This window comes from Cygnus atratus, chromosome 1, assembly GCF_013377495.2.
Source record: "Cygnus atratus isolate AKBS03 ecotype Queensland, Australia chromosome 1, CAtr_DNAZoo_HiC_assembly, whole genome shotgun sequence".
Taxonomy (NCBI): domain Eukaryota; kingdom Metazoa; phylum Chordata; class Aves; order Anseriformes; family Anatidae; genus Cygnus; species Cygnus atratus.
This window is the reverse complement of record NC_066362.1, coordinates 85,950,482-86,078,015: the sequence shown is the minus strand read 5'-3', so window position 1 is coordinate 86,078,015 and position 127,534 is coordinate 85,950,482. Positions and strand designations below refer to the sequence as shown.

General features: G+C 47.0%; 2 protein-coding genes across 2 annotated transcripts; both read left to right on the top strand.

Annotated features, from left to right (window-relative positions):
* The first annotated feature begins 28,819 nt into the window (after positions 1-28,819).
* Positions 28,820-92,748, top strand: LOC118245049 (prostaglandin F2 receptor negative regulator). Its single transcript, XM_035540598.2, is given in 11 exon segments — positions 28,820-28,835; positions 29,042-29,100; positions 29,102-29,285; positions 57,389-57,754; positions 58,560-58,979; positions 61,558-61,941; positions 66,320-66,745; positions 73,388-73,807; positions 83,922-84,029; positions 90,733-91,038; positions 92,280-92,748. Coding segments are annotated over 11 exon segments (2,856 nt in total). The 3' UTR covers positions 92,447-92,748.
* Positions 92,749-103,415: 10,667 nt separating this feature from the next.
* Positions 103,416-113,976, top strand: CD101 (CD101 molecule). The gene is made up of 8 exons (XM_050708282.1): positions 103,416-103,473; positions 104,245-104,622; positions 105,113-105,529; positions 106,414-106,797; positions 107,628-108,026; positions 109,984-110,391; positions 111,110-111,502; positions 113,774-113,976. The coding sequence occupies exons 1-8, from the start codon at positions 103,416-103,418 to the stop codon at positions 113,974-113,976; spliced, it is 2,640 nt and encodes an 879-aa protein (XP_050564239.1).
* Positions 113,977-127,534: the final 13,558 nt, after the last annotated feature.

Genomic DNA, 127,534 nt, shown 5'->3' with positions numbered 1-127,534 from the left:
AAACTGGAGAATCACCTAATTTAGGTGGGAAGGGACCCCTTGGAGGCCACCAAGTCCAAGCCCGGGGAGCCCCCAGATGAAGAAGGAAGATTGCAAGGCATCATTGTGTTGCTGAGGAGACAAAGTCTAGAAATAACTCTTGACCCACAGGGACTCAGTGGGACTTTTGTGGTAATGTGAGGGGGGTCAGAGTTTCAGCCCAGCTGTGGATCCCTTCCACGCTGTCCTTCAGAGGGGTGGTGGTGCTGGTTGGAGCATGACCCCTCGCTTCACCATGGATAATTCTGCTGCCTTCCTTGCTCCCTGCTGCTTCTGGCTGGGGTAACCCCTGCTGTACCCCTGGCAGGAGGCATATCTCACCATGCATAAGGCCAATGTGTTTGGTCTTCCTGCTCTGGGTCTCTGAGTATGTGCTTCCAGGGGCCTAAACGCTCCCCAGACCTCCCAGGTTTGCATGAGTTTGCAACTGTGCTTCCTGCTACTGGTTGGTCTGGGCGCACGAGGAGAACAAATGTTGGACGCTGTTTCGCACTTCGGTCAGGTCGTGCTGCAGCCAGGAGGAGCGATGGTCCGTAATGGAGAACATATGGGCTCGCACAAAAACACCCTCGCTTCCCTGCCTGTAAGATGGAAATAATAACTCGGTGCCTTAACGAAGACTTGCAGGGCTTGCTTAAATAATTAAGACCTCATCTGGAGGAGATGGCAGGAGGGCGTTGTGATTTTTGATGGCAGGAGCATGGCCGGTATGCCTCCTGCCCTCACACCCCATGGGAAGGCGATGCTGCCTTGCCGTGGGGACATGATGGCCATCCCACAGCCCTTGTGGTGGCTGTACCTGGTGTGAGATCAGCCCCATGTGGGGTGTTGGGTGGTTTCACTGGCCCCGTGGCCCTTGTAGCTGTAGGGTCCGTTCCTTGCTGTTGCTGTCCCGTGTGGCTGTCCTTGCACACATGTGCTCTACATCAAATATTGGCTGACTCAGAGCAAGACAGCAACATCAGGGGACTATTTATTTTTTTCCTCCTCCATTTTTTTTTTTTTTTTTAGCTTTTTAAACCGAGATTTTTTTTCTGCCTTCAGGGAAGGCATTACTTATCTTTATCTTAGAGCTGTGTTTAAAAAAAAAAAAAAAATCATTTTCCCTTTCCATGCTGATGTTTCTGGGGCAGAGGAAAAGAACAGCCTTTAGCAAAGAGAGTTGGGTAAGGCTCCCAACTCCTCCTCTCTGTCCTCCTTCTCCAGGGCACCTCGTCCTCGTTTATCCATCCCTCGCTCTTGGCTTTGGTTCCTGGAGGAAGGGAGGCCAGCTCTGCTCTGTCTCCTGATTGATGGCTCTGCTCCTCCCCACATTGTTTCATATTTTCTTGGCCTCTCCTCCTGCTGAGCCTGACACAGCGATGAGATGAGGTCAATGCTCAAGATGTTTCAAGAGCCAAAGCCTGGGCTCTGTAACACGTGAGGTCCTCTCTGGTCCCCTGGGGTTGTGTGGGGTCCTTTTGGTGCCCAAAGCTGCCTGAGAAGCCAGGTGGCTGGGCTGCACAAACTTGTGGTGTTTGTTTGGTCAGGGTGAGACTGTCTCCCAGCATTTTGGCATGTCCTGAAAGCCTGTAAGAGTGAGCTGCTTCTGGAAGCACCAAACAAAGTGTTTATGAGAAGAAATTGCCCCTGAAACCCTGGCTGCCACCATATGGGCAGGGAAACCAAATGGCTGGGAGACCTCATGGGACCACAGTGCCAAAAAGGGTCCCTTGCAGCCCTCCCTGGTGCTGGGACCATGCTGGCACCTCTGCCAGGCCAGGGCCTCATCCTGGCAACCCTGTGCAATAACTGGTTGAAGTCCGTCAAAGCTGAGAGGCACTGAGCAAAGCAACTCGCCAGTAAATGAAGTGGCTTTTTTCCAGGGAAATTTTTGCTCAGCAGAAACTATGTGGTTGCATCTGATATGGAGTCTGTAAGTGGCCATTAGCTTGTTGTGGATGAGAACAACATAATTGAATTTAAGGGAAAGGTTTAAGAGGAAATAAACTTTTCCTTTTGCATAGAGTTTCCTGCACCACCACCACCCCATCTCTTTTATTTTTTTTCCTCCAGCTGATAGCTGCAAATGTCAATAGGTTGCAGTTAATACGCAGAGACAAAAATAAAAACAAAGGGAGGAGAAATGAAGAGGAAAACTAGGGATGTCCATCTTCACTAGAGCTGGGCGTATGTAGCAATAAATGTTCACAAAATGTGCTTCTGAATAAAACATGCAGACTGTCTTCCTTAGCGATTGTGACCCATCTCATTCCCAAACACTGTTGAAAAAAAATTTTCTGCCTACAAAGATGTTCACGAAAGCAAGCCATCTTTTAGGGTAATGTGAATAAACGTAATTGAGCGCCCGCACTGGCGTTATTCTCAAAGCCATTTTGAAGAGCTCTATTGGTTGCGTGATAGGCTCGTGGAACAATTCGGCATGATTGCAAATAACTTGCAGCTAGAAGAGGATGTGTCTTCTGCGTGTGAAGCATGGCCTCTGGCTGGAAGCAGTGCAGTATGACTTACATGACCAGTGTCATAAAGAAAAGGGGGGGCTGAGGGGTGGGATGTTTTCTGCGATGGGGTCCCAATGAAGCCGCATGTTAAAATGCCTTCTTGCAAGGTACTTGTCAGACTCACCTGGGAGGCAGCCCTGTTTGCAAGGAGACAAGCTGCTCGCTGATAATTCAGGGCTGGATAATGGGGCTGCGTCTGTCCGAGGATTTATCTGCAGCGAGCAATTTGATCAGCTTTAATCATATGTGACAGCAATGCGAAGTGCAAAGATTTGGTCAATCGGTTTGAATTAATCCCCCCTGTGCCTCCATCAGTGTCACCGAACCAGGGATCAGGGCATGCCCGTGTTGCTTCCTCGCTCAGCCCATGGCCGTGGGACATCAATCCCCAGCTCCCGCGCATCCCCGCGCTCCTCTTCCTCAGCCCTCCTGGCCTGGGCTCTCTGGGGCGGGGATGGAAATGAGCTGTCACTTCGCACAGCGTCCATTCACCTCTGGCTGTTGCAAAGTCCTCTCCAGTGGGTTTTTCACTTCTTTTTTTTTTTTTTTTTCCTGGTGTAGCAGCGAGTTGCATTTCATGCGCCCCGAACGCCGGGGCTTTCCCGGCGTCTCCCAGATGGCTATTGCACATTAAGCTGTAATTGCACCGTCAGGGAGTTTTCCTTTCTGATGCTCTGCCAAAATGTTCCCTTTGAAAAAAAAATTATATCTATAGAGGTTAGCTTGGGCAGGAAATAATCCAGACAAATGCATGCTACCCGATCTTCAGGCCAATTAATCTGAAACAGATACTCGGGGAGGGGGTGATAGAGGAAATGCTGAATGGGGTCTGCGGGGAGCGGGCGGCAATTTGGACGCACTGTAAGCTTGCAGTGCAGATCCTGGCAGTGGTGCTTGGTGCTTGTGGGCTGTGGGGAGGGCAGGAGAGGGCTCTGCTTGCTCTGGAAGAGGGAGGTGACGTCTGTGTGCAGCACAAGGGGCGCAGCACCACCACTGCTCTGTGCTCCTCGGGCATCCCCGGCTGGCTGTGGGTTGTGCCTGGAGGCAGTGGCTCACAAAGCTGCTGGACTGGGGTAATGTTCTGGTGGAAATAACCCATGGGTGACGTGCAGGAGAGCTGTCCCTGTTGCTTGGCTTCCCCCGGCCAGGAAAGAGTTTTCCGTGCAGTTCAGGATGTGCCAAAGGGCGACCCTGTGCAGAGGCCAGGTCTTGGTAAACGCAGAGAGCATCCATGGAAAATTAAGAACAAATGGCAAAACAAAGAGGGGAAAAATGCCTTATTTCACTTTCTTGATTCCATTTGTGAGGATTTGAGATTTTGGCTTGGAGAGGAATGAAAAATTGTTCCGAATGCTTCATTTTGAAAATGCTGAAGTGAAGCCTGTTGGCTGCCTGAAGTCACTCATTGCATTTTTGTTTATTTATTTTTTTCACATGAAGAGTTGTGCAGGCTGCGCCATTCCCCTGAAGGCTTTGGTGCCATCAGATCTGGATCGATGATGGGAAAGGCGCTACCAGTCACGGCATCAGGCAGTCCCCAGTAGGAATAGGGGGGACGTTGTGGAGGCATGGCTTGCTGCAAGCAGCACAATGAAATCTCTGATAAGATTAGTAGTAATCTGATGAACGTTAACCAAGGGAGTGGAGGGGGATGGGATGCAACTAGGAAAAGTTTGATAGAGAGGTCTAATAGCAGGAAGAAGATTTACTGTGAAATAATGAATGCTTTTGCACTACAAATTGATTTGGAAGAAAGAAAGAAAAGGAGTCAATCATTCTCTCAGGCATTCCCTCTCATTGCTGTTTAATTTGTAGTTGTAATGGAAATAATATCTATAAACTCTCACTCAGGAGCTCTTCTTCCCTTCCTGACCCTACCCAGGAAAAAAAAAAAAAACACAAAACAAAATGTCAAAGCAGCAGAAAACCTTGAACAAAATCCTTAAGCAAAAGTTACCTTCAGGAAGGGGTAGCATGAAATATATTTTATATAGATTTTAGTCCTGTTAGCTGTGCTATTTAAAAATGAATTGGATGCAGCAGGGAGATCAGCAAGAGCTGTTGTTAATAGCCTCTCTCTTTTCAAGATACATCTTAAAAAAACCCAAGCACACTCCCTTTGTGGGATGTACAGCTGGAGTGATAGGAGCTGCTATCCAAATCTGAGCGGTGCAAAAGGTGGGTCGGGTGTCTGAGCTGCGGGAGGGGAGCTGTCAGCAGAGCTGGCAGTAGCTGAGCTCTAGAGGAGAAAGAAGCCTGAAACAGCATGGGGGAAATCTGCCCTTTGCATCCCTCCTGCCTTTAGGGGAGCAGGCCTTGCCTCCACCTGCACCCCTGAGCCTTTGTGCTGTGCCCTCCAGCCCGCTCTGAGTCTTCCTCCTTCAGGCTGTGCTCACTCTCCCAGTCCGGGTCTCTGCAAAAAGGAGGCTCCTCCTGGAAAATGAGAAGATATGAGGTCTGGTCAGTGATCGTGAGGAAAGCAGGGACATTCTTAGCAGGCTTTTGGTCAAAAGCTGAGAGAATGAAAGGTGGAAATTAGGTGGGGAAGTAACTTCTAGCAACGCTGGCTTTCTTTTGACGGCATTTTGATTGCTTTAAAGTCACGTACTGTGCGTGCTGGGTACTTTTTTCCATGGCTAAGCTTGCAATGTGAGCAGCTGAGCAAGGCTTCGCAGCCTGCATGAGCAGCTGATCTCCCAACACGGCACCAGGTCCCATTAGGTGGACCGTGGGCCGTGCAAGACACATGGCCTGACCCTGCACGGCTTGGAGAGTGGCAGGAGACCCGGCACTGCAGCTCCTTGGTGCCTGTTAGAGGTGCAGAGCCTGGTGCTGGAGCATCCGGCAGGCCAGGGGGACAGTGTCCTCCCCTAGGGCTTTAGGAGCCCTGCAGCTGGTGGTGGGGCTGGGGAACAGGGCCCTTTCCTGGACCTTTCAGGGAGAATGAGGTGAGCCAAAAAGCTGGGAGCACGTGGGGTATTCTGCTCTCCAGGCAAGCAGATGTGATGTCCTCAGCAGCTTCTGGCTGGCAGCAGCGCTTCAAAGGCCTGCAGAACAAAGCTCCCGTTTTCCTTCTGTTTCACCTTAAAGGCAAGAATAAAGCAGGTCTTCCCCACAGACTAGAGAAAACCGTAGGAAAGCGTGCCAAGAGGAACAGCTGCCTCCTCTGGGACATGAGGCAGGATTTCCGCTGACACCAGTCATGGCACACTGCACCCAGCAAAGCAGTGGTGCGTGGGCTGGGGACCCCCGGTGAGGCAGGGATTTGGGGGCTGCCAGGGGGTGATGCCAGTGTCTCACCAGGTGAGGTGGGAACATACTCTCCCTGCAGGGAGTGGGCTGGGCAGTGAGCTGTGTGCTTGTTGCTGGTGCTTAGTATTTATTAATGGCTCAGAAAAGTGGGGGAAGCAGCGAAGCAGCAAGGTTTGCAGATGGCATGAAATTATTTAGGTGAGAGAAGGTGCCCGGCGGGACTTACCCGCGGCAGGTGAGTGGGCAGGCGAAGCTCGCTGTTGACAAACACAGTGCAGAAGGATGCCTCTGTGCCTCGCCAGCCTCTCGATTTACCACGGCTAGCCGGGTGATGGCAGGGGGAGGCTGGGTGTCACTGCACACAGCTCAGTGGAAACATCTGCTCAGTCTGGAGCAGCCGTCTCAAGAGGGAATAGAATGGCTGGCTGCATAAAGAGAGGGATTGAAAAAAAAAAAAAAGCCAAAAATGCCACCTCTCTGCTGTCTGAGCAAAGTGGGTGATTTATGGACTGGGGCAATCTTCTATTGCACAAGTAATGCAGGTGAAAAATGGGAGCCAAAAATGGGCGAAGAAAATGACGGATGCAGAGAGATGGAAAATAGTGACTGTCTTGCTCCCACTTGTATAAGGAGGGTCGTGGTGAGGTGTCTAAAAAATAAAGACAAATCAATTTCTAGAATCATAGAATGTCTCAGGTTGGAAGGGACCTTATAACCCACCCAGTTCCAGCCCCCTGCCATGGGCAGGGACACCTCCCACCAGACCAGGCTGCCCAAAGCCCCATCCAGCCTGGCCTTGAGCACCTGCAGGGATGGGGCATCCACAGCTTCTCTGGGCAGCCTGTGCTAGGGCCTCACTGCCCTCACAGTAAAGAATTTCTTCCAAAAATCTAATCTAAGTCTAAATCTCTGCTCTTTTAGTTTAAAGGCATTGCTCCTTGTCCTCTCCTGCAGCAGGGGTGCTGGCACCTCTGCCTTGTGCAAAGGCTGGGTTTTGCTTAAATTGCTCAAGCAAGACAAGCCTGTGCCTCTGATACGGTGAGGAAATGTGACCTAGTTAAGCACAGCCAGTTTTGACTGTGATGAAATGGAAGCGACTTGTGTGTTGCTGAAATCTGCCACCAGAAGCAGGGCATTATCTGTGCTGCCTGCCCAGCAGCCACCCAGCAAGGTGTCCGTAGGCGTCCCACCCCTCCTCATCCTCATCCCCAGTGCTGCTGCCCCCGGATGGGCAGTGGGTACCCCTCTCCGGAGGAGTCCTGGCCATCCCGTGCTGTGCATTGCACCGCTGCGTGAAATCCAATTAAAGGGCGAAATGAATTTCGGAGTCGCTGCGAGGGGACGGGAAATGCCCATGCACAGAGGAGCAGCAAGGAGACAGCTCTGGCCTCGTTTTTAAGCCCAGCCCGACTGAAAAGCTGCTGCCGTGGCTGCAAGGGAACTATAAACGTACCATGCAATAACGTTACTGCTTTGATGGATGCTGTAAAGGCTCTGTATGCTTTTCTTTCTCTCTCTCTCTTTCTCTTTTTTTTTTTTTTTTTTGTTATACTATGGCCTTGTACTTTGCAGCCTCCCTCACTGTAAGACGCCAGCTTCATTTGTAACTCAAATCCTGCCCTCTCCTCTCTCCCTATCTTTTTTAATGGTCACGAAACCATTATTTGCCACCCCTTTCCTTGAGGAAAAATACAAATGCTCTAGTATTTCAGGAAACAAAGCATTTCTTCTCTCCTCTTGCTGCTCCCAGGGCAGGTTTATGCCTCTCTGAAGCAGAGGTGACTATCAAGGAGCTCCAGCATGGGCTGCAAAGCGTGTGGAGCATTTCCCTTGGAGAGGGACTGCCCTTGAGGGACTCTGTGGGCCTGCGGAGGAGAGCCTCTACTTGGGCCTGTGGAAGAGAAACTTCTTGGTGCTGAAAGTTGTCAGTTCTGTCATTTTCCCCCTTAGAAAGTCCCCCTTCCTTGCCCCCCTTGCCGGTGCGCGCTCAGGCTGCGGGGCCAGGTGGGATGGGGACCAGCAGCGTGTGGGGGCCGGGCAGCCATTAGGTTCAGGGGAGAAGAGGTCCCTGAGGGCCAGGAAAGCTGCAGGCGCAGCCCCTGGCTGCAGGAGTTCCTGTGCTGTGGGCTGCCAGGAGCTGGGAGGGTCCTCAGGGGAGTCACACAACACTTCTCCTGGCTTTTCTGTGCTTTTGTCCTAAATGTCTGTTCCAGGCCACTGCTAACAGCAGCGTACCAAGCTGGATGCCCACTGGACTGGTGAAGGGCAGTCGTTCTTACGTCCTGCTCTGTCGGTTTTTGGATTTCATTCACCCTCCTCCTTCTGCATCTCTGGTTGTTTCCCTGCAAGGATGGCTTCTCCTCTCTCCCGCTCTGCTCTGGCCTGCTCGTGCCTTATAGGATTTGTTGCAGCGTTCAGCCCTGGCTTGGCTCCGGCTGCGGGTGACTCATTGTCTGTGCCTTGCCTCAGTCCCACCTCCCGGCTCTCTCTTGGACATCTGCTCTGTGCTGCCTAACTCTAACGTAGCCTGCCCAAAAATGAAGCCCTGCTCTGTCTCCCTTTACAGCAAAAACCTGCCTTCCCTGGAGGGCTGGGGCCTCTCCAAGGGCACTGCAGGCTCCCCAGTGGTGAGGGCCAACAACGAGGCTTTGGGATGGTCCCCTCCACCTCCTTCCTCCTCCTGTCCCCAGCCTAAGATGTAGCTGGTCAGCGAGGGCGTGCAGTCTAACAGAAGTGAAAGGTTGAATTTCTGGCCAGTATCATCTGACCAGACAAAAACTTGATGAATGTGTTTTCTTTTTCCCCTCCTCTACTTAAACGAATTCAGGCGAGACCAGTGTTTCCTTCTTGATGAGGGATTTCTGAGGTTCTGACTCCATGGAAAGTTTGACGGGCTTGGGTGAGCGGCCAATTTTTGAAGACAGCATTTGTTGAGGGTTTGCTCAGTGCCTGGAATATAAAACCGAAATAAACATATACATTCAGTAGCTGTGCTTAGAGTAAGGGCTTGGTGTGTGTACTGTCCAAACACGCAGGAAGGATTCTGCTGCTGCAAACCCAAGCAAACCGGTCAAATTAAACACAAAGGTTTGCACTTAAGAAACACCCCTGCAGATCTGCAGTTGAATAACATCCGTGCTGTGAAGGGAAAAATCCCAGGCACGTTTCTGAGTGAAGATTTCCACAGCTTCTCAATCTTAGTAATAGTAAGTCTTTCTATAGGTGCTTCTCACCTTGAAGTGTCTCCAAGTGCTTTGTGCATGTGAATATGAAGGTGGTGGTGGGCTCTGGGGTGGGATGTAACATCCATTCTGCATGACCTACAGTGTCCTTGGGCTCATTCTCCCCCTTCCAAAGCCCCCCAGTACACACGCAGTGCTGTTAGCTCCCTCTGAATTCCTCCTCCCCCTCCATTTCTCTGGACTTTCTCCACATCCCTCCTTGCATCCCTTGCTCCCACACTTGCCCTCATGCCTGGAGCGCCCTCCCTGGTACTGCTGCACTTCTTCCTCGTGCAGCACTGCTCCTCTTCCTCGGCAGCCCTCTGCAAAGCCTTCCTCCTGGAGAACTCCCTCTTCCTCCGTCTCCTCCAGGATCCTCTGTGCTTGAGCTCGTACCTTCCAGTGGAATTTGCATGCCATGCCTGTTTCAGCTTGTAAGCCACCTGGGACAGCAAAGATGTTTTATCTGCAGTGACAAATTGTTGTGTGAAGTTACACTGCTACTTGAAAAGAACAACCTCCCTAACAACATTGCAGCCTGATGGCCATGGGAGACCTGGGAGAAGGTTAAAGAAAACAAAGGTGAGTGCTGATATATTGAGGGCTGAAACCAAAGAAACATACTTAAAGTTTTCCTTATCTTGCGCTTTGCATTTAGCCCTTCTAAGATCATCTGTCAATTCCCAGCGTCCCGTTTTAGGCAGAGGAAGAACAAACTTCTCTGCGCCTTAGGGGTGGCCAGGCCATACCAATTTTAAAAGCCACCCAGCAAACCACCACAGGGCTGAGATTCCTAGCTTCAGATTATACCGATTGTATGGTTTAAATCATCTCAAACCAGGACTCTAATGCCGTGTGCCTAACGTCACTCATCAGGCCATACCAGCTGAACCTCTGCCATACCCTTTCACCTTATTTTTTTTGTTTCTGGACTGGGCTTCTTTGGGATTTCAACTGTCTTTACAACTGCATGGAGTGCCAGGCAGTTGGCAAGCAAGCTGCCTTGAGCTTCTGTTCGTCTTCTTAGCGGCTTGCAGTTCACAGATTTCCACCCTTCTCCATGCCTTTGTCCCAAGCTCCATCTCTAGCTAGGTGGTTTCTCAACATGCAGAGCTTGGTATGCTCATGTAGCAGGGAGTGATCTCCCTCCGCCCCGAGCAGGAGGAGAGCTGGTCACAGTGCAGCGGGAGACTCAGAGCCTTTGGCCCATTCCCCACGGACAGGGTGGATAGCGTGAGTCACGTGGCACCTGTCTGATAGAAACGGGCGTGGGGCTGGGCTCACCGATTTCTGCAATGAAACAGGCCAGAAAGCAGCCAGGAGACAGTACCAGGCCTTCGCCATTCTTTCTGTGGTCAGCAATACAAGGCAAACCTGGCAGCTCTAGCAGCTAAAAGGCAGTGTAACAGCATCTGTATGAAACCTTAGGTTGTTGAACGAGATAAGCACCTCTTATGAGGATGATGAAAGTAGGATGGAAAGCACCTTCTGTGTCATATTGCCCAGTCCCCTGCTGTTTGAGGTGTAGGGGTGGTATCGGTAGGGAACTGCCCTAGCTCTGCATTAAGACAAGCTGGGATTTTTGTCCTGATAAAACCTCCTGGAAGGCAATCCCAGAAAAGCACTTCTTGGAGAGCCAGGACCTTCTTCTCAGTTCTAGCTGAAATGTTTTCCTGGCAAATTTATACTCGCTTCTGCCAGCACTGCCCTTTCACTCAAACAGCTCTTCTCTCTTCCTGGTGCTTCCCTCCAGGGTATTTATAAGCAACAAATATATCTCAGCCTGCATTTTACTAGACTCAAGAAACCAAGCTCATTTATTCTCTTCTTGTAGGAGAAAGCTCTCTCCTCCTCTGGTCATCCTAAGAGAGAGAGGCTGAAAAAAGGCAATTTTAAATTAATTCATCTTTTAAATGGATGTACAGTATTCTGTACTTCTTTGATGGCATTAAAATCTTCCTAGTTCTATTAGAAATCCCTCATCTGATGTGTCTTAGGTTCACATTTGTCTTTCTCACATCTGCATGATATTGCCAGCTTGCAGTCATTTGATCGGCTAGTGCACTCAGGTCTTTCTCCTCCTCTGTCACTTCCAACTGATGAGCTCCCAGCTGGTAGCAGAAATTCTCGTTATTACTCCCTCAGGGCACGACCTCGCATTTTGTACTATTAAATTTGATTCCATCTCTATTGCTTCTGTCCCTTTTTCGTAAGAAAACTGCTCTGATTAGTCACCGAATAATGCCTTAGAGACCTAAAGACATACTCACTATATTTTTATTTTTAGAAACCGTTTGCTGTTTCAGTATTTTCATTCAGTGAATGATGCTGATGTCTCTCTGTATTACCACATCTTTCTAACAGGAACTCCAGACTGATGTGGAGAAGGGCAGGGGAATATTGCCTTGCGGATGAAATATACGGCAAGAACAGGTATAGTTCCAAATTGTTTCAAGGAAATAATTCTTTAAGTTGGTTGTCATTCTGTTGCATAAAATGATCAGACATGGTGTCCAATCAGCTGAAAAGTGCAGGTGTGGAAATGTTCTGTTTTACCTAACTATTTTTTCCAAAGCAATCCACCCTTGCTGTGTCTGAATTTACGGCATCTCGCTGCCAGAGCACATATCTCGTCTTCAGCACTGTCACAGTGCTGGCTTCCAGCACTTTTGGTTTTTAACCATCAAAACTATTTTTATGATGTTCAAAGTACTTCAGAAACAACTGTCTTTATTGCTTAATTATTATGCTCAATTACCGCGGCAGTGGGCAGCCTATGAAGATCTGCGATGGTGATGAGAATTCATTTATTCTGACCTCCAACTCTCAGCTACAAATAATTGCTTTACCCAGAGAAGGCCCGATGCAATGCAAAACAGCCCCCCTGCCCCTAGGATGCCGCAGCAGCCCTGAAGAGCCTCTGAGGCTGCGCGTTGCCCACTGGAGAGAGCCCCGGACTGACAGTCCTGGGGTGCTCTGGCTGCACTGTGTGCTGCAGGCAGGCTTTGTGTGGCCACAGAGAGACAGAGAGCTTGGTTTTGAGAGTGTGCTTTGGAAAGAGACATCTTTGGAGAACCGTGCTGAAGGAAATTGCCACTGCGAGAGCTGTTTTACGGACAAATGTATTGCAGGAAACAGATGGGGGGATGTACACAACAGTACTGCAGAATTTTATTTCCCATGTCTGGATTGCTAGGTGTTTCACAGGGCCGTGAGCTCTTCACTGGACTACTCCTTTGTAGCTGTCTGAGCAGCATCCAAAAGCAATGGGCCTTCCCTCCCAGAGGGATGTCTGCAAATCCATCTCTGCAAATGAGCATTGAGGTTACTTGGGCTGCTCGTGAACCAGACAAGGCCAGTGTGTGTAGGCAGCCACAATGGTGCCTTGGTATTAAAATCAAAGGCAGCTTCCACTTGTTCTCACTCATGCAAATGGGGCACATCCCAGAGGCACAGGACAACGTGCTATGATGGTCTTCAGAGGGGTGAAACTTGGTGTCCAGGAAAGAAGTTTCCACACTGCCTCCTGCGTGTGCACTGAGGGTGCCCTCTGTGTTGGGGTGCAGTGGGGTGCCTGTGGGGAGATGCACCTCTGCGTCCTGCTGCCCTTAGTCAAAGTGGCAGAAGGACAGGATCTCTGTGCACCCTTTCAAGACGTAAGTACCTTTTTTTTTAATTTTATTTTTTTGGCAAAGACTGTTTCCTGCCTTGTCCAAGCCCGTTAACGAGGTGCCTGTGACACCTGACAGGGCCTGCCTATGGAGGCGTGGAAGAAAACAGCAGAGGGAGGGGGAAGGCAAAACATTGTTTTGGAAGCACAAGAACTTCTGAAACATTAATCTGGTGGATAACTCCCTGCCAGCTGAATTTCACTAAACCACTGATCTGAATCATGTCACAGATGGTATCGTCTTCCAAAGTGTTAGCAAAACACAGGGCTCAACCTTCAGTGGCCGTGCATCGCTATTTCTGATCCAGCACAACAACATGCCTGTAAAAGACAGAGCTTGTAATAACTGCAGCTCAGGAAAAAAAAAAAAAGAAAATAATAACAGTTTGAGATCTGAATAGCTGGCTTGCAGAAGGAGAATTGCCTATTTTGCTCAGTGCAGCAGTGAAGATGGGCTCATAGGAAAAAGAGCAGCACAAGCTCTGCTAGACTGTGAGATCCGCTTTGATGCCCTTTAATAAGTGTAAAATCCCAACTGGCATTTCTAAGTGGAAGGCAAAGGTGTTAGGCTTGGTAAAGTAGGACCAGTCATGACACAGGCAGAAAGAGGAGGAAGAGATTGCCTGTCAGCTGGGAGCCTCCGTTCCTGTTATTTCATGATTGCAGGAAGAATTTAGGTTTGAAATGTTGTTTTAAATATCAAAACCCGTGCTACCTGCAGCAGAGATGGATAAATGGTTGTTCTCCTGAGCATGTGATCTCTGATAACAGAAGCTACACCTGTGTTATCACAACCTAAGGTTTCTTTGGCACCTGAATTTCGGTGCACGTCCTGGCCACATCCCACCTTCACAGTAAGAAGCGACCAGTGCTCCCCACCAGCCTACTCCTGCTTTCCACACAGGAGGGTAGCACCCAGGTGCTACGCTGATGTCCCTGGGCAGGCAGCCCCTCCGTGGCTCAAGGAGGGTATCCGAAGGGGCTGCCTCTTCCCACCGGGCATTGAGCTGCTGGGAGAAATGCAGGAGCTGTCCTGAGCACTCCGGCATTATAATGGTGCTACAGAAGGACCTAAGAGGAAATTAATAGGGCCAGAGTAACCGGATTTGAATAGCATGTAGTACAAAAGGCTGAGGAATCCGTCAGCCCGAGGCAAGATCTCTCACAGAAGATGTCAGCCCAGCCAGTTAAAGTCAGGCAGCCTCAGAAGAAACTGAGTATAATGGCAACCTGCATAATAGGCGCTGCTACCACCTATCACAGTAATGAGATTTCATAAAGAAAAGCCCATCTCAGTGGCTTCCAGGAGGATTTACTGCAGCAGACAGCTGGGCACATGGGCTGATTAAACACAGATGCAATTTTGAACAACTGCAACAGCCTATCACGTTTTACAGTACCCAGACAGTTCTAGCTAAAAGAGATGCAGCAGACACATTCAATCCTTTTTTAGCTCGTCTGAACGTATACACACTGTGAGAAAACTAACCACCAATTCCCTGCGAGGAGGATGGTACAGCGCAGGACCCATTAGCAGGATGGTGGCACGTCCTCTTGTTTAAGAGGTGGGAGTTGCCGTGGTACCTTCTCCACCCTGGAGGAGGACCTGGAAGCAGGACTTGGTTGTGAGTCTGTCCACGCTTGACTCGGCTGTGATGCTTCATGGCCAGCCAGGACCGCAGGCACAGCCCCATCCATCGCTCCCAGCAATAAATCGGTGAGGCTGTTACACCTTTTCTCCTGCCTCAAAGTGAGCTGTTGCCTGTCTCGGTTAAGGCACTGCCAGCAGGAGCCGTGACTATCTGCACTTGTGATTTTGATCTGCGATTGCCTGGTGACTTGTCCAAAGCAGTAAGAGCTATCAGGGAAAGAGATGGAGTGAAATGTTACTGGTACTGATCTTGTAGACGGGATGTTACTCAGGCCTCGTTTTCCCCCAAGGAAAGGTTTTGTTTGACCTCAAGGTGGGCTGGATCCCACTCCCCTTCCTCAAGGCCACACTGCAGCAAAGCAGTGGCTTCTAGCACCAAGCTTTGAAATGCTAAGTGAGCTCAAAGGATCTAAGGACACACTTCACAGACAGGGCTCATTCAGTGGTGAGATAATCTCGTGAAAGAAGGGGACAGTGCAATTAAGTGAAGGGATGCCGAAGGCAGGGAAGATTTGGGCTTCTTCCCTTATGAGTCTTTGTAATACTGGGGCTGAAGCAAAGTCACGATTCCGTAAATCACCTAACACCTGGAGGCCACTGGCAGGCTCACAGCACAAAGTGGATGCTTCTGTTACTGATGTTATTATCATCATCAGTCTTGCTAACCAAGCAATGATATAAAAACTCATTGTCCGAGGAATTGTGTCCACCCTCACTTTCTACGCGATATGGCTTTAATTATACTCAAAGGATCTAATGACAACTTAGGGACTAGTCAGTGCCTTTTGAAGTCAACAAAAAGATTCCCGTTGACTAGAGTTGGCATTGGCTGAGGACCATAAACTGCAGGAGGATGTTTGGATCGCTGTGAACCCGCACCGGACTCTGTTGAGGGGTGGCTTTGCACCCTGGGAAGCCGCTGGTGTCAGAGCCAGCAGAACTGAGCACCCATGGCTGCCAAAATCAGGAGCACAGATTTATCAAACCATCCCCTGATGTGGTGTTCATGTTCACTCCTGAGATGTAGAGGCGTTGTGTGCTGGTCTGTAGCAATCACCACTTACCCACACACCATCCCATTGCATCCCTGGACTGCTATTTTCCTAGCTGTAAGGTGGGACCAGATCATCAACTTATCACCAGCTAAGAATCTGACCTCTTTTATTTTTTTCCCTCTTGTTCTAGGAAAAAATGGCAGTCCACGCTAATTTTAAAACTGACGAAGCTATCAAATTAGATTCAATTAGGCTCTTTCCACCCCTTGCACATGCCTGAAAAAAAAAAGCTTCAGTTATTGGAGTTTAGCTGACGATGCTTTTGTGCAAGAAAGGAAAGGCTCCAGCAAGTTTCTCTGTAACTGAAGCCATATGGGATCGAGACTTGTTGGACCAATACTGAAACGTGTCTGTGTCACAGAGCAGTTTTGATTCCAAGACATACAATGGACTGTTTGCAAAGTCACGTTGCTGGTTAAAACTACATTTTTTAAAATCGACAAATAATTTAGGGACTCAGCTGCTTAGGAGGATATGGTCTAGCTGATTGCTTGGGAAAGTTTTAAAAAAAACCAAGCCAGCCTGAGGTTCTCTGTTGACTTGTTTTCATATTACATCTAACAACCACACTGTGGTAAATGTTTGCCAGCCTTTTAGGCAAGTTGCTTAAGGCATGTCAAGAGATAAGGAGAGTTAAAAATGATTTTAACCTCCTAATTTCCCATCCACCCTCCCCAACACATGCATGATTGCTGCACCGAGAAGCAGGTGAGTTGCTAATGCAGATTAAGTTGTCCTTCGAGGAGCTACTGCAATTAATCACCCAGTAACTCCCAAACAAAGAAGTATTGTCGTGACACATCAGTGTTTCCAGATTTGGAAAGGACTTGATAAATGCTTAACTGAACTCACACAGCAAGCGAGCTGTGGCAGAGAGAGAAGCATGCCTCCTCCAGAGGAGGGCATGGATTCAAGGGGAACATAAATTCCCTGTACTGTCTGCTTGGTCAGTAACCTGCATGGTCAATAATAGCTTTTATTTTATGTTATTTTGGTTTGGCTTATTTTATTTATTTTTTTATTTTACTGTATTTTATTTTATATAGGTGTTTGGCAGAAAAGAAGCAGGTTGGAGGAAGTCAGAGGTGTTTCATCCTCTCAAAGCTTGCTGGTGACTGGAGGATTCTTCACTTCCATGTATCATCTTCCACTGCTGCCCATGACCACTTGAAGTCTCTCTCTATTACAATATGAGGTACTCCCCTTTTTTTTTTGGTTCTTGGTCTCCGTGTCACATGGCTTTGTAATGCGAATGGAAGGTAGCATTTTGTGGTCCTCAAAGAGCTTTGGTAATTCTGGATTAAGTGCAGCCTGGGGAACTGCATTTTACCACCGACAGCGTTCATGTTATCAGTTATTGTACTACAAAAAGGCCTAAAAATCTCATTATGATCCCCTCTCCAAAGGGTGTAGTATCAAAACGCTTTAACGAGGCAGGTAAGAGGTTACCTGTGGTTATGGTGCCACGTGGCACTGTAAATTGAGGTAACCTGAGCCAGCGTGCACTGGAGAGAGGCAGGCACCGGTGGCAAATCGCTCAGATCACAGCTCAGTGCCTCCAGCGCAAAATCTGAGCCGTGTAGAAAGGGAGTGGAAACACCACGAGTGACAAAAACAGGAATGACCTTGTAGAATTTGTTGCTAACCAAAGCAGGTGAAGTCATTTGCAGTTGTGTGGGAACCTGCCTGCTATGGGGCTGGGTATCGGCTTCCTGGTATGCATTTTCCAACGTAATTTACCGCTCAGGCAAAAAAAAAAAAGCAAACAAACAAAAAAAACCCACCACACAACACAAAACCAAAACAGAAAAAATGAAGTGAAAAAAACAAATGTTTTTTTGTGCAATGCCTCATAATAAGCTCTCTCTGTTGCGGCAGCAGCTGCAGTTTCTCCTCTCAGATTTCTCTTCTGTTATTACTGAGAAAGAATCAGCAGCTGCTTAGGAAGTAATCCAGAAAGATTCATTGAGAGGCTCCTGGTGGTTTTTCAGATACTGGTCGGACAGAAGTAACATCTTTGAGGAAGGGACGGGGTCTCCTGTGTTTCACCTGCTCCTCATAAATTAGTGGCTTGTGATAAGATGTTTATCTACAAGGAAACAACAGGAGGAAGAATCGAGAAATAACAGGCCCAGGTGATGGGAGACAAGTGCATTTTTAATGTCACAGAGGTGGTGTGGGAATTGCTTAGGTTTCTTTAATGATCATTTTTGCAGCTCTTTAAAAGCTTGTGCTCAACCACGCTGCTTTCCAGCTGGCTGTATCTGGAGGGATCACCCAGGAGAGACAGGACATGGGCTCCTCAAGTAGTGTACCTTCAGGACACAACCACGGTGGGGTTGACTTGGTGCTGTCGTCAAGCCCTGTGTTTCACAGCTGGGTTGTCATCAGGACAGACGTGTCCACCCATGGCTGGAGGCCAAGGCCTGCCGGCTCTCCTCCTGCCTCGCTTCACAGCAGCCCTGCCTCTGAACTCCCCCCGACAACATCCCAAGCCCAGCTGGCTCCAGGAGTGGAGACACAGGAAGCTCCAGAAGTGGAGACGCGGGGGCAAGGTGGAGCCTCCAAAGGTCTCAAGGCCGTGAATCTCACTTTACGAAGAATGAAATGCAAAAGTTTCCTTCTCCTTGGTCACTAGGAGGTAGGGGAAGAAAACAATTAACCCAAGCTAAAAGCAGTTGGGCCCGTGACGTCCAGTGCTCCCAAATGCTGTCCACTGAAGTACGCGAGCTCTCAGGAATGTGGAAGAGAGAACTGGAGGCTAATAGAGCCAATTATTTTTATGGAAAAATCCCAGCTCTTTCTCTTTATTGGAGTAGGTTCACGATCATCTATATAAAAGAAAGCTGTGTTCTGAGGACACATGCATTTGCATACGGATGGTGTTCTCTTGCAAATTATTTGAATAAAAATAAAAGAAAAATGAAAACAGGAGTTTTCACTCAAGGGAAAAGTTAATGAACTCACTTCTCTTTCTTTCACTCCCTGATTAAATATTATGTTACCATTTTATCTTTGTGCATGAAGAGTAAAGCCCTATTCTGTATTTTGCCAGCTTCATTCATGAAGCTTTGTATTATTTTTACTGTGCTAGAAAATTAAAAATGACTCCCTCCACATGAGAAGCAGAATGAAGAAGAGAAGAGCAGTAATTCCCAGCAGTGTGGAGGAAGGAGAAAGTGAAAGATGAGACATCTTCTTTTGTTTGTTCGAATAGGCATGAGATGTGCTCCAGCATGTGCTGATGGGAGTATTTCAAGAAGACCAGCTACAGAAGCTCAGCGAGAAATACAAAAAGCATTACCTGCTATGTAAGATACGTATGACTTTCCTTTCTGAAGAGTGTTTTTTTTTTTTTTTAAACACTCATTGTTTCTGAGAGCCCATGGGCTCAGCAGCAAATTGCAGTGATGTTTTAGGGTTGACTGCTTGCTCGTTCTGATTCAGACCCTGTGGATTTTCAGTTTTAGTAGCTGGAGTGGATTTCAGCAGATTTTCAGCTAGACGAGCTGAGCATCACTGGACTTGCCTTTCTGCGGCGGGCAGGCAGCTCAGCTGAGCCGGAGTTGCTCACGTGGTGCACCACATTCTTTTAGGTGGCAGGCTCTTTTTTAGCATTGGCAACACTTAGAGAAAGAAGTCCAGACTTGTATGCTGGAGGATGGCTCCAGAATTGGCTTGGTATTTTATTAACACATCAGAAGGCTATAGCCATGGATTCGTCGACCGCTGGACATAGGAAATTTGGAAGGAATGCCTTCTGAGGCGGCACCAGAAAACTAGCTCTGTATGAAAGAAACTTTATGGGGAAAACCTGTTACCTGCTCCATATGGCTGTTTTTCAAATATTTTTGAGAATGAGCATTGTTGCTTGCAATCTACGAGGGGGTGCAGGGTTTTATAGAGGCTTGATGCCTGAATAGCTTGCAGTCATGTACAGTCATGCAGCTGTTGAGATGTAAGAAGGGGTAACAGGGGATCACAGAAGAGATGTCCACATGCAAACCTTGTAAAACACTTTCCTGGGGGAAAAATGTAAATTCTTAGTAAGGGTGAATGAAAAGCAAGTAAGCAAACATGCAAATGAGAGTGGGAAAATGAGTTTTACTATTTGGAAGTGAACTCCTCCATCCAGGGATTTCATTTGTGCTACTCCTACTGGCCCATTTCAGTAGGAGCAAGTCTTCTAGCTGCCAATCAACCATTTTCTTTTTGATAATTATTCATATTGCTGTAGAAACGGAAATTATCTCTATTTTCTCACTTCCCAGTTGAAAACTGTAATTGCAGCTGCTCCCTCCCCCTTGTTTGGAAGTTTTACATGCAGAGAGTCATCAGCCAGGCTTGCCTTAAATCAAATCTTCCCATGCAGCCTGGATGCTAATCTAGCAAGCACAACAGCTGCCTATTCTCAGCAAGGAGAAAAGCAACACATTTCTTCAGCCACTGGCTAGGGAATTCCTGCTCAAAGAAGAGGGCTACGCCTTGTCTGGAGCCTTTATAAAGTTATACGAGGCAGTTTCCTGCGGGCTTTCACAGTTACTGCTAATCATCTTAAACTGAAATAGGGCTTCCAAAAACAGCATGTAAATCCCCGTAACACACCTTCAGTTTCTGTCTCCACGGCTACCCAGCTGCCCTGATCCTCTGTGACAGGCTCTGGAAACGCTGTGATGCTTCCTTTCACACTACTTTTCAAGCCCCTTCTACCCCCAACCTCTCCACAGGCAGACGTCCTCCTAGCTCTTAGCTAGCATCACTCTCAGAAGACATCATCTCTGCCACATGGTGGGTGATGAGCTGATGGGGAAGCCTGTGGGATGTGTGAGTGGCAGGGGACACAGGGATCTCTGCCTTCCCACCAGCAGAGGGGTGATGATTTCCATGGGTGTACAAGAGAAGAGCCGGAGCCCCCTGCGCAGGCCTGCCCTGCCTGGCTGTGCTCACTCATCTGCCCAAAGGCTGGGTCTGAAGGTCTCTTCAAAACTGTGTTAATAGTATTTATTCATGCTGCTTTTACTGAACCTTCTCATTCTGCTCTAAGACATGCAGCTTGTGAATAGCAGCTACTTCCCAGCCAGGGAAGCGGATTTTGGGGGACACGGTATATGCAGCCTTATTGAACATTTTCCAGTGACTTTATATGCAGACACTGCCTTCTCGCTGAGAGCCAAATTCTGCCCTCTTCTGAAGTCTCTTGGGTCTAAATTATTGAGATTTTTATATATTGCAATTTGAATCTCAATGTGTTTCCTTGCTTGCCATCCCTGCGGTCACAGGGTAGGCAAGGAGACTTTGTGCTGCAGTTTACCTTGCGATAAGTGAGCTTTTTTGGTTGTCCTGGTGAACCATATGTTCCCTGTGTTGCCAAAGCAGGAACACTTTCTGCAAGGGAGCATCCTCAAGGATGCAGGATTTGCAGAGGCACGGATGTATGGAGCAGCGTTCCAGCGGCATGCAGAATCCCCCAGCTGATGCTCATCTGAACATCTGCAGTGAGATGCATCTTCTCGGGGTAGCTGGCACCTGAGGTTCCTCCCCGAATATTACCCAAAACTCACAGAAGGAGTGCTGGATGAGCTAATGAACCTTTTGTGCTTGCAGATGCCCCCAAAGCGCTGCAGGGTCAAGAGCATGAAGCCACACTAGAATCAACGAGGCCTTATGCAGACACTCAAGAATAACAAGCCAGCCAGTGGATTTGCAGATGGACTATAACAGCTTGTTATCTGATGTCTCCTGGGCTCAAACACTGAGACATCTGCAGTTCTTGACCTGTTTTTTCCCACTGCTGGCTCAATACCTAGTTAGCTGGTCATCCAACGTGGAACCAAAACAGAGGGACAAGACAGCAAATTGTAGTAAGCAGGAGATGCTGGAATATTAAGATGCCAAAAGGACTGGAAATAAAATAAGAACACAGGTTGCTTTGCTCTCCTGCATCATTTGTGCATAAAGCTTTCAGAGTTGTTTTCTGGAATTCTGTTGAAAGCGGAAGTTTCAGATGCCAGTTGTCACTGAACTTTTATGTTGGTTTTATTCCGCATGTATTTTGCATCTCTAATCTCTTCACTTGGCACTGAGTTAAAAATGAACCTGGAAAACACACATTAGGACCAGCTTTCCCCGTTTTTTTGTCTGAGAACACGAAGCTCTCTTCATATCATCTCCTCCCGTCCCACCAGAGGGTGGGAAGAGCCCCCAGAGCAGGCTGCTTGGTCATCCTGTGGGCCGTCTTCTGCTCCTTGGGGCACAGCAACCGTGCCAGCTAATAGCATGCCTCCTCCCTGCTTCCAGGCTCTCATTGCTACAGAGTGCGCCCAGATTGTCAGAAGGGGTCATGATCATCAGCCCCAGCCTAATCTCCTAATTAACTCCCGCTAATGTAAGTGTACTCGAGAAGATTCCTTTAGCCACTCTGCTCAAGAAATTAGAAGTCCTCTCTTGACGAGATAGCGCTTCTTCTTTCGTGGTTCGGTGTAGTGACAACGCTGTCTTGCTGCATGAGAAGGATTTGCCTCATCCTGTGGTGTTCATTTCTCATCCCTGGATTATAGATTATTTTAAATCAACTCAGGATAATAGGTGACAGCTCAGTGTATGTTATCTGCAGCATTTCAGCCTTGCATAGGCGGAGGCCTCCTGGCTTCTTGCTTCTGTAATTTCTGTGCCTCAGAAAAGTAAAGAAGTAAAGACTGGGGTATGCGCCTTGCAACGATATGCGAGGCTCTGTAACCTCCCTGAGAAACGTGCTTTCACTGCTTCTGATTTAACTCGACACAGCTTCATTGCATGGATGTCCTGCTCGTTGCAGTCAAGGTTAGAAAAGGATTTAAGCCTGTTTCTGATGTGGAAAGAGAGCAGTCCCGCAGGTAGTAACACAAAGAAGAGCTAAGCTCAGACTGACCCCAGGAAAAAAACAAAGCAAGCTCCCAAAATGGAGCATAACTGGACTGCATCGAGAGAGTGAATCTGGAGCAGGATGAGAATTGTACCTGCTTGCCTTACAAGCAGAGACTCTCCCCGCCTTCCCAACTTCAATTTTGCCTCGGAGGATCCATATAAAAACAAACAAATGCCAACAGAAATGCTTCTATTGTTTTCTTTCTCTGTTTGTAATGAAAGCTGTTCCTTTAAAACAGAGCAATATCCTCCCCTATGATTTTTGCAGTCACAACACAGAAATGGAGAAAACCTGAAAGCACAATTGACTCCTTTTGATTTTTCCTAGACATGCCAGTGGGAAAGAGAACAAAAATCACGCCGAGTAAATCTGGATTTTAAACTGCCACCAATGATCAACAGAAAACAAGCAAATGTTTATTCTGGGTTTATAGTTTGTGTTTAAGCTGATCAGCAGATCTTCAATTTGATGTTCAGTCATCATTACATAAAAATATGTATCTTTTAGATCATTTCTTTATTAATTAATCACTTCTGCAGAGTTTAGACAGCAAGTTTTTGGGTGATAATCTAGTCACATACTGCCTTAGCATGCAGATTCTGTTCACAAATTCTTTGGTCGGTGATGCTTGGTTTGGTACTAGAGATCAAATCCCCTTTGTACTGAACTTGACAAGAAAATGTCCAACAGTATGAGCAGGGTGTTGATTTTTTCTCTACTGTATGTGCCATGGCAGGAGCTGCCATAACATCTAATGCCAAATCTTTAACACCCATATACTGCTCTGAAAGTACAACTCCTCATATTGGGTACCGAGCAGTCACAATTCTGAGCAAAAAGCAAGGGAGGGACTGCAGCCCTGCTGCTGGAGATGTAAAAGAGAGGCATGAAGGAGGAAGATGTCTCACTTACTGCCTAGCAGGTTGGATTACTCTTCTGTGTGTGGTTTGCTCATGTGGCACCAGTGACATGGATGTGCAAGCTGCAGCCGCTCATAGGTCTCTGCAACCTGCCTGCTTCCTAGTTATTATCTTCCTCCTAGACCATCGTAAACATTTCTGCAGGCAAGCATCTAAGGTCATGCTGCTAAATCTGTATGCATGCACCGAAATATCATGATACATGGTTTTCTCCTCATGTGTTTAGTGCTGAAAAATTCCATCAAATTCAACAAGAGCTCAGCATGTAATATAAAGCAGCTGTTTATGAGTGCTCAAGTACAGAATTAAGAACCAAACGTCAGGCAGCCAGATTTGAAAAATGTAGTCAGTCTGTAACTGATGTGCTCTGCTGAAAGGAGTCTAGTCTAAAAATGCTCATGAAGTGTGATAGTTTATGATGTAAAGGAACCTGTAGCTAGCAGTGTGTGCTTCCTACTTTTTCTGGGTTTCATTATGTCTTCCTGCCTCACAGAACAGCTGTAACATTAAGCCCATTGAAATTTGTAAAGTGCTTAGAGATCCGCTGAAGGAAGGCAGGAGGGAAGTAAAAGGTACTCAATTTTCATTGCTATTTTATCAGGCAAGATAGTTTCCAGAATGTCTTCATAATAAATAAGAATAAATAGCTGCAAATGTAGAATCTACCCTGTGCTCACTAATAGGTGAATAAGGAGAATGCGAGTGCAGATTTGAAGATTTGAATTCGTATTTCAATACCTTTCTTGGGACCATGGCTTGAAGCACCGTGGTGCACTTCACTAGTGCATGAATGCTATCCAGGTCTGCTAGCATTTGAATAACAGTGGCAAACAGTTTGTTTGACCATTTTCTCCTGTCAAGTTTCAACTAGGTTTTCAAATAAATCATTCACCAATATTTTTTCCTCATGACTTGGTTACCTCAATAGCCAGCTGAACAATATTCATCAAATAAATTACCCACTTTTTTTTCCGTCAATCTGCAAATAATTTATTCACAAATACTTTTTACAGAAGGCAGCCAGCTCTAGCCAGGACAAATCAAGGTAATTTCTTGCCCTTTTGATCAAATGCCAGTAGGACTTTATCTTGGACAGCTCAATAGAGACAGGTTGTAATGCATAATACATAATGGGTAAGCTGAGTTTTTCAAAGTTCTTTGTGAGCTCTCTGCTGTTGCCCATATTTCTGTTCAGCTACCGAGAGAGGAATGACAGGGGGCATGTATTTTATATCCAGGTACGTTTGGAAGCATTTCACCAAATTGACTGTACATCTTAGAGGCCGTCGGGCTCACACCAGCTACAGCTGCGCTGGGGCAGCCCCTTGGCTGGAACACGCCGACTGGTTAGTAGGGCAAGGTGAGATTTAACAGGAGCTGAGGATGAGTATTGTGCCCGCTCCAAAATCCAAAGCGAACCTCAAAGCAGGAGGAAATCGAGAGTTGTGGAGTTTGGCCAGCACACTGGGATAATGTCCCTAGCTCTTGAGAAAAGGATCTTTAACGAGTACCCATGGCACTAGACAGCACATCTAGGTGTAGGTGTCTGCAGGACAGCTTTGTGCTGTGGTTCCCTTTGCCCAGGGCAGTTTGGAAGCTGCTGACGGTCTCCTTCCTGCACTTAGTGCCTGCCCTGTTGCTGACGGAGCAGTTGAGCATGGCCTGCCTGGCTAGCCCTCTCTTTGTTGTGGAGAGCTTATGGCTGCCACACACCAGCAGCAAGGGCCCTCATTTACAGCAGGCAGCGGCACCAGATTTCTCCACTGCTTAGGGTTTGCAGCCAGTGATCTGCGCTGCATGGGAGCTGTGCTTCTGCAGCCCCTGCCCCTGAACTGGGTGCTGGGTCCTCTCCCGGCTGTGTCCTTCTGCTGTCGAAGATGCATGGGACTTCTGAATGCTGCACCCCATGTTCCCAGTGGGCACCCATCTCACCTTTGTCCTCTGCTGCTCAGGCAATAAGGTGGGGAGTGCAGCAGCTTGTTTGTCAAGAGGGAAACTGCAAAGCCTGGCAAGGATGCATTGGAGGAGTGGTGCAAGTAGGGAGGGTTTGCACGTGGCTTTCTTGAGGATCAGCGTGTGTTCACATTTATGCATGTGTGTGTGCATATTGTTGAATATAACCCTTCAATGGCAATCCTTCTCTGAGAGACTGCTGGCTAATCTAGTTACCCCAAAATGAGAGATGCCTTCAGCCAATGCATTATGCAGCAATCTAGGTATGAAGAAATGTAGGCAAACATTTCTGCAGTGTCATCAATAAATGAAATAGATGTGGTATCTACGCAACAACAACAATGCTAAATGCTGAAAGTCAAACTGGATGCCTTCCTGAGAAACAAACAACTGACCACATATTTACCCTGCATGTCATAAATAAACATGGAGAAAGCACAAAAACAGAGGAAGATATTTGTCTCGACTTTATACTCAGAGAAAGCTTTTGACTTGGTCTGGCTCCTGTAGCTGAACTATACGAAATGGAATTGGCAAGGGGAAAAAATGACATAATCACATACATGTAACAATCCATTGAAAGTAGGACACGCAACAAAAAAAGGCTTTGAAGGAGAAGGTAGACTTACTCAGCGGTCAGCTTCAGCCCTGTTCTTTTTGACATCTACGCTGGTGACTTATCAGCCTCAGAGAAATGGTTCTCAAATCGAATGAGGGATCTCAAACATCTGCTTAAATTGTCACAACATTTCAAAACATTGTTTAACACAGCCTGCTGCAAGGCCACGGAGTGAGAAAGGAAGAACATCGGTAATGAATGGCTGTCTTGGAAAACAGAGATGCAGAAAGACTTGAGGATTCAGCATGGATGATGGACTCCACAAGCTTTTTGTGTAGGGTAGGCAGTTAATGGTCTAATTCTATTTTCATATATGTGGGAAGGGGAAAAATCAAATAATGATAAAGAAATGGTTTTTCCTCTGTGTGCAGCATGTGTACAGACCACAATGATATTGTATCCAGGGTGGGTGCCTGCATGTCAGCAAGAACGTAGAAATGTGGGAGAATCCGAAAGATGCTGCAGGGGCTGGAAAGTGAATCCTATAATGCGAGGCGTCGGAGAAAACAATCCATTCTGTTTAGCAGAGAGCAGTGATAGGAGCACTGTGTATAGTTACTTATCCATGAAAATGGGCTGTGAGTGCAGGTTTGTAGACAAAAGCATAACAAGTTCTGATATTTCGAAGGCGAAGTCGGACAAATTCAACCTTGAAAGAAGCAATTTTCTAGCAGCAAGAGTAATGAGACATTGGAGTAAACTAGCGGATGGAACAAGGCACTCGCCATTCCTTGGAGCCTTTAAGACAAGATGTGTTTTCTTTCAAACAAAGCTGCCTTGATCCAGCTGCTGGGAAAAATTTCATGGCTTGTGTATACAGGTCAGATTAAGGGGTTACTGTGGCCCCTCCTATCTGGAAGTCTGACTGTGTATATGGGAAGGAAATTGGTTCCTACTAAATGTGAAGTAAGAGGGCGAGGTGCCACTTGTTGAGAATACCACACGCCACAACTCTAGGATCATAGGTGTTTATGTTTTCTTTTCACCAGTACAATTCCAGTGCCAAGCCATAGTGAAGTAGACACCTGCACCTGGCAGCTACAGTAAATGCAATAGGGCCTTCCAAATTGGACAGTCAGAAGGCAAAGCTTTCCAATGACACACAGAAAATCCTCAACACCACCTCTTGGAGAAAGCTACTGCTGCAACCACTCAGTAATTCAGGTCCTAGATTGCTGATCCTAACCCAGCAGCAGAACACAGGAAACATGAAGCACAGAGCAAACAGAGCGGGGCTCCTGCAGAGCCAGTGGATTGTCTACGCAGTGAACTTTGCATCCGTGACTACATCCATATGTACCTGTTAGGATTGCTGCTGCGAGGCTTAAGGGGCACAAGGGGACATGTTTCCAGGACTAGAGTTTGATGAAGGATCAGTAGTTTAACCAGCACGGCAGAAGTAGACTGGTAAGGGGGAGAGAGCTAATCAGTTTTCTGAATTTGACATTAAGAAATGTGTTTTGGTTTACAGAAGAGATGCTTTTCAGTGAAGGAAAAGAATTTCAGAAAAAAATGTATTTGAATGCTGGCCAGAGGAGGAGGTAGAGCAGAATGATCACAAACAGGTGGCAAGAACAAACGGGCATAGGGGGTATTGTAAACCCAAAAAAGTCCTGTTTTGTTTGGGCAGCCCCTGCTCAGTTGTGTTTGTGGCTGCAGCCTCATTTGCAATTTGGAAGCCAGGATAACTTCAGCGTGGCTGGGACCAAGTGTCCCTCAGGCACCTCGCGGCTGCAGCTCTGCACAGGTACCTCACGTGTACCAGAGCTCAGGTAATTGCTGTTGGAACATAAAAGTTCTCACCAATTTTAGGAGGCTCCTGTCTCATTCCTATCAGGTAACACCCTGCCTCCTGTGAAGCATTACAGAATTAATGGCAAAGTCCAACCCCAAATCCCATCTGGTAATCATTCCCAGGCGCGAACACAGTGCGCACTTCCTGCTGGTGGGAGCAAACAACCTCACCCAACCCAAGGCGTGCGGCAGACCGAGGTGTGCTGGGGACACCGAAATTAAGCCTACGCTGGCCATTTGCTGCCGGAGGAGCTGCTCAAAATCGTGCATGGGCTCTGGAGGCTCCCTGCTCAGCAAGCGTAACACGGGCCTGGCTGTGCTGAGGCACAGCAAACCGGGTGGCCTAAAGGGAGCCTGGGAAGCCAACAGCAGGACACACACAAGGAGGGCAACGATTTTGCAGCTAATAACCATCCTGGCTTGTTTCAGGAACAGTGTAACCAACAAGACCAGAGAGGTGATTGTCCCCCTGTATTCATCTCTGGTGAAGCCGCACCTCAAGTACTGTGCTCAGCTTTGGGCCCCTCACTACAAGAAGGACATCGAGGCCATTGAGCGTATCCAGAGAAGGGCTACGAAGCTGGTGAAGGGTCTGAAACACAAGTCCTGTGAGGAGCGGCTGAGGGCACTGGGGTTGTTTGGTCTGGGGAAGAGGAGGCTCAGGGGAGACATTGTTGCTCTTAGCAAATACCTTCTTGCAGATAACTAGTGATAGGACTAGAGGGAGTGGCCTCAAGTTGCACCAGGGGAGGTTCAGGTTGGAAGTTAGGAGACATTTCTTCTCAGGAAGAGCAGTCAGGCACTGGAACAGGTTGCCCAAGGAGGTGGTGGCATCACCATCCCTGGGGGTGTTCAAGGGAAGGTTGGACGTGGTGCTTAAGGACGTGGTTTAGTGGGTGATGTTGGTGGTCAGGGGATGGTTGGACCAGGTGACCTTGGAGGTCTTTCCAACCTTAACGATCCTATGATTCTATAATATAGCAAGAAGATTGAAACTGCCCAAGTTTCTCAAGCAACCTCCTTTTGCTTTCACGGGCGAACAGGAAATCAAACTCCCCCCGACACACCAGCACAGGAAGGCAGGGGGGCTGCGGTGCTGTGGCACGGGCACCCCGGGGTGCCCACGGGCGGGCAGGGGGTGCGTCCCCTGCCAAAAACTCGCGTGGTGCAAGCAGCGGGCACGGCTGGAGGCCGCGCCCGGGCACTGCCTGCGGGGGACGGGGCGGGCGGGCTCGGCGCCATGTCGGCCCGGCAAGGCCCAGCGGCCGCCCCCCCCCCTACCCCGGGGGCAGGGGGGCTCGGCGGCGGCTTTGCCGGGCCCCGCGTGCTCGGAGGCCGGGCGCCGTCGGTCGCGCCGGGCCGGGCCGGGCCGGGCCGGGCCGGGCGGGAGGCTCCGGCTCCGCCCCGCTCGGGGCTCCGGGGGCCGGCCCCGCTCCGCCGCCCCCCCGCTACCTGCGGGCAGGGGCGGGCGCTGGGGAAAGTTTGTCTCCGTGGTTGGCTGCGCGGCGCGGCGCGGCCGGTTCGGGGCGGGCGGGAGGCTCCGTGCGCTCGGCAGGGCAGCGGGCGGCGAGCCGGGCGGCGGGGAGCGCGCTGCCGCCGGTCCCCGGGCCAGGGAGGCGAGCAGGACGCGTGCGGCATGGGGCAGCGCGGGGACAGGGCGCCCTGCCTCCCCCTCCTCCTCTTCCTCCTGCTGCTGCTGCTGCTCGGTGAGCGCGGGGGTGCGCGGCCGCAGGTAGCGGGGGAGGGCAGGGCCCGCGGACCCCCTGCGCCGGGTTTGTGCCCCAAACTTTGGGGCGGGGGCTCCCCGGGGACCCCCCGGGGCAGGGGGGCCGGGACCCGCTGGCACAGGTGCTGGGCGCTGGCTCCTTCCCGCGGGGGCCCTGCACCGAGGGGTGGGCGATGGCTGGCTGGTCGGTATTATTATTATTTTTTAATCGTCGTTTTAACGTTTTGGGGTCCCAGCGGCGTTGCTGAAGCAGCGGCGAGTTGAGCCCGGGCACGGTCAGGGCGGGCAGGTGAGGTGGGAGCCAGCCTCCCCAGTTCTGGGGGCAAGGAGCGAGCCACTGAGCGGAGTGCCCCCAGCCCCGCCCGGCACCGCCTGCCTTCAAACAAAACGCTGTTTGCCGACTTGGTCTGTGCTTGTACTTTTGACATGGCAATGACTAATTCCTTGTTTGAACTCTGCCAGGGCGCCTTCCTCACGGCTTGGCTCTCCGGTCGTTCCTAGCCAGGTCTGCAGAGCGGGCAGCCACTGCTGGGAATTGGGCCTCCCAAAGCTGGGCTCGCACCCATCTCGGTCCTGAGGCAGTCAGGCTGGGCGATGCCTATGTAGAAGTCAAGAGATGCCCACTCTGCTTTCCCTGACTTGCAGCCGAGGCTGGCTGCCTCGTTTCTCTTGGAGCGTAGGCACTGTGCCAGCTGGGGAAACAGCGGAGAACCGGCGAGGACACCTTTAGCCTTTTTGGTTAGGAAATGGAGAGGGAATAGAATTTTTCAAGAGAGTGGTTTAGTAGGACAAGCAGAAAATCAGGAGTCTCAGATGAAGTGCTCAGGATCACGCAGCAAAAAGTGAAAATTATTAAGGATGGTGTGCAACAGGGAAGTTTTTCTTTGTTTGTCCTCCTTAATTCCAGACAAAATAGTTGCAATAACTTAAAACGTGCATGCACAGATATTGGGACACCATTTGCGACATGGTTTGTCTGTATGTTCTCTTTTTTTTAATTACAGTCGTGCTGTTAAAATTGAAAGTGTTTTTGTGTGCAGGAAAAAAAACACCCTGAACTTTTCAGAATTACTTGTCTTGTGTGTTGTGGTGTGGCTATCTCCTGATACAATTTGTAGCTTCTCTGAGCTATTCCAAATGTTGCGAGAAAGCTGTGTGAGAGGTTGGGGAGGTGCTGCTCCTCTCACTCTGGATGAGAAAAGTGTGCTTCTGTGAATGTGTGTTTTCCAGGAGCTCCTTAGTAAAGGAGACGGGTCGTTGTTTCTTTCTTTTAACTAACGTGCTGCAAGTGTTGATGAATCTCCGTATAACCAAGGTGGAGGGAAGGAGTTGAAGCATAGAAAAGTTCATCCCTTACGTGTACCTAGGCTTGATTGTTTTGTTCAGATCTTTACGGAATAACCCAGCAAATGGCTGAAGTATCTGGCCGTGACAAAAAGGAATGTTTTCTCATCCTTTCTCCTGGATCCAGTACCGTTGTTGTTATCTGTTAGTGCCAGTGTTGGTAAGGAGATGGTGGATCCTGAATTAAAGGCTTGATCTAGTCTGTCTGCTTTCCTCTGGTGTGGTTAGATCACGAGGGAGTTCTGCGCTGCCATTGCCTCTTTTATGTGTGATTTCATTCTGCAGTCAGCCTGCCTAATCAACCTGTGAAATGCTCTGGAAACCAAAACATCCTTCCTAGGACAAGACTTAAAAAAACCCCAAACCCACAGGTATCTAGTGGTTACTAGGCCTCAGACTGTAGCATCTGAGAGTAAGCCTCGCAGCCTTTGGATTTTTTTTTTCCTGTTGTTGTTTGAGATTTAAGGTAAGGATTTCAATGTAACTGATCAAAAGCGCATTTTTGTGTAAGTGCTGTGGGACTGGAGGAGAGCAGGTACTCGCTAGATCCCGAGGGAACACCGCTAATGATGGGTTTCCCAAGGGTGACCTTCTTCTTACTGTCACTTAGACCTGGGTGACACGCGCTGCCCACTGTGATAGCAGCCAGTGCCAGCGTGCCAGATCCCCAGAAGCCTTGTGTGCACATAAATATGTTATTTCCTACAACTTGCATCTGAAATTCTTTAGTGTTTGTTTTTCTTTTCCTCAGGAGCTACAACAGCAAGTCATTTGAATCAAGCTTTAGCTCAAGCTCTGTGTTAGAAAGCTTTTGGCAATTAGTATAAGTTATTGCGATCATGAACTTAAAGGAAAAGCATGCTTTAATCTTTTCCTGGGTTTGCCCCTAAAGCGAAAGCATGAGAAAATGGGCGAGCCATAAGGTTTAGGGCGGGGAAGTGGTGCATGGACGAGCGCCCACGCACCTTTCAAGGTGTGTTGCAGGGAATTTGCTTCCTTTCCCCTGCTGGTGTCTGCTTGCCTGCTGGTGAGCTCAGCGCTGGTGGCCTTTGCTCTCCTTCTGCTGGAAGAAGGTGGACCTGTGCCCTCGCTGCTACTCGGAGGAGGAGCAGGCGGCGAGGCCTGCATATCTCTGCTGTAGCTTTAGAGGTGGTTAAAAAGGCTCCCAAAGGGGAACTACCAGCGAGCCCATCCTGATCTTAGCGCACTCTGAACGTTGGAGCTGGGTTGGTAGGGCACCGGAAGGCAGGTGTTGTTTCTGAGGAGGAAGCATTTCCCATGTGGTTTTGCCATGCTGATGTATTTTCTTAGAGTGTAGGCTGTGGGAGTACGTGGAAATCAGAGGAAAAGCAGTACAGCAAGTGTTTTTACCCTTGCACCCTGTGCTTTTTCAGGTTAGCAAATGATAGCTTAGTCACCTGTTTCTGGCTCTCATGCATCTTTCGAGGTCCAGAACTACTTTTCAGTAGCACAGGTGCTTTTTCTGAATTTTCTTCATCCCTGTTTTCCAGATTTCTTGATTGCTACGTTTCAACACTGCAACAGCTTGCGCTCTTTAGGTAGCCTCTGTTGTATTTGGCTCTAATCCCTGAATCGAGGTGTGAGCCTGCCTGAACAAGATTTGAACTAAGCAGTAGGGGTCGTTTAAAAATGCAGCCACATGCTTGATTAGAGGGGATTGTAGGTTTAAAAAATATATATATATATATAAATAAATATATATATATATATATATACACATACAAACAAACATTTGGGGACATCTGAGATTTCAGCTTTCATGTCTGATACACTGTTGGGTTTTGTGTGGTTTTGTGCAGTGGTGGTGTGTTGTTTTTTTTCCTAGTTGCCATAATCCTTTTCAAACACCTGCGAAACAGATCTGTGTGTCTTCTTAATGGAGAAATAGTTTCATATCTCAGTAAGATACTTCTAGAAAGTGAATGTTACAGTTGTCTGTTTTTTGATGCCTTTCGCTGATATATTTTTTGTGAAGTCCTGTGTGTTAGGAGGAAGACTAACAGACACGTTATCTGAAGGTGTGAAGTCTTCCTGATATGTATAGAAATCAATCACTGGAAAGTTAAATTTCAAAGTACTTGGGGAAAACATTACTAATATGATTTGGGTCAAACTAAGGGTTATGTCGGCGTCTGTCAAGGTCTCTGAGTTTTGAAGGAAGGATATTAGATGAAGTATGAAGTGAAGGTATCTGTTATAACATGAAAAAGGCATTTTTCTTTGCATTTTGCTTTTGACTTTTCCTGGAGATGTTACCTACAAGGCCTAGTGGTCCTGCTTTTTTAGAAGATCTGCAGTAGTGAATGATAAAGCCTGATGTGTAGACACCTATAAAGTAATGTTTGTTATGGATACGGATGTTTCACTCTCTGCCCGAGAATAATAACTCTGGCTGAGGGAGTTGGGGTTGGTCAGCCTGGAGAAGAGAAGGCTCTGGGGATACCTTACAGCGGCCTTCCAGTACCTAAAGGGGGTCTACAGGAAAGCTGGGGAGGGACTCCTCGTCAGGGAGTGTAGTGATAGGACGAGGGGGAATGGCTTTAATAAAAAAGAGTAGATTTAGATTAGATATTAGGAAGAAATTCTTCACTCAGAGGGTGGTGATGCACTGGCACAGGCTGCCCAGAGAAGCTGTGGATGCCCCATCCCTGGAGGTGCTCAAGGCCAGGCTGGATGGGGCCTTGGGCAGCCTGGTCTGGTGGGAGGTGTCCCTGCCCATGGCGGGGGGGGTGGAATTAGATGGTCCTTAAGGTCCCTTCCAACCCAAACCATTCTGTGATTCTATGAGTAAGCCATTTCCTGCACGATGCTAGTTCCTAACCCGAAGAAGGTACCCCAAAACTGAATTAAAGAGGAAAGGGAGAGACTGTCACATAAGCAGGCTTGTCTGGATGTTGATATTTCTTGCCTTAAAGAAGGAATGAGCTTGTTTCAAGATACTGAGCTCTCCAGTTGTCCATTTTTTTGTAAGTTGATTGTTAAGAAAATCTCAAAGTGTAGCTTTCTTCCAAAGCTTGAATACCTGCTGAGAAGTGCTCTAAAATAATGAGATGAATGTTTAAAACATCTGATGCATTAGGTTTTATAGAGGGCAAAGGTACAAAAATAGATAATCAGTTTCAGACAAAATTGTGTTTGAGATAGGATGATCTGAAAAATAGCTTTTCAGATGCCAAAAGCCTTGAATCTTATCTTTCTAGATCATCAGCATATCTAAAATAAGATTCAAGAACTTAACCTGAACTTACAGAACTTAACTGGAAATACTGAGATACTTCTTTTTGTATCAGAAACTGGCTTATTCATAGACATGAGAGCTTTCATATTTGAAAAACAGATGATTTCATCTAACTGAAGTCTGAGACAGAAAAAAAGGGTGGTCTTTTTTTTTTCCTCTGTAGTTGGAAGAGGTTTCAGAACCGGGTTACCACTGGAAACAGTTACAAACTTTAGCTACGGCGTTGTGGCTAGGCTTAAAGTGAGCTTAGAAGGTAGGACCAGTGTTGCTAAATAACTTGACTGAGTCTTCTAATGTTTAAAAGCTGTGTGGGAGTGCTAGTAAATGTGAATTGATGTAATTGTCCTGGGGGACTGCTTGAAACTTGTGGAAGTGTTGCAGTAGGTGCTTTTCATTACGCTATTAGGTGAGGCACATTGGAGGAAAAGCCTTATGTGACTGGGTCTGAAGTAGCAGCCCAGAGAACAATTTTTTTTTTTTTTTTGTATGCAGCGATGGCAAAATTGTGCTGCAGAAATATGAAGAAGAGCTGAAGCAAGCTGAAATAGCGAACTGGTGATAATCTCTACGGCCAGATGGCATTTGCATGGATGCTGTAAAGGAACTGAACTGTTAGCTGAGCTATGGGAAGAATAAGTCAGTAAATAAGAGACCAAGTCGTGAGCAGTGTTTTACTCCTTTAAAAAAGGATTTGACGGTGGTTTTTGGAATTAATTGACTTGTGAACTTCAGGAATGAGAACTAATTAAAGACTGGAGCTCACAGGCAAGCTGTCACAGCTGCTGATAGGCAGGGCTGCCAGCAATGCCTGTAGTACGTCTGCTTGCTACTTTTTGTTATGAGGGCCATCTCTTAAATTATTACTCTGCAAGACTTCAGGCATTCAAGCTGAAATTTTCAGGGTTGGGTGTATACCCCACGTTGACTCCCCCCCCCCCCCCCCCCCCCCCCAAAAAAACAAACAAACAAACAAACAAACAAACATAAAGCTCAAATATTTCCAAGCATTACGCTTCGGGAGTGGGGAAGGCAGGAAGAAGCAGCTTTGTTATTATTATTTTTTCCCACATGTTCTGGCCAATTCCCCCTCCTCAGTCTCGAACAAATAATAATATTGCAGCTGCTAAGCTGAGAACTTCTAGCACCTCAGTGCTTTAGAGCAAGGGCTGGAAATTTGGCTGGAGTTAACTTTGCATCAAGAATGTGGCTTTTGCTGTTCTTATGAAAAATGTCCAAATTTGGCCACATTATAAGACTTAGAAAAGTATCTGTTTCTAAAGGCTCGTTAGGGAATTAGTCTCAGGTCCCTCGAGGAAGCACTCTGTCATTTTTTTTTTTGAGGTGTCAGAGGATTACAGCTGGAATTGGGGGCGGGGAAGTGGAAGCTGTCTTTTTATTTGGTTTCAGAATTCTGTAAATGTGTTGTGAAGGTTTTTTTTTTCTTTTTTTTTTTTTTTTTCCTCCCCCTTCTGCCAAGTTGGCCAGTATTGGAACAATGTGCTGCTGGTCTGTGTGGATCACTGATCATATCTGCTCGTGAGAGCCTGCCGCTTACGGCAGACAAAGTATATATCATCTTTCTCATATGTGGCTTTAAAAAAAAAATCAATGTAAACTTTATGTGTGGTTTTCAACTTCTGTTCTCTGGCTTCAGTTCTTCTCTCAGGCTTTTTCCCAGGTGTCCCCCTTTGTCCTTTACTTCATGCTGGCTGTAAACCAGTTCCTGCTGCTGCTGCTATAGTTTCTCTCGAAAAAAAGTAAAGAACTTATGCTACTCTTTCTGTTTAATAGGCTTGATCAGTCTGGGCTTGCCTCTCTGCCAACTTTCCTAAAGATGTGGTTCAGCTATGCTGCTTAATGCTTGCTTCATGATTGTGATTTGCATGCTTTCATGCTTTTGGAGTCACTCTTTTCTTGCCATATCAGTAGCCATTAAAAAGAGGTTGGTGGAACCATTGCTGGGGTCGGGATGGTTAGCAAGAGTCTGCTTCTGACAAAAGCTAGCTCTGCTTAGGTTTGTCAGCCCTAAGCAGAATAATTGCCAATGTAAAGGACTTTGTTTCTGTGCGTGTTCCGCTGTTAGCTCCAACTGCAGAGATTTAGCGTCATGTTTCAGTCTTTGATGCAATGTGGCTGTGGGGAATCTTTGAGCAGGCTGTAACAGCATTGTTCTCCTACACGCATTAAAATGATTGTTGCAAGAGAGGCATCCACAGGGACCTCTGCCAGCTTCTTATTGATGTGTTCGGTTTCATCTATTGACACACTACCCTTCATTATTACGCAGTGAATCCTGTGGCAGTGGAATTTGCTATTAAATCTGCCCTGCAAAAGAGAATTGGCAGTAGCTGCTTTAAAAGCAGTGTGACCCCTCTGTTTGCAAAGAATAGCTTCTAAATATGAAACAGATGCTGAACTCACACAGGATGCTTCCTAAATTTTCAGGGTACCAAGCATAATCGTTTAGAGAAAAATTCAGAATTCACACAATGGGTGAATAATCATTAGGTTCCAGTACTTTTTTTTTTTCCACAGTAATATATGTTTAATCAGTACATGCACTTTTTTTCACTCGAACATCGTGAGTAATACTGGGGTAGAAAACAGGCAATTACTTTTTAGTGGAAACTGTTGGAATACATGGTGGGGTGTTGGTCTTCTGTGCTAGATGGTGGGAATGATGGTGGCATCTTCCCTTGTCTTTTACCATAGCCACAACCTGTTTTCTGTACTCAGAGCACCATCCGTAATGTGCACCCAGATGTTGCAGCCTCCACCTTTTCCCAAAAGAAGTGGCATGTTCTTCAGAAGCCCGGTGGCATCCTGTGTTTTGGGAGGTGTTGTCAATGGATGAAGTTTGTGTCTACGTAAAGATCCTGTGTGTTGTACGTAGAGCGTGCTTGTTTATATTCAGTTGATATGGAGATCTAAATGAATGCAGAGTAATAAGCCTCTTGCATCAACCTCGTTTCCCTTTGATCTCACAGTTGGGTTCTAGGCAAGGCCTGCTGTACCTTTTGGCTTAGAGAGCTTGAGTGCCTGGAGCAGGCTTCATCAGTGAGAAAACAAAAAGCATGACAGCTTATCGCAGGCAAAATCACTCTGTGATCCTCTGGAGCGGGGAGGTAGCAAGGTAAGCCTGGGTCCTGCGTTTCTGTCACAAAGCAGGGTTGAATGGACATTAAAGCTATTGACTGAGCTCTGGATGCTGGCAACTGTATTGATAGGCACCTGTCAATAGCTGCCAAGCTGCTGACAGCCCTAGGTTTGTTAGGTTATTTATTTAAAAAAAAAAAAAAAAAAAAGGAAATAACAGCAGTGACTTGACACAGAACACAGAACTGTGTCTGTTGTTAGGAGTTGGAGTAAGGAAGGCTAGGAGAGAGTACTGGAGCAGGACATGCTCCGGAGAGAAAGGGCAGTGGGAGAATGGCTTGCTTAACATGGGAGAATGAGTTAAAGGTGTGTCTGCTGCCTGAGGTGGTGCTGTTGGGGCAGGTATCACCAGAAAACAGCCTTGGTAGCGGTCACGAATTTCGTAAAGCTCTGCAAATAAATCTTGAAATATCCTTGTTTTCTGAGCAAAGTTTTCTGCTGACCACTGGCAGGTAAATGGCATAGCTGATTTTCAGCTCCTGCAGTGTTTAAAACATGGTCTGAAGTGGGATGGGTGCAGCTGCAGGGTGTGTTGTGGTGTCTGGATTGATTTTGGTGTCCGCCTTCAGAGTCTGGAAGGGAGGCTTGGGTGGGAGGCTGTGGTACTGTGAGCAGAGTTACTGGGTGGGGGTGTCCTTCCAAAGCAGCAGGACAAAGGGGACTTTTGAGGGTGTCCTTGTTCCTGCTCATGGCCGGAGGGCACAGGGAATGTGCCTGTCACAGAATTTCTCTTCCTGGTAAAGTCATGAGGATCAAGTGAGATAAGCCAAAGCTACTTGGAAAGAAGCTGTTAAGGGTCATTTAAAAGATTTTTTGTGATCTTCTTGGTGTGAGCAGTCAGCTATTGGTTTGTATGCATTGTTCTCCCTGCCTGAAGCTGTAGAGAGAGACTTTACTCTTCATGCTAAGTCTGGTAACCTGCAGACGGATGCAGGGCACATTCCTGGACAAGGCATTTCCATACCCAGGCTTTGTAAGGTGGGTCCTTCCCTTGCATTAACGATTCCTATCTAGAACAAGAAAGCAGTCCCTGTACAGGGCTTTCCTGGAACAAGTATATGCCATCAGAGTAATTTGCTGGCTTCTTTCTTCTGTATTTTCTTCTTGCATCACACTTCTGGTATTGGTGCATCCGGGTGGGAACTCGCTTCGCATATGCGCGCTTGGCCAAAGTCCAGCGTGAGTACTGCTCTCACACGAGTGACAATTTGGGGTCAGAGTTGCCTTATTGCTGTAGGATCTCGCTTGCAGTCCGAAGTGGGACTTTGGTCAAGTGCCTGTCATAAGTAAACAGACAGTCCTTGGGATTAAAGCCCTGCGACTGAGGTTTCCTCCTCAGAGGGGGCTGCTCACGTGAGACCTTCAGTGCCTGGTGACTGGCCTGAAATGTGCTAAGAGAAGCAGTTTGTGAGGGAAATGATCAGTAATCGAGTCACAGGGTGTATGCTTTGAAGAAGAGCAGGTTGTGCAAGGGGGTGGGAACCTATCTGGAGGTTTTGGTAGGTGTAGGAGGCAGTGGCCCAAGCTGCAGGTTCTGTGAGTGGCATAGTGATGAAAAGCTTTGCTACCACTTCATGATTTTTTTATTTTATTTTATAATCTTGGTTTGATGGCATAAGGTCTTTTTTGAGCTTGGTTGCATGGGAGGGGAGGTAAAGGGAAAAACAGCAGCTGGGGTACCTGATTTTAAGAGGGGAACATGGGCTACTAGAAGATGTAGCAATGAAATATGCTGGACCTCCTTTGGACCTTCTCCTTAGGACCTGTGTGTGTTAAAAGCTGCTTGTAGGTTACTATTCTTTCTTCCTACCTCCTTACTCAAGTGTCAAACTCTCATGTTGACAGGGATAATGTGGTGGACAACTTTGGGCTTGAAGCCTCGTGCTGATTGTCAGAGGACAAAGAAAACTAATATAGTACTCTGTGCCATGAATTAATGGTGGGGGACAGCGAGTCTCGGGGAGTTTGGTAACGTGAGGACAGCTTTCTGCTTTCAAGTGTGTTGGTATGAACCTAGCCTGGTGGCTGCCCTGTGTTGGGCCTGTGTGAAACAAGGATCTGGGTGAATGCATGTCTGCTGCCCCGAGTGAAATGGTGGCAGGTCCTGCGTGACATGCTAGTCAGCAAGTTTGCTCCCTGACGAGCTCGGTACCCAGTTTCTGATGCAAAGCAGCCAGATGTGTTGGCTGACACTTGCACACGGAGGCTGCTGAGGGGACATTTGCCCTGCTCCTGCCTGTTTTGTCTGAGTGGGTAAGGGAAGACCTTTGGCCTTCAAAGTTATTGTGTGCTTCTCGTTGCTATTTAACATCACTGCTTCCCTCTGCACCTCTCCGTAAATGGTTGTTTTCATATGTGCTATAAATATGAAAGGCTCATAAATTGACAACTGTTTTGTTTACATATAGCCAAGGAGATTTTTTAACTCCTGGTAATTAATGCCCTACCTTTAAGACCTTCCTGGAGTCCTGGGTGCACGCCACCAGATTATGACAGAAAATGACCTGATGATTGTTCTGATCTGTTCAGCAAGACCCCGAAATCCCTCACAAGCTGTTTCATGTACCACCTCTGTAGTAATTTGATATAAAATTTGCTCCTGAGTGTTAAATTTACCCTTATACTGCTTAAAGCAGAGGTCTGCAGTACTTCTTGAGAGGCAGCAGTGTGTATGGATAAGTCTTGCTGAGCACAACCCAATTCCACTTTGTAACATATTCAGTTGATTTAAACTTGGTTGTTTTGGACGCTTTAAAGACGTACAAGATGGAGCACATCTGGCTACCTGTGCTTTTGTTCTGCATCCTTTGTTGCACCCTTTGGAGGTGCTGGTTCATACATTCGGTGTAGTTTGGACGGTTGGTGGGAGCTTGAAGCAGGAACCTGAGAGTGTCTCCTAGCTAGCATGTCTGTGCAGACGTTGTTCTCCTTTCTGTTGGAAAAGATGGCATGCCTGCTTTGTATCGGAATAGATAAAGGGCAGTGAATGCCCACTGAGAAACTCGAATAGAACTCGTTTACTGAGAGTTGTGCTTATCTGGCGATACGTACTGTTGGCGTTTTCAGGAGAATGGAATCTCTCCCTTGCCCTCTTCCAGAACATCTATTTCTGTGCATGAAGTCATCTTTTGCCTGCCTTTTCTTTCCTCCATTCAAATCTATTATTTCTGCCTCTTCTCAGCAGCATCAGAAGTATGAATGCCAGCAAGGATTTTGTCAGGTCATCTTGGGTACTTTGCTCTGCAGGAGGATCGCTATGGGTAGAAGCACTGGAGTGTATACTTGTGACAGGGACAGCCACAGGAGGCCGGGGGACTCTGCAGAGCCCGTTGATGGGGGATGACAGCAAATGTATAACTGTGTTTGTGAAATTGTATGGAAGGTCCTCACTGTGTCCGTATCGGAACGGGGACTGGTGTGCCATCCCTTCCAGCTCTATCAGCTGGCCTAATGAAGGGTTTCTAAAGAACATTGCCTTAGACTGCTGTAGTTACATAAATACTGCTACTAGATTATGCAGTTACTCTGTGACTCAAAGTTATAATTCTGATTATGATTTCTGCCACATGCATGCTGAATTATGCATTGCATGGAAGCTGTCCCAAGTTTCAAGTAATAATAAAACTGGAGTTTAAAACCAAGTAAGCTCTAAAAATGAAATAGCTGGCAGAATGCTCTTTGAATTTATGGTGATAGTCATTTAGAAGCTCTAGTGTCCATTTCTGGATTTTTTCCCCCATGCTTAGCATATTTTAATTCTCAGTTTGCTCAAGTTTTTAATTTTTTATGTTTAGTATGTTGAGATAGAAGCTAATTGGAATCAATTAGTGTTTTCTTTCCTCTGTCCTTTCAGATTTTTGGCATTTAAGGAGGAAATGGGGACAAATATTTAACTGAGTAACATCCAGCCTTAGCAGAAGCTTGTGAAGTTAGGCTAAGGAAGTCTGTACCGTGCTTCTCCCCCTTTACAGGCAGAAATTAAAGAGCATCAAGTTAAACTTTTCCTGCAGGAAGTTTCCCGTAAATACAGCCCTGACCCATGGTATTAGCCTGTCTTTGATATCTGCAATGCCTGCACTTCAACAATATTCAACAGTTGCATATTTCCACAAACATACGTAAATGATGAAACAGCCCGCAATAACGATGCTGTTTTTGTTACTAGCTTCCAGTATTGGTGTTCAGGGCTGGAGCTTTCACCTCTGCTATTGTTTCAGGCTCTCTGCAGATGACTTAGAGCCTTGGCTTACAATAGATCTGTTTTGGGTGGATTTCAGTCCCATGTTCAGGCTAAAACCTGTGTAAATGTGTCTTCCACATAGCAAATAGGGTTCTGATTATAATCTCAGTTGAGTTCTGCTTACAAGATAATTTTTTTCAGTGATAATCGGTTGCCTGCCCATGCCTGTGACTTTTTCCTAGCAGTCAACTATGTACAAACCCTTTCTTAAAGAGCTTATCAGCGAGGAATAAGAAGTGTTTTTGATGATTTACAGCACCATGCCCAAGAGCTTTCTTTTTTTCCAGAGATTTTGTAATGTGAATAATGTGATGTGAGTACAGCTTTATTAGAATTGTAAACTCCCATAATGATCAGAAGGGAAGAATACATCTGCCAGGCGGATTAATGAAGATGGTTCTTTTCATCAGTACGGAGATTTTTTTTTTCTCAATAGAATCTCAGAGAATTCTGGGAGATCTTAGTGATTGTGCTAAGCAGCTATAGGAATGGATAGGAAATGAATTTCCTGCATTGACCTGCTAAAAGATGAAAGTACAGTAGTGTGAACAGGGCAGGCAGAAAATATAAATACCTTAAAGCTACCCAGGGAACATAATTATGAAAGTGTTAAACTGATTTTTTTAAAACACCTATTCTCTTCGGCAACGTGGATCTCCTTTTATGATAAAAGCAGAGTGCTGCTTTTCAACCTAGGGATGAACTGGACGTCTGTTCTGTACTTTCTGTTAAGACTTTTTAGCTATCCCTTGCCCGAGGCTTGCTTATGCCTTGTGAAAGGGACAAAGATCTTGAAATGATCTGTGTTTTGTCTGAGGAAAGGCAGAAGCTGAACTAGTAGCGTGCTTTGTACCCCACATTTTGACTCTTGGTAGGGCTTAGGCTATAAAACTGCAAACAGTGGAAGCGTTTGTGGGCTGCTCTTGCATTGCATTATGGCCGGCACTCTTCTGCTTGGGTTCTCTGAAACATCTTAATTCGATGTTGTGTGTTTTAACTGGCTGAAGCTCCTGGGAAATGCTCTTCAGATCGTTAATCTCTAAAAACCTGTTCTTATTTCTGAAAAATTTAGTGGGGAGGCAGGGAGTGAGGTGAGGCGGAAGTCGCGCGGTTAACTGGAGCTCTGTAAGTGCTGCTGTGCAGCTCTCCACTAGCAGCAGGAGTGCCTGCTAGGAACTTTGCTGGTTTCCTACAACAGTAATAATTCTGGTTGCTGCCTAATAGCAAACAAAATTTGTTATAGGGTAGTGCTGTTAACATGATCTACGGCTGCCATGCCAGCGAGAAAGCTAAAAGCAGTTCATTTTGGGATGCTTTAAACTCAAGTGAGCAGGGTGCGGAAATAGTACTTTGACACTTTAAAGTACAAATTACTAACAGCGCAGAGATTAAAAGAGAAATACTTTTGTTGTATTTACATACATGCCAGTCTTTGTTATGGTCTTTTTAAATTGTTGTCTTGTTGACACTGGACCTGGCATAGCTGCAGAGCTGGGAGGAGGAGGATCCTTTGTTTCAAACCATACCTTGAGAAGTCTGGCTGCATTAACACTTGGAAAGAGACACAGGATGTGTGAAGGCGTAGCTCCTTTTCTTTTGCCCGCTGGGGCTTAGATGCAACGCTTTGACTTTCTCAAGTGATGCTATCCTTTTGAACGCTATCATGAGGTATGAGAGCAAGGGGAATTTCCTTATATTGCACAGCGTTCAAGTGCCTTTCTTGCTTATCCCCTTTTTGCTAATGTTTGTGAGAACAGGCAGATTGCTTGCAGCCTAAGTGACAAAAGAACACCTCTTGGGTATGGGTTGGTGTTGTACAGCTGCAGTTCACGTTTCTGTTTTTCTTCCTGTTTTCTTATGTATGGGTCAGTGTTCTGCGTTTGCATCCTGGAAGGTATGTCAGTTCGTATCGTCCTTGGTGCCAAGGCTGGGTGAGTAGTTTGCCTTGACCTCACATGGCTTCCAGGACGCGTTCTGAAAAAGGATCAGGACTTGCTCTGCCCATTGGACAGCGGTGTTTTATGATCCCACTTCCTGGGCTTAATCAAAGGTACTTCTGGGGAATGTTAGCCCTCCCTGTGTCTTGAGTACATCTCTGTTACCAGAGTGCCACTGGGGAGCCAGAGGGGCAGTTCAGAGAGATGAACGTTAGCTAAAATCTCAAAGATGCTTAAAAGATGCTACTGAGAATCTTTTCTCACTGTTTAAAAGTGTGGGCTGCTAATTCTAGTGTTTGTGGAGAAGTCTGCAGCTTTCCTGATGAATTTTAACACCCTTGAATTTCTAAATGGGTGTTGTACTTTCCATTTTCTGTTTGTATGGTGCTCTATATTGTGTGCTGTTAGACAGCTGCTGCGCTTGCACCAGACATCATTTCTTTTCAGTCAGTGTTAAAATTACTCCTTTGTGTTAATACAGTGGCTGGTGTAAGACTTCTGAGACTTAGACCTCACTGTGCTGCTGCTGATGCAATGGTTATTTGGAACTTGCAACGTTGTCTTTAGTTCTTATGCCCTATACATTCACTGGTTCAGGAGCCTGAAAATATCTGGCATGCTCTCTGTTGGGGTGAAGCATGGCTGCGGAGTCTTTTGTTGTGCTGTAAAAGGTACCCTGGGTCATACCTGTTCTTCCCAGTGCAGCAAATGTGAGGATGCCCAGGGTGAGTGCAATCTGCTGTCTGTTGCCGTGTAAGCTGATTATAAGTGTTAGTTACTGAATAATTTCAGGACATCCAAGTTTCACCCAAATATTAAGAGCTACTTAATTTGTATGTAGGTTGTCTTATTAAGTAGTGTAACCCTAGAACAGCTCTGCAAGGAGACTGGAGCAGAAAAGAAAGAAGCAGTTTCCCTCTGGGCTTCTCTCAAAAACTGTGTTTTCTTCCTCCTGCTGCTTTAACATTGTGCTGGTTCTCTGCCCTTTCTCTCCCGTGTCATGCCCCAAAGGGTTCCCTCGCTTTTCATTTTCAGACTTACTTGAAAATGCTGTGTTTGTTCTTTCTTTCTTTTTCTTGCCTTTCTTCTCACTCCTGGGCACAGCGGAACCACCAGCCTGGCTGCCACTGAGGAGCAAGCAGTGGAAAAAGGCACTTCCTCCAACCTCCAGAAGCTGGAGAGAGAGAAGGGTGACCAGAAATGTCCATTCAGCCTCGTATCTTGCCTCTGACAGCGGCCAAGACTGGATGTCTAGGGAAGAGTGAACACATCCTCCCCATTACCATCCTCTCGCGACTGTCTCTAGCTTGGAGACCTTCTAAGTTAGAGGTGGTATCCTCACGTTTAGCCTCGGATTTTTCCTCCAGAAGTCTGCTGACTCATGGGCATTGCATTTGACCTCTTGAAGTTTCATTTTCTGAAGTGTGCTGGGTGAGGGTATATATCAGCTGCTCTTTGTGTGTTAACTTTCCCCTTCTCTTTTTATCACTTGCGATGTTGACCTTTTCTGTACGCAGCATGGCAGTGACAGCAGCAAAGTAAATAGTTGTGAGATAAATTTCTTAAAAGTGGGAATAACAGGAAGCGTATTAAGATGTGTATTTAGGCATGCTTATCTGAAAATTAGTGGCTCATGGCTGAATGCCAACTGCTAAGACTTGAAGAAACAATACTTTGCGATGCAGTCTTTCATTATGTGGCTGCATGTGGATTTTCTCAAATGTCTAATGGTATAAAATTGTCCCTAAGCTTAAACGTGTGTGACATTCTGTAGTGGTATGTGCTACTGTGTATACAAGGGAGGCTATTCAGCATTGATTGCAGAGGAAAGAGTAGATACTATTGCAAATGCTGAAAGTCAGTCAAAAATAGCAGTGAAAACTTGCTGGTCTATAATCTAAAGCGAGAAAAGACTTTCAGTTTGTGATGGGGAACAGGGGACAACTGCTTGGTTTCTTCAGCCAGGTACTGAATTGACGAACCTTGCTCTTCTATTCCGCTCCTGGAGATAACAAAATACCTGTGCTGAATGCAGGGCAAGCTTTTCAGAGGTGAGAGGAGGTGGAGAGCTTGAGGCTGTGAGCTTGGAAATGTTATGAAGAGACCTGGAAGGTTAACATTAGGGTTAATATTCAGGGTTTTTTGAAAATTAAGCCTTTAGTTAAGCCTTTTGCTTTCTTGAACTAGCTAACTTTGGTCATCACAGTGGAGTGTTTTTTTTTCTTTTTCTTTTTTTTTTTTTTTTTTTTTTCTAGAAGGGGCAAATACAAAGAGGTTGCTTCTCTCCAGGACAGGGGTAAATGGGAGCAGAGTTGTACCAGGAGCGAGTCTTGCCCAGGGTTGTTCATTTCTCCGCAGGTTTCTGAATCCCTCACGTGCTGCCCGCGTGCCTGTACCTGCCCACCCATTCCAGCAAGTCTCCTCTCTTTGTCTGGCCTGGTTAGGATAAACAGCAGTCTCATACAATGTCATTTCCTTTCGTGTGAGAACAGCTTTCCAGAGGTAGAATTCAGACAAAAGACAGCTAATTACACAGCTAATTTGCCTTCAAGCTCTGGGAGACAGTGAATGCCAGCAAATTTTCAACTCTTGCACACTTTTTTGGAAACTTTGGCCTTGGAATTTGTCAAGCAGGGATAAGTAGCACTGCAGAGGGTGGGTGGATTACATATCCCAGACACGTGTTGATGGCTTAACTCACATTTGTGATTTTGGGAAGAGTTCCCATATCCACATTCAAGTTCTCAAAAGTGAAATGTGAACAGTACCCTTTAGAAGGAGCCCACAGGCTGCATCCTCGTTACCTTTTTACATGGGGTAAGGACTGAATGGCTGAGGTGAATCTCCTCACAGCACATCTGCTGTGCTTCAGTTGCCCTTTTGGCCTATGGCACCAAACCCAGAGTGGTGCAAACCCCCAGCAGATGTGTAGTGTGGTTCTTGGGGCCTCGGCACCAACCTTCTACAGCCTTTTCTCCTTTGGGACTGGCTGCTGAAGCAGACAGTTGTGCTAGTCTTGTGAGTTTATGAATGATGCAGTATAAGCTTTTTTTGCTTTTTAGATATCATTGAAGTAAATAGTATTGTGTGTTCCATCTACTGATTTAAATACCTTATTCTCAGTTCTCAGGAATCTTAATGCAAGCAACCTGATTGATTTGGATGTTGTTTGTGAAGGCTTTTCCCGTGTCTCTGGAAATGTATATGTTGGTATTTAAGAGTCTCTCTCAAATAATGAAGAGTGTTGTGGCGTGTCTCTTTTAAAGCCAGCTGTTCTGCAGACCCTTCTGGGAGTAATTTTATTTCATGTTCTGTGTGGGGTTACACATACCCTCTTAAAGACCTTGACCTGAATCCTTGTGTGTCTTCTAGGTGTTGTTTATGCCCCTGGCCTCTTGTAGTTTTCTGATCTAGACCCCTTCCTTTCTCTTGTCCCCTTCCAGACCCCTTGCAGTCTTCTACTTTGCAAGATGGAGGCAATACCTTAATGAAAACTGACCCTTTCTGAGGTGGGGTAACTTCATGTGTAATTTTTTTAATGCTGGAGACCAGACTAGCTGCCTTTTCTGGGGCAAGGGAGTATCTCATAGTCCCATAGCAAATAATAAAAGCTCAGCTGCAACAAGTACTGTAAATACCTTGCGCTCCTGTTCTCAGTTACAGAATTAGTTATGCAAATCTTATATTAAAGAAGGAAGAGCCCTGGTGTGTCTTAAATCATACTCCGGATGTGTACGCATGCGTACGATTCCCTCTTGTCTAGGAGGAAAATATCTGCTCCTAACATGCAGGCTCCATAGAGATTAGCATACTAAACAGTATTGCTCCACATGACCTGAAATTGGCTTTTGAGTGCTAATTGGATCTAGGAATTGAGAGGAGGGGTTGGAAAACATTGCCCTCTGTTTTTTCCAGGTTACAGGCAAGAGTACAGATGTGGTGGTGGTGCAGGTGACCGCGTGAAGGCCTCAGGGCCTCCCGAGCTATGGGGGCACCAAGAGTCAGAGCTGTCTTCTATGCATTTGCTCATGTCTTCTTTGCCTAGTTCAACAGATCTTCCTGTCATCATCTTTATGTGAAGTAACGGTGTGCTACGGCGAAATGGGCGCTGAGCTTGAAATGAGGAGTGCCTGATCTATTTCTAATGGCTCCTGTTCTACCACATGAGCGTGGTCTCGTTGGTTGGTCTGTCCAGGTGTATCTTCTGCAGCGAGACAGCTGGCCCATTCGGTGGGCATCTGCTGTTGGCATTTTTAATGTGGGCTCTTGCTTGTAGGTTATTTATGTTGAAGATGGACCGTTAGGTAATTAAATTACAGATAAAGAGGATTACTCAAACACTGTGATCCATCCCTCCACTGGCTCCTATGGCTGCAAATCAGCTGTCAAGCATGGAGCCAAGGCGGGCCAGTGCCATATGCCGCTGTGGCCAGCAGTTCCTGCAGGCCTGCTGCCCCATCACCTCCTTGAATCTCTCACCACAGCAGATGCAAAGAGAGTGAAGCTGCCCTTGGGGATCCCAAAGCAACCAGAGACTGCAGGAGCCTGACGTGGTGTTGGGATGTTCGTTGTTGTGGCTGCCGTCTCCTGTAGCCAGGCCTGGCTCTGGATTTCATAGAATCATAGAATATCCCGAGTTGGAAGGGACCAATAAGGGTCATCAAGTCCAACTCCTGGCACCGCACAGGTCTGCCCAAAGTTTAGACCATGTGACTAAGTGCACAGTCCAATCTCTTCTTAAATTCAGACAGGCTTGGTGCAGTGACTACTTCACTGGGGAGCCTGTTCCAGTGTGCGACCACCCTCTCGGTGAAGAACCTCTTCCTGATGTCCAGCCTAAACTTCCCCTGCCTCAGCTTCACACCATTCCCATGGGTCCTGTCACTGGTGATAACAGAGAATAGGTCACCTGCCTCTCCACTCCCTCTCGCGAGGAAGTTGTAGACTGCGATGAGGTCCCCCCTCAGCCTCCTCTTCTCCAGGCTGAACAGGCCCAGTGACCTCAGCCGCTCCTCATACGTCTTCTCCTCTAGGCCCTTCACCATCTTCGTTGCCCTCCTCTGGACACTCTCCAACAGTTTAATGTCCTTTTTGTACTGTGGTGCCCAGAACTGCACACAGTACTCGAGGTGAGGCCGCACCAGCGCAGAGTAGAGCGGGACAATCACTCCCCTAGACCGACTAGCAATGTCGTGCTCGATGCGTCCCAGGATGTGGTTGGCCCTCCTGGCTGCCAGGGCACACTGCTGGCTCATATTCAACTTGCTGTCAACCACAACCCCCAGATCCCTCTCCGCGGGGCTGCTCTCCAGCGTCTCGTCGCCCAGTCTGTACGTATAGCCAGGGTTGCCCTGTCCCAGGTGCAGGACCCGGCACTTGCTTTTGTTAAACTTCATGTGTTGGTGATCGCGCAGCTCTCCAATCTGTCCAGGTCTCTCTGCAAGGCCTTTCCACCCTTATCAGAGTCCACAACTCCTCCAAGTTTAGTGTTGTCGGCAAATTTGCTCAGAACGCCTTCTAGTCCTACATCCAAATCATTTATAAAAACATTGAAGAGGACTGGCCCTAAAATGGGGCTTTTGGGGGATTTGCTGAAGTCTGCGTGATGGCTTCTCTCATCCCGTGGAATGCTTGCTGGGAAATTAGCACTGTGTACTGAGATGTGAAATGATCCTCAGCAAGGAGTTTTGTGGAAATAGCGGGTAAGATTAGTGTCTGGATTATGAAAGTGTGTGTGTGGCTCCTTAATCTCCTCTGCCAATCCCCATCAGACTTCACTTGGCTTTAGGCAGGACTTTGGTATAGGTGAAGTGCAGGGTTAAATTGAAGTGGATGAGGAGCACCAAATTTGAGCAAGTACAAAAGACAAACAGCTATTCTGTGGTAGTTTTTTGTTTGCTCTGTTCTTAATAGAAGTGAAAGGTAAAAGGAGATTCATACTGGATTCAGCATTTCCTATATTTGAAAGCATTTTGAGTGCTTTTGTGTATTACCTAACATTAAAGATAACTTTGAAAACAAATGATCACTTTATGCCAATAAAAATCAATACCTGCTGCTCTGGGAAGATGGGAAGAAAAAGAGTGATAATTATGGAAATTATTTTGGGGAGAGAGGGAATGTGGGAATGTTCTACAGTCTCCTTTTTAAAATTAATATTTTGTGAAATTACAGATTTATGAAGCACGTGGATATTGCTGTATGTGCATCTCTTAAAAAGTCTTTTGACAAAAATACTTTTTCTTAGCTTTAAAGCTTTCCCATCACTGCTAGGTGCTATGTTCAGTTTAAAATCATGCTGCTTGAAAAATTTATTAGGTTCTACAGTTTAACACGATCTTGCCTTCGATTTGGATTTTTTTGTCTTGTTTTGGATTTTCACACTGTGATTTTACTTAATGCAGATTTAGGAATGATCTATTCTAGTCTAATTGTTTTCTCAAGTTAAATCCAAAGAAGGCTCAGTTCAATGCTAGAGGTGTGCTGCATTCCACACAGAGCAAAGAAAATGGCTGGTCTCTGCCCGGAGGAAATTACAGTGTAGAGCAAATGGATTTGGACTGCTCTGCTCAGTTCCAACTGCTTTGGGAAAGATCTGAGATAACAGATAAGTGCAAGTTAATGATGTTGCAGAACAGCACTGACTTTAATTCTTTATATTGCAGTTTGAGGACTTTTTAAATTCTGGTAAATATGTTTTCCTCTTGAGTTGGGATTAATATTACTTTTTTTTTCTTGTGACCTTCCTCCCCACACAAAAAAAAAGTGGAGATATTTTTAAAATGGCATTTCTGCAAATTGTTGCAGCCCTGCTTCCAACTGTGCCAACTCTTCAGCTTTGAGTCGTGGGCTTGACTGCTTTGTCAACTTTTTTTCGTAAAATGTGACATATTGAACCTCTCCTCTAGCAATACCAATTGCTTTTGAGGCAGAACAAAAGAAAATCACATGTCTGGTGAGACAGTCTAAATGCCAGTTTTAGAGTCCCTGGACTTTCTGGATTGGATGTCATCAGGTAACCTAAATGGGGTGCTCTGATATAGTAGGGTAAAAAAGAAGTTCTGGGAGAGTATTTGGAGGAAAGTAAATTAAGATCATTAACAGGGGCAGGTCTTTCAGGTAAGACCCAGGAAAAAGCAGCATGTTGACTCTTGCATTTCATTGCTTTTTTCTTTCCTTCCCACTTTGCTCCTAGCAGCATTTTGGAGACTTATCAGAAGTAGTTCTTTACATGCAGCCTTTTGTCTTCAACTGTCAGTCGGTGGTAGAGAAAGGAAATAGAGATCATATGTGGTAGTTGTTTGACATCCAGAGGAATCTAAAACACAATCTTCAGTATCATCTCTGCCTGTTAGACGTTTCTTCTGTTTGGACTGGAGGTGCTGCAGTTTTCTGCCCACCAAAGGGTACGCAGTTTGACAAGCTAGGCTTTTGTTCTGCATAGCTGGGAAAGGTTTATGTGGCTCCTTGTTTCCCCTTTTTGTGCTTACCCAAAGTAACATCATCACGTTGAGCAGAAGGGATCAGGCCTGATTCCTTGGATATTCATCTGGCCTACTGTGATGGTGTGTCTTGCATGTCTGGAGTGTATTTTAAAAAAGAAAAAGGGGGAAAAAATCTGTTTTTATTTTCTGCTGAGCTCAGGTGGTTGTCTCGCTAGGCTTGTCTGTAAGCGGCAATGAGAGAGGAATTTATTGGAGCGCTTTTCTCTACTGATGACAGATAGAGCCTAGATAGCTAGCTAACTAAGGTGTCAGGCATCTAACACAGCTGTGCAAAAGGACTCTTGGAAACTGGGGAGATGCACCATAGGATAACTGGGAACCGTGCCCTAGTGAAAGCCTTGTGATTCACTTAGGGGCATTTGAAATCCCTTTTCTTGGGGGAGATGTGTGTGGGATGAATAGAGGAGACAGCAGTTTGTTACTGTGCTGCAAGAGATGTTGTTTAATCCTTTCATGTGAATCCCAGTCCACGTGGTATAGATGGAGTCCAACTGTGAAGCTACTTGCTTTTTTACCCAGGGCTGGAGATGTGGCTTTTCGGAGACATCTCAGATGGCACAGAGATTAGAGCAATCCAGCAGCCTTGCAGTTTGATAGCGTTTCTGAGGCTTCACTTAAGATGCAGTATGCGTTTCTTCATCCTGATAGAGATAATGGGTTTTAAGCAATTACACCCAGGCTAATTCCTTTTGATAAGAGCTCTGCATTATCTAAAAAAAGAATCCCAGCCGCCTGGGAAAGAACAATGTAAATGTCTCTCTCATGGACTCTTTCATTCGCTCTTCTCTGATAACTTCAGATGATGCACTGCACATCTTTCAAGCCACAAAAACCTACCAGTCCTTTTTTAGGTAGAGTATAGCAGACAGGGAGGTAGAGCAGTACCGTTGCTGTGCAAGGGACAGAGCCCAGGCTGCTTCGAGTAATTCCAGGCTACTATGGTGATTACCCCTTAGATGTAAGGGATCAGCTTTGGTCTCTTTTAAAGGAGCCCCTTGTGATTCAGGCTGCCTGGTTGTAAGGGACAGGTTGCTTCTGCTGATTAGGATGATCTAAATTTTGTAATTTTGAAGGAGTAGCAAGAGAGCGAGAGTCTACCGCTTTGTCAAGGGTAGGTCCCAACCCCTGTGCGTCTCTGCACTGGAAAGAAGAGTATGCTTTTGGTGCACGTTATGCAGGGATGGTAAGAGATCTCACTTATTTATTTTTAAGACCAGTAAAGAAATTTCAATAATTAGCTGGATTTCTGGTACTATAAAAAATAAAAATCCTTTTATTCTTCTTAATCTCCTTCTGTCTTTTCCTTTTCTACATAGGCAACGTAGGATAGAAAATTGAATTGATCGCGTTTAAAAAGGGGCGTGGGGAAATTCCAAAGCAACGTGCTGTTTGTGTTAATGTGCAACTTCTAGGAAAACAGTGTTATATATTTAAAAAAAATAATATATGTATGTAAAAGCATTGAAAGGTTTTCAGACATTGTAGACATGCTTCTCTGTCCCTGATAGTCACATATGTCATTCTTGATGTGGAGAGCTGCTTCATAATTGAAGCTGGGAGGAGAGGCGGGGGGGAAGACTGGAGATAAGGATTGTAATCTCTCCTGCTGATATGCTTTGGTTCTCCTTCCCTAGAAAAGAGCCTGTGACTGTGTGGCATGCTGCCTGTCTCTTTACCTGTCTGCTGGCTAGGAAAAGTTGCTCAGTGCCTCCGGGCGGGGGCCTGAACAGCTCTTTTCAGAACAGAGGAAGAGGATTTGTGTGGACATGTCTCTGCGGCAGGAAAAAAAAATGATGCAAAAATCAAATCCCTTTTTTCTTCCATGTTGTAAAATGGCTTCATGCATCACAAACACTGTAGTTGAGCAGGGTGCTACAGAATTGGGAGATCAGGCGTTTTGCTCCAAATTGGAGGCAGAGAGCACAGCTTTTCGTGGTGAGGAATCCACTGTACGTCCTCTGGCATGGCACAGGAAGGGTTGTCCCTGCTCAACCCCCTCATTTGTACAGGGTTGCAGCAGAGTTGTGCCTGGATTGAAAATAAATGAAGGAGTTGAGAGAGGGAAAATCGTTACCACAGTTTGCAGAGTTGGGTGCTGTATGTTTTCCTGTCATACACCGTTGTGAATTTGAAAGGGCTGCCGTAGTTCCTTCCCAGGCACGCTAACGTTTAGTTGGCAAATGAAACAACCTTTTGTTTGGAAAGCTCTTCTGAGATGCTTTGGGGATGAAAGGCATCAGCGAAGTTGTCATTACATCTCCCAGGGCTGCCTTGGGTGAGGAGCTGGACTGCGTGTCCTTTCAGATGCAGAGTGCTCAGTCTGAGCCAATTTAGTGAGTCGTCAGCTCTCACTTTTTGGGCTTTAATTGACTTCCTACTGCATGTCACATTGCATTTTCCTTTGGAAGGCGGATGTAGAGAGTCGACCTCCTTCTCCGGGCTGCTAAGAGAACATGGTTTCATATTAGATGGAGCTGTCTCATGCGGGCTGGGGGAAGCACCTCGTGTAAGAGAGTGCTGAAGCAGAAGTGTGTCCTTTGCAATAACAATACCTTCTCAGCCTTGTGGGTGACTCGTCAGATTACTTCTCATCTTGTTCTTTCACAAATGATACGTAGATACACAACCTGTGTGAAGATGAAGCTCCCAGGAGGCTTTCCTTATCTATGGTAATGTCCTTAATGTAAGAGGAAATCCTCACCAGCTACTTTCTTGAGGAGTTGCTGCTGGTTAAGAGTTTAAACAGACCACTTGTTATCTAGGTCCTTCTTGATTTTGCTGCCTTATTTTCTTGGTTATCCTAAAAATGACAGGTTGCTATTTAATGTGCTTGGATTGACTTCACAACCTATCTACTCAGTCGTCTGCTTCCTGTGCGCTCTCCTTTGAAAATACATCATGTCATGACAGCGATGAGATGGCGCATCTAAGTGACGGGGCAAATTAAACTAAGTACTTCATGCAACATCAGTGGGGAACAAACACTAGCTCAAAACTAACTCGGCTGTGTCTGGGATATCTTGCCTCTATATTGTTGACATGGCAGTCCCCAGTTTATTATTCTACCTTAAGACATACTTTGCCTGTGTTTCTGGTGGAGTATTTTGTGCATTTCCGAGGGAGAATTCTCTAACCAAGCTCTTGACAAACAGCCATGAAAGCTCTGTGGTTGCCCTCCTACTTGGGTGTTTCTGGCCCAAAAGCACCAGTGTTGCCAGGTAGTCCTGTCAGCTGTCTAATGAGCCCAAGCAACGAGTCCCATGCTTTGTGTTTGTGTGCTGGCCTCCTTACAGCGACTCCATTACCTTTTGCTTTGAAAAGTAGTTCCTTGCAATTTCATCTAGTGCTTGGGGGCTCTATAAAAATAATTTTGCACGTAAGCAGTTCATCTTCTACTCCGATTTGATGTCCAGCATTGCAGTTTATGATACAGAGCCAATTACTGAGTCCATACCAAGTACCCATCATTTTTTTTCAGTATCATAGAGAGCACCATCATAAACTGCTTGTGTTCTGTTGAGTTTTGTCACTAGCATGTACACTGTTCTGTCCCGATCCATCTGTTTGTGCAGTTAAATAGTATTCAAGTGAATTCATTAAGAACATGTCACCTTATATTAACATTAAAATATATTAGGTGTCATGAAAAATAAATGTTCCCAATAAATTCACTGAGTGTGAAGCTCTTCTGGATTGTGAGAGTTGAACTTGGATTGCTCTGGGAAGATGGAGGGAGGCGTATGCGAGCCTAACACAGGGCATTGCAAGAACAAAATATTTGCAAAAGCTCCCGTTTGTCTGCCAGAGCAAAATGGATCTTGCTGTTGCCAAGATCGGTGTCTGTGGCTTGGTGCCTTCTGCTGCAGTTACATGAGACGTTAATCCCTAATGCACAGTGAAAAACACAACACCTTGTTGAGCAGCTGGGGATATCCTTGCTGCTGACTGCTACGGGACAAAAAGCAGAACCCTGAATTCACGGGTTGCTAGACAGTGAGCCTCCTGGGTCACCTAGAATAGCAACTCACCCTCGAGTATCAGCCCTGTGCGCTCTCTTCCCTACCTGTAGGCAGTTAGGGCACAGCAGATGCTCTGCAGTAAGTACACATCCTCTTACCTGGTGATGCTGTCTCTGTGCTCCTGCCTTGTGGGAACCCTCCTCTCTTTTAGCAGTAACAAATGTTCTTGTTTGCAAAGCAGGAAATCATAAGAAAATGTTACAGGGTGTCCCTTTTCTCTCCTGCAGCTGTTCCACTGCCTGCCTTCCACCTTTGTGTAAAACCGAAATTGTTGCATGCTTCTCGGACTGTTGTGAAGAGGGTATAGGCAGTGCTTTGCAGCAGCAGGGTACCGACTCTGAACAGATTCACGGAGGAATCCCTATTCCCCTATCTCTTTCCTTTTGTCTGCCTTCTCTTACAAAGATGCTAATCACCACTACCTTCATTAAATGTCAGAGGGTCTTTAGCAACCTCGGAAGGAAGAGAAACAGAGCTGTCAGTGCTAATCTCAAGCACAAATGTGTAGCCCTTGCCACATCAGTGTGCCTTTGTCACCTGTGGATTGGATTAGTGCAGTGCACGGTATGTGGGTCTACAGCTGAAGACACATGCAGAACAGTGTTGTCTGCTTGCTTTAGTGTCACGGGAGAGTGTTTTCTAGAGAGAAGACAGCGTTTAAAAGTAATGCCCTCAGTCAGGATCCTGAGCTGACTTCTCACACTGGTCTGTTCAAAGCTGTTGTGGAAGTCAGGCAGTGCTTTAAAGCTTACCTGCTGCCATTCCTGCTTTCTGTAAGAGGCTAAGTTGAAGGATTGAATGGGGCTGGAACTTAAGACCTGGTGAGAATATATTGGCTGGAGCCTCTCAGCTCTCTCTTCTTTTTGTTGTTGGTTATTTTTCCGTATTCTGGATTTTAATATATGGTGCTTCTGTTTAGAGAGATCCCCTTAAACAACGGGACAAGACATAGTTAGTCAAGGTTTTTCTCTCCTGCTCACAGGTGAAAGACGCAGAGAAGTTTGGCCTCCTTATTAGGACTAGTCAATCACTTGATCGGCTACATTACAACAGTCTTCTGGGAGAGGTGTAAGGGGGTAAGAGACTTATTTTGATTGCAGACTAAGGTTAGTGTAATAAAATACTAATGACGACAATAGAAAGTCATGGCAATCAGGAAACTGGGCTCTTAGGAATGAGGCCGTGCACATGAACAGCCTGCAAGGCAAAGAGCGTGCTGGGGACTACGTCTCCTTACCAGCTGCAGAGGTAAAGACAGTGTCAGTCCTTGGTTCAACTGGTGAATTAGAGCAGTTGTGAGTTATTGGGCTTCATGCATACGTGGGTTGTTTGTTTAAATTTGACATTGCCTGAGTGATATGTTCTAGATCAACCCTTCGGTCCAACTGCTCCTGCTATAGTTATCGTGGTCTACTTGTTTTTTTGCAATATCTGCCCTTTAGCATTTTGGCTTTTCTTGTTCTGCCATTCTCTTGCTCTGCCATTTTGCTGTGGATGTGGAGCTGTGGTATCCATGTCCACAGCAAAATACTGGTAAGCGTTCTGTTGTTCCTGTTTGGAGACTGAGCTTAGGCAGTACCTCTCTTTTGCTGAAAAAGTTTCTCTGGTTGGAACTATGAATCAAAGCAGTTTGCTCTTCTTGAAGTGAGAATCTGCCAAGATCCGTGTGCAGACGCTGGGGTTGTTCTTTGAGCTACAGAGCCAAATCAACCAGAAAAGTCGCTTTCCATGTCTGCCAGGTCCTCTGGCTAGTTTAAGTGGTTCGCGCTTTTGCCTGGAGTATAACACGTTGCTGTGCCAGCCTTCAGCAGAGAACTGCTGTTCCTGTTCTGTCCTTCGAGTTAGATGGTCCCAGAAAACAGTCTGAACACTGTTTTCCCATGCTCTGGAAGGAGCATGCTCTGCTCCTGCTCCCATGTTCTGGGATTTCCACTAAAGCTGAAGTGGGTGCTGGAAGCAGGTGTGGTTGCAGAAACCCATTCAAGCACTGTCTGTGGAAATCAGTAATTCCTTTAAAGCCATTTAGGAAGGCAGGGAAGCTCACCTACATTAGAGAAGCCAAGATCCTGCAGGGAAGAGGTGACTTCATTTCTGGAGAATGTCAACTTGCTATTCTTATGGCTGTCAAGCTGAAGGAGAGTTAGAATTTCCTTCTTTGAACCCTCTACTGATGTCAGCAGAAGACTTATAAAAATGCCTGATTAGATTATACCATCGCTGTAGTAATGAAAACCACTAATTAATGCTGTTTAATTGAGTCGCACTTAGCCTCTGGTGGAAACGTGGCACTTGGAGGCTTACCACTTTGCCTCTGGTGGAAACTGTTAACCACTGGACCTGTGGCTAAATAGTGTTCTCATTTTTTTTTCCTCTTTAAATCTTTCTCTCCTCATCTCCATGTTTCATTACCTAACACATTACTAAATAAGCAGTGAACCAAAGATTGCCCATGCTGTTCCAATGAGATTAAATGTTAATGGGAAAGATTGCTCTTACTAGTTCTAGCTTTCTGCAGGGTGGGTGCCCAACCTAACCATATTTCACGTTTTTTTTTTTGTCAAAGGCTGACTTGGTGATTCCTTTGTTAACTGTCTGCTTTCTTTCACCTTATTCCCCAACCTAGCTTTCTGCAGAGGACGCATTGTGAGGGTACCCAAAGGTCCTCTAATTCGAGTTGTGGGCACAGAGGTGGCGATCCCTTGCAGCGTTAGTGACTACGACGGACCCAGTGAGCAGAACTTTGACTGGGAGTTCGCCCGAGAGACTGACTTCGTGCGGATAGTGAGTACCTGGGATTCTACCTTCACCTCTGAGGAGTACCAAAAACGTGTGGGCCACGGGGATATCAAACTGAGACGGAGCAGCAACGATGCTGTGGAACTCGTGATTAAAAACATCCAGCCAACTGACCAAGGGAAATACAAATGCTCCACGCCCAGCACTGATGCCACCGTTCAGGGAAATTATGATGCTGAGGTCCAAGTGAAAGGTATTTCTGAAGAGTGAGGTGTGCTCTAAGTTTGTTTTTGATATTGATTATAGATGTACCCTTAATAACGATGAATTTCTGTCGCTTATGAGCATTGTGATTTTTTTTCCTGTTTGATTCTACTAAAGCCAAAATTGGGAGGCATGATAGGAGCAAGGGCAAGCGAGGTGAAGAAGCAAAGGGGAGCTGTTACTCTAAACACCACTTTTGCTTTTTCTATCTAGGAAATATGTAAATAAATATGGGAAAACTAACCAGTGTGTTTTCCTAAGATGTCTGCAAATGCTTAATGTCACTAAACCTCTGGGTAGAGGGGCTAAATTCAGGTAAAAACATACCTGTGTTCTCTCTTATTTAGACAGTGTCATTTAGAGATCTTTCTATGAAGGAAGTAGTCTTCCATTTCATCTTTAGCATGTTGTTCCTGCAGTTATGTCCTAGCCTTGCTCTCTCATTTAGGGTTCTTCAATAATGATCTGGGAGACTGTTTTTTCTCTTTGTTTTGTCTGTTTTTCTCATGAAAATCAAGATGGTTCTGGATGGGAATAGTCTGAATGATATTACTTGGATGAGAAATTGAAGTGGGGGAGGGTAAATGAAGTTGAGTGCTTGCCTTGGCTTGTTTGAAGCAGGTGACGAATGAATTTTCAGTCGAGTTTCCTTGTTTCTGGAATGTATTTGTGTGGAAGAAGGAACGATTGGAGAGGTGGTAGTTTTAGTGCTTCATATCCAAACAGGTCGTTGTGGGTGTTTTCTCCTTTCTTTGCTTTTATGATATTTGTGTATTTTGGTCTTTTTTTAATAGTGATTTCTGATGGCTTATTGGTGAGTGGTTCAAAAGCACGTTCTTCAACATCTCTGAAGCTCTCTGAGGGTGACTCCTTCAAGCTGCGCTGCTCGGCAATCACCACCTCGCCGGAGCACACTCACCTGCACGTGACTTGGCAGATCAAAAGTGGATTGTCTTGGCAGGACATCCTATCTTTGACTCACGAAGGCAAATTCCAGCCTGGCCCTGGCTATGAGGAGCGCTACCGTAATGGAGATATCCGCTTGGACACAGGAGTGAATGACACGTATCGACTGTCTGTGTCCCAGGCCTCGTCGGTGGATGCAGGCGTCTACAGGTGTCTCGTGAGCGAGTGGGTGAGAGGGGCAGATAGCTCATGGCAGAGGATTCAGGAGAAGAGCGTGGAGATAGCAAGTGTGTCGATCCAGCGGACTGGTGAGTGTTACTGCTGGGCTGGGGCCATAGCTCGTAGCTACAGCAATGCTGTTGTGCCCACGAGGCGATGCTTCTTGAGAGTAGAAATTGGGTAAGCTGAACTAAATGAGGACACCTTTCCAGGAGAGCTTAGAGTGCTGTTTGGATAGCTGGCCTGTTTACATCTGAGTTAATAGCATATGCTTGGCATGAGTTTGCCAGCTTTTATTCTGGGGGCAACGGGGATGATGGCATGGAAGGATTGACTGGAATCTCTTATGTACCTAGACTGAGATTTTTATCTCATCCTTAGTTCACTTTAGACTTCCTCTGGTTACACTATTTCTTAAATAGTGTTGTGTTTAACCCCGAGCAACCTAAACCTGCCGTCTGTGCTGTCATTAACATAGGTTATCTGAGAGCACTAAACCGCTGTGCTTCCCCTGTAAAAGTGGACTGTGATTCATGACAGATGTGAATGTTATGTATTAAAATGGCATAGAAAGATTGGGAGAAAAGAGAAAGGCAGTGGTAATTTCAAAGGATAAATTATCCTCTGATTTCTATCACTACCACTGGATCACTGGGCTGATGGCTCCACTGTGTTGGCGGGCACTGTTAAATGCATCATTGCATGCTTGACTAAGGAGACAAAAATACACGTAGTGCTGTGCTGAGGATATCCAGATATCCCTGTCTATGTGGGTTTCAGGAGTAGACGCACTAAGCGCTTAATTGCATTAGCATTACCACTGCTAGTTGGAGGGGGGAAAGCAGGGGGTGATGCTTCTTGTAACTCAATAGGTGGTAAAACAGGCAATGATGGTCTCAGAAATTTGAGATTATGACAGTATTTTTTCAAAGTGTTCAGACAATAAGGGTATCTTTTCATTTTTGTAATCTTGTAATTGTTGTAGGGAAAAGTCAGAACTGCTGGGTTTTGGCTAGCTCCCTTGGATGTAGTTTTAGTATCCTGGTGGTGTTTAGCCTGTGAAATTTGACAGGATCAATCTGCCCCTTTTTCAGGGTGTCTGTTACACAGTAAAGCTTGCAGGTACTCTCTGCTGAGACAGGGGTTGCTAGTTAAGAGCTGTAGCCCTCTATTTTGTTGCACTCGTGGAGAATTTGGCTTAAGTAGGTGGGCTGAAAAACAGGATGAGGATGGCCAGGACCAGTAGCAGTGCCTAATGGGGCAGTTTTTTAACGTTCCCTCTGTATGTGTGTCTTTTTTTCCCCTGTTTGGTTTGTATTTTTTCTTTGGCCTTCATTTTCAGCTCAGTCATTTGTAGCACTGGCACTTTGTCAGGGGCAAGAAAGCTTTCTAGCCTCCCCCTCTCTTCTTACCTGCTGTAAACTGTAGGGTTGAATTTGTAGAAATAAAATAAAAATAATAACAGAAATTACTGTCTAATGTAAAAAAATAAAGTCATGCACAAAGCTACTTGTGTAACTACTTGCATAAGTAGCACAGGTTACTTGTAACAACAGAAAAAGCAGTTATACTCTTCTATCTACTTTGGTGTCCTTAAATCATGAACTCTTTGGGCCTGACTTTTTTCCTGTATGTCTTTTTTAATAGCGCCTCGCACAAGAGGAATATAATCCTAAGTGAGGCCTTCAGACACTTCTGCAACCAAAAAAGGAGCCTTGAGAAGGCACATACGAGTAAACTCTCTTAGAGTCCCTCTCCGTGATTATCCTGCCAGGTTCTGAATGCCTGTCACTAGTGCATGAAGACAGAGGTGCTCCTTGGAGAAACACTGCTCTTAACTTTTCAGAGGGCTCTTAATTTGTATTCTGGCATTAGTCTGTTAAATTAACTAGGCTTTCCTACCCTTTCCAGTCCCAGTGGGGCATTCATCAGATAGGGGACTTGGCTTTGCCTCTCAGGAGAGGCTTGCTGGCCTCTGTTCAGTCTGTTCTGTGCTATCGAGTGGTGAGCAGTGAGATGAGTACTGCTTGGTTTTATTGGCAATAGTTGTGGCCACTCAGAAAAACAATGTGGCATTTCTATACTGTCTCTAGTTCCTGGTGGTAGTCCTAGAAAGCTTTTACAGATGGGTATGTATTAGGTACTAGAACATGGTTTTACATAGAAATCACTGATCTGCTCTTAGCTGCCTGTTTAAGGCAGGACTTGTGGAACTACTGAGAAGAGCTACTACAGTTCTGGTGTAGTTTCTAGTGGTTTCAGTGGACATTTTCCATTCTGAGGGAGAGTCCCAAATACCCTGACCTTTCCGTGAGAATAAGAATCCTTCATGTTTTCCTGCTGTGTGAGGGTGGTGTACGGTCTGTGATTAGAACAAAGCCCTCACAGACCAGTTGCTGTTGAGGTATAGAAACCTTGTTCTCTCTCACTTCTTTCTCCCACCTTTATCAAAGATCCCTTGCTTGCTTGATAATGTGTGCTTGTCTTATAATAGATGATGCAGCACAATAGTCAATGGAGGCTTGAAAGTGGGGCTACTGAGCTACTTGAGAAAATTCTGTAATAGAAAGTGAAGGTCTGCATAACTTACAGTGAGTGGACTCTTTAAAATAATAATAAAAGCAATGTTGTATTTTTTGTTTGAATCTTTCTCTCTTCATTTCCAAGTTCTAGATGTGCTCATCTCAACAAGCAATCTGTCCGTGACTGAAAGAGACTCCCTGGATCTTACCTGCAACATCACAACGGACAGGAGTGGTATTTTCCAAGCCGAGGTGACGTGGTATTTCTCTGGGTCACCTGATGACACCTTGTCAGATGCTCAGGTTTTGTTGAGCATGGACCATGACTCCGTTGTCAGTGATTCAACTCTTATCAGCCTGAGCCATGTCGATAGGAATTCCTATCGCCTCTTGGTGCGTGATGTGGGTGTGGAAGACTCTGGGTACTACTTCTGCCAAGCAGCTGTCTGGGTGCCACTGCACAATGGGAGCTGGCATAAAGTGGTGGAGAGGACATCTGCGCCAGTCAGTGTGGCGGTGACAGCATTAGGTGAGTGATTCTGCTTGCAAACTTCGTGGATATTGTGCCACACATTCCTTGTTCCTGTCAGAAAAGGGAAAAGACCTTGCAGGGTCTAATCTCTTACACATTTGCGTCCATCATCTCTCTCTCTGGGCTTGTATGTTATGGTATTTTAGGATGTCACTGAACTCTCTGTAACTGGGAAACAGAATTTATAAGTCCACCTTGTTTTCCAGGGGCTGAAGCTGCCTCAGTATCATATTGTCCCCTTTCATTTCCCGTGTACTGTCAGCAGGGCTTTGATACTGCAGCAGGTGTTCTTTCTGAGCTCCAAACAGTGATACCATGTGGTTCCCATCATTTTTGAATCATTTGCCATACAGTTATTTATGATGCAAACTTCATAATGAACTGTAATAGCTTTCAAATTGTTTTTTTTTTTTTTTTAATCACTAGAGACAGACCACATCCTACTGGTAGATTTAGGATGGGATAGGATTTTATGCTGCTTTATTCTCTTCCCTCGACAGACAAGTCTATTTTAGGAGACCGCACTATTGAATTGTGTGACTGAACAAGAGAGACCTGGCTAAGAGCTTAACTGGAAGTGTTGTTTAGCACAGTAACCACTAAAGCAGATCTTCCTGCAGTATTTAATATCCCACTCTGGTGCATTTTTGATCATTCAGTTGTAGACATGAGTGGGTTTTTGTCCTTTTGGACACACAAAGGATTATTTGTGCCCCTGAACGTATGGGTTCCTTAAGTTACTGCAACATTTCTGCAGCAAGTTCTTTTAAGTCACTAGTGGGAAAAAAAGATCTACTTAAACAGCAATTTGATGCTCTCTTTATTCTCTCCTTCTTTCATTCCCCAGCTGTTCATAGTTATTTTCCCTTTTATTTCCCTTCTTATAGCTCTAATACTATCAATATTCTTTTTTTTTTTTTTTTTGCAAGGGGGCTGTGGTTAGGAGGAGCTGTGTTTAGCAGTTGTTCATTCTAAACAGAACAGAAGCTGGAGTGGAGGTCAGAGGTTCAACAGGCTTGTCTGATCTACCTGGCCTACAAGAGCTGGCTGACAATATCTTTCCCTACACCCCCACCCTGAGAAAAATGTGTTTTGGAGATCAACTGGGTCATATACATGCTGAGGACTGTGAATATTTTACTTTGCATTATCCTTTCTGAACATTAAGCTTTGGCCATCTCTCTTTATGCAAATACGCTCAGAAGCAAAGTTGCTTGGGAGAAATGCTAAAAATGAAACTCCAGCAAAACTTCTAAAAAGCCTGGCTTTTTAGGGGTACGTCAGCCTACCTATCTTATCTCCTAGTTATATCATGAGAAAAGAGTAACTTCAATTTAGAAGCAATGTAATTCAGGATGGTGATGCAGGATGCTGTAGGTAAGGCATTTCCACCTTTTTCCTGCTAAAATTCACAAAGGATTGCTCATGTTGGAAGCATGAATGAACCTAGATGTGAACTGGAGGAGAACTGGCAGAGCTGTCGTACTTGATGTTTGTTCCCAGCTTTTATTGGATGCAAGCATCTGTGCCTAAACATTCTCCATGTACTCATTTGGAGCCTCCTGTAATCAGTCTGATGGTACTGCCCAGTTACAAAGGCAGAGCTCCTCCAACATAAAAGGACAGAATGGGCTCAGCGTATAGAGAGTCTGTTTTTCAGAAATAAATAGCTGTACCACAAGGTTAAATTCCAGTGATAAACATTGTAATTTTGCAATTTGGCATTGTACAGAGCAGTTGAGCTGTGGCTCTTTCTTGCATACTTTTAACGTGTGCTAGAGGTAAGTGCACAAGCGATAAGTCTTCATTTCCATTCTTCAGCCATTCAAATTACAGATTCAGCTTCTGAGAGCTCTCCCCTTTTCCTGTGTGCATGCATGTGCACACACATGCTCATGCACGCACAGGTGCACCACGTGCTCACATATTCTCTTACGTTGCTGGTGCCTGTAGAACTATTCCTTGCTTTTTTCACTCCAGTCGGGTGTTATCTGGGGAAAGGAAAGAATAAAATCTACTCCTCGGCAGACGCTTGGTTGCTAAGGACAAAGGAAAGTAGAATAATTTTTCAGCATTTAAGGTTTTCAGCTGCATCCAGAATTTACCAACTCCTCCTCCTTAATGGAAGTTAAGAGCTGCTGGGGTATTAAGTCATTGAACTGTCAGTGAGGCTGTTCTTTGACAGCTGACAGTGGAGGAATGAGGTTTATCCAGTCAGCCTTTTATTCTTTCTAAATCCTCTGTCTGAATGTCTGTCAGGGTGGAGCGCCTATCTGGAGTGGTGCTGTCAAAGCCAAGACTCTCTTCTTAGTGGTCCTTTCCCTGCCCACAAATAAAACAACCTGAAGTGATTATTGAAGGACTTGACTTTCTTGCAGCTTTTTCCTTTCTGTGTTCCTATCCTGAGAAGAGTTTCGGCTTTCTTAGTCTTTGTTGCTGTGAAAATATTAATTGGTCTTGACTGTCTTCTTTTTTGGTGGTAAAGATGAGTCAAGGGGGAATAAGAAAACTGCAAAGTGTGTGCAATATATCATGAGGCCATGGAGAAGACCGGGAATGAGACAGGAAGGGTAGAGTAGCTGTAGGATCTGTGGGGATTTACTTGCACCAAAAATGGGTTTTGGCCACCATTAATAATCTATGACTTGATTGCAGCAGAGGAATTGAGTGAATTTTTATTTCGTATTACTCATTCCGAGAGTCTGCAAAAATCTATGCTTGTGTTCACTATGTAGTGCATAGTGAGCTAGTGTACAGTAAATTTCAGCAGGCATCATAATAAACACAAAGTAGGTTAACAGTCAAAGATGCATATATCAGGACAGCTTCGCAGAATAAAGGAGCACAATGCTATACAGCTGCACGGTACTGCTGCCAATAGTAGGTACTTTGGACTTAGGTGAGCAATACCTTTAAGTTTGTGTGTTACCTAGCACTGCAAAAGCTCAGTGATTTAGATACTCTAGCATCTGGTCTGTTTGTATGCCCTTGTTCTTGCTAGATGCAAGGACACTGCATGCCTGCATGCAGAACGTTTAATGGTGAGAGATCCTTTCTTCAAGCTGGCGTGGCAGTGGCCAGGTTGCTTGAATAGAATCGTTTCCATCATTTGCATCCGAAGTCCAAAAGTGCATGTGCACACACATTAGCGCAGCAGCTCTATTAAGATGTTTTATTATTTTGGCTCACTGGTGAGCTAAGTCTAAGTTTTAGCCTTGGATTGCCTTCTCTGTCCCAATTATAGCTTCAGCTAATTGTTTTTGGGAGGGCAAAAAGCCAAATACAACATAAAGCAAGAAATAAATATAGAGCACTGAATACGCTTATAATATAAAATCCATGTGATGAGTATTAGCTGAACAGTTGGAAGGCTAGTCTTTTTCCAGAATAATAGTAGGCAGCAAGAGAGAAAAATATTCTAATGCTAGTAAATAAGCATGTATCTCCTTTGTGGTAAGAGGTCTTTGCTGTTATCTTTTTCCTTTACTATCTCCATAGTCCAAGAGAAAATAGTCATGTGGCTGCCTTATCTCTTTTAGGCTTTGGACAGCAAGCTATTTTAGATTTAAATACAGCAGCCCCAATCTTAACCCGTGCATTTCAAGCGATCCTTTTCAAGCTTCAGGGTTTCTAGCCTTGTAGCTGTACAGCATGTACTTCTCTGTTCTATGGAGCTCTTCTGTTATACACATCGTTGGCTTAACCTACTTGTCATTTATTATGATGCCTGCTGAAATTTACTGCACGCTGCTGTTTGTGCTGCCTGTGGCCAGTGGCACTGATGCCCCCTGATTTGGGTGCATGGGTGGGTGAGATGTTTGTGTTTTGTTCGTGTTTAACATTCATTGCGTGCTGCACAGAGATGATGGGATGATAAGCGCAGAGAAGGAGGCATGTCAGGAGCGGATGTGCTCTTATCCTGCAGAGAAACTGGGGAAGTGGGGTGGCTCTGGCCAGTCCAAAGCCAGAGAGTAACTCGTTTTCTGGCTGCTGGAGGCTTTCAGACAGGTGCAAAAGTGACTGGATGTCTGAAACAACTGTGGGTTCTTGGGGCCAGGCCTAAAGAAGGGAATGATTTTGCTCAATAAGATCACTTGGTGCTGATTTTTCTGAAATGATCTGACCAGACACACAAGTCCTGTTTGGAAATTCAGGCCTAGGGTGGCTCACTTCAGACCAGTACAAGTCTGAGAGCTAGAGTCCAAGTTCCCAATCACCTGCTCTTGTAAGAAAAATTGATGTTCTGGCACTTGGCTTGTGGATCATGTGCTTTCACAGACTGGAGGTTAGCAGTGTCTTATATGTTAAGCTCTGCCACTTGCTTCCTTCTACTTGTGTCTTCTCACTTCTTTATTCTGGGTTTTCTCTCCCACAGAGCCAGATTATGAGGTGTTTCTGAATGCATCTAAAACACCCAAGTTTTCAGATGACCCCACCGAGCTGGAGTGCAGGATCACAAATGCCCAGGACACCGAAGCAAACATCCGCTTCACAGTTTCATGGTACTACAAGGAGCACCTGCTCGGTGATGATGTTGCGACAGAGGAACTGCTGGCCACCATGGATGCAGACTGGACTCTACTTCTTGGGGACAGGAGCAGAGAGCGGACTCAGAACGGGGAAATAATCTTCTCTAAAAAGGCTGTTGACACCTTCAGTTTACGGATCCAGTGGACTTCAGAAAGTGACAGAGGGGATTACTTCTGTGTCATCTCTGCATGGAGTAGGCACCGCAACAACAGCTGGGTAAAAAGCAAAGACGTGACTTCTGCACCTGTCAGCATTTTATGGGCTACACAAGGTAGGAACCTTGCACCTTTTCACTGGAAGACCTGGAAAGCTAAGATAGTTTTCTCTTGAGTAGGTCCATCAGGCAGAAGGCCTACAAATGGGTTTTGGAAATGTGGCTCTGTGTTATGAAGAGATAAAACTCTCACTTTGTATAAAGGCCTATATTTTTGGAGGTAAATAACTACTAAACAGCACTGACTGGTTTTGTGCAACAGTTTGGAGAGGAAGTGCAAAACAGATGCATCGCTCAAACTGTGCTGAGACTTAGAGGAACCAGGCTGTCATTGTGACAGGGTGGTATCCAGCAGTAATGCTGGGGTCAGTGCTCCCTTTCATGACCCAGAGTATTTCAGTCTCTCTAGGATGCATCTTGTTGCTAGCAACAAGGCTGTCTTGGGGTGAAAGAAGGGATGTCACTCACTTTAAGTCTTCTCTGGCTGTCAGTTTGACAGCATTTTTTTTTTGCTTCCTTTTTTTGTTTGTTTTCACCCTATACCAACTTATATTTACAAGTATGTGTTTAGAGGGCACTTTTGAGTAAGTTCATGGGCATAGTAGTACCAGAGCATCAAAAAAAAAACCCCAAAACAAAACAGCATGTGACAGAGCAAAATCATTCAGTGCTTTGCTTTGACCTAGGCCTCTTTTAGACAGAAGTGAACTGCCCTTTGGTCAGTATTTAAACTGTCTTTGGGAGCGTTTCTTAGGAGGTAAATAAAGGTACCTGAATCACTTATATGCTGGTATAAAGTGGGTGCATGTAGCCTGAATGTCCTGTAGAGTGATACCCTTTTGGCTTACATATGAAGTCGTGCAAGAGGAGACTGTTGAATGGGATAGCCTAGGATGTAACATCTTTGTTGAAAAAAAAAAAAAATTGATTAGCTAAGCTGCCTTTGTACCTCATAGATTTGTTGAGCAGTCTAGCTCAGGCAGTCGTAGTCCGATGACTGTATTTCAAAGAGGTAGTTTGAAATGAGTTTAAAGCTGTTTAGGCATTATCTTTAAATGAACTGGAGAACTTCTGCTCTGATTCTGTTGCAGCAAAGACAGAAAATGGCAGGCTGCTTGCTTAGTCCTTTCTTCACCCCCAGACCAAGTTTGGTCCACAGAAATGGTGTTTTCTTTTTTGTTAGAAGCTGGCTTCTCTAGCAGGAATGAAATCTCTCAATAATGGCGAATGCTGGTCACAATTAGTTCAGTTATGCCATAACTGAGTGAGTGTGTGTGTGTGTGTGTGTGCATGCACGCGTAATGGATCATCACCTTCAGAGCAGCTAGAGAAACCAGCTGGAGTTGAAAAGTCTCAGCCTGTGTTGACATTTCTGAGGGAAAACAAACCGTGACAGGTGTGAATGTTCCCTTGTTTCTGGTTTTGTTCCAAAAACTCTGCTAATTTTGCCACACAAATGTAAATGTTACAGTCCCCTTGCTGAAAAGTACGTCTGTTGGCAAAACTCAGAGCTGGGATATTTATGACGTGAAAGCAAACTCTCCTACAAACATTCTTCTCCTGAAACAAAACATACATGTATGTATGGAGGGGGAAATATTTAAGCTTGATTTCCCCCTTCTTCCCTTCCACTCCCTGCCATGCTCTTCCAGCAATCTGGCCCCAGATGCCATTCCCTGCACGCCCTGGCCCTGGCCGTAGCTGGTTCCTGCGGGCTCCAGACGGGGCTGTGAGCCTGGTGGTGCAGCCACCAACTATGAAAGAGTTAATGTGCTGCTGCCTCTGCTCTCTGACTGTTGTTTTGACAAGTATCTCTGGTGATTTGAGTCCCGAATTGCTCCCAAAGCTTATAAAAGCAAGCAGCCAGGCTCCCACGTGTTTGCCTAAGGAGAGAACCAAAATTTGCCTCTTCCTTGGATAGCTCGTGCCTACATAGAGGCTTTTCTTCCAACTATTTCACTATTTGCATTGTCTGTGTTAGCTTTAGAGCAGTGCTGGGGGGTGGGGAGGACTTCAGAGAGATCTGACTTTGGAAAAGCTCATCCTGAGTCTCTGAGAAAGGAGAAATGATTTTGGTGCATCCGTGGGGCAGTCAGTACAGAGGGGTGCTGAGGATAACAGGCCTTTGCTTGAAATGTAAACATCATGTGAGGACGTCAAAGCCCTTTTTCCTTGTGTTTTATAATAAATTGTATGCTTGCCCATTTTCACTTGAGGCCTTTTATCCTTTTTTTCTGTTCTATCCGTTGGGACTAATAAAGCTCATGTGTCTTTCTGCTTATTCAGCTTTGCAAGTGCGGCCGACTGCACATCACCATTGCTTTTGACATGGTTTGCCTGATTTCTGTTTCTTTGCCTTTTTCTTTTTTCACCCACTGCCCCCCACGAATGGCGACAAAACATCTTCATCTCAAAAATGAAAAGCATTGAATGTATTATTGTATTCAGGTAATTTATTTCTTGGAATTTGTACTTTATAAAGGGGTAAAGGAAGGGGAGGAAACTTTTTTTGCCTGGTTCTGTCGGTGATTTTTGAACACAGAAGTTTGATAGTTAAAAAAGATTATTTTTCAGTTGGAGTGTGAGTACTACCTACGTTTAAAACAAAGCTGCTGTTAGCAGTGTAATGTAGAGTTGGTGCTTGTTTCCTAAACCAGTGTTGTCAGCTTTAGATCTGCATGAAAGCCTTAGCAAAAGAGAGCATTATCTTTTAATTGAAACTGCATATCCCAAAGATACTATTATTTGGGGTTTTGTTAATACTTCTGTCTTTAATTTGCAAAGTAATTGTATTTAACAGAATGTTACTGGTCCTAAACGTTTGCTCAGGACCTTCCATTAAATTTAATGGGGAGCAAGGGCATCTTCATCTTGCAGAAAGTCCTGCGAACAGGGAGCAGGTGATATTTCTTCTACCCACTTGTCTTTGCAATTGCTGGTGTGTAACACACTGCACAGTGCAGACACGCAGTTTCTTTTGAGCAGAGAAATCCCCATCCCTATGGCACCACTCCGTCACGCCTACTTGCCAATTTGGGCCTGAGAACAAGCAAGTGCGTTAAGGTAGACGCTCCTGCTAGGAGCCCCTGGGCTCCTCTTCCCCTGGCTGCACGAGGATCAAGTGGTTGTACTCATTGCTTAGGAGCTGAGCAGGGCAGCAAAGGTGACATCGGTGTGTGTGTGCAGCAGTGACAGCAGTTGCCTCGTGTATATGTGTATCAGACCATGGTGTAGGCCGCAGCGTGCTGGCTGTGTTTTCAGAGCTCGTAGTACCCGAGCTGCTGGGCCTACAATTGTACCACGGGGTGCTGTATAGCCTCCTCCTCCTGTGAAGGCAAAACTGTCATTACCTTAATGTCTGCTGCATTCCCTCTACTTCCAATCTTGTTCAGTGCACTGAGGGATGAAGAAGCCTTTACGAATATTGGGATGGTGTTACTTGGCGCTGCTGACGAGGCTCTGAGATTAGTTAGTCATGGCTGCTGTGCTTTTCAGACGGGAATCAGCAGAGTACAGGGAACACACATGTTTGTCTTTTCCTAAGGTCTCCTTGCCCTTTAGCTGCTAGGCTTCTCTAGCAATTGTACTGACAGATTAGGTGAAAACTGTTTTCAGTCATTTCCCAGGAAGCATCCTTGAAGCTGAGCACACACTTTGTCATAGGGAGCAGCAAGAGAAATAGTGTGGGTTATCCACTTGGAGTGGCCAGGGATGGAAGGCAGCACCACGTGCTGCCAAGCTCCAAAGTACAGTTTACTACTCAAATTTTATCTGAATCATGTGGCTAGGATTTTTTTCTCTGCTAGCCCTCTGTCTTGTAATAGGGGTGTGTAACTGGTTATAAGCTTTGGGTATGTTTTTTTTTTAGGATTTCTTCCTCTACTGTTTTCCAACAAATCCTGCAGATTGCAGCCTCCTCTGTGCGATGGACAGGGGTGTGTTTTGTCCTGCTTTTCTTACATAGAGGTTTTTGAGAAAAAGGTGAGACTCTGCCTGCACAGGAAGGTGAGACTCTTGCCTGTGTGTGTGTGCCTGCATGGAGGGGCAAGCATACACAGTAGTGGTCAAGACACAGACATTTCTTTCTTGTCAGTTCTCAGAAGGTTAGAAAAGAGGTATCAGGCTGTAGTTCTTGGAAAGATGATGTTCTTTGACCTCTCTGGCCTATATTTTGCTTTCTAGCAAACAACGAACACTTCAGCACCGGTGGGTGCTGTTTTTCGTGTCTCCTTTGTCATTCTGGTTTGCATTTCTTATGTTCTCACGTAAGAGAATGTGCCTCTGCCTTCTGTGGTATTCATCCAACCTAAGGATGAAGGGGCTTTGGGGTTTTTATAAGGGTAGAAAAATCCTATGCAAGGACTTCTAGAAGAATGTCTCCCAGTTCTTTGTTCAGCATCCTAATTTCTAACCCTTTCGAATTCAACCACTGTTCTCCAGCTGCACTGCAGGTCTTCAGATGTTCTCTTCCACAAACTCTACAGACGGCGTTTCTGTTGCTTTTTCATGCTACCATTACTTCTTTCTTTAACAAAAATAATTGGTCAAAGCAGCATTTTCTGTTGCTCTCAAATAGGAAGCGAAGAAAGGACACCTGGGGACAAAGCCTGGTCTGTCCTTGCTGGGGACAAGACACAATCCCCTATGTAATTCTTCCTGACCTGTGTCTCAGAGAATAGTTGGTATGGCATTTGCAGCCCAGATGGTAGGGAGGGTTGCAGCTTCTCAGCTACATCTGTACTGCTCTTGTCACATGAAGATATTTTCCTTATGTACATGTATGAGAGACCAGGTACAAGATTTCTTTTTCAGTGTCCAGAGCTCGGCTCTCTGACACGGAGATCAGAAGCACAATGAACATTTGCATCAGGAAGATTTTTGCCCAGAGCCTTCTCACAAGGTCTAGTGAGCAGCCGTAAGGGGCAGAGAAGTATGGTTAGCTGTTTGTGCTTCTGCTTTTGGGGCAAAAGTATGATTGTAGGCTGTATTCCTAAAACATGAGGCAAGTTGATTTGTGCTGGGCTCCTAAACGCTACCATCTTATAAAGAGGGTGTTATCAGAGTCTCAGGGACACAGAATGAGAAAAACAGATCTGAAGCCTAGAATCAGATGCAAAATGAGTTCTCACCCAGGGGAGCAGAGGAACTTCAATTGTGATTGTACCCTCAGTGCTTAAATGTGCAACTCTTACATTCCCAGTTGCCTAGTGGGTGGAAGTACAAGGGGGGCTGGTGTGGAGTATCAAATAATTCTGTGCTCAGCTAGACCACTTGATGCTGCTCCTGCTGTTTCTCTATATAGCTTTGGACTGTGATCTGCTTTATACAGTACCGATTTAAAGTTGTCATACCGGGTTTCTCATCTTGCAGGCCGTGTTTACTCATTGTGAAAACTGCTGCTTGAAGGCAAAACACTGCAAAATGTAATCTTGACAAATATCTCATTGCTCTTATGGGGAGGGCATAAATATTACTTCGTTTAGTTCACTTTGGGGAAAGCGTTGCAATCTTGCCATCGCTTATTTTCCTTATCCTGAGAAGTTTCACCTTGCATAAAGGTGATGTGTGGAGATTTTGTTTGATGTGTCTGGACCCATTTTTCATGAGGAGGGGAAAGGAGAATATGCTGTAGTGAAGTCCAGAAAACTGGATTGGCCAAATTCTTGCAATATTGCTACTATGGGAAGTTGCTGTAAGTTGTGTGCTCAGCCCCAGCCCTTCTTTCCTAAGGAAGAATCTGGGTGTGCAGGATGTCTCTTCATCACAATGCCAGGAAAGTAGCAACTCCCTTTTATCCAGATATGATTTCAGGCATTCCTCATATTCTCAGTTTCTCACGGTGAGCTTTTTTTTGTTGTTGTTGTTTTTTGTCTTGAGGCGGTGCTCCTAGATCTATAATTTTCCCAAACCCTATAATTAAGGGATTCTTGGGATTGAGGAACCCACGGAGGATGCTGAATAAAAGGAATGAAATCAAGTAGTAAGTGTTGGCATTCTTGATGCCAAACTGCTGGGGACACATCAAGGTCTCTGTTAGGCGTGTGATCAGGTGAATGCATTAAAAATGAGTGAAAAGAGCATTTGTGGAGGCAGATGTGTGCTGACCTCTTCAAGAGCAGTGTGTGTATGAGTGTACTGGGGGCGATGGTTTCTCATGTTAACGCCAACTTTCTTGTCATGCAATCTTGTCATGATTTGGGGAGTTCAGCTCAACGTGTCTGGATTGCCATTAGGGTGAACTTTTCAAGAGAAATAAAAAGCAGCTCTACTGAGTGCTGCAGTTTCAGTCAGTGGCAGCTTTTGTCACTAGTCACAAGTACTTCGTCAGTGTCCCTGTGCTCTGTTGCTGATGGGGCTTTTCCAGATCCGGCACAAAATGGGGGCTCCAAGTCTCACCTGACTAGTGTCTATACTCTTAAATAAAAATGTCCTGGAGGTTATGTCATGCCATGTCCTGTGTATTGCATCATCTGTTCAGTGTTTGGGGTTTGTTTGAATCCTTGCATCTTGACCCAAGCTGTTGTGTGCTGTTAAGTAGCATTCTGGGATGTCCGTATGTGTTTAGATAAATATGCTGGGATTTGTCTCTGCAAAAAAAGCATTTTGGTTATTAGTAACCTTCCAGATGAACAAGTGCTGCAGAAATAGCTGCACTATTTATTAACCCCCTCCTCGTTACTTATTTCCGTCCCTCTTCAGATTACGCGCTGACAGTGGAGGCGGTGAAACTGAAGCCATTCTTTGTGGCAGGCCACACCTTTGAGATGACATGCAAAGTGTCTTCGAAAAACATCAAGACGCCACGCTATTCTGTCCTCATTACAGCAGAGAAGCCGCTGACAGATCAGTCGAATCCCAATGGAACCACTCGCATAATTTCCCTGAACCAGGATTCGGTGGTGCGGCTGGAAGACTGGACGGACCAGACTCGTGTGGATGGCGTGGTTCTGGAGAAGGTGCAGGAGAACGAGTTCCGCTACAGGATGTATCAGACCCAAATTTCTGATGCTGGGCTGTATCGCTGTGTGGTGACTGCCTGGTCTCCAGGTGGTGGTGGCATGTGGCGTGAAGCAGTGAACGGCTTGTCCAACCCTATCCAGATAGACTTCCAGACATCAGGTTGGTATAGAATTTGTGTGTGTGTGTGTGTGTCTAAGCCAGAAGGGGAGGGAGTTCTGTGACACTCTTCCAGTGGCTTCCCTGTCTCTGGGCAACACCTACTATTTTAGAAATTGAAAGGCTCTCCAGATGCTCTGATGGCTGAGAGCTTTGCTTATCTCCTTTGGTGGTACTTGCATCCTTTGTGCTACAAATTGTTTACAGAAAGACATTCGATAACCCAAATGTTACGATTATAACTAATTTTTCCTTTACTAATGCATGTCTTATGGTCCTGCAGACTCGGAGCTAGTTCTCAGTATGGAATAATTGCTGCCACATTTGCCAGCTTCATTGCTAGGTTGCTGTTAGGTAACAACCGCTTTGGAAGAGTATTAATATAAACTGGATTTCTGTTCCAAAGCAAACTTCATTAGCGTAGCATTAAATTGCCTGAGCACACCTTCTTGTTGATATAATTGCAGAAAATGGTCAGGTCAAGGAAATGGCAATTTTTCAACAATCTCAGCAAGCGTATCCTGCTGCTGAAGACCTTTAAAGCCGCTTGTGGCTGCTTTGCAAAGCTCCACGAGTTGGAGTGAATTTCAGTGCCCAGATGTGCATCCTGTTCCCCACATCCTTGCTGAAATCCTCACCTTTGTCTGTAACATACCCTGCCTGGCGGAGTTTTCCTAGAGAAGCGTGCCTGTCCTGGTGTACTGTTGGGGCAAGAGAAAGTGGGGCAGTGGTGCTTTGAATCGCCAGAGGTGCGTGTTAACCCTGACTTCCTATCATGCTGCGTGGGTGGGAACTGTTGCAGAGTTGTTTTTGTAATGTAACTCATGAGTGAGAGTTTCATCTTTTGATTCGATAAACCAAGCTCGTGATGACTTGAACACTTGTAAAGAGCTCTTGGCGTAGCCCAAGGGCGCGTCCTGTGTTGGAGCTCTCTGCTTAGCTGCTTATCTCAAACCTCCTGCACCCCCCCATTGCTGTTCACAAACACAGCTTGGGTGAAAGTCTCTCTTTGCATCCTTTATTCTTCATGAACTGAATTACTCTGCGTATCATGTTGGGACTGAAGGGTTTTGGGGAGAGGTGGCTGTGACTAGGCTAGAGCAGCTTGACTTCTGGTTGCCTCTATAACTAAGGTAATCATTCTCCACCAGGTGATTTCTAAAACCTCAACTTCTTTGTAGCCAGTGTGCAGGGAAAAGGACAAGGGCTGAGCATGGGGGCAGCTGTGCAATGAGGACTTCACTTTGTAAGAAGTTTTGAAGTGTATCATCCTGATACAAACCCTGTTGAAGACACAGCCTGACCTAAGCTGGTCGAAGAGAGGACAGGGACTCAGCTCAGTGCCTGTTCAGTTCTAGGTTATCCCAGTTGGCTTTTTTAGTGTTATGCTAAGTTACTGTTCTGAAAATATACTATTAGTTTGCGTATGTTCCAAAAGGCTCTTGGAGTAACGCTGTCACAGCTGAGTATTGCCGTAGATTTGTCTTCTAGAGATATGGTTTTAATGGGCTGTAGCTTCAGCCTTGCTGCTCTTGTTATTTGAATCAGATGCAGTGGGAGAGCAAGACTTGCAAAGGGCTGATGCAAGAAACCAGGAGGGATGAAATCTGGCCCAAACCTCCCCCTGCAAGCTCTGACGTGGGGGCTTTCCTGCACGAAAGTGGTGCTCGGTGACTCTGCCGACATTGCTTGCATTATGTCACTTTGAACTCCCATCCAAAAGGTTTGGCAAGAGGCTATTATTATCCATGGTTCGGAGGGAAACCTGTGAGCTATGCAAGGGAGGGAAGTGTGCATGTCACAGTCTTGACTTCTTTCTGCTGTCGGCTTCTACTCGCTCCCTCTTCGCCCAGCTAGGATTTCCGGCACGTGGGGTGAAGAAGGGGAGGCAGCCCGCAGCACTGCCCTGGGAATGTGTGAATTCCCGGAGCAGGGGGAGGGACGGTCCTGAAGCCCTGTCAGCCTTCCATGCCTTACAAGAGAACGAAGGCAGAAATGAGATCCCAGGCACAATTTACTGGAGAGCTGCTTCCCAAAATAGTCTCGCCATGTAGCGAAATCTGGCTTAAAATACCTTCATTCAACTGATGGATGAACTTTGCGTCCTTCAGTAGTTGCTCAGATATCCACGCTGGACATTCATCTGTGGGCATGATGATGGCACATGACGAGCACGGTCAGAATGGATGCTGGCAGGCTTGCTTCCCTAACTACATACCCTCCTTCCCCCAGATTTTCTGCTTTCTTTGGTGCAAACTCTGACCAGGTCAGGCAGCCAAAGGTAAGTGGCAAAGCCGTGGAGCAGCCATAAAGCACAGCTCAGATATCGCACCCTTGCCTCGCATCCTGTGGTACAGGCAGCTGCCAAACTTGTTCTCCAAAAAAACAAGCTGGTGCCAGATTCTCCTAAATGGGAACGGTGTAAGGCAGAACTGCTGAGGTTGCTAGATTTTCTGGGGAAAATGGGAGGTTCCCCTAAACTGGAGGGAAGAAGCTAACCAAGAGAGGGTCAGAGACAGCAAAGAGGGGCATGTAGCTCTGCAGGTAACTGCGAAAGCTGGAAGGCACCTCTCTGCTAAATCCCGAGTTAAATGGGGGTATGTGGTGAGTGGTTTATGAGCGTGTTTGTCCCCAGTAGTGCAATTACCTTGCTAACAGTTTTCCTGACTTCAAGGGTCTCAAAGTGTAGCAGAGAAGCGCTTTAAGTGTGGCAGTGGAGGGGCCATGCTAATGCAGTGTAACTTCAAAACCAGAAGGCATTCCTGTCTCCTCCCGACTGCAAGGGCTTGAGCTGCCACAGCAGTTTCAGCTGGCACCATGTGGGGAATGAAGTGGGGAGGAGATCGATATGGAAGCAGCGTTTTCAGCAGAAGGAAGCCCTTAAAGGTTTTACATGAAGGTTTTAGTGGTAGGAGGAATTTCTTTCTCAGCTGTTTTTATTGATTCCTCTTCAGTAGGGGGCAGGGAGGCTTGCGTGGGTTGGAAATCCTTCCTTCCAGCTTGACTCCCTCCCAGCTCTCTGAGTCGAGCGATGCTTCAAGGAAGGGTTTTGGTGTGCGTACGCGTCGTGCAGCGTGATCTATCTGAGCAGCAGGAGGCCTGTAAGCATTTTATATGAGCTGGGGACTGCGGGCATGAAACTTCAGTGTTTCCTGCCACAATGGGCTTGAAATGTGGCAGTGCTCCGAAATGTTTTTCCATGAACATCTGTGGAAAATGTCTCGCTCGGATTCTTTCCATTCAAGGCAGAACTTGCTGGCTGCAAGCAGAGAGACCTCCTCTCTTCTTTCTCCACTTGCTGTTGCAGAGGGATGTATTTATTCCACTTAGTTTATGATCTGAAATGTTAATGTAAAGGCATTTGTTTGAAACTTCCTGAACTTAAAAAAAAAAAAAAAAAAAAAAGTGGATTTTGTTCACTGAATTATATAAACTGGAGGGGGAGGAGGAGGGGAGGGGAAGGAGGAGCCTCGTAAGTCTTTAGTTTGCATATTTTCAATCAATGGCAGATTGTTCTCTGCTGGATATATTTTAAGACCAGAGGGGGATCTTGAGAATCCTCTGGTCAGGCCTTATGAATAACGTGGAGCACTAGGCTAGTTCTAGGAAATGAATGCCTGTTGTATGTCCAGTAGCTATAAGCAAACTAATCTTATTTGGGAAAGAGGCGGGAGGAAGCCATCCCATATGAAGTAATATTCTTCAGTGCTGCTTTTTGGTCAGCTCAGTTTAAAACAGAAGTGCTACCATCCCTTCTCAAAGCTTGCCCAGCAATGGGAGGGATAAGAGCAGCTGCTGGTGCTTGTCTCGTGATTTTCTCTTAATTTCATTTCATCATTCTTGCTGAAGCCCAAACGCTGCTTCTTCCCCATCGAGCCATCAGATGATGTGTGTGTATATATACATAGCGTTTCTTTCAGCCTGGAACGCGTCTGTTTTCTGCTGTTTTTTCCTGCTTTCCTTTTGAAGCCAGCATATCAAGACAGCTTCTTGTAAGGCTTATGATCCTGCCCACCTTGCCTGAAATCTCTCCCTTGTAAAATCAGCTCTCCTGGTCATCTGGAGGTACTGCTACGGCTGAGCTGCAGATGTGAGAGGTTGACTATTTTTTTATTTATTTTTTTTTGGTGTGTGCACACTATCACTGTCAGACTTAACTGAGCCAGCCAGCAAAAGTGGGCTTCTAATAGCTGGGAACTTGCTTGAGATCAGAGCACTTATCTGATACAGGTCTGTGTACAGGTATAAATGGTTCCAGCTGGCCTGCAGCTGGTTTATTGTTGTTGTAGTTGGTTTTTGTTGTTGTTGTTTGTTTGTTTGTTGTTTTTTTATGCTCAATCACCTGGTCTCTGTGAAATCCATCTGGTTTATCCTGGAGCCATATATTCTTCTTTGGCATTCATCCTTTAATCTTCTATCCCTTTCAGCCTGTACCCAGCAACCCAGGTTAGTGTTTAGGTTGTCTTTGCCCTCTCTGTGCTCACTGGGATTTCCACAGAAGTGACTTATTTTCCTTTGCCTTAAGGAAAGCAGAAAGAAGGAAGCTTTTAATCGTGTGTTCACAAGTACGTTATGAGAGAGGACCATTTGGAGCTGGGCTGTGCTCTGAGCTGGCTTTCCTCTGTGCCATTCAACAAAGGGCAAATAGCTCTGGAGAGGCAAAAATAAAAGAGAACTTTAAGGGAAGCGTCTCAATTAAATCTTCAACTCTGGATTACATCTGCATGTGAGCTCATTGCACAGCAATGTATTATCATTCGCTTTGGAAGAAGTTGAGATAAACTAAGAGCTTCGGAAATACGAGCTGAGTATTGATATTGAACTGGCAATTAAAATGAAATGATGCCCTGCAATGACCCAGAGATACTCAGCTGCAAGAAAGTAAAGCAGAAAGGTTCTTAAAGGAAAGAAACCTTAATCGTGGAAATGAAAGAACAGCAATAGAGCAGAAACTCTTTGGCGAGAGAGGCTGGTATTTTCCAGCCACTGTTAATGGGCAGGAACGTGCTTTGTCATTGTATGCCTTTGTGCCTGTGTGCGCTAATTTTTATCTGGAAGTAGAAACCTCAGACTAAACTACTAGGGGCTTCTTCCAGTAATGACTATTATGAGGCTTGGGGTGAAACTCGTTGGGGAACAGCTCCGTGAAGAATCTGGGAGAGGACGGGGGCTGAAATAGTGCGGGTGAAGGAGCTTGTTGTCTGGAGAGGCAGATCATGGGATCCTCAGTTTGAGCGGATCATCCGCTGCCAGGGCAGATGTGAGTAATACTTTGGATGATGGGGAACTTGTGGATTGCATCAGTTTTTTCCCCCTTGTGGTCCGTGGTGCTGGCTGATTGCAAGCAGTGGAGCTGGATGCAGTGATTGCTCCCGCTGTGCTCGGTAATGGACTGGGTACAGGGTTGTTGCTGGAGCAGCCTGGTCTGGATCTCTCTTGCCAGTTAGATTACTTGACCTTTCTCTGCCCTACTTTGTCTGGAAAATGAAAGTAAGTCCTTTCTGTGGAGAGATTAGAACTTGTTTTTGCAGAGAAATAGTGCCTGAGATGAAGTAGAAAAGAACAAAACGTCACCTAGGACCTGGTTAATTAGCTCTTCTATTGTAAATCCAGATGTTAACTGGTTTTTGGTTATTCTTCTTTCTCCCCCCTTCTTTTTCTTGCTGATTTAAAGTGTTCGGACTACTGAGCAGTGATGGAAAGCAGGGAGAGTAGGGTGACATCAGGTAAACAGGGCTCAAGATTTATTTTTTTCCAGTACATAAATCCTTAAGCTGAGTAAATTAATTGAATAATTAAACCAAACAAGTCCTGATCCTGGAACACGGTTTCTTTTTAAGCACTTCTAGATATGTACTAGTAAACTTCATCTGACCAATTTCAATTTACCAATTTTTCAATTTCAATTTACCTCAGTTACTTCTGTTTTTTTAAGTGTTTTTCAGACATTCAGAAGTCAAGAAATGACTCCGAAAACTATTTCTTTTCCTATCTTGACAGTAGCTGCTTTTTAATATAAAATTGTTATTACTTTATTTAAGAATAATTTTTTTAAAGGGACGTTTCTAAGCTTACATATGGCCTTACTTTAGTGAGAAACGGAGTGTTTGGCTTAGTTTAAATCAAAGGTCTTAGTAGAGGATGACAATATAGGGGAAAATTGATGGTTGGCTCTTAGAATTGGGAATGCTGGTTTATCTTGTAAGTCTGCTTTTTTAGTTTCTGAACTAGCTGAGATTATGACACTTATGTTCAAACCAGAAGTTACTCAAATCCACTTATTTTTCAGATTTCAACCTACTGAATAGCCTCCCTACGCTTTGCTTTGTTCCTGATGAGCTTTGCAAGTCATGCTTCATCTGTCAACCTTGCACTTGAAACTAAATTCCAACTTGTTTGTTCTCGAGTGACCTGTAGTTGCCTACAACAGTATTTCAAACTGTTAAATACAGGTGGCAAGGTGAGAAAAGCCACATCATCTGTCTGCAGAGTTCTATTTTTTCTCAATGTTAATGTGGCACGAACTCAGATCTTGTCGAAGGAGAGTTCGTTACCTCCCCATTCCTTCCTGTGACACTGCAAACACTTGAACATGGCAATGGAGAGACACCGATAGTTGTTGCTGTCGTCCCTGTCTTCTGAGGGTTTCCTGTTAACCAAGTGCTTGCAGCTGTAAGCTTGGGGTTGAGTGTGTATGGTTGGGTTTTTGCTGTTTTGTTTTTTTACTTGGAGGGTAAAAACTTAAGGACACCACTTGGGTTTTGTGTGATGAGCTCTTGGTGGAGTCTGGATCCAGGGCTGCGTGAATACTGTGATGTGATGGTAATGGGTGGGAAAAAAAAGATGATCCACACCTTGCAGAAGACTTTGTGGCATGTTTGTCTTGGGAGGTCCTCAAGAGCCTTGAAAAGGTGTCTGGAAGCATCCTGTGTTTGCTCTGGTGTCTTTTTTTTTTTTTTTTAACCGAAGTGCTTTTTTTGAGCCTAGAATAAAGAAGATACCCAGTTAGCTAAGGTGATGGCTTTGCTTGTAACCCACTAACAAACACTGGTTTGCTGCTGCCTTTGCTTGAGATTCGCATGCAGTTCATCCCTGCTTCTCTTATTCTGTTGTCAGGCAGGTTCAGCTGAAGCCAGAGTAAATTATTTAAGCCAGGGGGACATAAATCAGACAAGTTATTAGGTTAAAAACTCTTGTCATTTTTTTTTCTTTAGAATAAAACCAAACAGAAAAGCTTGAACCCTTCTACAGAGAAGGGTGGCAGACTTTTCACGAGGGATAAAGCCACATTGTCAGCTTCTGTGAACCTTTCCCAGGCTGTGCAGTGACTGCAGCTCTGGCAAGTGTACTTTGTGTTGGATGGCAAGGGGTTACACGGTTGTCTTGATCCAGATCAGGGCTAAATTAGGTGTCTCTGTTGCAAGCAGCCTCCTGTCTTTTCAAGTTCTGTGGTGAGGGAAAAACTATCAATGAAGATGCTTTATTCTGCCCTTTCATGCCTGAGGGCAGCCTGAGGCCCAGGGCATGGGGCATGTGGGCAGAAGGTCTGCAGTACTGCTAAGGTAGAAAGATGCTCCTCCTAAGGAGCTGCAGTTTTCAAGGTGACCAAGTAGACTTCACTGTAATAAAGTTTACTTACATTTTAAAAAGCATTTAATTAAATAATATTTTTCCCCCTCTTCAGCTAGAGAGAGGGAAGAAGCATAGCCCTTGAGATACCTCTGGCCTCTGTCAAAATCCAGTCTTTCTAACACAGGGCAGTGATTTTTTCCCCTGGAGTTCCAGATGGTAATTTTTAGGAGTTGTACCCTTGTAGGGAAATAACCAAAGGGAAATTACTGTTTGTGGCTTACCAAGGGGAAGTATGATCATGAAATGACCGAGAAGCTGCTGCTGAGCAGCCTTCTTACTGCCTAGGAAGCTTTGACACTTCACACGCAGGTAGGCTAGAGATGTACTGTGTGACCCAGAACCGGAGGGTTTGTGTGGGGTGCTGTGTTGCTGTGATATGGCATCTCCTGGCCGAGAGACCAACCAAGCAAATTGGCATTTACCCTAATGACATTCAAAGGACAGGGGTGCCTGAACCTCTGTCTGCACAACTACCCCACCCCACCCCCAAAAAAGTGAAATACATTTTTTTATCTGAAGAGCAATAATCAAGTCAGCTGCAAGGGGAATATGGTTAGTGTGTGTAAGTGGCAGGCAGGAGGAGCGTCAGGAAACACTGAATTGCTGTAGGAAGACTGGACAGAGTATGAGGAAGCAATCAAATTAATATTTTTACATTTTCCCAGAAAGGGATCCCATCATGCTAAACTTAAGTTAGGGCTGCAGCCTGCTCATGAAGTCACTACCTTAGCAGCTATACTTCAGAGCACTCTGGGTCTCTTGTTTCCTTAAATATCCTTTCATGTTCTAGCATAAGCACACAGGAGTCCTGGCCACTAGTCCACGTGTATGTGTAACCTCTAGTGCATCTCTACCAACCTTTTTATCCTTGCATGGTGGGTCAACTTACAATCTTGTTTTTCAATAGAGAGGACTTCTGGTGTGAAAATGGGTACCAATTGTTAGGATATTTTTGCACGAAGTCCTTGTGTACAAAGTGCAACTGCTTCTGGGGCAGAGAAGACTATAAGAGGTTTGCGGTATAACAGAACACAGCAGACTGTGTGCTGTGGAAATTGTGGGGGGGATTTTGGAAGCCACAGAATAATTTTTGCAATGTAATTGGAATTTACTTCTTAGTGTGCTGCGTAATCTCTGCTGAAGAAAACAAGTGAGGGCCCTGTAGTCTAGAATAGTTTCACCAAAAATGACAGCTCTAGCTTCATGGCATCTCCATGTTTCTGTACAGAACCTGTTTGGAAGTGATGCGATAAGCGTGTGCAGTGTGGTGAGCTACCGGCATAGCTTTTCACAGAAACCTGTTGGGAGGGCAGGGGACAAGTGGGTTGCTTGGCTGATTTCCTTAAATGTTCTCCATCAAAAGTGTTGTTTGCCACAGATCTTGAATGGATTTGGAATTTACAAGTCCTGTACTTAAACTGTTAGCATGTAAGAGCAGAGGATGGCAAATCTTCCAACAGTTTACAAACTAATTTTCTTTTCTTGTTGCTGCTACTGCTGTCCCAGAGGTAGCTGAGCCGGGTAATGATGGCAGCTAAGAGAGTCCAGAGAAGGTAAAACAAGTTGATTTTAAATCTGAATCCCAAGTGCCTTCTTGGGTTCCCTGGCCCCTTTCCCCAAAGCCATTCCGGAGGCCACAGTTGGCATCAGCTTTCCTCCTGCTTATCTCCTCTGCCTTGTTTAGTAGAAAAATCACTAATGGTATTTTGATGCATTCTTCATTTTCTGCCCTGTGATACAGAGAGTACCTAGCAATGTAGGCATGTCTGAGGAATTGTGGTTTTGTTAACCTTGCACCAGAGATGTAGTTGTTGTCAAAAATGTGGGCAAGTTGTGTTGTTTTTTTTTTTGATCTTCTGCATCTCAGAAGTCAAACACACATGTTGTTATGGTGCCTGAGCATTTCATAACAGCCTAATGGTTTTCATCAATATCATCATCACTTCACAGCTGAAGGAGTTACTATACCCTTGGGCATTGAGACATCTTGTACAAAAGAAGCTATCTATAGCAGAGCCTGAAGGAAAACCCACAGAAAAGTGTTATCAGATGCATTTCTTGTATTGTCTGTGTTTCAGTTCCGCAGCAGAACCTCCTGTATGGTTAAATTACTGATTTGCTCTAACTTGAATTCCTGTTGACAGCCTCAGCCAAAATGATCTGTGCTGGATTAGCCTGAGAACCTGAACTCTCTTCTTCTTACAGAAGTCACCAGTGGAAGAAAGGCTCGTTTTATGCAGGACAGTGGAAGGCAGACTTGGGCAGCGACTTCTGTGTTGTGTGACAGGTCTGGCAGTCTGGGTATTAGTGCAGCAATTAGTGGCTAGAAATGGATAACTATTTTGCCCAAACTTGCATGACTGCTTATCCCTACTTCAAAGCTCTGTTTCTGCAAACACGTAGAGGGCGATTCAAAAATATGCAAGAATACTTTTGGACATTGAAGAAAAGCCTGTCATGAATAATTGTGGTTACTCTTTTCTAGGTCCTGTGTTTAATGTCTCCGTGCATTCTGACAACCTGACGATTTACCAGGGTGAACTGGCAGATTTGCTCTGTATCATCACAATGGATGGAATGGCACTGGAGCCAGGTATTTTGAAGAAAATATTTTACTTGTAACTCATTCGCCTCCAGATTGTATACCAGCAGTTACAACCCTGTGTCATGTGAGTGAAGCTGGAGAATTGAGAACTTTTAAAGTTGTACAGAACTAGATAAATACAGGAGAGAATGTTTGCTTTACACGGCCAAGTTTAAAACAAGATTTGTGTTTCACGTTCTGAGGTGAGAGGGGAGAAAAGTGTTCTTATTCCTAACCCCTGTGCTGTCTGTACCAACTGACCCCACTGCTGGCAATCAGCCTGCAACCACTAGATGGGCGTGAAAACTATTACTGTCTCCTTCAATTAGAAAGAAGGTCTATTGGCAAACCCTGTTAGGAGAAAGCAGTTACCTGTAAACAAATCTTAAAATCACCTGGCCAGTCAGCTTAGAACTTTACAGTGAATTTAAGGCTTAACGTAAATCTAAAAATTGCAGAAATTGACTTCTGCAGCCTAAACACTGAAAATGAGCATTACTTCCTGATGCCTTCAAAGGTGAGCTTCCTTTCTTTGTGTAAAAAAAAAAAAAAAAAGAAGCACAGTACCTAATCACTATGAAAAGGACAGCAGACGCTTTAAAGACAGATTTTTGTGAAGGGCTGAAAAGTTCAGAGAATTGCTCAAAACTTATCTGCTTGCCAAACGTTGCCTGAGCTGCTTTTCATCAAAAGGCTGTGAGAGTAGCTCTGGTTATTGTACCCAAAATGTGGCTTTGGAGTGAGTTTAGTGTGTTTTTTAAAGTCATTTTATATGCAAATATAAAAATATATTTTAAACAAATCTGTAAATATGTATTTAAATATAAATATATAAATATATCTACTTAAATATAAAGATACTGTGATTCATGTGGGACTTAGAAATCTATGCAAAAGCCACTACAAAAAAGGGGCTGTGTGGCAAACATTAGTTAGTGTAATAGTTGATGAGATGAAGTACCAAGTTTAGTGAAGGTCCATCACTTTGAAATTGCAGAATGTCTGTTTGATGTTAAATCTGAGTGTAGCAGGAAGGCAATTTCCTAGATTACAGTTCTGTGCTGCCTGTGAGAAAACGATACAAGTCTGTAGATTGTATTATTGAAATGCTTGGTAGGGGCGAAATGCTGAGTGAACTTTATTGTTGTCAAAAGAGTCATAGCCTGGGATATTGGACAGTCTGCAGCAACGTACGTCTGTACATATGTCTCCATCTGTCCTGCAGTTTCTGCTCAGCAGAAAGCATCTTCTAAAGCTGAGGTGTTTCTAAGCTGTTAAAGGTATTGTTGCAAGGCAGTACCCAAAGCATCTGGCTTCCTTTGCAGAGCAATAATTGCTGGCAGGGAGCAGCTGCTGCTTCTCCTGGTGTTCGACAGCTAAAATAAGCTTGGGGTTGCCTTGTGAAAGAGGCCTCAGCATCCCTGACCCACTTAAAACTTGAAAAGAGGCCACTTACTGAGAGAGGGGTTCTCCTGTCAGTGCTCTGCTGCAGTTGGGTTTGTGATGTTTTTGTGTGTTTGGTAGCTTGAGACAGAAGCTCTGACAAGATAAGGGTAATCAAATGGATTTAAATAAAAAGGTGGTCTCTTCAAGGAGCTGTTGATCAGAACAGTTAAGTTTAAACTGGGAAAATTCTTGAGAGAGTAAGGATGTCTGTTGAATTGATAGATGATGCCTGTATTTGGAAACATTGCCCTTTCCAGAGATCATGAGCAGCCAGCACAGAGTTTTAAATGTCAGCACTGTAATGCGTTCCGTAACTGGGTAATATCATCTTGAAATGGCAGATCCCTGCCTCTCTGTTTGCTGCCATTGTTTTTGTTGTGGATTTTTGTCTGTAACGGGGCAGGACAGGAACCCACAGAGAGGAGTAAAGCAGCGTGGCATTGTGGCAAGCGTCGGGGGAACATTTTGGTCCATGCTCTGAGCCTGCAGTTGCTGAAAGAGCAAGATATGGGGTCTAACCAGCCCTGCTCTGTGTGTCTCTGTGGGGAAGTCCCATGAGGGCATTTCAGCTAGGCCTAAGAAGCTGGCTCCTCTCTGGTCCTTGCTGGTCCTCTGGGTGAGATGGGCAGCAGAGCTTCAGGGAACATCTGGAATCTGTGCAGCAGCTGCAGGGTGTGCAGATTTCTCTTGTCCTTCTGTCCTGAGAGATTGGAGAGGACGAGAGCAGTTGGGTAACAGCAAGTTATGCGGAGGAGGACCTTAAGGGCTCATCTGGTAACAACCAGATGTAATCATTCAACGGGCACGTTTTTCCCCCCATATCCCATCTCTGATGGGTCTCTACACTCAGTATCACAATTTAATTCACAACCGAAATAGAGAATTTACATTTTAAATGAATGCCAAAACGTTAGACTGTGAAAATTACAGTGCTGTCTCATCCCAGTGAGGAAATAAGGCGTGTTGTTGGGGAAAGCCTACACCAGATAATGAGATAGGAAAAGCAAGAGTTGCCAGCATCTCCTAGAAGAAAACAGGTGACAGCAGTGCAGGCACGGCCTTTCCATTTGGGAACTTGTTGAGAAGGGAGAGCAGAGCAATTGCATATGCGTGTTGCTGTCCTGCTGTTCTGTGGGTCATTCGAGAGGTCTGCTCTTCTGGGGTCAGGCCTTCTGCAGTGGTGTATTGTGGGCCCTCTTGTGAGCAAAGAGGGATCAGGGAATTTCAGAAGATCTTTTGTTAAATCCACTTCCTGAACAGTCTGAATGTACTCGGTATGCCAGCTGGCTCTGCTGTTGTATATGTAGAGCGACGTTACAAGTATGCAAGCAGATCAGCATGTATACCTTGTGTAGTAAGGTGAGGTGTCAGCTGCCAGCTCTTCTCCCTCTTTGTGTCCACAATCAGAGAAATAAAGTACTTTTCGAGGAGCTGAGTAAAAGTTAAGTGACCAATGATCTTTGTAAGTCCCCTTCTTACACGCATTTGTTTCTAGAAGCATTACTTATGGGTTGGCCCATCCTCTAGTAGAGGCAATTCACAACTGTGTGTGAGTACACACACCCACCCTGTGGGAAACTTTCAAAAGGGTTGAAAAGGTTTTGGCATGACTGCTACGTGGTTTAATTTCCTCTGCTTCTTTGAGACCTTGCTGAAGTGGAGTGTGTATTACTGAGCTCAGTACATGGCAGCAACCATTCCGTCTAAAGAAGTGCTTCTTTGGCTTGGCATCTGTAGCTGGTGTTTTGAATTGATATGAGGGAAGTATGTGTGTGTCAGGGGGGAATAGTAGTAGTACTTCTGTGCCCTGAAGATACAAAAGCTGCTTCTGATGTTTCTGTTGAATACACATATTCACAAACGATCTCTCTAGACTTCCCAGATCACCCCTTCTTGGGCTATGTGCTTAGGGATTTAAAAGTATTACTTACTCTGCCTGAAAGAATTTTTTTTTTAAATCTGCTCCAGACGGACCCAGTGGGCACTCTGGAGAATTTAACAAAACCAGCTTGTTTACCTCTTGTATGGCTTGAAGTGGTTTGCTCAGCTCTCTAGGAAGCCCTATTCAACCTCATTTAAATGTAGTAAACAAAAAGGGTCTCAAAATTGTGATTCAGCACTGTAACAAGATGCTGAGAGCGCTCCATTCTAAGCAGTGGAAGTGCATGGTTCCTAGGAGCTGGTCTAGAAATTGGATTCCCAGTTCTGTGGGGTGATTGGCCAGAGAAGCAGCTGAGACCCAGACAGCTTAGTCCTGTGTGTTAAATTGAAATGTGCATAAAGATGTGCTTTACATGTTGATGATGCTCACTAGCTGAGGAGGGAAGAAGGATGGCACCACTCTTCCTCTGCTTACAGAGCCTGTGAAGCATCCAGAGCTCTGTGCTCCTGTATGAAAGGAGCTGAGTTGCACGAGCTGTGGGTGCTGAGGTCCTTGGTGGCCTTCTGCAGCACGACATCCTAGTGCCAAGCTTTCTGTAATGCATGGTCCCTTCCCGTCCTTTATGGTGAAAGAAACCTTTGTAGTCATAAGTGTGTCTGTGGGTCGAGTGGTTCTGTTTTGTTTTTTGTAGACTGGGGACAAAAACCGAGTGTCTGACTTGTCAACATGGACACAAAGTGTGTGTGGAGTTAAACAGATGCTTTTGGGAAGCCTAGCGTGTGGCCTTTTTTATGTCAGTAAAATCATGTATTTGTTAGCATGTGGGAGCTGTTCGGCATGGCCATCACTGATCTTTAGAGAGCACTTGATCTGTGTCCTTGTTTTGCTAAATTTTACTGTGTTTTTACAGCATGAAAAATGTGAGATAGAAACGAATCAGATGACTTTGCTGTATGAAGCTAGTTCAAGGAGGATAGCGACAAAGAGCACTCTGAGCCAAATCCTCCCTCTGACTGTCTGCAGTGAGTCACTAATTGCACACTGTGTATACTGACTAATAAAATATGTTGGCATAATACTGTTGTCCCATGTTGTAATTACAGAAGACAGATTCAGCTATTTCAAAATGACAGCAAGTGCCTGCATTCATCTTTGTATGTTGAGGCAAGAGAACCTCAAATTAAGTGAGACTAAAACAGAGGACTTCTTCAACGGTAGTAAATCCCCTGGGAATCTGAAGGCTAGATTATTTTTTACCCCCCCCAAGCTTACTGTTGAAATCTATTTTAGTAAATGCTATTTTAGTAAATGGTGTATTCAGTGTAGTTGGACGTAGCCTGGAAGGTGTCCATATGCTCCCACTGTACCTGGAAGCACGGAGCAAATGTCAGCCTTGATGATCTTCGGAAGGAATTGGTCATTCCCAACCTGACTGCCTGTGACTGGTGTTAATACTGTATTTGGCATAAACAGGCGGCAGAGACGAAGAATAGTTTATAGAAACAGAGCTCTCTCAAGCAGAGGCTGTTTCCCACAGCTAGTCGGGTGAGTACACAAGGCAGCGGTCAAAGTTTAGTCCTGTTAACTGAAAATGTGTGTGTGGTGATCTTTATTAGCTTTGCTTTCCAGGGAGGGGATTGGAGTGGTATGCCAAGTAACTAATGGTAGTATCTGTGGTATGATGGGAAACTGCGATTGTTATGAGTGCTGCTGGTCCATATGACCAATGCTCACCGCCATGTAGGGCCAGGAAACTTCTTCCTGCGATAGGGCTGCAAAACACACGAGGTGCTCTCTTGAGACTCTGTGTTGTCACCCGGAACAGCTGGCCATGGCAGGCAGGGCAATAAACTGGCTGGTGTCCCAAATGGTTTGGTCAGCCAGCATCTCTGGGAGTGACTGAGTGCTTCCATCTGCTTCCTCACGTTTTTGTTTTGTTTTTGGAGATGTGTGTAGAAACAGTGTACCTTACTGGGGAATTATACCCCAAACAATGAGTGGTTTTTGTCCGCAGTAAGCGGGACTGTAGCAGCAGGCCAGCTGATGCTGTACCTCCAGTAGCACAGCTGAGGATGTCCCTACCCTGCTTTAAAAGATTATTCCAAGGTTCCCTGTCTTCCTAAGATGTCAGCTTGCCTGATAACAGCTTAAAAGTTGTCTTCACTTATATCTGCAAATAATTTAAGTACAGCAGGAGGTTCAGGGCTTAGATGAAAGATCAGTTTTAAATTTCAGATTGCTAATACTGTATTTTTCACAGATCTCAATACCAGCAAGTGGAGGTTTGATATATGCCCAAAATCATAGGACCATCTTAGGTGTGCAAAGGTTAATCCCCTTGCACAATGTCTGCACAAAACTCAGGGCAGAAATAGTACCCTCTGTTTCCAGTTTGGGCCTATCAGCTTGTTAAGTGCCAGGAAGGAAGAACTGCTGTTGAACCAAGTGAGCAGGCATCTGAAACCCTTTTCTGTCTACGCTGTGGGTCATGCCAGGTTTCAGACCCTTTAACAGGTATTACTGAGCTCACGTTAGCAAAGCAGAGTGCTGATTTTTAAAGCAGATACTCAGCTACAATGGCCTAATACGGTTAAGATTGAGATCTGCTAATGGGATCAATAGCATTTTGCACGAACATAGAAAGCTAAATGTGCTGATGAGCTCTGTCTACCTGTCAGCAAGGTTAATGTGGAAGGTGCTGCAAATGGTTTTTGTAGGCTATCTCCTCGGAGAGTAAAATTCATACAAGGCATGGTGCGTGATGGTCCATGACACTAACAATTGCAGAAAAAGTTCATAAAGCATTGTGGTCAGGCTTTGCTTCCAAATGCTTTATATTTTTGCAAGTAATTTTTTTTCTGCTCTGCATAGAATCTATTCATTTAGGCAGACTAAATGTGTAGAAGGAGCCTTTAGGAAAGAGCATTCTGATTTTGTAGCTGTGCAGTTGCTGCGTGAAGGTAGTGATTGCAAATCATTCTGCTAGCAAATACCTAGCATTGCCACTCCCTTTCCAGTGTAGGCTCAGCACAGTTATAGCACTTCTCATGATACCAGGCCTGCTTCGTGAAAACTTAGACATGGAATACACATTTTAGGATGACAGGCAGGAAAGCAAGAAACCTCCTTTATGTTGTCCCCATAGTAAGTCACCCTCCCTGTGCAGCTATATTCTTCCTGTCAGTGCATTTCATTGCAGTTCACTGCTTGAATGCTCCTAGAAAGGACATGTTCAGGGCATTCTTCCCTGCCTCCACTACCCCCACTGTCAGTCTGATGTTGGTTTCGCTATTGGCAGATTAACCTTTCTGCTGAGAAGTGGCACTGTGAATAGTCTTTGGAGCTCACCAACATGTCCAAATTCTTCTTTGTCCACAAATGCAGATGACATGTCTTTTGATGTCTCCTGGTTTGCCGTACGCTCCTTCGCACTGGACAGAGAGCCCGTCTTGCTGGCCTCGGTGGACCGGAGAGGGATCGTGACGCAGAGCAGGAGAAACGGGAGCAGTGATCTCAGCCTGGAGAGAATCAGCCCGCTGGAATTCCGTCTCCGTGTGCATGGCTGCGAGGACCATGATTTTGGGAACCATTACTGCGTGGTGACCCCATGGGTACGGTCTGCCACTGGCGTATGGCAGCGGGAACCTGCCGTCAAAGCCAAACCCGTCTTTCTATCTGTGAAAATGGATGGTAAGGGATTACAGTGTGTGTTGTGGGATTTTTAGCACCTTGTTATGTTTTTCTGTGGCAAATGTTCTCTATGTATGTTTTTAATTATGCCTGTGATAATCTCATTAGATTTTGTTATCCTCTTGCTGCTGTTTTCAATTTGTAATTCCAAATTCTATAAACTAGGTAGGCCTGAATAGGTCATACTCATAAGAGCAAAGTGTTCTTTTCCCTGATGTCTTGCTGACATTTTGAATAGCTAGGGCATCTTTTAATCAAGGTGTAGCATTCTCTCCAAGTGTTAATCCTCCTGCTCCCTGCTGGAGGAAGCATTGGTTTGCAGCTGGGGTGTGCTGAAGTAGTCGTGTTATGGTTAATATCAAATCAGGGAACAAAACGTCAGAGCTCTGATGCCTTCCTCCCTCTCCTAACCACAAGACATGCTGCTCCTTGCACTTAATGCCTTGTCTGCTTTACAATCAGAGTTGCAAGTGTTGCTAGACTTTGTGAGAAGCTAGATGTGTGCTAGATGCTTCATTTAGCACGTAGCTGAGGAGAATGAATTTGGGAGAGGTTTTGAACTGGTTGCTTTCTTCTGAGCGTTTCCAGGAGAGGTCACAATGAGAAGTTCCATGAACTTGAATCAGAAACTTTTGTTCTCCCTACTATGCAGATAACTATCGTAACTGTACTTTCTAAGCTTCTTCCATTTCTTGACCCTGTCTTTTAACTGAATATTAAGTGCCTACAAATCAAATTTCTTGTTCAGGCACCAACTTTGGAGGTTGATTAGGCAGGATTGCTGAGTGGCAGTGAATGTACGGTACGAGCAGTTCTAATCAAGCAAAATGTAAAGTCCTTGCCATTTGGAAACAGGTTTATAAAGAGATTGCAGCCGCAGTCTGCCTCTGATAGAGAACTTTTGCATAGCTGTTGTTTGGAAAAACAGGTAATGGGGTACTTCTTAGAACTATTGTCACTGCTGTCTCACTGCAAGGTTTCTCTGGTGCTTCCAGCCTCCCCAGAGCTTTGAAATGGTGGAGGAAGAAATATGGTGAAGAGGTAAGGGTGTCCAGTAAGACACCAGTATCCCAGGCATCAAAAGACAGAAATCAGTTAGCTTAATTTCCTTCCAAAATAATTAACCTGCCCATGAGTGAAAGATTTGGGATTTCCCCCCTTTTTTAGGCAAGAACAAATAATGTCGGCCTTTAAATTTCTCTGTGCTATCTAACGACTTTGTTTTCCTTCCTGTTTTTCAGTTCTGAATGCTTTCAAGTATCCCCTGTTGATTGGCATTGGTCTGGCCACTGTCATCGGACTCTTATCCTGCCTCATCGGCTACTGCAGCTCCCGTTGGTGCTGCAAGAAGGAAGTGCAGGAAACAAGGCGAGAGCGTCGCCGGCTGATGTCAATGGAGATGGATTGAGTGCTGGAGTCAGGCACGCTTGCGTTTCGGGAGAGACTCACAGGGCTCTTGGACTGTGCTGAGACACTCGCTCACAGGCCCAGACAAGCACACTTCCTCTCTGATTTCAGCCTGGACCTCAAGCTTCTCCTTGTTACACATCATGTCCCGAGAGCTTTCAGGACATGTTTAGTGACTCAGAGTTCTCCTTTTTCCAGCAGCACTTTCTGCATAGGGATTGTGTCCTTCTAATGTACAAACTGTTGAGCCTGCTTTCAGCAGGGCCCTGTGACAAAATTCACTAAAGTGTTATTTTATAAATATTTTGGTTTAGCCCCTCTTGGTTTTTGAAAAGGTCTTCGTCTATGGAAACATGACAGGGAGGGCAATGTGTGGGAAGGGACTGGTAGAATCGTCAGACTTTCATTGTGTTAACCAATCTACTTTTCCCCTCTACCCTCATTGCAGCATCCTGTCTGCTTCCTCTGTCACCTTGGTATCTCACAGACTTCTCTATGTTGGCTTGAAGCCTGGAGAAGGGTATTCCACTGGTGCCTCATGAGGCTATTCCAGCAGGGAACTGATTTTTGGCTGTCGGCATGCCTTCTCTTCCCTGGCTTTCAAAGGGTTTACGATTAACCTGAAAGCGTAAGTTGCCTGGAGGTCTTTGAGACTTTTTTCTTATTATTTTATTTTTTTCTAGTTTTCCGTGCTCAAAGCTCTTGACTGTGGTGAACAGGGGCTAACTTGGCAGCCCTGAAGAGTCACTCTTCAGACAAGCATTTGTTGGATGTCTGCGTATGGCCACCAGCTCCCCAACCCTTCCCCTTTGTTTTCTCCTCACTACAGCTGCTCACGTTGTGCCTCAGACCCTGCCCTGCTTGTGGCAGGGGGGGCAACATGGTGTCTAGAGACAAGACCCAGCTTTCTGCTGGCCTTGGCAGAGGCAAGAGACCTTGCCCAACTCGCAATGGCGTGACTCATGAGAAAAATGTGAGATGGATCTTCGTGTGCAATTGGCCAACTGATCATGTTTAGAGGAGACTGGTAAACTGTCCCCAAATGCACAGACCAGATAACAATGCTGCTTCTGCCAGTCACTCAGTGGTAACCCTTGAACCTGTGAGCAGAGTCTGACTGCAGTAGCTTAGGGTAGGAATATGAGCAAGCTAAAGAGGGCAGCAAAATGTTCCTGTGATCCTGGTCTCGTACATGGGCCTGCAGTGAGGTTTTCCCCATGGGTTTGAGGCATATTCCTAGGTGCTATATTATAAGAAGTCCTGCTTTGGTCTTCCACATACACTGACCTGGCTCCTGCCAAAGGAGCAGCTGCTTTTCCAGGCAGTTCTGTCTTTCCAGCGCAGCTGGTATTTTAAGCAATAAAAGTCAGAGTATAGGTACTGTGTACAAACAAAAGAGTAGGACTGTACCACAGCTAGGGTCTAGCTTGCACCAGGAAGGGTTGAAAATGCAGAGATGAGGTCAGGGCTCAATCCTTTACAGATTTTGTAGGATAAAAGAAAAGACTCTGGAGGACGGCATCTGCAGAAGGTAGTGTTTGTGGTGTGCTGTTGCCAGTCTTAGACATTAGTTATGTTCTAGACAGTCTCCTTCACTAATAGCTTGTTCCAGGGGAGCTGCAGGTCTGTGCTATGATGACCTCATTTCACATTAGCTTGTGGACCCTTTCACTCACCACTACAGCTATTCCATTTTTTTCAGTAAGTTTTTTTTTTTGTTGTTTTGTTTTGTTTTCTTGGCTTGTGTTGTGACCTTTTTTCTGAGGTTGGCATGAAAATTTTCTCTAGAAGGCTATGTTCTGCCCCCAGCATGCAAATATGCACACAGTCACACTGCTGGTGGGTTAACCTTGACTGTACATATGTACACACACAATGTCTAATAATTTTTGGAAGCTGAATATGAGGCATCTTCAAAATGGACTTGATTTGCAGAGATGGAGCTTGCAACTCACTATTGGACTCTGGCACTTTGTGTAGGGTTTTAGAGCTGAGAGACCAAAAGCCTATAACCCTTTGGAAGACTTTGGCCTAAGCATTCTTAGCAGCTTCTCTTTCTGTCCCGGTGTGTGTGTGTGTGTTTTTCCTCCTCTCTTGAAGAGCTCTGAAAAGGCTTATGTTGCAGACAGATGTAGCTGCCTCTGCTGAGGAGCAGGGCAGAAGCAATCTCTATTTTCCACTGTGAAAGCCCAGAAATCTTTAGCGATGCTTTACAAAGAAAGGGCATCGAGGAGAGAATTCACTCAAATATCATTTTGACAGCAAGAATTTTTCTTCCTCTCCTGTTTGGCTGCTGTAGTGAAATGTTGCTTTTCCTTGCATGTTAAGGAGCACCATTCTGATGTCTGGGGTGCTGGCTGTCCTTCCCACACTGATCTACGCAGCTTCTTTCCTGCTTTAATACCTGCTTTCTTCACAGAAAAGACCTGTGGAATTGGGATGTCTTGGGTGGGGCGATTGGTAGTGGTGGTGAAGTTCAAAGCACAGCATCAGTTGCTTGCTATCTGAGCAGACTGACTCCATATTTATGTGCCCTTGGTTAAGTTTTAGGGAAAGAGGGTCACGAGGCAATAATTAGGGAATGAATGAGCAGGGACCCGCCATCTCTTCCCAAGCACGCAACATAGCACACTTTATCCCTGCCGGAAAAAAACTCAGGGTTATTTTGGTCAGGGCTCCCTGCTCCTCTAGGGAAAGGTCCCCATGTTCTTAGCTAATGCTGGCCTTCCTTCAAGGCCAGTAACAAACCATCTTTGTCATTGCAAGTGAAGCAAGTTCGCTGCTAGCTCACACCGCTGCCAGCCCCTTGGAAGGCAATGCTGCATCCCCTTAGACCCTGTATTTGCTGTAGTTGGCAGGCTAGAAGCTGAGGGGCTAGGCTTACCCTACAGGTTTCCTTCTATTTGTGCCAATTTTGTATTATCCCCTTTTTTAAAAATAGAGTGGAAATCTTGTCTCCAATGGTGGGGAAAAAAAAAAGACTCTCGGTCACTTTCATGGTTTTTTATTATTATTTCTTGTGTGACCAGGGTTTGTGTGAATGGAGGTGTGTGCGCACCTGGTCGTGTATTAAACCTGCAGAATATCAGGAGAGTGAGCTGCCTGAAATACTGTGCAAGGATCCGTATCCTCTCTGCTGCAACCTGTGGTATTGTCTAAGTATCCTAAGGGCTCATGTTGATCTTCCTCTGTTCGCATTGCCACATCTCCTGGGTAAGCTGGTAAATTCCTCCAGGCACTTGGAATTTGATCCAGGACAAGCTTGAACATCCGTATAGCAGAAGGGCAAGATGTTTTCTTTCTTTTGTTTTAATTTCAAAGTTACAAAATGAAGTGTTTGGCACAGTTCTGGAATGCAGGTACCCAATAGTTCTAACAATACTGTGTAAAATGTTTCTTTTTATGTTTAAAATAAAGAGCCTTTTTGATTAAGTTTGTGCTGTGGGTCTGAATGTTTGTGCTATGGGAGTTCCCTCCTTGTACCTTGCACATATGCAGACGTTATTGTTACTGCCAGGTTGTCAAATGTAAACCTTCCAGTCATGTTCCCAGCGCTGCTTGCCCTGAAAAATAAGCATCAGTGCTTTTACAGTAAGTTTAAAATATTTGCCTACGTTTGTGTGACGAATTGGGGAACTTAATTGTTTTCTGAATCGACCCTGTTCCTACCCTGCTGTAAGTCAATATTTTCGTTGCCAAAGCAGAAGGACAGATTTTCTAAATAAGATGGTTTTGGCCTGATTTCTTCCAAGCGGCTGCTTGCGATGATAACACAAATGCTGTTCGTCTGTGAGTTCCAGGCAAGCAACGCTGCGCTGAACGCTTTACCTAGTATGAAGCAAAGTCTTTTTCCACAGGTTACTGTGGTGGGATTCATCTTTAACACCTTGGCTAGCCCCCTTGGACTTGAAAAAATAGGTATCTCAAGAATGAAGTTTATCTGACCTACTTGAGACATGCGTTTTAGAAGAATGGGAACCTGCAAGTACACGTTTCTTACCATGAGCTGTAAAGGAAAGGACAGCTCATCTCAGATGTGAGAATTAGGTGTGGTAAGTGTGTACAAGTATTGGCCAGGCAGGTAAGAGAAATGAGGCAATAGCAGCTCCCTCTAGTGATAGGACAGGAAAGGAGGGAGGAAACCGCAGCAGATAGCCATAGCCATTAATTCAACCAAGACGTGGATGATGTCTCGAGCTTTTTGTAACATTGATTCTCACAGAGACTTTTTGTGAAAACAGTTCTAGGATGGATTTTAGTCTTTTTTTTTTTCTCACTGAGTTTATAACATCTGTCTTTGCATAAGAATAGCCACTGGATTGTGGGAAAGATCCAATCCACTCTAATTGTGTTTTATATCCCTGCTCAGGCTTCTAGTCTTCAGCCTTGCTGCTTTCCTGCCACGCAATTCCTGGAGTCTCATACCAAGGTTCCCGGCATGTTATCTGCAAAGTATCTCTCTGAAGCCGTCTCTTCTAGTAACTGCACTAATAGTGAGTGACCAGTCTTCTTGAAGTATTTACTTGGAGTAAAACCATTGCCATAAGGTGAGTCTTTCAGCAATGAAAAGGATAATGTATGCGTCTTTCTACTTATGGTGTTTGTCCTTCTCGCTGCTCCCCCCAGCCACCATAGCTCAGAGATGTCTGTCTCTGATGTTTCAGGGAGAGCCCCTTCAGAAGCTGAGCTCGGAGTTCTCAGCCTGGAAGTTTACGTTTTCTTTAGAAGTAAGATGTTTAAGGTCCTTTTGAAGTTGGAGGCTTTGCCTGTAGCCTTTCAGGTGCATGCTGAGGTGTCCTTGCCTGGTGCCATTATCTTTTTCTTTTCTCTCTCTTCAGCTCCGGCATTCATCCAGGAATGTCTTTTGTTAGTCACTATTCATCTCCTTCCTTGACCTGATTGTATGCAGTGTTAACAAGATGGCTCTCAGGACTCATGGGCATGGCATTGCTGTGCTTAAACCTTCCCTTACCTTCTGTGGATGGCAGCAGCAGCATGTCCTCTGAGCGTCACCACTTCCCACCTGACTGAGCCCGCGTTGAGAGACGTTCTCCAAGTCTCTGGCAGTAACTGAGGAGGCATTGCAGGGTCTCTTAGGTGGATGGTGTCAGGCTAAAGTGAAGTGATAGCTGCTGTGTTGCAGTACTGGGAGCATACCTTATTAAGCCCTGGGCAGCAATGGCAGCATTGAAGGAGGAGTTGCTTTCAGGGTGAGACTTGCAATCCAAGCACAAAGAGGTGACATCTAGTACATACACTTATAACCCTTCTTAATGCCTCTACTTAACCAAAGCTGTATGCCTTCGAGGTTTTCCTTGGAGCTCGATGTAGCTCCTCCCTTCTGCTTGAAGTAAAAAATGTTTGGCTAAGCATAAATATAATCCAGTCTTTCTGTGACATCTTCCTTGAGCGTGAAAGGAAGATACCAGCAGCAACAGCATCAATATTGCCTACACCACGTTCTGTTCTCTTAAGATGTTTGTGCAGTAATGAGAGCAAGATGGGGTGGACAGCATGTTGTTGTCCAGAATGCTTTACACAAACTGATGCCAAGGAAGGTGAGAAGGTGACATATAGGAGTAGAACATCTATTACTTTGCTGGGACCTTCTGTCTGGTAGCTAAAACATCCAGATTGCTAGCATGCTAACGCTACATTTTAAGTCTGACAACCCGTCAGGCCCCAAAATGAATTCCTTTGGACACTTGTCTATGTGCTTGAAGAGAAGCTTCATATTCATGGATGGAGGTTGCTTTAGGTGCTTCAGGAGGAAGAGAAGTCAGCAGTTGCGTGCCTTCAAAAAGAGCACACAACTCTGCTATTGGACCTTGTGAACTTGCTGCTTTTCCTGTGGTCTTAGAGGAGTGGGAGAGGGAATTGTTTCTGTTAGATGAGTGCTACCAATATAGCAAAGACTTTGATGCTAGGTGAGCCGTACATGTTCCGCCACTGCTGCCTTGCTTCCTTACTTCAGGAGCGTAGCTGTGTGTCACTTCCATGTTGTCCTTAGTGCCAGGGTGATCTCTCTGCCAGTGCAGACAGAGCCTTATTGTCATGGGTGCAGGGATGGGACTTTCTGTCTTTGTAGGTGGTGGGATTTCCCCAAGTAGCTCTTGTGCTGCTTTGTGGGACCTGCAGCCTCTCTCCACTGAAGCCAGATCTGCCTGCCTCCAGCTCCCAGCTGCCATGCTCAGTGCCACAGGGTCAGGGCAGGGGAAAATCCATCTGCTCTAATATTTGCAGGCTGCCATTGGTGGGAGGCATGTGCTTCCTTAGGGGCTGTGGAGCTCCTGTGCCCCCCTCTAAGACTGGGGAAACGCACCTTTTGTGCCTCTTCCAGTCAGGCCTGCTAGGAGAGCAGCTCCCTGCTGCAGCCACTGCTGCAGCAAGTTTTGGCAGCTGGAATTTATCATTTTTTCCAGCTTATATGTATTTAACAATTGGCTGCAGCAATGGCTGTTTAATTCCCTTGCTAACATTTCCAGGGCAGCCATTTAATTTTTTTTAAACCCTCTTGCTTCTGCAAATCCTGTAATCAAATCCAAGCTCTGTCAATCTAATTAGTTTTGAAGCACAGCATCTCCATAACTTAGAGACCTAAATAAGCAGCTTAATATTAAAACCTAGCTTCTCTTCCCACATGTTATACCGCTCTGTATTCCCCAGGAGAAGTTCCCACTTAACAACAGCCTACTGCAACTGCTCTCCCTGTTCCCCTTTTAACCCCCCTCTTCTCTTCCCCGTCCTCTGTCCTCCCTGTGTCCATTGGGAACAGAAAGAACGAGGCACGGTCCTCTGCTGCTCTGCTTCAGTCTTTCATGCTGCTGCTTGCGTAGAAAATGCTGATGCTGCTTCGAGTGCCATGGTGGAGAGGTTTGGAGTAGTGCTGTGCCAGAGCTGAGCCAGACAGGGGGCTGCTCCTGTCTATTGTATGATGACAGGACTGTGTCCTGCACGTGCTGCAGCAGGGGGATGCTGGGGTTTGTAGAGAGAAAAATCGCAGAGCCAAATCACACAGCCAGAGGAGCACAGCCTCTCTGTGCAGGAAAGGGCAACTACCGAGTGGTGCCTCCGTGCTAAAGCTCCTTCCCTTGGTGCTGCAGGGAGCTGCTGGGGGAAAGCTGAATTAACATCCTCGCTGCAGCATCTCTCAGCTGCCTGGTCCCCAGCAGCACGTCGTCCCCTTAAAGCATTGTGCCACCTGATAAAGGTTTCCCAAATGCCAGGGCACCTGGGGAGCTGCAGAGGTGCTGCCGTGGACGCAGAAAGCTGCAGTGCTTTGGTGCCAAGGAGGAAAGGCTGGCTATGGGAGGCAGCAGGGGCTGGGTGAAGTGCTGCAGCAGCCCCTTGTCACCTCAAAAATACCTACCTATCAGGTATTTTTGACAAGTGTTGCTTAGGGGGAAGATTGGCTCTGTCTTAGCAGATGGTATGGACTTGCAGAGCAAACCAGCTGGTGCTGAGGCCCTGGTGACCACCTTGCTGTGCCTTGGGGGTTTTCCTTCAGATGAGCGTGTCAGTGGCTGGAACTGCATTTCTGAAGGTTTTTGGTATCTCTCTAGTGCCCTGGCCAATTTTGTTCTTGCCTAGCCTTTTTACAGGAGAAATGGCATGAATGAGAGCAACCCTTAGTTCACCAAAAAAAGAGTTTTGGGTGCTTTCCTCCTAGGCCAACCCTTGCTGAGAAAGGCCAGAGCCCTAGAAAGCTGCAGCTGCAGAGTACTGATGTTTGCTTTTCAGCCCGTTCTGCTCTTAGATTTCAATAGCTTGTTGTGTCGTGTCATTCATCCCCCCCGCAAAAAAAAAAAGAGGTTTGTTTCAGTTCCTGTACCAAAGAAAATGTCTTTTTTTGGGTGCAAAACCATCAGAGCAGCCTTTCTGTGCTGAAACTGCTATGGGTTTTGCTCATGAAAACCCTGCCTTTGCCATACATTGGAGCCACATCCAACTGGGGTGCGAGATGTGAGTGGCAGCAGCAGTCCTTCCCACTGCCATCAGAAGTGGCCCTGCCTTTCTGCACTGTTGCTAGACTTCGCTTGCTTTCGTGGCTGTCCGGGGGCTGGTGGTGTGGTTCGGCAGTGTGTCAGGGTGAAGATCTTTGTCCGCTACCATCACGCTCGTCTCTGCAAGCTGTCGGTGAAAGTCTGCGTGACTCCTAGCAAAGCGAGCCTGGCTCCAGCAAGAACCAGTGGATTTGGGCGTTTGTGCTCTGTCAGGAGGGCTCTGCCCACGGGAGGGATGGCAGATGAGCCGGCGGCCGTGGGGAAGCCAGCTGGCTCCTGCTCCGTAACTGGGGGACGCAATCAGCTGCCTTTGATGTCTGAGCCGGGCTGAGAAAACCTGATGGCAGACTTCAAAGTCTGTTGTGCCAGCTCCCCTGATTATCTGAAGGCTTGTAGCGCGTCCCCAAGGACTGCCGGATTATCCCGGCTAATGCCGCGCTGTGCCCCGCGTCCCCCAGCTCTGCCTGGCTCCGGCCCCTCGCTTTCAAGGCTGTCCCTCCTTGGTCACCCTGGGGATGTGGCAATGGCATTTCTGGGCTGGGGAAGGGGGGCATGTCCCCTGAGAGCTGCAAAGCAAAGGCGAGAAGTGTCACTTCCTTCACCATCAGTGGCTTCCCCATAGCATCTCTGCCCTGCTGCAGGAGCCATCCTGCCATGCCCCCAGGTCCACGACAGGGTTGTCTGGTCAGCAGTGGACCGTCTGTGAGGCTTCACAGTCCCCAAGGACACCGCTGATGGGCCCTTTTGGGTCTAATCTGACTTCATCCTGGCTGCGCTGGGCTCTGTGTAACTTTCCACGCTGCATTTTTGGTGCTTTTCTGGAAGGCTTTAGCCCAAAGTGGTGGAGCAGCATCCCAAAAGGATGTCAGCAAAGGGGGCTGGAGAGCAGGGGGAGCAAAAATGCACATGGGGATGTGTAATGAAAGACTGTCTTCACTCTGTTAAAGCCAAAGCTGGTGCTGTGGGCAAGCTGGCCTCCAGCTGAAGCAGGAGGTGGCAGTGCCCTGCCTGGATGCGCTGAGAGGTGGCCCTGCCACTCGAGGTGAGGACCCTCCATGCTCCCCAGTAAGTGGTGTTTCCCCATCAGTTTCCCTCCTGTGTCCTCTCTGAGAAAATAGGCTTATAGGATCTCTTTTCCCATGCCTCACTGATGAGGTTTCTGCTGTCAGTGCATCCCTGTAAAGGATTCTCTGCTGCTCCTCCTTTACCACGGTTAATGGCCCTACCAGGTGCTTGGTTGTGCAGGAGAGAGTGAGGAAGTTTTAGACTGTGCGGTCCCGGGCAGAGGGAGCTGTCGTTTTCCTCCACAGAGCATCATTGTTGCCAGTGATGGGGCTGGGCGAGGCAATCCTATTCTCCCCGGTTTCTCCACTGTGAATGCAAGCAGCGGTTCATGCGTCATTAGAGTTTTGCAGGCTCGGCGTCAGACTGTCCCCGTGTGTGTGTTTATCTGCATGCCGACGGCAGGCAGCTCACCGAGGTTGAACTCCAACCCTTTCCCTTTTCTCTGCCACTGTGGCAGAGGTGCGTTTCCCTCCACTGAAGGGATCCCTCCATCAGGATCATCCCTGGGGCACCTCTGGGTTGCTCTTGGAGAGCAAACCTCATCCCAGCCCCTGAGGTGGAAGGCAGCAATGATTTCAGCCCTTTGTTGCACCCTAAAGAGCTGCTGCTCCTCCGCTCCCTGCCATTGCAGTGGTGGTGGTGGCAGGGGACAGGTGAGATCCTGATGCAGAACCTCTGTCTCCCTGGGCTGGATGTGGCTTTCTGGGGAGCTGCTCAGTGCTAACGGAGCTGCGTGCGCAGGCTGAGCAGTCAGAGCTGATAAAGGCACCAGCCTTGCAACGAGGAGTCTGTGCATCTGTCTTCTGGCCCTGCAGGCTGTCATGTGAATCCATTTATTAAATGGGGCAAGGAGGGACCTTGTGTTTGTTTTGGTTCATTACATGAATCTTGTTCCCTCCGGGAGTCCAGTGGGATCAAGCAAAAGGGCTTGTTTTATGGCTAGTTTTTGCTTGCGAATCCCTGAGCCAATTTAGCCATTCAGCCCATGCCCCAGCAGGCAGGCGGGAGCAGCGCAGCTCAGGAGTAAGCGCTACACGCCGCCCTCCTCCCTGCAAAAACCAAACCAATCCTTTCAGAGACTGCCTCCATTGCAAGTCCTTCACGTTTGTCTGCTTGTTAAGAGGCCACGCTCACCCTGCCTGGGACGTGTCCCTGCCAGCCCCCCGCCCTGTCCCCAGCTGGCAGCAGCCGCAGCGTGCGCCTGGCAGTGTGGTGCCGGCAGTGGATGTCAGCGATGCACGCGTGGTGGGATGCAACCACAGCACCTGCCTCCGGTGTCGAGGTGTACATCCTCCTGGCATGGCTGCTCTCACCACAGTGCTGATGGCCCGGGGGTCCCCATGTCCCGTGGGGGCCATCCTGGGACGCAGCTGCGATGACGGAGGTCCTGCTGCCCACATACGTGACGGGCTGGTGGGTGATGTGGGTGGGATGTGCTGTTCAGGGCACCCCGCCTTACCAACCCAGCCTGGGGGAAGCTCCAGCCCTAGAAACCTGCCCCATCCTTCCCGGTGGGCAGCTCCATCACTGCTGTTGGAGGGAGCAAGCTGCTTGCTGCGACAGAGTGGGAGGCAGACAATTAGCCAAGGGAGGGGGCAAGCATCTTGCCACGGTGCACGCTGCGTGTGAGCTGCTGCAGGATAGAGAAGTCACAGCTGGTGGCCTGGGCAGTGCCCTGCCACAGCCGCTGTGGGGCCAGCTGTCACCTTGGAGAGGTGCGCCACATTGATGTCACGCTCTGCTCCCTGACTTCTCCCCGCCTTTTTCTAAGCAGAGGAAACCGCCGCCGGAGGTTGGCAGCTTCCTCCCAGCTGCTTTCAAAATTGTGGGGTGGCTGTCCTCATCACCCATGAGGGCTCTCCACCGCCTCTGCAGAAGAGGACCCCAGCAGAGCTCGTTCCCATGGGGCTGGTGTGGCGCAGGGTGGCTGCTCTCTTCCTCGTCCTCTTTCTCCTCCTGGGTGAGTGCCCTGCACTGCAGCAGCGGCTTTCAGCAGCAGGCGAGTGGGAAGTAAGACTGGCGGGAACCCCGCACAAGCTAGATGTACGGGCTGCCTCCCCCGGGCTGCTTTGCCTCCCTAAATGGGGGGACAGGACGCTCCGGGTGGGTGGCTCAGCAAAGTGACTTGCTCAGGCTGTAGGGTGAGGATGGCCCCAGTGATGCTCTGGCTCTGTGGCCGTGAGAAGGGTACAGTGGAGCAAGCTCCTTTCGGTGCTGTGGGTTCATGACAGATGCTGGCAAGATTTCAGTGAGGAGATGTGCAAGCCGATGTTGCGTGGCTGTTAAGGGTGCAGGTGGGGGGGGTGGGGATTACTTTGCCCCCTCTCTTGGGATGGAGTTTCTGAAGCATTCTTAGGCTGTGCCACCACCAGCTCTCTTCCTTGGTCTGGTCTCCTTGCTGGTTTCTGTCTTGGTGCTCACGTCCCAAGGGCATTTTGCTCAGCATCAGTGCAGAGTGAGCATCACCCCTGGGAACTGTGTGGGATGGGAGGGTGTGCAGGTGGCTTTTGATTCCCCTGAAGCAAGTTCACAGGTCTGTTGATAAAGGGCTTGTTCTTACAATTGCAAGGGGCACCAGAATCCCTGGGGCTTTGTGCTTCACAGAATAAGACCATGCTATAACTCACTTCAGTATTACACTACGATCCCCTGCACACCCACATCCATAGCCCTTTTGGATGCCTGCAGTAGCATCCATGCAAACTCCTGATTGATGACTCTCTGCCAACAGGTGTGGGTGCTGGCCAGCGGGTGGTGACTGTCCAAAAGGGACCCCTTTACCGCGTGAGGGGGTCCCACGTCACGCTGTGGTGTGAGGTGAGCGGCTACCAGGGCCCGGCCGAGCAGAACTTCCAGTGGTCCATCTACCTGCCCTCAGCCCCCGAGCGCGAGGTGCAGATCGTCAGCACGGTCGACCCCTCCTTCCCCTACGCCGTCTATGCCCAGCGGGTGCACAGGCGGGAGATCTACGTGGAGCGGGTGCAGGGGGATGCCGTCCTGCTGCACATCAAGGAGCTGCAGGACCAGGATGCTGGCGAGTACGAGTGCCACACGCCCAACACCGACGAGAGGTACTTCGGGAGCTACAGCGCCAAGATGAACCTCTCAGGTGGGTCCCCAAGGGCAGCCTCACTCCATGCTGGCCAGCTGCTGGGTGGTGGTGATTTGGGTTTTTCCACTTCCATTTTCCTACTGATACTGTCAAAGTGATGGTAGAGCTCCCGGGGAGGATGTGCTGTTCTGTGTGCAGTGACACCAGGGCACATGTGGGTCTACAGCCTGTAGGGATGCAGGCGGGTTTCCCACTGCAGATGGGAAGATGTGCTCATCTTCAGGTCTATGGCACATTCCTGCTGTGGGAATGCTATCCTAACCCTGAGTGGCCAAGGTTGGGATGCCCAGAGGGTCCCTCTGCAGTTTGCTCTGGCCATTGCCCCCCAGCCAGGGCAAGGGACAGGAGAAGGTCCCGTAGCTGTCAGACTCCTCGGGGCTTGGCTGTGGTTTTTGTAGTGACCAACAGGCTGCCCACAGAGGCCAAGAAATGCTTTTCCCCCTGACCGGCTTCTCTCTGTGTTTCTCCCCTTGTGCCCTGTGTCCAGTGATCCCGGACACCCTCTCGGTTTCCATGGGGTCCCAGGTCCTCACCCAGGCAGAGGGGGACGTGGTGGAGCTCACCTGTGAGGTGTCCAAGACCACTGCCCAGCACACACATCTCTCTGTCAGCTGGTACCGCCTTTGGGGAGCAGGGGAGCACCAAGCTGAGGAGATCCTCACCCTCTCCAAGGACTTCGTCTTGAAGCCGGGGCCATCTTACACGCAGAGGTTTCTGTCGGGGAACGTGCGGCTGGACAAGGTTGGGAACACCACCTACAAGCTCTCCATCACGGCAGTGGAGCCCTCTGACCAGGGGCAGCTGTACTGCGAGGCGGCCGAGTGGATCGAGGACCCCGATGAGACGTGGAAGGACATCTCCCGCAAGCAGACAGAGAAGACAGCGCTGTCAGTCACAACCCAGGGTAAGGCCCTTGGCTCCAGCTCCTCAGTGCACCAAAGGCCGTATAGCGGTGGCCTTGGCAGTGCTGTGTCACAAAAGTTTCTCTGCTCACACGCCTGCCTCTGCCACCCTGCTGCCTCCACCACATACGTGGTGTAAAGGGACTGTGGGTCAGGCTTTGAGCCCCACAGCCAGGTGGGAACCAGAGGATGTCTCGTTCCCCTGGTGGGTTGTGGCATGGCCTGAAGAACATGGCTGCAGGTACCAGTGCCATGCCACCATGTTAGAAGTAGGGAAACCTTGTGGAAGTGCAGTATTTGTGCTGCGGTGGCTGCTGAGAGAAGAGGGGAGGTGCCACAAGGCCGCTGTGGTGCTCACATCAGTACAGGCGGTGCTGCTGAGGAGAGGTGGCCATGACACGGGGCCCCTTGTCCCCTCAGCAGGAGCGGCCCCGCAGCGCGGCACTGCCACCCCCACTGCAGCCAAGCAGGCCGACGGTTTCTATAAACGCTCCAGCAAATATTTGGGAATGCCGAACATATCTGCAGCAACTGGGATTCCTGCTCACGTACTGTTTATGAAGCGGTGTTTAAATTCAGAGGGCAATGTGCTTTCCATAAAGTACTTCAGCCCCTCCAGCAGCAGTCGCTGAGGTGCTCTGTTTTGCCTCCAAACCTCAGCACGAAGCTGTGCCCTTCTTGTGGGACAGGAGGGCACCACTGAGCTGCAGAGCCCCTCCGTGCCTCTTTCTGGTTTAAGGGGGCTGCAGACCATCTCTCCGTGGTGAACGTTTTCCATTCTCATCACTTTTTGTAACAAAAAAGGAAATGTTTTGTTAGCAACCCCCCTCTTGTTTCCCTCTGCATGGCCACCATTTGCACCCTCTTGACTTGTGTTTGTCTGCAGACCACGACCTCCATGTGGGCATCGTCGCCACCAAGAGCACCCTTTCTGAAGGGGACATCTTGCAGCTCAGCTGCACGCTGGGAGCCCAGAGGAGCAGCAGCAGGTACTTCCAAGTGGCTTGGCTCCTCAACGGCATGGAAGTGGCCAGGCTTGGCCCCTGCGGGTTGTTGGCCTGGAAGAAGGAATATGAGGAGAGAGCCGGGCTGGGGCAGCTCCGAGCATTCAAGCAAAGCAGCGCAGTTTACGTCCTCGCTGTCTATGGTGTGGGGCCGAAGGACAGTGGTGCCTACCACTGCTCTGCTTCAGAGGTGAAGGCTCCTGGAGATGTTCAGAGCATCCAAACCAACCTGTCATCAGCCATCAGAGTCGACGTGAAGCCCATAGGTCAGTCAGTCCTCGTGGCTCTTCTGGGTAAAACCTGCAGTGATCCCTGGGCTGGGGAACGTGGTGAGTCTGGTCTCGCCTTGGCAGGGACAACGCAGCTGCTGCTTACAGCAAGAGTGTGAACATGCCAGTTTTCAGTAGATGATAATGGGAAGAGCATTCACCCTGGCAAACGTCAGTGTGACAGATGCAGCAGCTGCCAACAAAAGGTGTATGTCTTTAGCCTGGTCTCTTTGCGATCAGGTTTGGGGTGAATATGTGGAGTTGTGGGAAGGTTGGGTCCTTGGCACAAAAAGCTGTGGGTAGCTTCTGTTGCTTCCCTGGGGGAGACCCAGCAAAGCAGCTAATGCCGGGGAGGGGGCAGCAGGGGGTCACTGTCATTTCCAACAGGGTGCTGGTTTGGGGGAGGACTTGTGAGAAACTGCTCCAAGAAAGACGTGTAGGAGATTCTTGGTCTCCGTGTCATGCTAGACAAGGATTTTTCCGGCATAGCAGGACCTGCTTTTGGGGCTCTTTTTCTTAGATGTTCCTTTATGATGTGCTCCTGGTGCTGGCACCTGGCTGCTTCTCCTGGGTAGTTAGGGCTGCCCAAGCTTCACAGAGGCTTGGGAGTGGTGGACCAGGGGACAGGATAGGACCCGTGGCTGGGGCTGGAAGAGCAAAATGCAACTCAGGAGAGGGGAGGTGGGAAGGAGGTTTCATCTTGATGACGAGGTTTGCAGAGTGAAAATGGGGCTAAAGGCTGGCATGGGGCAGGGGTGGTGGGGAAGGTTCTGGGTGGTAGCAGGCAGGACTTCTGTCCCAACACTGATGGCTCCCATCCTCTTGAGCAGGTCTTGGTCTGCGTGCCACGCTGATAAGCCGGACCGCCACCGTCAGATACACGCAGAGCTTTGAGCTCGTTTGCCAAGTGAGTGCCAGCCACCCCATCGAGGAGGTGCTGCTCTCTGTAGGGTGGTTCTTCCAGCCCAACCCACCTGACGGCAGCTACCAGGAGCTGGTGCGGGTCCTTCCCGATGGCACCGTGTCCTGGGGGCCGGCGCTGCCCCGCTTCCAGGGCAAAGCCCAGCTGAGGAAGGTGGGCGCCTCCTCCTGGCTGCGCATCCACAGCGTGGTGTCCGGCCACGCGGGGACGTACCAGTGCGAGGTGGGGCTCTGGAGGACCCCACGGGGGCAGCCCACTGCCTCTGCCACCTCCAACGCCGTGGGGATACAGGTCATCCCGCCAGGTGAGTGAGTGGTGCTGCGGGTGTGCCTTCTGCAGCTCCTTCGAACCCATTGGTAGTAACCAGGGCAGCCAGGACTGCCGATGGCTGGGCTGCCCCCAGCAGGATCACCTCTTGGGGGTGCACAAGGCAGTGCTACCCCTCCTGTTTCCTCCTTTGGATTTTAGGGATCTTTGGAGGCTGTGGGGACAGTAAACTGCTGGTGTGGATGTGCAGTAGTAGTGTAAGTGGCATGAAGATGAGCAAGTGTGATCATAGATCATCTACACAGAGTGGACAGCAAGACATGATGACATTTGGCTCCAAACATATTGCAGCCATTACTGGATACTGTGTTGCTGGGAGGGGGCGACCCACGTTGCAGGAGGTGGCTGCTGGCTCTAGCACTGCCTCTCAACGAAAGGCAGCGTGAGCCATGAAGGATATTTAGGAGGTACAGAGTAAATGGAGAGGGAGCCTGCCCTAGCAGCAATGGGATGAGGCTAGACAGTAGAAAGTAGAGCTGTAAATCATGAAAATTGCCAGCCTGTTCCTTTGTGCATAAAATCTCTTGCTTGGAGTCCGCAGAGTTACTCGAGTTCATGACTTCTGCTTCAGTGCTTTATTTACCACTGGGTGTCGGTGGGTGCTGCAGGGGGTTAAACGCTGCTCGGGTCTGGCCTGGTGGCTCCAGGTGGGACAGACCTGCGTGAAAGGTCACAGCAGGAGGGGGGAAGGAAGACAGATCCTTTCCACTTCTGACTTCTTGGACAGTTCAGCATCAGACCCTTGGCAGGGCTTGCACTGGGTCCCTGCATGAAGCTCCTGGATGTCAGCAGGCTGAACTATGTGCTGAGCAGCTGAAGTTAGGAGCCTGCTCTTTTCCAGTGGCCGCAGGATCACAGCATGGCTGGGGTTGGCAGGGACCTCCGGAGGTCACCTGGTCCAGCCCCCTGCTCAAGCAGGGACACCAAGAGCAGATTGGCCAGGCCCATGTCCTGGTGGCTTTTGAGTACTTCTAAGGAGGGAGACTGTGCCCTCCTCTGAAGAAGTGCACGTCCTTAGAGCAAGGCTGGGTGCCCTTTTAAGTACTGAAAAAGGCAAGTGCATTGGAAGGCAACTACTTGCATCTGCTTCTGAAGTGTGCTCAAGTCTGCCTGCTCCGTGTGTGTATGTGACAAGCTTGAACAGCTTCCCAATTAGGGTCATTGCCTTCCCCTCTTCTTCTAGCCCTCCCCGGTTCCTCCAGAGCAGGGGGAGTGTCAAAGGCCACCAGATGGGATGTTTTGCCTTGGCTGGCCTCAAGACAGGCAGCGATGGTGTCTGAAGTGATCTTCTTGCTTGTTTTGGATGGGTGCCTGAGGAACCGGGAGAAGGAGGTTTTACAGAAGGTATTCACCTGTGACCTGCAGGAGGTAGGAACTTCAGAAAGACCTGTTTGTGGCCTTTCTATTGCTCAGGGAGTAGGAAAGGTGCCGTGGTGGGAAGGGGCTGCTTGGCGTGGAGCTGAACGACCGCCAGGTATAGTCACGGAGGACGCTCAGTAGCCTGGTGTGTGGTTTCTGGTTAATAACCACCACAAACAGATGATGGCTGCTGGCAAAACCCACACAGGCTCCACGGTCTCTCTGAGATGAGGCTGCTGTTGTCCACCAGCTCCACAGCCGTGGGCTGGGCTTGTCACTTACCTGCGGGCCTGGTGATGGGAGCGGGAGGCTGGCACGTTCACTGCAGAGACAGGCTTTGCCTCTGAGCCCCAGCACGACAGCAGCCTCAGTTTCCCTGTTCCTGCCCCATGGTCCCTCTTTTACACCTTTAAATGTGTGTGGATTTGCTCATTCTCCCCTTCACCCACCCGCCCTTTGCCCTCCTGCTCCAGCATCCACGTTGAACATCCTCATCCTCCCACCTTTCGTGGCAGTCCAGGCCATCCTGACCAGCAGCTGCAGCCTCCAGGGATTATTTTGTTCCTCTGTTTCAGAAAGCAAGCTTCAAGTCGCTACGAAGGAGAGCTCCGTGGAGGTAGCTGGAGGTGCCGACACGAGCATTGAGTGCAGGATTTTGTTCTCCCAGAACGACTCTCAGTTGGCTGTCACCTGGCACTTCCTACCTCCTCCTCCAGCAGATGCCACCCCCCTGCAGATCGTGCGGGCCAGCTACAGCGGCCTGCTGGAGTACGGGGCCGACTTCAGCTCCCCTGCGCAGAGGTCCCGGTTCCTGAGCCAGAGGGTGTCCAGCGAGGCTTTCCAGCTGCGGATCCTCTCGGCCGGCCCGGGGGACCAGGGCGGGTACCGCTGCCTGGTGGAGGAGTGGCGCTGGCTGGAGGACGGCTGGCGCAGCCTCGGAGAGGGGCAGTCGGGGAGGACCTCGCTGTGGCTCCGGCTGCCCGGTGAGCTGGGGTGCCCCTGGGGGAGGCTGGGTTTGTCCGCAGCGGGGCTTCAGAGAAGCGGCGGCTCCTGTGTGGGGTGGTTTTGGGGTTGTTCGCTCTGTTGAGTGGGCCTCTCAGGGGGAAATAGGGAATTAGGAGGATTTACTGCATCCTCCCAAACAAATCAAGCTGGTATTTTTGCCTCCAGCAGCAGAGGTCTAATGCTTCACAACAAAGTGAACCATGGCCCTTGCTTTCCCCTCTGACACGTGCTGTGCTTGGTCAGTGGTGCAGTGCTGGGAACAGAGAAACAGCCTCCTCTTGGCGCTCCTCAGCATCCTGAAGCAAGATACAAAGCTTCCCCTGTCCTGAACAGGGCTTGAGGGCTTAGCTCTGCTCTCACCCTGGGGTGCAGGGCAGTGGGTTCCTTCCTCTTTTGGCCCCACCTGGCTTATGGGTTGCAGACCCAAATAAACAGAGGATTCTGGCTTCCTGAATAGCTTTTGGTACAAAGGATGCCGTATCTCTTACTGGGAGGGAAGCATTACAGCAGGGGGTGGGGGATAAAGGGGAAAAAACACCTGAGGGAAAGTAAATCACCCGGTGTCCTGTGGAGGCTCTCCCACGAGGCCGTCCAGATCCCCTGCGCATTGCTCCAGAAGATTTCTGGAGACGGGGGAGTGTCTCTGTAGCAGCGTGCAATGCCCTGACAGCCCTTTCTGCTTGCCTCCCACCCCAGAGAGCGAGCTGCACCTGGAGCAAGCCAACCGCAGCATCTCAGTGAGGGAGGGCGAGGAGGTGACGCTGGGCTGCCTGCTGCAGGACACCCATGTGCCCACCGCCCGCCTCTCGGCCTCCTGGTTTCGCGGGGAGGAGGGCGGCCACCCCAGGACCCTGCTCACCCTGCGCCACGACGGCTCCATCGAGTACCCCCAGGAGGGGCTGGCGGGGAGGCTGCAGCTCCGCCGCCCCACCGCCGGCGACTTCAGCCTGACGCTGGGCGGCGTGGAGGTGGGCGACGCCGGGCTCTATCACTGCCAGCTGCAGGAGTGGCAGCAGCAGGGCAAGGGGGAGTGGGCGCTGCAAGCCTGGGCGCGCTCGGGGTACACCCGGCTCACCGCCATCCCCAAAGGTAAGGGTGCTGCGGGCGGGGGCTGCTTGCCCTTAGCTTGCTGGGGGGGGCTGGGGGGATAGTGGCAGTGCTGTGTTAGTAATGACAGCTGTGATGGCAGCGATGCAGCAGGGCTGGGAGGAGTTGTGAGGGAGCTTGGCGGGTTGGATACTGGGGAGTTACACTGGAACGCAGGCAGGAGGAGAGCAATTTGAGTGATCCATGCTGAGGGCCTGGTGAAGAGGTGCTGAGGTTCCAGTCCCATCCATCTGCCAGGGCTGAGCCCCAGGTCCTTGATTTGTAAATGCTAAAGGTGGAGGTCAGATGAGGTGCAAAGAGTAAGATGTGGTCCACAGCACGGTGCTACTGACTTCCAAGGGAGCTCTCCCGTCTGCTCCCTTGTGCTGCTGGATTGTAGGCCCTCTGCAGGATCGTGTGCCCAAAACCCTGCTCTTAATCCAACCATTTGGGCCAGAATGCTAACCGTTTCTTTTGGGGGCGGGGGGGAAAGAAATCTTGTAGCAATTTTTCTGGCATCTCCAGTGAGACCTTTAAAAACCACCACTGTCCTCTTGGGGTGTATGCCTGGTGCAGAAATGAGCTGGATTCTGCAGACAGAAGTTTAAATAAATAAAAGGAAAGGTTTCACTCAGGCATGCAAAATGTTTTTAGGGAGGTAACTGGCAGGGAGAAAGTACTCTTGTTGGGGAAGAAGGAGGCTTGGGTGACCTGTGTGGAGGAAAAAATACGAACTGTGAAATCAGCCATGTATGCAGCTGAGCTGGGGTGTATCAAAGCCAGTCTGGGTGCTCCCCAATAGGGAATTACTGTTTCTGCAACGAGTAACAGCACCCACCGAGGTGGAAGGGCTGGAGGTGGGCCCTGCGGTGCCTCCCTTGTGCTTGCTCCTAGCACAGGCACGTACAGAGCCTGCTCACAAGACTCAGCACCTACAGCAGAGCTAATCTGGATTTAGCTGCACCACGAGGACTGACAGAGCTCCATCCCTCTGATGTTAAATTCCTGCCATTGTCCATCACGGCTCGTTATAGCACTCCAATTTCTCCTTCGTCATCCTCCCCATCCACCCCAATCTCTTGTACTTGTTACTGGTGAAGAAACAATTGCTACAATTGCTCCATAACTGCTGGAAAATTCTCCTCCAATTTTGTATAGGTGTTTTTGCCAAGTGGTTTTCATGGCTTTCACAAAATATGAGAGATTAGCTGGATATTTTTTCCTTTTTCTCGTTGTTTGTTTGTTTTGCTTCTCCAGTGATGCAGGCATCTTGAAAATGCCCCCCTGGCTCACAGATTTCAGTGTTTCAGAGAGGAGATTGTGAGGGTAATGCCAAAGGGAAATACAAGTACACCCATAACCAGGGGCAGCTCCAGCTCTAACTGACCATGCTCAGCGTGGTTCTGCAGGGCAAGCACAAAGCATCTGTGCACAGGTAAAGAGGAACTGAGGAACAACACCGAGATGGGTGAAGGAGATCTAAGCAAGCTGGTGTGGCCCTTCGTGGTAGGCCACATGCATCTGAGGTCAGCCTGTCGGGTTGAAGCTGTGTGACAGGAGCAGGGATTGTAATGGTCAGGATTAATGAGTGCATGTGAGGAGCCCATAACAAAACCAGACAGGCTAGCATGGGGCTGACCAAACGTAGTCTTTCAGAGGACCCAGAGGGTCTACCAGCAGTACAGGTGTCCTTCACCTTGACCAGAGAGTTCTTCTGTAGAAGGTGCTGAGGACAGGGCTGGGTCAGCAGCTGCCCGAAGCTCAGCATGGCTGAAATAGGACAGCAGAGTGGCAGAAGCAAGGAGGGGTGGGTAGGTGGTTGGGGAATGTGGGGTGGGAAGGGACAGGGAATTTCTAGGTGTCATTTCATTTGGTTTCCTCTTGTCCCTCCTTGTTCTGGTGCACCCCCTGACAGACCTCTGCCTCTCACTGGTGTCAGGCAGGGACCTGGGGGTGATGGCTGCGTGGCTTTTCCTTACTGAGACCAGTCTGGAACAGATTGTCTGGAGAGCCACGCTGTTTCTGGTGGGATGCTTCAGCTGAGAGCGAGACAGGGCCCTATCTGACCTCTCAAAGCAAGAAATTCAGGCAAATTGCCTAGATTCTCTTCCCTTTCTCCTCAGGTAGCCTTGAAAGTATTGTATGAATTCTTAAAAATTGGTAGATATTAAAGATTGAGGGAAGAGTGATAAAAAGTAACTTACAGAAACAGTAGGAGAGGGGAACTCAAACTAGCTTGGGGTCTCACTTTTTTTTGTCGTCTTTTTCCTCCAGAGTCAACTGTTTTGTCTACGATCTGTTCGTCTCCACCATTGCTGAACTTCATCCTATTCTTACCTCTGATTCTGATCCTTCTCCTGGCCCTTGCTGGCTTCTGCTGGTGCTTCCTCTCCAGGAAAAGCAAAAGCAAAAAGGGCTGCACCAAAGGAGAAGAGCTGATGGAACTGAAAGGGGCTGGAGGGGTCAAGCAAACTTAGCTGGCCCAAAATGGCAGATGCAACTGGAAGGAGAAGAACTGGACACCTGAGGAGGGAGGACTGAGTACATGAAGAGGGCCTTTCTTGTTGTTTTTGTTTTACCATAGCTCATGCAATGAATATTTGAAATTGTGTTTACTTCCAGTGGAGTGAGGCAGCTTTGCGTTACTAAGCAAATAAGGTTTTTGTAACGGGCGTTCCTCTGTTGGGTTTGGAACCCACCCATTTGACAATCAGTTCATTGTTGTATATTTGAAGTCCTTGCAGTATGCATGTCCAAACAGTCTCAGTGGGGGAGGAAGTATTGTTATCACCCTTCAGGTATAAGGGGAAAAAACAGTTCTTTTTGTACTGGGACACAAAAGCAACAAATTGCTGCTCATTTTAAGGTGACTTGACAAAATCTGTGCAGTGTGCAGCTGAAAAACATTGGCAGAGCTGGAAATAGAGTGCTCATGTCCCATTTGAGACATTGCACTTGCCTTTGCCCATCCGTTGCTGGGGAAACACTCAGACACTGCTGTCTCCTGGTTCTGAGAGATCCTGCACCCAAAGAGCATCTTCTCTGAAAGGAAATAGATTTTCATCACAGAAGGTTGAGCAAGGCTGGCCAGGGCTGAAGAAAGTCCACAGCAGGAGCACCACAGCCTACCACAAAAGAGAAATCCCATTGACTTGGTAAGGGACTCGCGTGGAGTCTTGGATCCCAGAAGGAAGGAGAAGACACCAGGTCATCTCTGAGCTGTGTGTACAAAGTCTTCCCAGTTCTTTCCTTTGCTGGGACTGCTGTAGGCAGCGGGTCTTCAGTGGGCTGTCTGTGGGTCAGAAAGCTGCACAGCTGGGACCTGGCGTTAGATACCTCTGGGTTGTGCCATATAATATATTGGATCCAAGTGGGATCTGGATTCAAGTCCTTCACTTTCCTTACAATTGGGAAACCTGCCTGCCCTGCATTCCAAATACTGATCAATCATTTTTTTCCTTGAAAATAGCACTTTTTTTTTTTTTTGCATAAGTTTGAAGGCTGCTGCTTTCTCTTTCCCTCTTCAGCCACCTCAGCCTTTTCCTGCAGGTCAATTTTCCTGGACTTCTTGCAGCTTCTCCCCCAGCTGTCCCGACCCCAGCCATCTCTCTGATAGCAGCAAGAGCACTTGGAGCTGCATGTAGGGCTCCCACTGGTTCTCTGCAGAGGTTTCCTCCTGCCCTGTGGACTACACACTGTTTACATATCCCAGCAGGATGTTTGATTTTCTGTGTGTGTGTGTGATAGTGTGACACTATTTGTGCTTGGCTTGCAATTGGCGGGCTGCTCTCCTGCAGCTTTGCTGTCCAGCAAGTTGCTTCTCCACTGTGTGTCCAGGCTGTTGACTTTTCCTATCTAACTGAAGCACCTTTTACACAGGGTTGTTGAACAGCTTTCTGCGCTGGTTTGCTAAGGATCGTGCTGGCTGTCTGAGTCCTGTCTTGATAGTGTTTTACCTCATGGGCCAGTTTCAGTCTGTTTTGGCAGAGAAGCAGATGCTCCTGGGACATTTAACTCCTACAAGTTTCAGGGACAATGATAGCTAGGTGAAGGAGAAAAAGCAGGTATGTCTTCCCACCAAGGAAAGGCTGCAGCATGAATTACCTTACACACACTGCCTGGTGTCCAGCTCATAATCAGGGGATGTAGGAAGATGTAGGTATGCTATGGGGTGGGAAAAGAAAGAAGGAACCGTCTCTGACCATCAACTATTAGTAATTACCCCGTGCACATAGTGTTTATCTACCAGTATAATGTTCTCCCTCATTATTTTTACTCAGATGGTTTCCATCGCTTGCTTGTAAGCACCTTGGGAGCACGCTTCAGAAGCCTTGCTAAAGTCAAGAACCTGTGATGTCTGCTGTTTACCCCCTAGATAGGGCTGACACAATCTGATCTTGTTTAAACAGCAAGAAAAAGTTTCTCTTCTTTTTGTTGCATTCTTCTACGTGCTTGCAAGTACTTTCTTTGTCCCTCTGTACCTCTGAGGACCGCAGATAGGAAAACGTGGGTGTTCAGTTTCCCCTCTCTTTCTAAAGAATCTCGCTCTTTTATTGTCGCTCGGTGTCTCACACCTCCTCAGGCGTTACCCTGGCAAATCACACACATGTGGCTTGACACGCCACTCTTTACGTGTCTTAGGATGAACCTCACCAAGACCAGCCTTCTGCTGAAGAATCCAGCTTACCTGGTTCATTACTCTGTGGCAAGCCCTAGGAGCGACCTTGCTGGGTTTGGTGTCCTGCAACCCCTGCTGGCCCCTTGCTCGTTCACCTTGCTGCTCCATCGCAGGTCCATGGAAACATCTTTGCTGGCATCTAAAGTTCTTGTAAAAAGCTGCAGACCCTACTGTGACATGAGATTTTGTGTCTGGCGGATTGGGGGAAGAAGGTGGGCAGAGAGGGGGAGCTTTCCTCCGCCGCAGGACACCTTTTTTTTTCTGGCCCTTTTTCTCTTGGTTAGCCAGAGGCCTAAGTAGCAGCTTTCCATTCATGCAGGTTGAGAGGTTTTAATTTAGGTCTGAGAACTGTGCCTGGGGCCTTGATGAAAGGGTCTGTGAGAAGAACGTTTGTGTTTTTGCAGGGGTGGTTTTTCCTTTTTTTTTTTTTTTTTTAATCTGGTTCTGCTGGGTCACAGCCAAACCTTTTGGCTATATTTTTTTAAAATTTATTTTTTTCCATGAGTGGACTTAGAGTTGTAAGTCATCACAGTAAAAGCTGCAAAACACAGTCCTATTTTTAAAGGGAACATTTCACTCAGCTGAGGTAGATGTATGAGTGGTGGGTCAGGAGGAGGGTGCTGATTTTGCTGCTGGGGCTCTTGGCCACCTTTAGCCGCCCCATCGCCACTTTTTTTCAAGCCTGGTCTCTGATGTAAACTAAAACAGCTGATAAAATATATATTTAGCTGTAATAACCCTATGGGGAAAAAGTGTGATGGTGTAGACTGTGCAGCACAGCAGTGCTCCTGTTGCACCCCAGTTGTACCCTTGCCAAGGGACAGTCCTGTGTGAGGGGCAGTATGCAGTGGGAAGGTTCACGGTCCTTCGGGTCCTCTTTTTTGAAGTGTTTTAAAGTATTTTAAAGGAGCTTGAACAGGCTACAAGGCAATGCAGGGTTGGGTCCAAGAGGAATGAATCAGCTGCAAGGGGCTACAGAAGCACAAGGGCTATGTTGTGCTGGAAGCTTTGGGGTGGTCGGGGTTGCTTGCAGCCATGCGGTCAGAAATCAATATCAGGCTTTCTTCAGTCCTGTTTTCCAAAAGGGCCAGGAAGGGAGGCATGGAAACCTTTGTGCAAGGGGAGAGAAGCACTTCCACTCAAAGTGAAGACCTGCAGCTTGGCAGACCCTTGCTCTTCAGAAGATGGATGGTGTGAGGGGGGTCAGGTGGGAATATAACTACTGCTTTGCCTTCCTGGAAGGCTTTTATGGCACTTGCCTTTGGAGAGGAGCAAGGACAGTGCTTAATGGCCACATGGGCAGCTCGTGCAGTGTGATGGGGTACAAAGGGTTGCCCGAATGTCTCTCCCCTGAAGATGGTTGCACTGAGGGCCTTTTGCTGCAAGCTTGTGAGGAGGGAGGCTGGGTGGCAAGTTAGTTGCCGTGCAGGAACGCTTGCAAGTGGGGTGGTACTTTGCATCCTCTCAAAATTTATGGCTCAGGGTTTCCTCCCTGCCCTGCCCTGCTCCCTGGAAAAAGAGGACACAACAGCAATGTGCTGCCCTGGTATTGCCAGGGCAAGGTTATTGAGGAAGGCTTCCAAACTTTCAAGAAATGCTTCCAAGCAAATGATGTGCAGTTCTCCTGGGATGCCCCTCTGAAGCACTATCTCTTCATTCCTTCCTATTAACTTTGAGTTGGTTTTGAAATTTGACGTTCAGTTTTCTTCCTGTGATAAAACATCTAAAAACTGGAAATAAAAGATGTTGTTCTGATCTCTGCTTTGGTCTCATTTTATGCTATTTTGCATTCAAGCTGTTTCCTGCAGTCTATGCTTGTTTCACGTGTCCTTTGGCCTTGGTCTTTGGCATCTAAGGCAGAGCAGAATCACCCCTGGGGCTCTAAACCTTCCTTAACCACTAAGAAAATGCTGCTTTGTGTCTGCCTGCTGCTGGCTTTTGGTCCCTCTCCTCTGATTCTCCGCCTCCTCCCTCTCTCCTTCCAGCAGATAATATGGGATTACAGGAGAAGGCATTCTTTGCTCTACAGCCATGCTTTCCAAGGCAGAAGCAGTACAAAGAGCAGGGCTCGAGGAGAGAAGGATGTGGGAGAGGTAACGTGGCTCTCTTTGCTGCTGCAGCATGTAGGAGGGACTAGCTCCCCGCCCTTGAAGCTAGCTAGACATGCCAACAACGAGGCTGGTTGAGGTACTGTGGGGCTGACGACATTAATGGTCCCTTACCTCCTTTTCAAGAGGATTTTGCGTGTGTGTACACTGTTTAAAACATATACAAGCCTGTTTTCCCTAGCAGCTTGTGTTTAGAAATGCAAACAGGAAAGCAGGGTCCAGACGCTACTTGCTTCTGCAATCCAAACAGGAAACAGAATACCACAAGCAGCAACTTTGAGCATATGCTCATTAGGGGTTTCTTGCTTTCATTCATTCATTATGCCTTTTTCTGTACATTTCTAAGGAGAGCTATATGTTTATAAACGATGCTGGCAGGGAGCTGAGTCTTCCTTGACAGACAGTCCCAGCAGGGCTCTCTGGGGATGTGTGGGTGTGTAGCTTGCTACTGCCATTGCAAAGCATTCACCTGCATGAGCAGCTTCATTAAAAAAAAATAATAATTAAAAAAATCCCATCAGAGGGTGTTTTGTATTTTAATTGCTTGTTCCTTGTACAGGTGCCAGGAGCAGGTCCTGTGTCTGGGTTGTTGGCAAGGGCAGTGGGAGGGAGCTGCTCCCCTGGCATCCCTGTAGTTTGCCCTCACATGGGGTAATGTACCCAGACCCTTCACAAAACCAAAGGGATATGGGGATGACTGCGAAGCAGGAGGTTCACTTGTCTCCAGCCTCATGCCGCTGCCCCTGCTCATTGTAGGGGTGAGGGGAGCATTTATTTCCGGGACTTCCAACCAAGTGTGAAAATTCACAGGTCGGGGGGTAGAAGAAAGCTGGCGGTTAGTATTATTTTAAGCGTGAGGGAATGAATTGGTGAACGCTGGGAGCAATATGGAAAAGCAGGAGCTGCAGTGACTCCTTGCAGCCCCCTCGCAGGGTGTGAAGGCAGAGGAGAGGCACGCTGCCCAATTTGAAAGAGAGGGGCCGTGACCAATCGCTGTGAAATGCGGCAATAATGCCTCACGTGGTGGCCATGGGATAAAAGGCAGGGACAGCTTGAACTGTAAAGACGTTTCATTTCCCTGTTAATGAGGGAGACACAGTGTGGCAATGAAACTGGGGAGAGAGAGCCCGTGAGATGCTAATTTCTGTTCCTGCTGCCCCTGCCGCTTTGATCTGAAGCAAATGCCCATTTTAAATTGCAAACGGATGCAAGTCAGATATCATCCAGCCACTGGCTTACAGGCTTAATGAAGTGGGACGCACGCCTTGGCCTGATAATGTTCAGAGAGGCAAGCAATTCAGGGAGGAATTACTGAAGGGCTGAATGAAGAGAGGGGTGGGGAGGCTGGGGATGTCACAGGGTGACTCCCACCACCATCGGTTGGCACAAAATCTCCTGCTTTTGCTGTCCTTGGGAAGCTGTGCCCGTGGCTTAGCCCCTAATTCTGCTGTGCCTAGAGAAAAGCTATGAATGTGCTGTGCTGCTATTACACGTCCTATGTTTCAAGGCAGGCATCGTGTACAGGCCATCAAGGTCATTGTGCTCTTTGGTCTCAGAGTGTGGACATCGACGTGGTGCATCTAACGGGTAAGGCAAAGGTATGAAGGAGTAATTAGCTCATTTTGTGCTATCGTTTGGGCATTTAATTGGACTTTGGCAAGACAATATGTGTTGTCTACTGATGAGGCCATTCTGGGGCAGACCCAGAGGCTCTGGAGAACGGGTTCATGAAGCCGGGACCCATGATCTTGGGAGCCTGGTAGCTCACACTGTACAACCCCATCTTCTTGAGTCTCTTACAGGCAAAGATGTGACCTGTTTTGAAGAATGAGTGTGTCAGGTGATACTTATTAAGATGAGTCCCTCAGGCCCTACTATCAAGCCAGAGTTGGTTGTGTACCTTGAGTAGGTATTGAGAGGCCTGAATGGCTCTGCAGGCTGCTGTGCTAGACTAACCAGACATGGTAAGGCTGAGGGACATGCAGGCAGCTGTGAAGCTTGACCTCTGCACCAAGCAAGGAAGAAATGACCTGGCTATCAAAAAGTGCTCTCAGGTCTGTTAGGTTCTCTGAAGGAATAAGCAAGCACATAGACGAGAAACATCTCACGGATGTGGTCTGTGTGGAGCCAAAAGAGACTCAACAGTTCCATCATCAAAGGATCTCGTGGAAACTAAGTAATGGTTAGGTAAGATTGGGACGGCTCCTTACATGGATAAACTATTAGCTAAAAATACAAGGCAGAAGATAAATAGTTCTGACAGGGAAGGGAGGTCTCCACTGATGAGACCTGTGCTGCCCAATGAAGACATAAATGTCTTGGAAAGGAGGATGACTACTAAGAGAAAAAGCTGTGCTGACAATATTAATTTATTCAAGGTATTAGGAACAAGCGCTGGCTCTGAGGAAATGTGTAGGGGCTTATGAAACTGGCTGGGCAATGAAACGGTAGATGAAATTCTGTATAGGTGAACAAGATTGGGGTTTTCACACAACATAAAGTCACATTGGAAAGCTCCTTGAGATGGGATGCTGTGCTATAATTTTGTGTTTTCCAGGAGAAAATGAACAAGAAGAGAATCTACTGATCGTTGTTGAAATAGCCATCTCTGGCCTGGTAAGTCCTTGAGCTGTGGATTGTTAGAGGTTTGCAGAAGTACCGCATAAGACTGCTTTGCTTTTGTCTTCTGCTTTTTGTCATCTGCTTTTGTCTTCTGCCCATGCTTTTGGCTGTTATTCAAGCAAGGTGAGGAGGTAGATAACAACATCTAGATGATCAGACTTTTATGTTCTTATTCTACATTTACTTTGTAACTGTATGTATAACTGCATAAGATAAAAAAGAAAAGAAAAAAAAAGAAAAGGCATATACCACCTCACGTCTTCTCTTTCTTTTATACCACCCAACAAGGCTTTTTCTCTAAAAATGCTTCCAGGGGAGTTTCTTTCAGTAGAGTAAATTGAGTTGATCTAAAGAACACTAGGCAAGATAAAAAATTTAGATTATACTCTATATTTCTACAGCATTTTCCATTCGAGGACTTCACACGATCACAATGCATCGTTGGGAATCTTCTCTGCTTAACAAATGAGGGAACTTAGACACAGTAGTTTGCTGTGAAACAGGCAAAGAAATCAGAAATCTACTTTAGAGCGTCTTCTCTAGAGGAGGAGACAGGAGGAAAGCCTGACTCTAATAGTGAGAATTAAAGGGGAAAATCTCTGCTGAACACAAAATAAGTCTCCATAGAAACGGCTTTTTTTTTTTTTTTCTGAAAATGAATTATTGCAGTATGAAATGAAGATTGTGGATCTAGTTCTGCAAAATATTTAAGCATGTTCTTTGCTTATCCCTATTCAGCTCAGGATGCAAGCATGTGATTTCCATGGAGGCTCATGTGCTTTATTTGGTGGAGGTAGGAATAAGGACAAGCTTTGTTGAATTGGGATCCAGGCTTTTTTGTGCTTCTTCATGGCTGACCAACTTGAAAGTTACTTCTTATGCCAACATGTGTTGCTTTGCTGCTAAAATTACAGATACCAGCACATAGACACTGGTGTTTCATTTTTGGAGTTCAGCACAAAGTGAAGTAGACTCTTCCCATTAATGGGGAGTGGAGTCAGCAGAGTGTTTACATTGCTGGGTACTTTACTGTTCTGTTAATTAACTCTTATTCTATTTACATGCAGATTTAAATTTATATGGGGTATTTATTCTGCAAACGAACACCATGGTGATTATCTGATAATTAACTAGAGAATCGATGGCATAAGAGGTTGAGATTTATTCCTAATCTATCTTTTGTGCACCTCTATTTATGGTCCATAGACATTTTTAAGACGGGATAGGTTCTTAATATCTTGCATGCTAATTGATTTTATTGTGAATGTGTGTTGGTAAGTAATTGTTTTTAGTTTAAGCTATTTAAGAGTGTTTTGTGCATCTTTTTTTCCCTCTGTTGTGACTAGAACAGCCAAATTAATAGGACAAATAAGGTCTGACTCAGAGCTTTATTCCCATTTACTATACTTGGAAGAGATGAAGTTTTTGTGTAGCCAAGCTGTGGCTACTCTTGTTCACGGAACTTTCCATCTTCTTATTGCCTCGTATTTCACACTGGCTTTCAACTTATTATCTGGGGAGGTGTCCATTAGTAGACATCCCCTCCAAGCATTTCCTGGCACACTATAGAGCCCCACATGGTGAATTTAAGCTCACCGATGACAGGGCTTTGGGACTCTCTTCAGTAGCTGAAGAACAAGTAATTCTTGTGGAAATTGTATCCAGTTCCCATGTGTCCTCCTCCAATCCCCTCTGCCAGTCCCAGCCAAAAAAAAAAATTAGGGCATTTAAACACCCATCTTAACGTAATGTTCAGCACAGAAGCTCTTGACTTGCTGTTGAGCTGGTATCAGCAGTCTCCCTCGTTTGTCACTCTTCAGCCCACCAGAGCTAGTGTTGCGCTTGGCTCCTGCATGTCCCCAGGTGGAGATAATCACTGATGGTGAACCCAGGTCTTCATCAAGGGGGCAACTTCAGCTGAAATAGTCCCTTAGCCCTGCTGGGCTTTGTTTTTCTCTTCCAGCTGGAAACTATTCTCTCTCAGAATTTTCCCTGATGTGGAGACGGAAGATGCACTTCATCTCCCAGAGGTTCAGCTGCTTCTTAATGCTTGCTGAGATCCATCCTCCTTTTGCAGTCTTCCCCCATCCTCCACCCTGCTTTAGGACAGATATATATATATATATATATTTAATTTTGCCAGTGCCTGCTATGCTGTTATCATCTAAAGTACACGCTAGAGATGGCAGCAGTTATGTCTCATTTTGCAGTGGTTTTGAACTCCATGGTTTTCAAGGGCTGTGAAAAGGATGCTGTCAAAGGAAATTACATCCCTCCAGCAAGACCAGCCAGGGGAGATGCAGGTGCCTGACGGACACACTTTCTCCTCAGATGCTTTCATATCCCTGAGGAGGCCCATGATCTGTATCAGCGTACAAAGTGCTGGACAGACTTGCATAAGAAGAGCAACTGTTGTCACCCTTTTGCTGCCTCCTCAGATCTTAAGGATCTTCGTTTCTGTACCGCAGTGACAAATGACCAAGGAAGCACCGTCTGGAGAGCTGTTGGCTGAACACAGGCTATTCAACAAGGGCCTTGCTCTCATAGGTTTGGGCCTGAGAGGGCAGGTCCATCTCTCCAGATCCCTCCAGGGTCAGTGACTTTCCTGGGGCTGGAGCAGAGAGGGGAGGTGTGTTCCTGCGTGCCCCCAGCACTGGCTAACGAGGCCAGAAGCCAACTCTGCCCACTCCCTGCTGGTGTGCTGGGCTTGCCTAGGTCTCCCCTGGGGGTGTCCCATGCCCTCAAAGCCAGCTGTGGTGCTGGGCACACCTTTGTCCCTGCTGCAGGCATGCGTGTAACTCCATCAGCCCATCCACGTGGGCTGCTGCTGGCCCCCTAGCTGGGCACATTTCCCTTCCGAGCCTGCAAAGCCCGCTGTTGGTGTGCCAAACTGAAGTCATGAGGATGAGTAGAAATCTATTTTTAACCCAGTGAGAGATCTCTCATTCTTAGCTTTTTTTTTTTTTTTCGTAATTGGTTCTGTTTTTGCTAACGATTTGGAATTTAACATCTATTCCTGCCCGAGAGTGTTACTTCGATAGCCGGTATTAAGGAAGGGGATTAAGACTGTTGTTAGCAGTGGAGGCTGCAGGACATATGGATAATGCAGACCTGTTAGCGACAGACAGAAAGTTGTTTTGAGGCAGTGGGACAGATTGCCTGGGAATCTTGGCTTAGCAGCAATGAAATGATGACGAGGTAGGTAGTGCTGGGAAAATCCTATTAGGGAAGGAAAACAGCGGACTGTAACCAAGTGATCACAGGACACCCGGTGTTGAATGTGACATTTCTCTAAGAAATCAAAAGCATGTTTGGTGCGGAATGGGGACACATTTCTCTCTATATTGCACTTGCTTTTTTAGCAGGCTAATGAGGCACTCTGAACTTCCCAGCATTTAGTAATGGATTAGGACCAAATACCCCTTCTGCACCTTCCAAGCAGTTGGTGAGCCAGGTGTTTCCACCTGCATCTCCTTGGCACATGCTGTGGAGTGGGATGAAGGACAGAGTGAACCAGAGCAGCATCCTGGATCTGGACACTGCTGCTGTGATGGAGGCTAGGCACTCCAGAGCAGATAAGTTCTCTGTGCTGAGAAGATGGGGAGCTATTTCCTAATGCAGGCAGGGCAGCGTGGGCTGTAGAGATGTGTACACACTAAACCTTTGGGTAACTACCAGCACCAGCTCTCAAAGGCTGAAATCTATTTTTCCGCATTGGGAATCTTTTACAGCACTCTTTCTAAAGCACTTCCCTGGCTGTGTTTAGTCTGCAGGTGATTTTTTTTCCTGTTCCTCTACAGTAAGTAGATTAGCTGTGATTTATTTCAGACAGGACTGGGACTAGTGATTTGTGTGCTGTTGTGGGTGGAGGAGCTGTGTGATCTCATGATGAAAGGTGATTGCTGTGCAGCACGAGGGCACAGATTAGGATAAATGACACAGAGGAGTCTAGATCCACCAGCAGGCTGTGAGCCTGCCAGCTGAAGGGGGATGCAGGTGAGATGTCCAAGGTGTTTTGGGTTTCTGTTTACAGCCTCTCACACTCCCTGCACCCTTCTGATTAAGGGCAACCATGTGGCAGACATCTCTGTTTTTATTCTCTGTGTTTTTCAGGAGGAGATGGGGGACAAGGGAACAAATCCTCCTGCAGAAGAAAGGAAGCAGGGAAGAGCCTGCCGGCAGAGACAGCACTTCTCCCACCAAAGGCAAATGCTGTTTGGGGATGGTGCCATCGCAGTCCTCCCGGTGAGAGGCAGGCAAACTTGGGAAGGATGGCTGGGGCCAGTGTCCCTGGGTGACGGGGGGCTGCACGTGGGGAGGCATGTCTGCTGTATCACCTACTGCTGCAGGGGAGAAGCTGAGCAGGGAGGAACTGCAAACACCTGGAGGGAGGCTGGGGTCTGGAGGCAGGGCTGGTCTCCTTGAATCTCTCCAAGCAGATGAAGTCAGGAGAGCCCCAGGGACGGACAGACGGTGTGTCTGCAGGACTGGTGTTTAGTCAAGGGGTGGTACTTGGCTTGGCTGGCAGAGCCGTCTACCCCAGGAGACCAGGAACAGGTGGTGGAGGTTGTTCGCATGCTGAGGGTGGACAAAGGCATTGCGACATCGCTCAGGAAGCCTTTGAGGAAAGAGGAACCCCAAGGTACCAAGAAACACAGCCCCCCTCCCTCCCATCTGAGCAGCTTCTCCTTTCTCATGGGAAGTGCTGGGACCAGGGGAGGCTGCCTGAGCTGAACCTCCTGCCGTGTGGATTTGCGGCCAGCTGTGGGCTCTGCACAAACCCATGCTCCAGCTGGCATGGGAATTTGGAATGTATTTTCTTGATGCTCATGTGGAAATTGGTTACGCCCATTTTTGTAAAATGCCACTTTTCTTTTCAAAACCCACATTCTCCATGTGTTTGGGTTGCGGAGCTGAACCTCAGCCTCCTGAGCACACTGGACACCTGCCTTCCGGAGGAAGCAACACGTGGCTTCTTCAGCAAGATTTTGGGGAGTTCAGCCTGTCCCATCCTGTCCACAAAGAGGTATGATGGAGTGCCAGGCTTCCACTTGAAGTCTGGCCCCCTTCGCTGTTTCAGCACTGTTGGCTGCTGGACTCCCATCATTTCCTTTGAAATCAGCCTCTGTGTTGGGATGAGTCCATTTTTGGGTCCTGTTCAGGAGGAGGTGAAGAAGGGTGGCTTAGGAGAGCTGTGATATTGGCCCTGGTCCTGGCCCACACAGCAGTTAGGAGTGATCCAAGGAAGCAAGGGCCTTGTGGTGTTGCTGCCCCGGAGCTGGACAGGAAGGTTGCAGGTTTCTACAAGAAATCCAAAGCAAACCCATGATTTGCTGCTTCAGAGTGTTAAAAATCACCAAGCCATGGCAAACCTGGAAGAAATTGCCATGGCATTTTGGCTTGGCAGTCAAACCTAACGTAGCTACCAGCAGGATCCTGCCACGTCTTGGTGGGCTGAAGGGGCTCCTGGAAAAGCACCTGCTTAGCTGGGCCGGGATGGGCGTGCTGTTACACACAGCCTGGCGGCTCCTTGCTCATTTCACAACGCACAAAGGTTATTTCTGCGTGGTTGCGGCCCCCAGGCAGACCTCCTGCACGCTCCCAGATAACATTTAACACCTCCCACCCCCAGACGTGTGCCGCTGAGGGCTGCTGCTCCCTGGGGCCAGATCTGGAGCCTTTGCAGCCTCGTGTGGCTCCCCTAGCGGGGTGCAGCTAACCACTTCCACATGGGCAGACCGCAGCCGCCGGCTGGGCCCGCCGCTGACGTGACTGCCTGACCCTGCTCAGCGCTTCCCCAGCCCGTTATCAGCTACAGCGGCAGCACGTCACTGCAGCCTTAGTCACGTTTTGGAAGCATTTTGGGGGGGCTGGTGGTCTGTGCTTCGCCGCTGCACATGCACCCCACCTGCATAAATGGCTGTGAGGGGGACCTGGGGCCAGGAAGGCTGCCAGGGCATCTTGGTTGACCTCAGTCAGGCCAGAGCTTTTCACCCCAAAATCTTGTGTCAGGTCGGAGTAACGCTGCCATGATGAAGATATCAAGATGGAGAGCCTCCAGCTCTCCACTTGGTGTGAGCTACAGTAGCTACCTGTCCCCGTGGTTAAAGCACGTCTTACTTCCCAGTGGACTCATCTGGCTCTAGCTTTCAGCCACTGACTCTTCTTTTACCTTTCTCCACTGATTTGTTAAAGACTCTTGTTAAAGACTCTTGAACCCCCTCACATGTGTGTTTGGACACCTAGGCTCAGCAATTCTTGCCCTTTACTGGACAGCATATTTCCCAGGCCTAGAAAATCAAAATAGGTTTAAATGGGCAAAAACCTAGGGTATAAAAGCATTGATTTCCCAAGTAACCCACACTGAGAAGTCTGCTTAAATATTTGAGGATGGTTTGAATCACCTGCATTTAAAAAGGACCGATTAAGGAAACTAAAGATGTTCTTGAAGGGCTGAATAATTCCTTCACATCCATTTTCACTACAGAAGTCTCTCTGGAAACGCCTGCTCAGACCTTCCTTCTTTCTGGACAAAGACGAGATAACATCAGAGACTGAAGAGCTGGAACAAGCAGATCGTGTAAGTACCAGTAAGCTGCCAGGTCCAGATGGCATGCAGCCAAGAGG

Coding starts and splice junctions, on each gene's coding strand:
- CD101 (XM_050708282.1), top strand. CDS start 103,416: ATGGGGCTGGTGTGGCGCAGGGTGGCTGCTCTCTTCCTCGTCCTCTTT. Junction 105,530..106,413: donor GCTGTCAGTCACAACCCAGG/GTAAGGCCCTTG, acceptor GTTTGTCTGCAG/ACCACGACCTCCATGTGGGC. Junction 106,798..107,627: donor AGTCGACGTGAAGCCCATAG/GTCAGTCAGTCC, acceptor CATCCTCTTGAG/CAGGTCTTGGTCTGCGTGCC.